Source organism: Dermacentor andersoni, chromosome 4, assembly GCF_023375885.2.
Source record: "Dermacentor andersoni chromosome 4, qqDerAnde1_hic_scaffold, whole genome shotgun sequence".
Classification (NCBI taxonomy): Eukaryota; Metazoa; Arthropoda; class Arachnida; order Ixodida; family Ixodidae; genus Dermacentor; species Dermacentor andersoni.
This window is the reverse complement of record NC_092817.1, coordinates 194,262,489-194,406,667: the sequence shown is the minus strand read 5'-3', so window position 1 is coordinate 194,406,667 and position 144,179 is coordinate 194,262,489. Positions and strand designations below refer to the sequence as shown.

Here is a 144,179-nt window from a genome sequence, read left to right as displayed (position 1 = left end):
GAGTGGGGGGCAACTTTGGATTGTGGAAGTGGCGCGATTTCTCTTCGCTGCGACGCGCGAACTTCAATGACAGATAGCACCAGTGATGCCGCCAACGTTCTCTCCGTGTCACAAGATGTGTGTTTGCCCCCTCAGACTGCAATGTTTGTACCTGTGAATACCTCTCGCCCTCGTACAGGTTCTTGTTGTGGTTTAGCCGAGCCCGATTATAACAATGCGCTCAAGGAAAATGCGATAGTCCCTCGCTCCCTCGTTGTCACCACTGATGGTTGTACTCGTTTATGGACAGTGAACGTTTCAACCCAACCCATAACATTGCCGCTAGGACAAACTGGCAAGTTTTGATGAACAAGCCATTGTCAGCGTCGGAACGGTCGAAATGTCAACCAAAAAAAAAATCTAACCCCGATTCCAACCATGATAATTCTGCTGACATTAGGCGCATGATTAACAAGTCGCTGTCTTCTAGTGAGCAGTGTCTGCTGGAAGCTGTGCTCGCTCGCTACGCCACAGTGTTTGATTTTGCTCAAGGCCAACGAGCGTCCCATACACCACCGGCGTCTCGTATGCAACACCGCATCCGTACAGGGCAAGTAACGCCAATTCGTCAGAAGCCCTACCGCGTTTCACCTTCCGAGAGAAAAGTCATCGCCGAGCAGGTCGAAGAAATGTTACAGAAAGGAGTGATCCGGGAATCATGTAGCCCTTGGGCTGCTCCTGTGATCCTAGTGAAGAAAAAAGACAACTCATGGAGATTCTGTGTGGACTATCGCCGCCTAAACGCCGTCACAAAGAAAGACGTGTACCCCCTACCACGAATAGATGACGCCGTCGACTGCCTCCGCTCCGCGTCGTATTTCTCTTCTGTTGATTTACGGTCAGGATATTGGCAAATTTCCATGCACCCCTCAGACAAGGAGAAGACTGCCTTCGCGACACCTGACGGTCTCTTTGAGTTCAACGTTATGCCCTTTGGCTTATGCACAGTGGCGTAGCAACAGGGGGGGCCGGGGGGCCGTGGGCCCCGGGTGCACGGGGCAAATAAGGGGGGGGGGGGGGGTGTCATATACGTCTGAAGACACCCGAAAATTGTCGATATCCTCGCCTTCCTCGATTATACCCGCAAGGGGGGGGGGGGGGTGACAGAAGAGCTAAGGGCCCCGGGTGCCAGACGACCTAGCTACGCCACTGCTTATGCAACGCTCCAGCGACATTCGAGCGATTTATGGATACCGTGCTCCGCGGACTCAAATGGGAAATTTGCATGTGCTATTTAGACGACGTCATTATCTACGGCCGGACATTTCACGAGCACAATCAGCGCCTGTCGATCGTTCTTGACTGTATCCAGCAAGCTGGCCTTATTTTAAACTCGAAGAAATGTCATTTCGGTGAGCGTCAAGCCCTCGTACTAGGCTTTCTGGTCGACAGAGACGGCATACGACCAGACCCTGAAAAGATAGCAGCGGTTCGCGACTTCCAACAGCCACAAACGGTGAAAGATCTGCGAAGCTTTTTGGGCCTTTGCTCATATTTCCGGCGCTTTATCAAGAATTTCGCACAGCTTGCCTCTCCCCTCACTTCTCTCCTTCACAAAGACACCCCATACTCGTGGACTGCTGACTGCGACTCGGCGTTTCAACAGCTGAAATTTTTGTTGACTTCTGGACCGGTACTGCGGCATTTTGATCCGGAGGCGTCAACTGAGCTGCACACTGGCGCCAGCGGTGCGGGTGTTGGCGCTGTGCTTGTTCAGCTCTGCGATGGCCGTGAGCATGTCATTGCCTACGCTAGTCGGACACTTACAAAAGCGGAGAAAAACTACACCGTTACTGAACTCGAGTGCCTAGCAGTCGTATTCGCCATTCAGAAGTTCCGTCCGTATCTACATGGCCGCGCATTCACGATAGTGACTGACCATCATTCACTCTGTTGGCTGGTTGGGCTGCGTGACCCGTCTGGTCGGCTGGCCCGCTGGGCTTTGCGCCTTCAAGAGTACACCTTTTCCGTTAACTACAAGAGCGGACGCTGTCACACGGATACTGACTGCCTATCCCGTCTCCCTTCGCCGCATACTAAAGCTGAGGATGATGACTTCCATGGCTACCTAGTTTCCATCTCATCCGACTTTCCAGACCTGCGTACCTTCGAGAGCGAGCAACATTGTGACCCTACCTTGAAATCCCTACGGGCAGCTGCACGTCAGCCAGCAGGAACAACACCGTTTACTTTTCGTAATGGTTTGCTGTACAAAAAAAATTACTCTGCTGATGGTCCCCCATTGCTTCTAGTTGTGCCCGAAAACCTGCGCCCTGCTGTCCTTCGTTCCATGCATGACGATATCACGTCCGGGAACCTTGGCTTTGCACGCACACTACACCGACATAGACAGAGATTTTTCTGGCCCAAGCTCTGGAAAACAACGAAACAGTATGTCGCCAGCTGTACTGTTTGCCAGCGCCACAAGCTAACGACGACGGCCCCAGCAGGCTATTTACAACCAGTTAGGCCACCGACGTTACCGTTTGAAAAAGTAGGCATCGACTTGCTTGGCCCGCTCCCAAAGACGTCAGCTGGCTACCGCTGGATTATAGTATGCGTAGATTATCTTACTCGCTACACGGAAACGGCGGCACTTCCATCTGCCACTGCAGCAGATGTCTCTTCATTTTTGTTGCATCACGTCATACTCCGTACGGCGCTCCCCGGGTTGTCATCAGTGACCGTGGACGGCAATTCACCGCCGACGTCGTTGAAGAACTTTTACGGCTTTGTGGTTCTGCATATCGTCATTCCACTCCTTACCACCCGCAAACCAATGGCCTCACGGAGCGGACGAATCGAACCCTTACCAACATGTTATCAATGTATGTCGCTGCTGACCACAAGAATTGGGACGCCGTCTTACCTTTTGTAACATACGCGTACAATAGTGCCAAGCACGAAGTTACTGGATATGCGCCGTTCTTTTTGCTCTACGCACGCGCTCCCCAGAGCTTTCTGGACACTATTCTACCTTCATCGTGCCAAGAAGATCCTTCCATCGCCCAAACTCTGTGTCGTGCTGAGGAAGCACGTCGACTGGCGCATCTTAGGACGTTGTCCTCACAAGGCCACAGCAAGATTCGCTATGATGCGCGGCATATCCCCGTCAGCTTTACTCCCGGTGATTACGTTTGGTTGTGGACACCTGTTCGCAAAAAGGGATTGTACCGCAAGTTTCTCGCCACTTACACGGGACCATTCGTTATACTCAGCCGCTTGAGTGATGTGAACTATGTCGTCGCTAAAGTGACGGCAAGCAATCGGCGTGCACGTGCGACGCAAGTTGTTCACGTGGCCAGACTCAAGCAGTGCCATCACCGGTCCCTTTGACTCGCTCAGCGAGCTTCGTCTGCCCCCGGGGAAAATGTCGCAGCACTGCGCGACTGAGGCAGAGAAAGAGGAAGTATACTTCCTCTTTCTGTGTGTGTGCGCGCGTGATCTCGTGGTACTCTGCGCCGGCTGGGCCTGGCCTGTAGCTTCCATCTCGGACCTCGTTTCACCTTGTAAATAAACATCATTCGTAACAATATCATATAGTGAGTGGCCACAATATTTGTTAAAGCTTTCACGCAACCCTTTGAGCATTGCTACTTTTCTAGGGCAACGAGGCAAAGCTTCGTAACATATTTTCAGCAGGGTTAAAGAAGATCAGGGTGCATATACCCAAAAATTCGTTTGATTGGTGGAATGTTTCGTCAATTGTGCACCAGACCCGCCGCCCGAGTGATAATTATGCTTTGCTACTGTCTGTGCGAACTGAATATCCCAAGAAAAAAAATACCGACAAATGCATAGCTTACCAAGAGGACTGAAGTAATTGAGACAAAATTAGAAATCGAAGCAACCGTCTCGCTGACGACATTTTCGATAAATTCCTGCCGAATGTGCAGTCATCGGGGCTTGATGCTGTAGAACTGAAAAGAACAAGTTGACAATCTGCAAGCAAGTGTTTCTGTCCTAAATTACCTCATTGAAAAGCTGCGCGATGAAAACTCCGAGCATGTAACTGACTACAAAAATCTTATTACAGAGAACAAGGCAATGCATGGTCTATAAAGGTCGCCGAAGAGCAGTAATATTCTGTAATTAGCAACGTTGAAGTCAATGGCATCCTGCGCAACCAAAGTCATGCAAACCACTAGCGATAAAATTGGATGCCCAATCACACCTGCTGATCTTGACACGGAGTCCTTACAAAAGCTCAGAAGGAAAAAAACATCGTGGCTAGATTTAAAAAAATTAAATTAAGTGATTTTACTTGCCAAAACCACGATCTGATTTGGAGGAACGCCGTAGTGAGGGACTTCGGAATAATTTGGACCACCTGGGTTTCTTCAGCGTGCATCTAAATCTAAGTACACGGGTGTTTTCGCATTCCGCTCCCATCGAAATGTGGCCGCGGTAGCCGGGATTCGATCCCGCGACCTCGTGCTCAGCAGCCCAACACAATAGCCACTGAGCAACCACGGCGGGTGTGGCTAGATTTTGTTCGCGCACAAAAAAGGCTGAGTTCATCGACAAGGCACATAAGGCTAAGCATCACCAAAGCGACATCGGTGTAAGGTCATTTATTTGCGGCGCGGTCGTTATCAATGAGCTTTGGATCCCGAATAACAAATCGCTTTTTTCCAAGGCGCTAGCCCTGAAGAAGCAACACAGATGGCAATTTCTGTGGATCAACTGCCAAATCAAGGCCAGGAAGGCCGAGGAATCCAAAGTGTACCCCACTGCCGATAAATCATACCTAGCAGTGATTGCCTAGTCAGCGTTTTGCTCAGTTTACGTCTGCCTTCACCCCATTAATTGATCATGGCACGCTATTACACAGCGAGCGAGTTAGATGAATTTCTTTCCCATTCTAATCGCTCCATTATTCATATCTAGGCGCAAATCTTCCATAAACATGATGACTTCCATAATCTTCTTTCGAGACGTTCTTATCCCTTTTCGATGATTGCTGTTTCCGAGACATGGTTTTGCGATGTTGATAAGAACATGTATTCTTTACCCTCGTGTAAATCAAAGTACGCCCTCAGACAGACCAGCACCCATGGCGGAACAGTCGTTTATATCTCATCTGAAATACCTTATAAGTGAAGACATGACTTCACGTTAAATATTCAAAATTCTGAATGAGTTTTGCTAGAATTCTATCCCAACTTCCTCAACATAGATAACAGAACCTTCATTTTCGATTGCCTTTATCGTTCACCTTTTCCTCAGTTCCTTATTTCTGTACTTCTCTGGAGAAAAAAACATTGGCAAACTTATGAATAGAGGAAAAAATATAACTATGGGCGATATGAACATCAACTTAATGAACTTGTCCCCGAACTCATTTAATTATGCGTCTTGCTTTCATATATTTGGTTATGAATGCCTCATTAACGTTCCAGCTTGTCCATTTGTTGGTGGTTTCAGTAGTGTAATCGGCCATGCATTCTGCAATCTTTTCTATACATCAGAAGCAGGTGCACTTCAAACTGACATTACTGATCATTTCCCTGTCTTTCTGCGCACTGGCTTGGTTTTCTGTTCTTCGCCCAATTTCGACGCCAAACTTGTACTCAATAAAAGAAAATTATCCGTAGAAGCGGTATGTAATAATTACCGGTCCTCCTTTATTGCCGCCAATAATCACCAGCTAGCCTTCTCACATTTTTATCAAAGTTCTTATCAAAGTGTCATTATTTTTCTCAGAGAACAAAACGCAGAAACAATTTATGATCACCTAAAAATCCATGGATCACCGATACACTATTAAAAGCTATGCGTACCCGAAAAAACTTCTACAAAAAAAGGCAGCCCTTGAATATCCACCTACATGTGCGATACAAGAAGTTTTGAGATTATCTTTCTGTTCAGCTTAAAAAAATCTGCAATCAAATATTATCAAGGAAAAATACTTGTATGTGGCTCTGACACCGAGAAAAAATTGAAAATAGCTAAATCATTTCTAAGCAGCAAGAATGAGGCCAATGACACATCCAAGATTACCCACAATTGTCTAACTTGTTCGAACCCGCTAATGATTGCGGAAGCTTTCAGCAATTTTCCCTTTGCTAAAACCCCTGCGCAAGCCGAACAGTACGTTCTAGAGCGCCTTCCCCAATCATATTTATTTATTTATTAACACCGCGGACTAGGTTGTGTCAGTAGTTAACAATCTCGAAATGACCAGCGCTGGGCTGGACAATATTCATCCTGGTCTCGTAAGATTAATTTCGAAACCAATATCATTCGTTCTTTCCAAAATTATATTAACCGAATGTTCAAAGCAGGCCCTTTTCCTAGTGAACTTAAGCGTGGTAGAATTACTCCGGTTTTTTAAATAAAAGTGATCGTTCATTACTAGCTAGCTTTAGGCCAATCTGCGTGTCCCTTTTTTAAGTAACATTACCAAAAAACTCATCGAAAATTAATCGAAAATTGGTCAACAATATACCAACACAAATTTCATATTATTTCATCTTACCAATTTGGGTTTCGATCCAGTTACTCATCTGACTTAGCATCGGCATCTCTTATCGACCAAGTCAAGAATTCTATTTATGATGAAAAATTGCAGGATCCATATTTGTAGACCTTTCAAAGACTTTCGACAGCATTAACCACGAAATTCTAAGCAATGAACTAGAAAAATTAGGTATATCAGGTCCTCCTTAACTACTATTACGCCATTACTTACGAGAGTGGTATCAGGCTGTCAGTATTTGCGATGCTTATTCTAAACCCATAAAGACTCATTTAGGCGTGCCATAAGGATCAATCTAGGGTCCAAACTGCTTTTAATTTATATTAAAGATCACCCCGACTGCCTCACATCTTCGAACTGTGCACTGTACGCTGACGACACAAAGATATTTATTTCTGATGAATGTCTGTCAACGTATGTCGCTACGCTCAATATAGATCTTCGTAATTTGTTAGGCTTGTGCAAGATGAATATACTTAGAGATAATCCCGCTAAAACCAAATTCACTTCATTTTCATCACAACAAAAATCGTCCCTCTGCATTTCGCTCATTTCCATTGGAGGCTATTTATTACCGGAAAGTCCAGAATGTGTATATTTAGGTGTTAATATTGACTGTAACCTAAAATTCCAACGCCATATCACTCATATCGGAAAGGCGTTATCGCATGGAATACGCGTTCTCGTAAGTGCAAGGCGTTTCTTCTCACGACCGGTACTTTGTTCACTCTACTTCGCATTCAGCCACTCACACATTACTTGCCGTATAATCTCATGGGGTAACACGTATACTACTCATCTAAAACCGCTGCAAGCTGTCCTGAATCACGTAATCAGAATCATAATGCGAAGTCCGCATACAGCCAATGCTAAACAATTACTACAAACAAGTAATATTTTCAGTGTAGCGGCCCTTGTTAAATATAATCTAACCAATTTCCTTTTCCAGCTATCAAGCACTGCCAATAAAATATCGTTGTCACTAATTTTCAAATCATCTCTGATGAGCACCAACTCAACACGGTTCGCGCTATGTAACAACTCCATCTTACCAAAACTTCGTACTAATTACGGCAAATAGACTGTTCCCTTCGCCGCCATCTCATTATGGAATGCATTACCACCTGTCATTAAACTTCAGAAATCTCAGATTTAATAAGGAACAAAAGAAATATTTGGCTACGGGATACATGTTTGTAACAGCGTACTGTTTAATTATTTTTCTTGCATCTACCGCTCTAGTGTACTAGATATGCTTTTTTTTTCTTGTTTTCTCTTTTGGTATACCTAGTTTTGCATTATAATACAGTTACCGCCTATATATCTATGTGTATGTATCTTCTCGTTTTTTTCGTATTTTATTCCATAATTATCTATCTTGTAATTACATTTTTCGCTTATCACTGTTACTGTCTATGTAACTTTGTAGGTTTACTAGGTACAAGAACTTCCATTTCAGTATTTTACTGTTGCATCTCCTGTACGTTTTTACCTGTAAGATATATTGTGAAATAGAACAAATTGATTCATTCATTCATTCATTCGGTAAACATTGCGATACTTTATCGTAGTGTGTTTTATCATACGGCGTGTTTATCTCTTATAACCTCATTGTGCGGACTTCATTTTGAACACAATCGTGCATAGAAAAAAAAAAAATTCCGGTAGCAAATATATATAATGATTGTCAAGGATCGTGTTGACGTCACACAAAGCCGCTTCAGCGGCACTTCGGTTGTGGTGGCACAGATGGCTATTTATGCCAAGTCCATTCTTTATGCGTGCGTCACATCCTTTTGCATTCGCGAGCAGAAACCAACCAGCCACTCGCTGGTTGAAGGACGGGATCGCCGCAAGAAAGGGAACGCGTAAATAAAAATTTAAGAGTACGCACTGCGAACACAATGCCGCGGTAGCCACCAAAAGGCTGCTAGGTTTTTTATTATTATTATTCATTTCGAAAGTTTGCCCAACGGCATAAACTTAAAACCATACAAAAGTAGGCCGGTTTCGGCGATATGCATCAATAGTGCTCGATGGTTGATCCCATAGAACCAAGAATCATAGTCTGGTGGCCTCGTCTGATGAAGGCCCACTGTTTGCAGGTGGCGCCGTCGTAGCTGGTTTAGGCCAGAGCATGTCCACAACAGGTTTTCCGTTGTAGCCGTGGGCGCTCCTCAAAAAAGAAGTGCCAGAGTTGTCGACAGTTTCAGTTACTCACTTAAATTTTTCTAAAGGCGTCGGAGGGCTGCAAAGTGAAATGTTGTTACTTTCAGCAGCTTCACTGTCAGAGTATTCGCAGTCTTTTTCAAGCAGGCGCGCATTTAATCTGAGCTTCCATAATACCTTGTTCAAAGGGAGCTGCGCGCTACAGGTTTTCGGCGGCTTTACACGGTTGGCTGCAGCGTGATGTATACCTCGTAAGCTTCACGAGGGATGGCTTTTTTTTACGCGGAACTTCACCTAATGCGGCGCAGTCGCATGGGAAACGGCGTTTTCTGGAGCACCGCCTGCAGGTCTGACGATGTCGCGTTACAGAAGAGTAAAAAAGAACGTAGTGGCCGAGGAGGACTCGGCGCTGCTCAGAACGCAGCTTGTCAAGTAAGCGATATAAAGAAACGTCCCGCGTAGATTTTTCTCTTCTTTGCTCGCTTGCTTCAAGGTTAAGGATGTGTGCAACGGGGAGCCCGTCCATGCGTAGCGGATCACTCGCATGCCAGATCGCGCTGTACGCTCGAGGAAGTGGCGTCTGTCGCGCGCTCATTGACTCGACGAAGGATTTGCCGCAACGCAACCTAGCACGGGCAAATTTGTATGCGGCACGCGGCGCTTACGTCAAAAACTATGGGTCGACTCCCGTTTGATCGCGAACGAAATATTTAGCAGAGGAAAACCAGCCGACGCGTGAAACTGAGAGGCTTTCAACCTGTCAAGGCCGTTTTGAAAATTTTTACTTTTGGCGATGTTTAACCTACTGGAAAAACGAGAATTCTGGAAGCCGTAAGCTGCCTAGACGTGTGAGGCCCGGTCTCTGAGAATTCATTCCTTTCGCGTTTTTTTTTTTAATCTTAATAAACGACCCAGTAATTATCCTGCCTGTTACTTCACCGTTGTGTCATCTCGTCTCTTCTATAGTTCTCGCTCAAACGGCAGCAGCTGTACGCATTTTGTCCACGAAAGCTGCGTCTTGCAGCTCTCGAACACTAATAACGATGTGTTAGAACACTAGCGTTGGCGTATAAAATTATAACGGTGTTTATTGTTATTATTACATAATCTGTATTTTATTCGCTCCCTGCCTTTCGGTTATTGTTAAGAACGCTGCGCCACATTCCGAGTGGCACATACCTAGTTACCCAAGTTGGCGTCAAAGACGTTCACATTCAAGAGTTGCGCACATCCACTGGCACATACCCAGTAAGCCAAGTTGGCCTCAAAAAGTTCATTGAAGACCAGCACAGACCAAGTGGAACGTACGCAGTGCTCCAAGTCGGCATCAAACAGTTTCATTGAACAGCCGTAACTACCCAGTCCCGCATATACCGGGGCCCATGTCGGCCTGAAACAGCTTCCTTGAAGGGCGCCACATATGTACACATCGGCATATACTCCGTGACCCAAGTTCGTCCGACAGGTGGTTATAAGCCCTTGTTTCATCAGCACAGCAGCCCAATGTACTGCCCATTCGACCATGGACTCCCCATTGAACCCGTTAGGCGGTGAAATAATTAGAGACATACATTCATAGATACATACATAGCCCCCAGAAACTGCATGAAGTGTTCTAAGAATGCTAACGCATTGAAAGATCCTTTAAACTTATCCTATGCTGACCGGAATCGAGCCCACGTCGCAGGGGTTCATCAAGGACCGCAACCCGATGCTTTAACGACCTGCGCCACAAATGCACTATGTGCCGCTCTTCAATGGACATCTTGCCAACTTGTGCCACTGAGTACGTTCTACTGCGGCAAGCGACGGAACAATTGTAAGCGTTCTCACGCACCGGCGCGCCACTCTTCTCGTCTCGGACGGCACGCGCTAACTTCTTGGCAGCACCATTAGATGGCGCAACGTGTCCAGGAAGTAGCGCGAGAGAGGAGCACGGCAGGGAAAAAAAGAGTCTCGCTGGACATGCAGGAGCGGAGGTGCACGCTCCGCCGTTCTATGACTGTTTCTGTCGCATGATCACCGTTTGTGCGCTGAAATTTTACAAAGGACACAGTGGAAGATCGACTCACATCGACAGATATCAACTAAAGGGCAAGTCGGACTCTTATCTCGCATCTGTGGCTCGAAAAAAGCCTTGCGCGCCGACCCGCTGCGCTAGCCCTAACGCCAGCGGGGTCGGAGTCGCCCGCCCGCTCCGTCACGAACCCTAGCACCGGCGCGGCAGAAGAAGTCCATCGCACGATCCGTCGAACTGCACATCCTTCAATAATGGAAGTGGGCGTAGATGGCGAGAAGATTACCGAAAACGAGTATCACAGCGGGAGCTGGACGAAGTTGGAGGTGCAGCGTTGGTGCGCACGCCAATCGCCCGCAATCGAGACGCAAACGACACAGACCGCTACCGCTACGGGTTCCGTGCACTGCGAGAGGGGGAGACCTCGGTTCCGCGCCAGGCCGCCACCGTTCCCTGAACGTAAGCCGAGACTTCCGCTCGAAGATTACACAATCATCATCCGGCCGCGAGCAGCTGTCAGTCTGCTAAGCTACAGTGCGACAGAACTATTTAAAGCAGTATGCGCCGAGACGCAAGTGAATTTCACTGAAGTCGTCAACGAGGATCAGCTCCGGGTGCACGCTTCCAACAATACGGCGCTGATTAACATCCCGTCTCCGGATAGGGCCGACGCATACATCAGATTACAAGTCATCAAAATCGGGCAGCAAAAAATATAAGCTTTTGCCTACGCTCCGGAGCCTGAGAACTCTACCAAAGGGATACTGTACCACGCTTGTTCTCACGAAGATGATGCACCCATCTTTGACCAACTGCGAGCCAGAAATAAGGGCACCAAGATCGTCGGAGCCAGGCGACTGGCGAAATCCAAACACATTGTGGCGATATTTGCCGGGGCCGTCCGCCCGGACTACGTAAGGTACTGGGGAGTCACGTACGTCATTTGCCCTTTCCGGGATCGCATCGAAGCCTTTTTCAACTGTCGGAAAGTAGGCCATCGAACGGACGTGTGTCCCCAAGAACGAAAGGCAAAATGCAAGAGATGTGGTGTTGAGACACATGCCACACCGGAGTGGGGCACCAAGCCCGCATGCATAGCTCGGGGCATAGTATGTAAGGGTGGCCACCCCACCGGTAGTAGGAACTGTAAGTTTAAGTATTATAAACCCAAGTACAACAGCACAGCAGCAACGACAAGCAGCAACAGCACAGTCCACGACAAGCCAGTGACCAGGAGCGCACGGCTCGCATCACCTTGGCGCCCCAGTCCAGCCCGCAGAACGCGGGTTAGAGGGACGCGGTACTAGGCATACGAGGGACCAAGGTGACGCAAGACCGACAGCAAGACGCAATCCCGAAGCAGCAAGCCCCCTCGAGCTCCCGAGAGAAGACTTCCAGCAGAGGGACGGCCGCAGCACGCGGTCGCTCCTCCCGCAACGGCCGCGGGACCAACCGATCGACATCGCTGGCAAGGCACCGACAAACACCGCGATTGGCATGGCAGTCCCCTGCTGCCAGCACAGACCGGGATAGTAAGCCTGCGGAGAAGTCAACGAAACAGTGAGAGGGCTAGCCGCAGACGCAAAGGAGCTCAGAAAACAGCTAGCAGCCGCTAACAACAAAATCCGAGCCCTAGAAAATCCCACGCCCATCTGGGTAACAGCTACAGCTAGAGAAACTGCCGCATCCGTACACAGGAACGCCGAGGCGAGCATGGAGGTGGATAAGGCACGTAATGCTAAGAGGAAACTAACGGAAGATATAGACTCCACTGCAGAACCCGCGAACAGCCTCGACCAAAGAGTAGAAGCAGTCGAATAAACAATGGCAAGCCTAGGGAAAAGCATCGAAGAAAGATCCAACACAATACAGTGTGTAATGCAAGAAACACTCAAAGCCTTCCATGACATGCTTAAAACCGAAATCATCAGCATGCTACCCACCTTAGGGAGCAACACAGAGACCCCGCAATCCTCGCTCCCACCGTTGAACATGGCTACGAGTCACGCAGGACGACCTCACGACGAGCACGGCATCCCGACAGATGCGCCCGACGCCAGGTGCATGGTATTCCGCAAAGCGGATGGCGGAACAAGTTAAGATATTACAGTGGAACTGCAGGTCGTTTGCCAAAAACAGGGCAGCGCTGCAGTTCGCAATGGCGGACCTCGACCCCAAAGTCGATGTCATCGCGCTACAGGAAACAGAATCGGCAATCAAAATAACTGGCTATATCTGTTTTAATGAGCTCTCGACAAGCAAGAAACCGAGTGCAAGAACAGCCATTGCTGTGCATCGCAACATCACAGCAATGCAAATGGACTTAGAAATCGAAAATCTGCACTACACCTTTGTGCAGCTAATGCCCAAGAACAGGAAGCGTAAATGCCTCTATATACTAAACATATATAGCGCGCCAAAGTGCAATAGTATGCCCTTCCCCACAATCATGAGAAAAGCGAGAAAGAGGCGGTACAAGCCCAGCTCATCGTCCTGGGAGACTTTAATTCAAGCCATACCATGTGGGGCTACCCGTGAAATACTAAGAAAGGAGTGTCGGTAGCAAATGAGGCCAACAACCACGACTTGACCCTGCTTACAGAACCCACGCAGCCGACACGTATTGGCAACAGCGCGTCACGAAACACCACTCCCGATCTGACCTTCGTCCGGCAAGTGGAGGGAGCGACGTGGTCCAATGCAGGCCTCAATTTGGGGAGTGATAATTATGTCCTGGACATTAGAATACCGGCAGCGGGGTATAATAAAAAGAAGAAACTGCTCGTCAACCATACTAAGTGGAACCAATTTAGATTCAAACGCAACCGTCAGGCAGCAACGAAGATTAAACACCTAAACGAGTGGACGGTGCAGCTCCTCCAGGAGGCGGAAGAAGCCACGATTGAGAGCCCACCGAGGAAGATGGCCCCAGGCCTGACTCTAAGCATATCAGCCTCTGCGAAAAGCAGCAGACTCTCCATGCAGAATGGATGAAGTACAAACATAACGGCACACTTAAACTAGCACTGCCCCAGGCTGAGGCGGAAGTACTGGAGTATTCAAGCGAGCTAAATTCAGCTCAATGAATGCAGCTATGCAACAGGCTAAATGGCCAGCTCGGCTCGGAGAACCCCTGGTTCTTGTTTAGACATTTGCTCGATCCCGATAGCAGCAGAGGGGCAACGGCCAAGAAGGTCAATAGGCTCCTTTGGGCGCATCCGGCCTCGGAGCAAGAGATCGTACAAGAGCTCACCAGCCGCTATTTTAATAAATGAGCTGGCGTACGCAGAGTACACTGGAGAACCACCTCGGAGGTGGGGCCGGCCTAACCGGCCTTTTCAATCAGGTGTGGCGCACCGGGGAACTACCACAGCCATGGAAGGAGGCTGTCGTAGTCTTTATTCCAAAACCTGGAAAAACGCTGCAACTGGAGAATCTCCGCCCTGTCGCACTAACGTCATGTCTCGGCAAAGCACTAGAGCACATGGTTTAGCACGCCTCGCCGAGCATGTAGAGGAACACCAATTATTCCCTCCCACCCTCTTTGGCTTTCGGCCAGCTGTGTACACGCAAGACATCATGTGGATGCTCAAAAGGGACGTTGTGGATGCCGGAATCCCGGGGGTAGGGCGCGCGATCCTAGGGCTCCATGTGCACAAGGCGTTCGATAACGTCAGACACGAGGCCATACTCAGAAACCTATCGGACATGAATGTTGGGGCACGGGGGCACAGATACATCATTGCCTTTCTTCGCGACCGGACAGCCACCTTCAACATTGGAGATATCAACTGCCCTCAGATCAATCTCGGCGCTAGGGGTACACCCCAGGGTGCAGTACGATCTCATTTTCTTTTCCACTGTGCAATAAGGAACCTACCCAAGGAACTTAACAAGATCCCGCTCATCCGCCATGCCATCTATGCGGATGATGTTACCATGCGGACGAGGCAAGGCAATGCCGGGGCCGTCAAACAGGCGTTGCAAACAGCAGCCGACACGGTACAAGCCTACGTGGCCGGCAACGGCCTCAAATGCTCCTCTACCAAGACAGAACTGTTTATTGCCGGCAAAACAACGCAGGCAATCAAAGCTACGCTGAAAATAATAGTCAATAAAGAAGTAGTACCCCAGGTCGCCACTATCAGAGTACTGGGGCACTTCTTAGAGCAAAAGGACTCGTGCAAAGAAACTATGAAGAGACTGGCGAGCACCTCTCGCCAGATAATCAGGCTGCTGCGATGTATTACTCGCCGCAAGTTTGGACTCCAAGAGAAAGAGGCATGCAGGCTAATCCAGGCTTACTTCGTCTGCAGGATAGCATACACGTGCCCTTTCCTTCAACTACGAAAGATCAACATCGCAAAGATCGACACTTTACAGCGTTCAGTCTACAGAGCAGCCGCTGAACTTCCTACACGGGCAAGCAACGAGAGACTGATGCAATTAGGTCTCCATAATACCGTCAGCGAAATCGTGGAAGCGCAGAGAGCGGCGCAGTGGTAGAGGCTGTCATGCAATCAGCAAAGGCATGAGATCCTACGACTCTTGAATCCCCCCCCCCCCCACACACACACACAGGAACCAGAGAGAGAGACAACTTTATTGAGCCGAGCTGGACATCTTAAACGCCGTCGATGGAAGTGGCTCCCTCTTCACGGGACCCATATGCTTCCCTAGCTGCCTGGCCCCTGGAGATCAGGGCGAGCTGGTCTTCCAGGGCGGGGCTGGTTAGCAAGGTCTCCCATCGCTCGGTAAGGGTGGATGAGGAATGGGGTAGGGTACTGGAGCAGGTAAGAGGTGGGGGATTACCTTGACGAAATCGCATGCTCCAATGACGTGTTGGAGCGTGCCTAACTGAGTCTTGCAGAAATTACATTCCTTCTCGTACCTTTCCGGGGACATCTTGTTTTGAAGGTAAGGGTGCGGGAAGGATCCCGCCTTTATCTGCCTGTATATCGCTTGCTGTTCTCTGCTAAGCGATTTGTGAGGATCGGGGTAACGGCACCTCTCCGTCTTGTAATGGTTCGTAATGTCCCTATAACTAATTATGGACTGTGGCTCACCTTGCTCTACCCGGTGTTACATCTCTCGGGCGAACTGGTGGGCAAGTTCGTTGCCCTCAAGCCCAGAGTGAGCCGGTGTCCATATCAACTCAACTTTCCTTTCAGGTACGTCGCGTTTACTCCTGAGAATATCTAGTGCCGCAAGAGACACCCACCCCTTTCTGTAGCTGTTGTACGTCTTTTGCGGGTCAGTGACAATTCTTCCCACCTTGGGCTGCGCAAGTGCTAGCGCTATCGCGGCCTCTTCTGCCACCTCCGGAAAAGACGTGTTGATGGAGGCGCAGGTTACGAGCACATCCCGCGTCGTAAATGCCAGCGTGGCTTTCGATGAAAATTTGGGTAACGAAGCGTCTGTGAAGAGAGCGACCCCCTGTTCCTCTTTTACTATTTGATCTAAAGTCTCCGTCAAGGCCGCTATACGAGCCGCTCTGCGGCCGTCGTTAAGACCCCACCTCATGTTTCGAGGCAACAGCTTACTGTCGATTTTACGTGCCCACAACCTGGGTAACGGCCCCGTTTCCTTCCGCTCTGCCTCTTGCCAGCCCAACTTGGCAAGAACGCGACGTCCCGCCGAATTTTCACTGAGTCGAACTCTTTGATTAGACAGATGAGCTTCTATTAACTCTTCAACGACGCTGTGCTTGGCCATGGCGAGATGCTTGCCGGTCGAAGAATGCTTCGGCATGCTCAGCGCCATCTTGGTTGCCTTGCGTATAAAGACGTTCAACTGGTCCCTGTCTTTCTTGAGTAACTTGAGGTACGGCGCCACGTAAACGATGCGCGACGTCACGAAGGCCTGGACGAGCGTCAGTGCATCGTCCTCCTTCAATCCTCTTTGTCTGTTTGTGACTCTTCTGATCATGTTCGAAATTTGTTCCGTTGAAACCTTCATTTTGTCAATCGACGCCCCCGCCTTGCCATTGTTCTGGAAGATGACACCCAGGATACGTGCTTGCGTGGTTGGCGTTATGGTCGTCCCGTCGATGGTGAGGCCGACGTTCTCTTGGTCTCCTTTCTTTCTTCTTGGCTTGATGACGAGTAACTCTGACTTCTGTGGCGAGCAACTGAGGCCGCACGATCTAGCGAACTCGTGCACGGTCTTTGCCACTCTCTGAAGGGTCTCCTCCATCCAACTCTCCGACCCTGCCCTCGACGTACACACAGTGATATCGCCTGCATAGAGAGCGTGATCTATGCCCTCTATGTCTTGAAGCGAAGCCGGGAGAAGGAGGAGCGCCAGGTTGAAGAGAAGCGGCGAAATAACCGATCCTTGCGGGGTACCTCTGTCTCCAAGGGCTATCGGTTTCGACTACTCCTCTCAAATTTTGATCGTTGCCGTTCTATTGCTTAAGAAATCCTGCACATATTTGAATGTTCGCTTTCCGCATCCCGTTTGGCGCAGGTTACGGAGAATACTTTCGTGTGTGACGTTATCGAAGGCCCCCTTGAGATCGAGCGCCAGGATAGCACTTGGCGTAGGAGTCTTCGCTTGCTTAATAACCAGCTGGTGTAGTTGCACCAAGACGTCTTGTGTGCTCAGGTGCCTCCGGAATCCGTACGTAGTCGGTGGCATCTGATCAGTGACGTCCAAATGTCTGTGTAGTCTCTTGAAAACCATACGCTCGACCACCTTCCCCAGACACGACGTGAAGGAGATGGGGCGCAGATTGTCGACGTCGGGTGGTTCCCCCCGCCATGGGAATGCAACGCACCTCCGCTTCTTTTCATTATTTTCCTAACGAACCCTTCTCCCAGGACGCGTTTGCGAGGTTTAGCAGTTCAGCTCGGCTTTTGTCGCTCATATTTTTTAGCATCTTGTATGTAACGCCGTCAATTCCCGGTGCGCTGCTTTGATTACTTTCATCGATGGCCGCAACCAGCTCCAGTTCGGTGAAGGCTTCGTCCATCTCGACGTTGCTATCCCCTTCATACTCGTGAGTCGGGTTACCGCTCTTCTCGGTCTTGAGGTATTTACTTGTGAGAAACACCAAGCGAATGAAAATTCCGAGAGACATTAGGAACAAACTTGTCATTCCACCACTGCCGAAGAACATGGGAGAACACAACAAGGGACGCCGACGCCCATGCACGGAATCCCTTAAGAAGACTCTAGCAGGCAAACCGGCCGCGTATGTGGACGCCTCGCCTGTGGGGAACGGCAAATATGCGATAGCGGCTGTGGACGGAACGGGGTGGATCCTCCGAACCGAGGAAATCGCAGCCAGGTCTATCCTAGAAGCGGAAGAGGACGCCATTGCTAGTGCAACCGCAGTCGCAAGGGCGCTCTTCATAGTATCGGACTCAGTGTAAGCGATCAAAAGCTTCAGATTGGGCCAAGTGAACCAAACCGTGGCAGAAAAAGTACAGAGGCCGAAGATAAGCATGAGGCTTCTCTGGGTCCCTAGCCACGAGAGAAACACTGCTAACGAAGCTGCCCACCTCACAGCCCGCGCAACTACTAAGCGGGCCGAGGGGCAGCCTCCTCCGAAAAACCCTGAAACACTGTCACTAAGTTACCGTGATCGCCTCCGTCGGCAAAGAGAGGAACGACAGATTTACCCGCCTCCATGCGGCGGCCTAAACAGACAACAGGCCGTGGCCCTGCGCCGAGCTCAAACGAGCAGTGTGCTCAGCCCCAGGAGACTAGCGGCCATCCTGAAGGATGACAGCGTCTCGACATGTACGTTTTGCGGCTTAGCACAGGCTGGACAGGATCACATTCTATGGGGATGCGACCACCACCAGCCCCCAAAAGAGCTCCTGCGGCTAGCCCCCACACCTGAGGAATGGGAGAAAGCGTTGAGAAGTGTCGATTAAGAATCACAGTCCAGGCTGGCGGAATGGACGGTGACAGCTGCGGCCCCCTGGGCCCCGACCTAGCCTCCCCCCATAACCTCGCTGCCCCTTCCCCTTCCCCTACTATTTAATAAAGTTGTTTCCTCCTCCGGGGAGGAGCATGATCGCACGCGCCGGCGCGCCATGCATTTCGGAGGCCAGGCGCAGGTTTTACCGCGGTACCACTAGATGGCGCCGAGTATTTTAGGAAGGCGCGAAAGAGGGGTGCCGCTTAGTCCCGCTGCCTTACAAACTTCATACTTAAATCGCTTCAACGCGGTGTCAGTACATTGCAGCGATATATTGGTTCAATGCTAAACGCATTGCCGTCGACAGTCATCGTGAGACGGGTTCTGACAAATTATTTTTAAGCTCATTCAGCGTTGTGTTCATATTCATTGGTGTCCATTCAGTTCAGCGAGATGCTGAACTGACACTGAATAGAAACGCCAAATCAGTTGAGACAGGCAAAGTTTTATTGCGAAACTCTAAATTTGTTAATTTCGCGCCAAGCGATTCATACTAGAACAGCAAACCTGAATAGTAATTCCTTATTTTTAATAATTTCGCGTCGAAACCTCGGCGCTTCTTTACGTAAGTCTGACTTAGCGGAGGTCAAACCCTTTCCTCACATATTGGCCTACAGAAATGCGGCAAGTTTCACCCCCAAAACGGCAAGTGAACTGCATGGACACTGGAATTTCAGTAGGTAATTGTTTTGTCTCATACTGGAGTTCCTGGAAGACCGATTTTTCACGCGAGAGTTGACTTTTAGCAGTACTTGTTAACACCAGCAATCAATTGATGCAGTATATGACTGGAGTGATCGTGGCTGCGGGGTAAACTTCTTGTGTAGTGGGAGGTATCAAACTAACTTTGCGCTGCGTCTCATCGCCCAGCGCATGCTTAACCCTTAGTGACATGGCCAATGTTTATGATAGATTTAAGTCTATGATAAGTTTATCGTCAAACAAGTTAGAATGAGACGTGATCGACAGCACAGTAATTGCCGGCATGCCAAAGCGCTACATCCGCCTATAGCTTATTTCACCATCCGCCTCGACAAGTTGCCTTACTTTTTTAAAGCGAAAGCTTTACTGGCCACGAACTTGCGATTTCGCCGTGGCCGTACTCCAAGGAGGCACATGACGTCACATCGCGTTCCTCGTCGTTGCGTTCGCCTCCGCTCGCTTCGCCAGCTGTGTCGCATGCCTGATAACATGTCGGAGGATTGAAAAGCAGAGCTCACGTGTGCCGCAACCACAGTTGAGGCGGCAGTATGGACGGCGACAATTCTGATAAGCAGGAGGAGGCCTGGATTCGACATCGGAACGAGATGAAGAGGAAACGAATCACCCAGGAAACAGACGAACAGCGCGCCGTCGACTGGCTAAACGCCGCAACATTGCTAGACAACCAGACTAACCTGGACTTGCAATCAAGATTAATCAAGACTTAGCTTTCGCCACGTATATCCTGGCATAGCCGAGCTAAGCCACTGCCATATTTTTTAAATTCATTTGCGATGTCCAGTTCCAATGATAATTTGCTATATCATATACGCAGACTTAACTGAACAGTGTTCGAAACATGAATTTTTATAAAAGCCGGCATATCTCCGCCCTATGGTAATCTATGTTACACGAAGCAGTGTGCGGGTAGCCTACCAAGTTAACTAAACGACCATGAGAGCCCCAAGACGTAAGCAGCAGTTTCATGACCTACATGACACGCATGTCATGGCATTCATGTCATGACCGATCATTTATGTTCGCCATACACTCTTGCCATACTATGCCAATTTTGCTACATACCAAGTTAACGAAAGAACCATAAAAGCACCTAGTAGGTGTTGTTTCATGACTTACATGACACGTATATCATGATATTCGCGTCATGACCTATCATTAATGTTCTTCATACACTCTTGTCATAGTGTGCCCGTTTTGGTATCTACCAAATGAACGACACGACCATGAGAGCACCAAGACGTAGGCCGCTGTTCCGTGACCTACAGGACACACGTATCATGATATTCGTGTCATGACCTATCATTTATGTTCTTCATACACTCTTGTCATACTGTGCCAGTTTTGGTATCTACCAAGTGAGCGAAACGACCATGAGAGCACCAAGACGTAGGCCGCTGTTCCATGACCTACAGGACACACGTGTCATGACATTCGCGTCATGACCTATCATTAATGTTCTTCGTACACTCTTGCCATACTGTACCACTTTTGGTATCTACCAAATGAACGAAACAACTATGAGAGCACCAAGACGTAGACCGCTGTTCCATAAACTACATGACACACGTGTCATGATATTCGCATCATGACCTATCATGCATATTCGTCATACACTCTTGTCATACTGCACCAGTTTTTGTATCTACCAAGTGAACGAAACGACAATGAGAGCACCAAGACATAGGCCGCTGTTTCATGACCTACATGACACGTATTTCATGATATTCGCGTCATGACCTATCAGTAATGTTCTTCATGCACTCTTGTCATACCGTGCCAGTTTTGGTATCTACCAAGTCAACGATACGACAATGAGAGCACCAAGACATAGGCCGCTGTTTCATGGCCTACACGACATACGGGTCATGATATTCGCGTCATGACCTATCATTAATGTTCTTCCCACACTCTTGTCATATTGTGCCAGTTTTGGTATCTACCAAATGAACGAAACGACCATGAGAGCACCAAGACGTAGGCCGCTGTTCCATGACCTACAGGACACACGTGTCATGATATTCGCGTCGTGACCTATCATTAATGTTCTTCATGCACTCTTGTCATACTGTGCCAGTTTTGGTATCTACCAAATGAACGAAACGACCATGAGAGCACCAAGGCGTAGGCCGCTGTTCCATAACCTACATGACACACGTCATGATATTCACGTCATGATCTATCATGCATATTCGTTACACTCTTGTCATTCCAAGACGTAGGAGGCTAGATAGATAGATACTGTCAAAGTGGCAAATGTGCGCCAAGAAATGCTTCGCGTTTAAAAATCCCCGCCAAAGCGCTCCGTACAGATGGTCAACCAGAGAAGCTGGAATGTGCGGCCCTCGTGTTTATCACTGGGATAACCCTGCCGGTACATTAAACGACCGCTTGGTAGGCTGCCGGATACTCGGCACGCAGTTGCTGTTTGTGCTCGGCTGCACGAGCCTGTTCTTGTGCCCCGGCACGGCATAGACGAGCTCGTTCGCGGTTCTGCTCGCGGCGTTGCTGTTCGAAAGCTGTGCTCCTCAGGAGTACGTAAGACGCGTAGTCTACCCATTTCGGAGCCGGGGAGAAACTACTACGCACGCGCTCGGCTGCGACGGAGAGCTACGACGTCACTACTGGCGCAGTCAGTCGTACGCCTCTATCTCTCTCTCTCTCTTTGCGTATACGCATGGGGCTGCACCGCACGAGTTTTCGGCGCACAGGCGATGGACGGACGAATCGGCTAGCCACATACAGCCTCGCTCCAAAAATTCACCGACGATTAGGAAATCCCTAATGCGAAATTTGAGCGCAGCTCTATACGTGTATTCATTTCGCGATATATTGGTTGGTGCGGACAATCTGTCTCGTGCGGCACATTGCAGACGGAGCGAAGTGTGGCGCCACTGCCTCGCAATAGTGAGATGACAAAAGGCAGCGCGTAGGTGTCGCGTGGACGCGATTCACAGCAGTAGCCACAGACAGACCTGCTCATGTAGCGTTTTGTTTCCATATATGATATCGGTGGATGCACTCGCCGCATGCCATCGCTGAACAGACGACGACGCGCTACTCTGGCGCCATCTCGTAGCGCTAGTCGCCGCAGAGCCCTTCTTGCGCGGTACTACGCTTTCCTTCTCACGCTTTCGCCATACCTTACTCCTCCGCTTTTCGCCTCAGGTTTCTGCTCCACCCTCCTCTTTCACTTTCCTTCTCGCGCTCTCTTCGCTATCATCGTCTTTCATCCCCCGCTGCGCTCCGCGTTCGCTCGGTTACGCCGAGGTACAACGCCGACGCGAAACGCAGGAATGGGCGCCTAAGAGCTGCACTCTAAAAACCCAAGGACACCTATGCACTTATGAGCCGTGAATGTGAAAGCATCAATGTCCAATGGACGTCCGCATGCCAAGTTTCATCCTAGACGCCAGCGCTCGTTTCTCCCCTGGCGGAACGATTTCACCTCCAACGGGTGTAGGTTTCCGCCGCCGCTTCCCTTCACGATCGCGCCCGCGTTCAGTTCGCGCTGCACGCGAAACGCCTCTTGTTTGCGACGGCGCCTCTTCGGATGACCGGAAAATATTATTGTGTTGTTAACTGTCACGACAGCAATGTAAACACGAAAGGGTTGACGTCACCAGTGGAATTCTGCTGATTCACAAGAAAATGGTTCGATAAAAGCAAACGACAGACATGGATTACTGTGGTGCGCCGAACGAAGTAAACAACTGGCAAACGTAGCGAGGTCGTTCATTGATCACTCCTGAGTGTATGACGGTTTTTACATGTAATTCACATGAATTTAATAATTACTCGTTATACAATCATTTTACTCATATAAAAACTTTCATTTGTTCAACCAACGCTTGTCTTGTCTTCCTTCTCGTGTTTCGTTTGTGTGTGCGCTTCCCAAGAATGGAAACCACTTCTGTTGTATGCGCTAGCAGTGGCCGAAGTTAACGCGTGCCGAGAAATTGAATATGTGCATGATGCATTGAACATGACCGGAGTTCATTCCTGCATCACCACTGCGCCGATCGATCGAGTACATGATACACGCCCGCGTCTTGGTCGTGCCGGCATTGCTGAAGCAGAAATTATTACTAATACTTGCAACTTCCGTCTCTTGAGCACTGTTAAAAAATGGCCAAGCTATTTACATTGCTGCCTCTATTCTATATGGTAGAGGACGTACTAGTTAAAGTTGTGTCCGCATGTCGGACTTGTGCTGTGCAGCGATATATTTTGTTTATTTTGCACAGTGTCGATGGAAGTCCGTTGTCGCCATCAGACACAATACGGATTTGTAGGAAACATTTTGTGAGAAACTGCAAAAATGACTTTTAGTCTTTACTAAACATTGTGCGACGCCAAACTCTGAGCCTTCATTGGCGATAATGGAGTTCCACAAACTTCTTTTGACAGCATGCTTCGTTTGTTCTTTCGAAACTCCAGGGTACTGAGCGCGTGCACGTATATTTCTTCACTGTGTGTGCTACCGTAATAAGCAGCGACAAGACGCACCAAGATGTGCGCACAACGTGCTCATTCTTTATTTGACTCGAAAGGAAAACAAAGCACTCCACAATGATAACTATGGGGGTCGAACACGATGAAACAAACGGATACGATTAAAGGAATGTTTTAGGTTAAGACAATGAGCTGGAAGTGATTTTTCTCGACAATCATTCACTACACCAGCAGACCCTGCCCGCCGGCAGGGAATTGGACACGTCACGCTCCGAACTTCAGTCAGGATCTCGTCATGTCCCCAGCGGCAGCGATGACAGCGCTCATCCTGGAAGGCAGTGAAGTGTAGAGTGACTTGATCAGTGATGTGTTCATTCGCAGCACGTCTCAGTCGCTGACAATGGTGGATCGAAGCCTATCCTCGGGCGACTGATAGAGGAGATGGTGCGCCGGCGATAGTTTCAACGAGCCCCAGACATTTTAAATGATGTTGGCGCCCAGGGATTGAGGCGGCCACTCCAAGAGAGTGACGGCGCGCTCTTCCAGCAGTTCTTGCACAACACGAGCAGTGTGCATCGGCGGCCTATCGTGTTAGAATATATAGTCGCCTTCCAGGAACGGGCTGTCAAGAATGTATGGAATCAGTGCGTCGTCTGTGACTGCCCTGCACCTTTCAGCGATGAACTTACCTTCGAGGCGTATCAGTGGGCGTCGCACAACGCTTAGTAAAGAATACCGGCTCATTTCACGCAGTAACGATGAGATCGGCGCACTGCAACTGACAGCAGAACGCTTCCCGACAATGCGGCCAGCGCGCGCCGCCGAAGCAGACGACGCCGTTCAAGACCCCGCCCCTCGAGCACCTGAGCCTGCGCGAGCTGCTGCCGCCGCCTGACTCAAGCGCTTGCCGCATCGCGATGGAATGCGCTCAGAGTTTTCCCCTAAGTGTGAAACAGACTGTACATCGTGTTTCGAATAAAACGTCCACGCACACACACGTAGGCACACACCGCGCGCGGTACAAAACGTGTCCTAACACGCGCAGTGCAAAGGGCAATCAAGGCGGTGCGAACGACAGCTTGGAGAGGCGTACCACCCGCTATTTGAATTTTGCTCCGCATGCGGCGCTCTCAACGCCGGCGCAGCAGCGCCTCTCGTGGTGCCGTTCTTGTCTACTGACGCCGCTGAGCGCTGCTTTGAGTTATGAACTCCTCGCGGACAAGCGAGCGCGTTGAGACGCATGGCGCCTTTTGATTTGGTCTTGCCGACGCGTAGTTAGAACGCAGGCATGAACTTAGGGTGCACAAGGAACGCGCTATTAACACAGGCTTACCGAGAACTAGAGTGGCATGGCGCCGCGGCGATGCCTTCTCCCCTTACACAGGAGGAGGAGGAGGAAAAACTTTATTTGCTCTAACTGGTTAGAAATTAGCGGTGGCAGATGTGGTAGGCCGTCTTCACGGTCTTCTTCCCCATCTGCGCAGGGTCGACGCCCCTATTCCAGGGCACCACTGAGGGTGGCTACTCGGTGAGCGTGCCTTACTAGTCAATGCTGGACTTTCGGGTCGCTGCTGAAGACCCGCACTCGGGTCTTTTATTTGAAGGAATTGTTGATTGTGAACGCATCCCCATGTAATGCGATATAAGGTGGGCTTGGCGCCGCACCAGGGGCAAATGTCTCTATACTGGGTGGGAAACATCTTGCTTAGTGTGTTTAGATTTGAGTATGTTCCTGTTTGCAGCCTCCTCCAAGAGGTTGCTTCATGCTGATTTAGGCTATTGTGGGGTGGAGGGTATTTGAATCGGACCCCCTTATAGTAATTCAGAATGTCAGAGTAGCTTGGGTTGACTGTATGGGTTCCTCAGGGTCGGTGCTTGTGGCCGCTGGGTTTGTGTGCTCTCGAGCTGCGTTGTCCGCCCTTAGGTTCCGTTCTATTCCAGCGTGGCCCGGTAACCAGAAAATTGGTTGCCTGACTTTGTTGTTAGCCCTGCAGGAGCGGAAGATGTGAAGCGCTCTGCGTCCTATTCTGTCGTTCATGTAATTCCCGACAAGTAGCTTGCGAGTCGGTAAGTATTGTTAAGGGACCTTTCGGATCGGTAGCCCTCCACTGCCGCTAGAGCTACGGCTATTTCCTCAGCTTCCGTTACCGAGCAGTCCTTCATTGACGCGCTGCTGATCTCTTTGTAGTCCGAGCTTATTACTATCGCAGCTGTCTTTACTATGTTTGTTCCTCTTTGCTTGACGTATACTGCAGCATTTGCATATACTGTTGTGTTTTTTGTGGCCAGGTACCTTTCGACGTATTTCGCCCTTGCGCCCCCTTCGCGCCGTGTGGAGGTTTGGGTCCATGTTTTTGGGTAGGGGGCTAACAGTGTATGTTTTCCGCTATTCATCAGGAATCCCTCCGTTCTTTGGGTTTCTTTGATTGATTCCGCGAAGCTTAGCCTTATTAGCAGTTCCCTTCCCGTTTTGGTCTGCTGGAGTCTCATGAGCTGTGCGATACTTTGGGCTTCTTTTAGTTCTTCAAAGGTGTTGCTTAAACCAAGTGCCATTAGTTTCTCTGTCGATGTATTGTTAGGCAGGTGAAGTGCTGTTTTGTACGCTTTGCGAAAAATGGTGTCTGCTTTTTGTATTTCCTGTTTTGTGCAGTTGAAGTACGGGAGTGAGTATGCGACCCTGCTGGCCACCAGGTTCGCAACCAGCTTAAGTGTGTCTCCTTCTTTCATCCCGTATCTCTTTTGTGACACCCGCATGATCATGCGTGCTATTTGGGTTGTTGACTGCTTGAGTTTTTTCAGCGTGTAGGTGCAGCGCTAGTTCGATTGCACCCACATTCCAAGGATCCTGATTTCTTGGCTTTCCGGTATCGGCTGCCCCTTTAGCCTCAAGTTAAGGCTTTCTTTGCTTTTCTTGCCCCGTGTAATCTCAGGAGCTCGGATTTATCCGTTGAGCACTCAATGCCTCTTTCCCCGACGTATTCTTCCACGCAAGTGGCTGCTTCTTGCAGATAGCTTTCTTTTTGTCACAGCGAGCCTTTAGTGGCCCAGATAGTGATGTAATCTGCATACATGGCGTGTTGTATGCCTTCAATTTCGCTTAGTTTATGCCCTAGGCCAATCACTGCGATGTTAAAAAGTATCGAGGAAATTACTGAACCTTGGGGTGTCCCCTTGTTTGGTGCGGGGAATTTTTGCGATCGGATCTCTCCCAAACCTATTGTTGCTGTTCTACAGGAGAGGAAGGCTTTGACGGATCCGTGTACTTTCTTCCCGCAGGCTACGCTGTTAAGGCCTTCCAGGATTGCCGCGTGGCTGACATTGTCAAAAGCTCCTTTTATGTCTAGTGCCATTAAAGCATGTTCTCCGTTGTATGGGATGTTGCTGAGAACCTCTTGTTTAACTTGGAGAAGGACATCCTGTGTCGATAGCTTGGTTCGGAAGCCGAACATACTATGGGGGTATAGCTCGTTTTCCTCCATGTAATGTTGTAGTCTTTTTGTTACTATCCTCTCATATAGTTTGCCTAAGCACGATGTGAGGGAGAGTGGTCTTAAGTTTGTTACCTGTAGCTTTTTGCCTGGTTTGGGGAGCATTACAATCTCGGCGTGTTTCCATTCCTCTGGTACCGTTTCTGCAGCCCAGTGTTGGTTGAGGAAGGTTGTGAGTTGTTCCACCAGTTCGTCCCCTAGGTTTCGAATACATTAATTCCTTATTTTGTCCTCGCCCGCTGCTGTATTCTTTTTTACGCTTCTTATGGCCGTGTACACCTCTTCTTTTGTGATTGACCTGTCCAGCAGCTCGTTTTCTTTCCCTTTGTATTGTCGTGTGTAGGCCAGTGGCGTAGCCAGAAATTTCGTTCGGGGGGGGCTCACGGTCCGGCTCCGCCTCCTCCTCATAGACTTTGTCGAGGGATCAAATACATTAATAATAGCTGCATTGCCATTTCGAAAGATGCGGCAAACTAATAGTTGAACGCTACGCAATGTCCAGCTAGAGGAGTAAAATATGTATTTTTGATAAAATAGTACACTCGTATGTCTCAAAAATTGTTCCCGAAATAACTGATATCAATGCTTCCATGATTTCTGTCTGTTAATACGTAAAGAAAATATCACACGAACGTTAGAACTAAATCAGTTTGAAACCAGCAAAGCAGTGCATGCCGCTGATATGAAACATGTAAAGGCCATGAAATTAACAAGTTGAGGACGTATATTTTAATGAAACTTTGTTAACCTCCGTGCTTTTCTCTCATTTCCATCTCTCTATCTTTGTCGTTCAGGAACTTTGTTTACATTTTTGTACATACGCAAAGACCAGGGAAAAATCTCAATGACACTGTCCTTTGTTAGAATGCATTGTGCAGGAGCAGCTGTCATCGGTCGTGTATTGTGAGTAGTTTCACCGAAATTATAGTCGCAACAGAGAGCACATGTCTTACAAAAAGCGGGAATTCAAGGGCTACGAAGAAGTGCGGAAAGGCTGAAATTCTCTTGTTTAGTTTTTCATGACAAAATTGGCATTGATAAGGCATCGTATATAAAACAATCGTCAGAATATACAATGCGCTTTTATCACTCTAAAAAAGTTGCAGATTTTATATATTCCACTGATACGTTCAAACATTTATTTTTCCGAGAACAACCCGTGAATGGAATTGTCTACCAGCTGATGTTGTAAAATGTGAAACAGTCGAACTATTTATAAATGGGCTCATGCACCAAACCTGATTTTTTTCGTATTGTGTTGGTTGTATAACGATGCACTTCATTATAGATAATGCCATGTTTATTTCTGCTTTTTTTCTTTGTTCCGTTACTTTTCTATCTTTTTCACCATGTCTTTGTGATGTTATATGTTGCAACTATATTGCCAAAAAAATTATGCATGGTCACTCCTGCTTATGGCCTGGCACCCAGGCTATCAGTATGAAATAAATTAAATAAATATAAAAACAAGGAGTTTTGCGAAATGTACGAGGGCGAGTCAAATGAAAGTCGGCCAATGCGAATACATGACTAACGGCGCCCTTTGTTTAAAAGTAGTCTACATAAGCATTTAGACATTTGACCCACTGACTAACGGGCCGCGTGATTCCCGTCTCATAAGATTCCTTGGGTTGCTGCTTCAAAAAGTCTGTAACTGGCTCTTTCACGTCATCGTCCCACACAATTCTGGTTCCTTCTAGCTGTTCTTTTTTTTTTCAAATGCTCCAAAATGTGTAAGTCACAAGGTGACAGGTCTAGGCTGTATGGCGAATGTTGCAGCGTTTCCCACTTGAACTTTGCCAGCTTCATGTTAACGACATCAGCGACATGGGGATGGACATTGTGGAGCAAGATGACTCCATTCCTCAATTTCCACGTCATTTGTTTTTGATTGCGACAGGCAGCCGATCCGACGTTTAAAGATATCCGAAACGATTGAGTCTCTCTAGGTTTAGCAAATTCAATCCTGACGACCGAAAAGAAGTCAACACCTTTTCGGCAGAAATGACGGCCTTTGCTTTACTTAGGGGTTATGAATTGAAATGTTTCCTCTGTAAGCTTTGCTGTCGTCTTTCAGGCTCGTAGTAGTGGCACCATGATTCGTTCCCGGTCACAATTGCAGACAAAAGTCGTCACCCGCATTGTGATACAGGTCTGAGTCAAGGCAGCGCCGAACCTCTCCGTCTTCTGGCCCTGGTTCAAAATCTTGGGCACCCATTGCGCACACAGGAGCCGATAACCGAGATGTTCATGAATTATGGTGTGACCTGAACCATGACGGATGTTCACACGCCCTGCCAATTCACCGATGCTTATCCTCCGTTCTTTTCTAATTAGCCTTTGCAATTGTGTTGGGTTGATTGCACAGTGGCTTTGGCACGGTCTTGGATTGTCTTCGCAACTCTCACGTCCTTCTTGGAACCGTTTGCTACAACGCTTCACAGTGGCCAATGAAATGCAATGTTCAACGTACACGGCAGCCATACGGCGACTAATTTCTTTTTCCGAAACATATTCAGCTGTCAAAAACCTCACGACAACATGCTGTTACACTTTCGGAGTGTCCATTATGCCACGAAACCAAGTTCAACCCAATGTACAAGAGCATTAAAGAACTTTTATCCTCACACCTGTGTGTCACTTTCGTAAACGAGAGATGCATCTGTGCTATGTGCATGCCTCGCAGATAATGAACCGAACCATTATTGGGCGGGGTGGGTTGGCTCACTTTCATTTCACTCGCCTTCGTGCATTAGAAATGCGAAGATACAGCTTGATAGAAGGCAAAAAAGTGTCACTGGAAACAAAGTTCAATGCACGTATACACGAAACCTCGCAACAAGATATTTCAACATAACTACAAGTCTGCAATAAATCTACGTATCTAAGAAAAAGTCACTGTATAAAATGCGTTAAACAAGGCAAATAAACATGTTGCGCAACCACAGATTCACAGATCACAGCCCTCCCCCCCCCTCCCTCGACTCCCTCTGATGTATCGCGCGCGATAGGAGGCGGCGAGCTTGTTCCCTGTTTTTCTCCCTTGCGCACACAAGATTGAGCCACCCCATCGTCGGCAAACCCATGCCACCCCACCCCCCCTTACGCATTCACTCGCACATGCAGCATGCGGCACGCGGTCACGATGTTTTCGCCCTTGAACATGAGGGCGACGGCGACGGCAGGAATGCGCCTGGACGGGAGAGAGAGAGAGTAAACGTTTATTGTAATAAAGGTTGTTTGGTTATGGAGGGTGGAGCCCCTCCTCCAGGGCCCCACTGGTTACAGCGGCTCGCCGGGCCTGGTCAAGGGTCGCCAGTTGGCTTCCCAATTCCACTTCCGCGAGTCGCGCCTCCCACGACCAGTTATGTAGAGTGTTGTCTAGCAGCGGCGAGGTGGCAGCCGCCGGACGTAACGCGCACTGGAATGTTATGTGTTCCAATGTCGGTGTTCCTCCCCACGGGCATGTGTTGCTGTATTTGTCTGGGTACATTTTGTGTAGCCTGTATAAATGTGGGAAAGTGTTTGTTTGCAGGCGGCGCCAGTCCCGTGCTTGCCTCCTGTCTAGGTCTGGGTGAGGAAGGGCTTTGGTTCGCCTACTTAGTCGTTGTAGTTCGAAGATTTCTCTTGGCGCACCGGGTGTCGAGGTGTTCTCTCGGGCGGTGTGGCCCGCGGCTCGGCCTGTCATGCCTCGAGCCAAGCGGTCCGCCCGTTCGTTCCCCGCTATCCTTGTGTGCGCCGGGCACCAGGTCACGCAATGATCCAGGGTGAGTTCCGTTCCTAGGATGCGGAAGACGCAGCCCGGTAAAGCCCCCCCCCAAGGAAGAGGCGGCAGGCGTCCTGCGAGTCTGTCAGCACGTAGGCCGATCGGCCCTTAGCTTCCGCGGCGCGTATGGCCAGGGCTATGGCCACAGCTTCGGCCGTTGCAACCGATTTCGTGTGTATGGATGCTGTTACGCTTGTTCGTCCTTGGCTAGTCACGACTGCTGCAAATGTATTGAGGGTGGCTGTATTCTTGTGATACGAACTCGCGTCTGTAAAGTAAGTATCCGGATCGCTTCGCCGCCTTAGTAAGGTGGCTGCCCGCGCCCGTCTCCGTGCCGCATGATGAACTGGGTGCATGTGACGGGGGATTGGCGCCACGTGGATTCGCTCTCGGATTTCAGATGGCGGTAGTATTGTTTCGTCGCCGCAATATTGTAGTGTCAGTGGATAGTGAAGTCTTTGTAAAACCGAGCGTCCCTGAGGTGTCGTGTTTAACCGTTCACGCTGCGCCATTAGGGTGGCCGCTGCATATTCCTCGAAAGTGTTCATCATTCCTAATTCCTTCAGTCGGATCGTACTTGTGCTTTCAGGCAGGCCGAGTGCTGCTTTACAGGCGATTCTTATGAGCTTATCCGCATGTTCGATGTCGTTACGCCGCGTGGTTTGGAAAGGCAGAACATACGTTAGACGACTAATGACGAAAGCGTTTACTAATTGCATGGTGTCTGCTTCGGTTATGCCTTCTCGGCTGCGTGCAACTCTGCTAATAAGCCCAGTTACGCTCCGAACAGTGCGTCTGAGATTGGAAAGCTCTATGCTAACGCTGCCCGTTTCTTGAATGCACATTCCCGGTACACGCAGATGGGATGCCCTCTTGATGGGCTCTCCCTCCAAGGTGAGTTGCAGATCCGGAGCCCTGGTCGCTAGGGTATGTCTAGGTCTTATATGAATATACTCCGATTTCTCTGGAGCGCACCTCATGCCTGCTCGCCTCATATAGCTTTCAATGGTGTTGATGGCCTGTTGAAGCGTGTCCTGTCGGTTTCCGTAGGACCCTTTGCAGGCCCAGAGTGTAATGTCGTCTGCATATATGGCACAGCCAAGGTCCCGGTTCTTCTGTAAGTCCAGGGCCATTCTACGTAAGCCGATGTTAAAAAGAAGTGGTGACAATATGGATCCTTGAGGAGTGCCCTTATCTGGTAGGCGATACAGGGCAGAACGTGCTGAACCCAGTCCTATTTTCGCGGAGCGGCTGCTCAGGAAGTCTTGAACGTAATGAAATACTCTTTCACCACACCCGACATCTCGTAGTCCGTCTAGTATTGTAGTGTGTGAGATGTTATCAAATGCCTTATGGACGTCGAGTGCTAGCAGGATTCTGTCCATACTGCCCGGAGCAGGATCAAGCACCTCATCTCTTAATAGAAGAAAGACGTCCTGTGCACAGATTCTCCTGCGGAAACCGAACATGGATTCAGGGAAGAGTGAGTTTCCTTCGATGTGGGCTTCGAGTCGGGTTAGAATTACTCGTTCAAAGAGCTTGCCCATGCAAGACGTGAGCGATATGGGCCTGAGATGGTTCAGCTCGCGCGGCTTGCCCGGTTTTGGTATAAGCACGATGTCTGCCTCCTTCCATTCTCGCGGTAGTCTTCCGTCCGGTCGCCAGACCTGTTCATTGAAGAAGTCGACTAAGTGCTGTAGGGCTACATCACTAAGGTTGCGCAGCATTGCGTTGGTGATTTGGTCGGGTCCAGGAGCCGTGTTCTTCTTGAAGGTTTGTGCCGCTGCGTAGAGCTCTGAGAAGGTGATGGGGGCTGCGCCTGGAGGGTCCACATGATTGCTACCGCAATAATATAATGAGTATCCGCCAACTGAAGCGTCTCTTGGCCCATTACTTTCCACAAAAGAAGTAAGAAAATCAAACTTTCACCATGCGACAATTTGCTGCGCCGCAACGATGTATTTTTTTCTTTTCTAGGGTGGGGGCATGGAAATGAAAAAACGCAAGGAAGGCATGTTGACTATAACCGAATGCCTACTTTGGGCGCCTAATGCGGCTACCGAAGGAATATCGAAGTTAACGTGAGACGCGTTTGGTCCACAGATAACCATAGGCATGCTGCGCGGTATCGTATCCTAATTTTCCGAAGAAATTCCGCTCAAGCGAACGCGTTGCAATCCGTCGAGTCCCCGCAGTGATGGCGGCGAGTGGCCATGCATTTGTTTCTTCTTTTCGTCTGCTGGCCAGAAAGCGTCCAAACCTATGCCAGACGATAATCCACTCGGTCAGAGAAAAACGAACGCGCATCGAAGTGCGCTGCGCGGGGATCGGGGCAACACGAGAAAAACGCATGCGCTCTGGCTGGTTCCGGCAGCCTGCGGGTAGCGAGAACGAAAAAATATTAATAATAAAAAAATGAAGAGGCTTAGTGTGTTCTCAGGAATGAAAGTCAAAGTAGAAAAATAAATAAGAACGTAGTTACCTTTGCTGGCTTTAGTACCTTGGCATGGATGCTTTGGCGCAGGTGAAAGAAAAATGTTGACATTCTTTTCTGTGACATACTGCCACAAATGAACCACCACAACGCTTCGTCTCATCGGACCTCGCTGCGTGCTTTGTAAACTTGTCTGATAGTGTGTTGATTTGGCTTGTCTCGTTGTATGGTCAGATGTAGGACTTTAGAAAAGTCAACGCACCTTTGGCTTCAAATGTTTATAACAACATTAAGCCCACAATATTACGGAATTGAAAATCTAAAGCCCGACTTTGGAAATGTCAATGAACCTTTCCCATCAACAGTTTATGAGAACTTCATACCCGTAAAGTTCCAGAATTGAAATCATGCGCTCCGTCGATTGCGCGGCCTCCGCGAGATGCCACGACGAGCCCGCTTGCCATCAAAACGCCCTTGAAACTTTGTGCTCTGGAGGGGCTCCTTGCGTTACGATATGTGACTCCCTGTGCATGGGCGTTGCCGCTAAAACCAGTCCGATTTCGCAATGTTCGCGCTGAAATGTCTTTTCGAGCATGAAAAGGTCATTCTAGACTAAATCGAGCATGATTTCCGGCGCCGGGGGTTATTTTGGTTGGCGGCGCACGACAGCACGAAAAATTTCGGGGGGGGGGCTGAAGCCCCATAAGCCCCCTCCCCCCTGGCTACGCACCTGGTGTAGGCCGCCGGGTTTTCATGTCCGAAACATTTGACTCTGACCTGCTCTAATAGTTCAGAGTCCGGTCCCTCGAACTGGTGTACCAGACGGTGTATGGCCTTATTGTTTTCAGATTTTGTTTTTGTTGGGTCCAGGAGCGCCTTGAGTATGTGCCATGTCTTTGCCGTGCTAAGGGTTCCGTTTAGTGACTCGCTAAACTGTTGCCAGTTTTGCCTAGTCAGCTGAGCCGCATACTCCTCCGCCTCCTTGGTTATCTTTGCGATTTTCTTTTTGAGCTTCCTGTTCAGCCTTTGTTTTTTCCATCTTTTAGTGAGCCCGCGTCTTGCCTCCCATAGCTTGAGTAGTCGCGAGTCCACCTCAGGTGTTTCCTCTGTTCTTTCTATTTCTTTGGTGTACTTGTCGAGCATCTCCCTGAGCTTGTTTCCCCAGCCTTCTAGAGACTCGATGTTTCCCTCTATAGTTTTGCATTCCTTCCTGAAGGTATTCCAATCTGTCACCTTGGTGGTGCCAAATGTGCGTTTTATTGTTTCCGTTGCCAATTGCATTTTTAGGATGTAGTGATCGCTGCCCAGATTCTCCAGCAGGTTTTCCCATTCCGCGTTGTCTGTTCCCCGAATATATGTCAGGTCGGGGCACGTGTCGGAGCTTATGCCGTTACCTAGTCTGGCTGGCGTACTGTCGTCTGTTATGAGGGTGCAGCCGTATATATCTGCTGCTTCCTTAACGTGCATGCCTTTCTTGTCTGGTTTTATAACCCCAGGACAGATCTTTGGCGTTGAAATCTCCTACAATCACTAGGGGGTTTTGTTTTGGCTAATTTGCTCGCTCCTGCAAAAAGTTTGCGGAAGTCCGCCTCTTTTTGGCTCGGAGGACTATAGAGATTTATGACAAAGACACTGCTGTCTTTTCTTTTCTTTTTTGGAATGATTTCGGCAATACCATGGTCTATGTCTGTGTCTATGTCTCACACAATAATACGGCAGCAGGTTCACCCTTTCCCCCGCTCTGCTCCGTTAAGGCCAGAGCCAGCAAGCGCGAGACAGTGAACGAGTGCGCGAGGCGCAAGCAGGCGCGCTCGTAATGTGGCGTCGCAGCCAATGGGAAGTTCCGCTATTACTGACACCGCCGGCTTTCTCGCTCAATGGGCTATTTGACGCTTTCGCACCAAACTACGCTAGTTTGATACTGAAGTCATTTAGTTTTCCACAACGTTAAGGAAAGTAGATATCTGAAGATAGAAAAAAGTTATAAGGTAGCCATGTTGTGGTAACGTTGTGGGTCCCTGAAATGGTTCGGACAAATTTCATAGTGGCGTAGGGTAGAACTACAGTGAAGTATTCACACCACAATTTAGATGAAGCGTCTCATATTAAGAGAGCTACGGACGATTACAAGTTACCCTCCTCCCTAGCCACACCTTTCCTCAAGTCGTTTGCCGAGTGATCGGGGCTAAGGTCCACCTTCACTGGCTCTGCGTCATGATGTGACGTCGTGTCGTCTACTTCCGGTTGTCTTGGAGCCAGCGAGCAGCGAAGCAGAGTACCCTTGGTTACTGCTGTGTTAGTTGTGTGTTTGGTAGAGCTCTGTGCCACCACGTGGCTGCACCGTGCAGGTCATTCACGTTGGCGCCTCCGCTCTAGTTCACTGTACCTCCGCTACCTACGCTCATCCCGTAAAACACTCAGGCCACTTGCGCTTGCGTTTACCCGAATACCGGACACGCTAAACTCTAGTGTGGTAGTAATCCTTCGGCGTGAAGCGACGGCCGAAACCGTGTATAGATGCCGGAGCCGATAGGATACCTACAGTCCTATGCACTGCAGCCGCTCCGCTCGTTTGCTGCCTTGCAAAGGGACACGATGCGCAGGTTGACATATCGCCGATCGCTACGTTTGCAGCCCACAATGCAACAAGGGCAAAACATGGTGCTCGCGATAAGAAAGGTCGATACCAACACTGACCGCGTAGCTAGCGTCAACACGGAGCACGTTGTAACACAAGCAAACGACACTTTCTGTGTGCCGGAAGTGCTTGAGTGTAGTGGCAAATTGTCGCTGTGTGTCTTCTCTTTCTGTTATTTTTTATAGAAAAACTTAACCCACATTCCAACTATTACGAACAAAATTTGTTCGCCATAAAGCTTGAAAAATTATCGATGACGCGACCTGGGTAGCCAATCGGATAGCTAGCGCTACTGACGTCAGATACAACAACTGACACAAGTCTGAAAACTCAGGCGAGCGGCGCCATTGCGATCGGCAGCGATGTGCATTTTTGAAACCTTATAATAAATTACACGCTTTACGCCGGGCGCTTACATGCGTCACTTAATGATCACAAGGACCTATTCTAACGAGTCAGTACGTTTGTACATAATCATCAGAATCGTTTCAGGGTCAACAAAATGCCTTGTTGTGTCTGTTTGTATACAATTATGGGCCACGGACTTCGCTAAATTAAACACAATGATCAAAAGAACCACAAAGACAGCCCTGGGCCTTCTGGACCATGCGTTCACCGCAAGGCTAGAGGCCTTAGGCATGCACAACACGATCGAGGAGCTCTTAGACGCTCACCACACAGTCCAAGTCCGTCGTCTCTCGTTAACCCCGGCTGGCCGCACAGTCCTCCGGAAGCTCAGTCTCGAGGCCATCCGCGAGGTTACAGAGTACATGACGATTCCGCGAAAGGTCAGGGGGCATATTTATGCACCGCCTCTACCCCGCAACATGGACCCCGAGTTCCATCAGGGCCGTCGGCAGGCCCGTAGTGAAGCCATTTGGCCACGCTACGACTCGCAAGATGGAGTGGTTTATGCAGACGCGGCGAGACACCCTCGCGGCGACCTCATGACCGCAGTGGTAGCGGATCACAACGGAAGATTGACAGCACACACAACAATCACGGCTGGCCGAGTGGTGGAAGCGGAGGAAACCGCAATTGCCATGGCCATGCATGCGGAAGCGAATACCGTCATCAGCGATAGCAAGCAGGCCATCGGCAATTTCGTCCGCGGTAGAATTTCCAAACAGGCGTACCATGTCCTCACGCTGCGGCCCCTAAGCGGCTTGAAAACCTTCGTGTGGACCCGCGCTCACCCGGCTGTGCCTGGCAACGCGTCGGCTCACAGTTTGGCTCGAGATCTCGCGCGCCGAGCCTCGTCCGCAGATGCGGACGGCGTGAACGAGGAGGAGAGACACGAGGAACCCTGCGAGACTTATAACGAAATAGCCCATAGGCATCGCTTGAGGAGTCGCGCGCTCCCACCACCGGCCAAGCAACTCGATAAAACGCCAGCGGTCGCGTTTAGGCGATTCCAGACAAGCACATACCCACACCCAAAGTACATTAACAAAATCACAGGGGGCAAGGAAAGCGACCTATGTAGACTCTGCTTGTAAACAGGGACACTCACACATACAATGTGGGAATGCACCTCGCTCCCGTTTTCTCATCCCCCCGTCAGCAGCGAGACTGACTGGACAACCTGGCTCAGTTCCGGGAACGTCGACCGACAGCTTGAACTGGTGGACTGGGCGGAGAAGGCCAAGCAAGCCCAGGGCCTTACTTGAGCCCGATCCCTCAGCCACCTCCCCCTTTCCCCTTCCCCCTTTCAATAAAGTTTACCACCACCACCAACTACAATTATGGTGCACTGAAATAGGGCAATATGTGTCGCCTGATGGCGAAAACGTGACTATTTTTGCGATGACGGCCTGGGATGCTGGAGCCATAAACCGCCATAAACTCTATGGCTGGAGCGGCTGGAATACTCCGGTCTACTGTAGCGTCATCTGTCGCTGCAGCCTGGACCGGTAGCATGAGGGTAAAATACAAGGCGCGCGCGCGCGTGTGTGTGTGTGTGTGTGTGTGTGTGTGTGTGTGTGTGTGTGTGTGTGTGTGTGTGTGTGTGTGTGTGTGTGTGCGCGTGTGTGTGTGTGTGTGTGTTTCGTAAAACTTTGATAGAAAAAACACGTGCGAACATACCGAAGGGCGAGAGCAGACGAGCGTTTGTCTTCCGCAACCTAGTCGCTGAGCAGACGACCAGGAACACTGCATGATCGGTAATTGTAAACGTGCCAGCTTAGACGGTATAACTGATGTATCCTAACAGTTTGTCTTCTTTATTTTTGCAAATGATATTAATTTGAATCGTGTTTTGAGAACGTTCTGGTTTATAAATGTGGACAGTTTCACATAACATATTTAAGTTTCGCGCTAGACACACTGCTCGATCGCAGCGCTATCTTGTGGAGTCATCGCAGATTGGATAACAAATATGGTGCGAAACAGTTCTTCCGTTTTGCTAGGCGGACACACGCACGCCCGATTTCCGTACACTAATACCACCCTTTTCTATTTACGCTAACTGAACAGATAATAAAAATATGTGCATTTGTTGCTAACTGAACAGTGCCCAAAAGAAGAAAGAGACACTTGATATCGGCACTTGACATTGCTACGCGCAAGTCTACTAACGCCAAATGTGCCCTTTTACCACGACCGCATCAAAATACAGTGCAGCTGCGCCATTGATTACCGATTGTGTCTGTCAAGGCGTAGAGTTTCCTGCAGTAATTTATGAAACACTATGTTTCAAGGCTGGCGTTTGTGGTTCTTGTGGGCTGCGCCTAATGCGTTGGAACCACTTCCTAGCTTTCTCCAATATGTCGTAACATGTTCTTTTGTGTAGCAACTTTGAGATGCAGCACGCGATAGAGTCTTGGTATTGAGGTGAAGCTCACTGTACTTTAACCCAACGCAAAAACACGGCTTCTTTCAAGCACGAGGATATTCCGAATCTCCAAGTGACTGCAGAAACCAAGGCGTGTTGCAGAGAACATATTGAAAATTACGACCAGCACACTGATTTTGTGACGCCTGTAGGTTTGATAGCTCAATGCGTAGGGGTTGTCCCACAAATAAATGATTTTTACAGCACTACAGTCGCTCGCAAAACGACTCACTCCACGGTATCTACTCAAGACTTTCTTCAATGTATACCTGTCCCAGCCTGCTATGTATACTTTCCATGGCGTAACGCGTGAACAAGCTGGTAAGGTAAGAGTGTCGTGGGTAGGAGGCATCCCTCGTCTCGTTTTCGAACTTTGGGGCTTTCCGCATAGCTACTTCATAACGCTCACATTTACAAACCAACGACACAGCGTATGGAAAACGTGGCAAATAAACATTCCATTTTTCGCCAAGTTAACCAAAACCGAAACTGCGAGCACCACACGAGGTAGCGCCTCCTAACACACGCCTTCGTGCACTTTTGTGCATTTTGCCTCGGCAAGTGTTCATAACCGTATTGCGTCACGCATCACATAAACATCCGACCCGCAACATGCCCGCAATGGCGGACTTGTTCGCACGGTATCGTGAGTTCGTGAAGGCGAATCCTGCTCTAGCCACCGAACTCGAGACTGTACTTCGCTGGATCTCCTACTTCACGGCAGGTTAGAACGCCGCTTTCTTTCTCTTAGTCATCTAGCGTTGTCACCGTGATCCGGCTCGTGCAGAGCAAACTTTTCACCGAGTAGCTCAAAGTGATCACTGTTCCGCTTTCACTTGGCAACGACGCGCACCTGCTGCTTGAGTTCATTGCGCTCTTTTGTGCCTTGCCCGGTCAGAGTTAGCACGATCAAATTTAGCGCATAGCTTCGTCTGCTGTAGCGGCTACATTTGTGTTAATGCTACGGACCACTATATTGTAACTGTAGTTTACAAGTTCGCCTCAGGCGGGTTTTGATTTGAAAGCGGCGACGAGCACCGGTCATTGACAGGTGTCATCTGCGTGTCACAGCATGAAGCGGACGCCGTGCGGGCGCATTCTGCTGTCGCCAATGCGAGACACGGGAAAAAAAAAAATGACGGGAGACCTTGCTTGACTACACTCGCAACGTGATTATTTTCCTTCCGCGTTTGCGCATTCGTGCTGCGCGGTCGTTGTTTGTTCTTGTTGCGAAATGCTGTTAGAACAATGCCGTGAAGACCACCTTGGTATAACTTTCATTGAGCGGCATGGTGCTACCCTCTTGCCGCGAATGTCACATATGTGCTGAGCGTACAGCGAGGTGTGCCGACTTGCCTTTTTGTCTGGCTGTACTCCGCGGGCCACCGTTTTCGCGTATCCGCTAGCACAAATTTTTAAGCGCTCCTTACCCATGATGTCTTCAGACGTATATTTAACTCTCACATTTACTGCGGGATCGCTGGCGCTAGTATCTTGCGTGGAGATTCACCATTCTGTATGCTCACACAACTAGCATTTGTACTTCCCTGCTTCATTACTTTGAAATGAGCCTCTTCGAAGTCGGTACTTAAAAACTAGAAGTTAGTGTGGCGCGCTGATGATTCACTTTGCCCTTTTTGTGCTTTGAATAACACACACAAATGGGAAAGGACCAGACTTGCAGCTATTCATCTTGCTCTGAACTCATTTGCTATAACTGCAGCAGGCTGTCACAAAGGACATATATAGCCAGCTTTTCAAATACAAGCTCCTTGTGACACACAAATCATCATGCTCATCTGCAACACTGTTTCTTAACCTGACCTTCAAAATACAAGCAGATGCCAGCATTCTCAGAGTCTGTGTGGGACACGGAAGACTGCAGAAATTGCTCAGAGCTATACAATAATTCAGTGTTCTTTAATAAATTTCGGGGATACAATCACTTTCACGAGATTTCACATGTCTAGCACTGGACATGCAGGCACCTACTGGCAATAGCGTCCCTGTCCCTGTGCCAAGCAAGCTGTCTTAGTGCAGTACCAGGAAAGCTTTCACCCGTAGATGTCAATACATGCAGTGCATTTTACACAAAAGTGATTGCACCACCAAAAGTGAACATCAACTCTGTCCCGGCTCCCAGCTGCATATTGCCACAGGGAAATGAGTTAAGATCGCAGTGTTGATGGGCAAAGTCTGCATTTCTCTTTTTGGCCTATGGTGAAAGAACGGCTTATAAAGTCTAGCCTTGGCCTACCGTCTCGGCATTATCTTTTTCGTCACATATTTATTCATTATCTGCATGCCAAATTATAATTTTATCTCCCCATTACATGTTTGTACCTCAGCTTGATCATTGTCATAAGCTTGGAATTCCATCATGCGGAGATAGCATCTTTCAGTCATTCGTACCACAAAATGCCAAAGAGTCGAATTGCCTTACTGCATATATTGCTGCCATAGTTAATCATGAGTATTTCAAGAATTCATTAGCTATCGCTGCAAAGAAAAGCCTTCTTAATGAGTTTTTGTTGCTAATCCTTTTGTTTGTTTGTTTGTTTGTTTGTTTGTTTGTTTGTTTGTTTGTTTCATTTTTTTTGTGCTGACTGCAATCACTCCTCTCTGTAGAAAGTTGCACAAATCTCACCTCAAGTCATCAACGTTGACTGTTGCAACTGAATCATCAGCCTTCAAAATACAAGCAGATGCCAGCATTGTCAGAGTCTCCATAACTCCACTCAACATTACTCCATAACTCAGCAGAAACAAATAGTGCAGTCCCGTGAAGTGCACGGGAGAGTTTAAAGTGAAGGAAATTAGCCAGGTAGGTTACTCTGTATTTTTTTCTAGGTTATGCAAGCTTTACTAAAATACCATTCACAAAAACATTTGCAGCAGAATCCATCTCACAATGACTGTCGAGGGTAATGTGGTTAGTATTAAACAATGTAGCAACACACCACATTGCAGAAGTCATGTTTATTTAAAATAAGCAGTAGTCATTCTGATATTTCCATGCTTCAGCGAAATGTGCACTGTCTCAGGTATTGGCCCACTTTGCTATGGAACTCGCTTGCCTAGGTTGCCCATGAACATTATGTTCATGGGCAACCTAGGCAAGCGAGTGACTACGCAGTGACGATGCAATGACGTCATTAGAGTGACGGGCAGTGTGACGAAATGGCATGATGACAGCCAAATGACAAAGCTGGAATACGACATTATGACGATGACAATATGGCAATGGATGCATGACAGCGACTGTATGACGACGATGGTATGACAAGGGAAGCAGAATCATGATTTAATGACAATGACATGATTATGACAGAATGATGAAGAAGGAATGACGTCAACAGAACAACAAAGGCGTTATGACAACAGCCGCATGATGACAATGGGATTATGTTCGTGAAGCGACAGCGATGCTATGACAGCATGACAACGAAGTAATGACAATATTAAAATGACCACCATGGCCTCACAACAAAGGTATGACAATGAATGCGTGATGACAGCGTAATGCGGCAGTGCAATGTCGCTAATGGCATGACAAGGGTATGAGAACAATGGGATGATGACGATGGGGGGACAACAACTGCATTACGAAGACAGTATGACGATGATGGCATGACAACTAGGGCATGGCGTAAGTCGAAAGACGAAGCTGGAGTGTTAACAGGGAAAAGAGCACGACGGCCTCATGGCGACGGTATAACAATGAATGCATGACAACTGCCTGGCAAGGATGGCGAGATGACGACGACATGCAAACCTGGAATGACGACAATGCAACAACCGCGACAGCATTATGATCACATATTTAGCGGCCCAAGCTGTTAAACAACTTGGATCACTGGGTCTGCAGAGAAGGCATGATGATGACTAAATGAAGAGAGTTAGAAGACGAAGCTTTAATGACGATGATGAAATGGGAAACGACCACGACAGCGGCATGACAAGAGTCTAATGACAACGTTAGAGCTTGATTAACTTGGGCGATCATGAAGTCAGTACAGTGTCGCACAATTTCTATGTAGCTGGCTACGAGGAAAGTACTGAGGAATGTGGGCTGATCCTGGAGATAGTGCAGTCCAAAACGGAGCCTCAGAATGGGAGCTGCCACAAGAAAAGAAGACAAGGACGTGTCGCAGGGCACACACACCAGGCGTTTTGAAGAGCTGGTTCTCTTCGGAATCAGAAGTATGTTTGCGATCGTGGCCTAATGGTTAGAGCACCGGTCTGCTGTGCTCGACAGCGGGGGTTCAATTCCACCGATCGTGGCACATTATTTTCTTTTTATTTTCATTCCATGGTGGAATGACAACGCAATCACCATGTCGTCATCACGACCATGAGCACATACCTAGAGGCCCAAGATATTAGACAATTTGGGTGATCACTGGGCCGGTCTAGAAGACGTCACGATGACTGCATGACAAGAGTCAGATGATGAAAGTTTAAAGGGACCCTGAAATGATTTTGACAATTATGTACAAATGCACAGAGTCGTTAGAGTAGGTCCTTCTGATCATTAATTGATGCATCTAAGTTCTCAGAGTAAAGCGCGTAATTTATTATAACGTTTTAAAAATGTACATAGCTGCCGATCGCAGCACACTGCTTGGCGGAATCTTCAGCTGCCCCTACCCATATGACATAAATTCCCCAATTGACATCACTAGGGCGAGCTATCTGTTTGGCTTCCCAGGGCGTGTAATTGATAATTTTTCCACCTTTATGGTTAACAAATGATGTTCGTAATAGTTGAAATGTTAGTTAATTTGTTTCTATAAAAAGAAAGTAACAGAAAGAGAATGCACAAGAACAATTTCTCACTACACTTAAGCACTTCCGGCACACAGCAAGCGTCGTCTGCTTGTGTTAGAACGTGCTCCATCTTGACGAGAGCTTTGCAGTCAGTGTCGGTCTGTCTTTTCGCGGGCACCATGATTCACCTTTGTTGCGTTGTGGGCTGCGAGCGTCGCAACTGGCAACGTCACGCTGCGACATCGCATCCCTCTGCAAGGCAGCAGACAAGCGGAGTGACTGCAGTACATCTGACTGTTGCTATCCGACGGGCGCCAGAATTTGCGTGTTTGCGGCTGTCCTTTTACACCAGAGAATTACTACCACAATAACGTTTCACGAGTCTGGTATTCAGGTAAACGCAAACGAGGGGGCAGGGCCTGGCCACTTTACCTTGCCGTTTCACAGACGAGCAAAAGCGCAAACGTGAATGATCTGCACGGTGCAGCCACCTGGTGGCATAGAGCTCAACCAAACACAGTAGCAGTAACCGGAAGTGGACGACACGACGTGCCATCATGACGCAGGGCCAGTGAAGGTGGAGCTTAGCCTCGATCACTCGGCAAAAGTGTTGAGGAGGAAATGCATGGCTATGGAGGAGGGTAACTTGTAATTGTCCGTAGCTCTCTTAATATGAGACAAGTTGTTCACACAAGTTGTGGTACAAATGATTAACTTTAGCTGTACCCTACGCGTCTGCAAAATTTGTACGGAGCTTTTCAGGGGCCCTTTAACGACGATGATGGAACAACCATGACAGCATCCAGCTACAAGCATGTACTTAGTTCCCCAAGCTGGTAGACAACTTGGACCACTGGGTCGGATAGATAGATCTATCGATTTTCTCAAAATGCTTGAAGCGCACAAAGGATACTCATCATTCAATAGAAGTCTTGCTACTGTTACTTTTCAGGTTCATCAAGAAAAAATGAAAAATTGCTGTCAGTCAGTAAAAAAATGCTTTCTTTCTGCAAAATTTTTGTCCCAACATTAACTGGATATTTTTTTGCTTTTGTTTTTGTTAAGCTTAATGAGTAAGAAAGGCAGGTTTCTGTGCATCAAATGTGTTTGCTTTAAACTCTATCAGATGCAATCAACAAAAATTGTCTTCACCTTGCTACAGAGTTGTCCTGATCAATAAAGGCTTACGATTTCTGTCAACTTTTACAAGCTACACTCAACCCACATTGCTTTGAACCGCTCATGACCTGTGGCTTTTATTTGAAATATCCAGAGTTGAATAAAATATGAATTAAAATGGTGTCATAAATAATTGCGTGAGGCATATTTATGGAAATATGCAAACATCTGACAGTGACTGGCCATCCTTTCCCATGGTGGAGAGAGCCATAAAACATATCCATCAAAGATAGCGAGCTGCAAATGCATAATGACGAGACCAGTGGCACTCATCGACACAGAAGCCTGGATATTGATTGTAGGGACATTTTCAGTGTTCCTGTGGTTATGGATTTGTTGTTGTGCACTTAACATATACACTAAGGCCCATTCCAGAATTACTTGCAAGGCACATGAATAAAGATAATTGCATCAACTGACTAGTCAGGAAATTTATAAATCTGCTCATGGGTAATAATAACCACAGAAATTGCATTAGGCCCTGGCACTGTGCTAAGAAACAGCAAAAGAGAGAAGGCACAAAAAAATATGGCAATAAATGTATAAGCCAGAGTTCCTGAACACTACTAGATAGGAAAATAGCACTTCTGTAACACAGGTGAATAGTAGCTGGATGAGTTGCTGGGATTCGATGCAGTGCACGCATTAATCTTGTGTGTATTTAATGTGTGTTTCTTGAATAAATGGTCTCATCGCTCATATTGGTAGTTTTAATCCAAAGCATGCTACGCCTTGTTCTTGTGCTTTATGGTAGATGGGTGGGAGGAGGGTGGGTCGGTCGGTCGCTTGGTCGGTTTCGCCTCACTGTAACAAACAGAATGTGCGACCATTGATATAATCGAACCTCTGTCGTCAAGCACAGCAGCTTGGTGTTCTAACCATTAGACCATTGCAGGCATAGTTCTCATTCCAAAGCCAGCCAGCTCTTCGAAACACTTGGCGCGTGCGTGCCGTGCCACATCCTCATTGTGACAGCTCGCATTTTGAGGCTCCATTTTAGACTGCACCATCTCCAGGATAGGCCCACTTTCCTCATAGCATGCTACATAGAAATTGTGCAACATTTTACCAGCTTCATAATTGCCCAAGTTAATCATGCTCGAACATTTGTAGTCGCTGATGACATCACAGTCCATGTTCCTCTCACGTACGCTCATCCACTTCCTATGTAGGATCCAACAATTGCCATGCTGTATGCGCCAAACGGCCGACACAGAAATTGTGCCATTGTTGCCACACAATCGTCTTCAACATGGTCGTTGTCATGCTGTTGCCATCACAGACACATATTCTTGCCGATCCATGCGTACAAGTACTCAATTTACACAAACCTGTTGCTCCACTTGGCATTGCTTTGTAGAACCCCAAACAATGCTAGATAGCCATGTGTGTGCAAAATGCTTTGCATAACATTAATTCCCACAGTGCATGGGGACTGCACAAATTTTTTTCTGTGTGTGTGTCTTGTCTGTGTTGTTTGTGCTGTGTTCAGTTCAGTTCAGTTTATTATTCTTTAAGTACGATGAATTGGTAAGAGACAATATACAGACGGAAATAATCTAATGTAATAATAATATAATATAAGGAAATAGATCTGCACCAACTAGCTCAATTCAATGCATTGCTTCAAAACATTACGCATCACATGTACCACGACTGTCTGTACAAATTGTCTCAAGACGAGTAGCGCTGCATACAAGACGAAAAATAGAGGTATAAAGCTGGATTCATATTTAAGCATAACTAGCGGAAGTGTAAACAAATGGTGAAACCATAACTATATCAGATAATAATAATAACTTATTTACATCAAAGTACAGGCGCCGACAAAAGTGGTATACTCCACGCAACGGAAGCCGGAGCAATGGCAAACTGCATCGCAACGCCATCTACAGGCATCATCTGGGATCGAGACAGCCAATGGGTGCCCTTTATTATCTGCAGGCATGTCGCGTGACTCGTGTCAATGTAGATGGCGTCGCGATGCAGTGTGCCGCTGCTCCGGCTCCCGCTGCGTGGAGTATACCACTTTTGTCGGCGCCTGTACATAGTGCATGATGCTGGAGACAAACGGGAAAAGCTGCTATTAGTTACAGCTTGACTATGCTGCACGCCACACAGATACATTGCTTATTTGGGAAGGAGGAACAAAATCAAAGTACATACAATTGGCTATAGAGGACTTTCCAGCTGACAGTGGAAATATTTCCTGCTGAAACGAGAATGAAAATAAGAACAGTAAAAAATAGACAAGTGGTGCTAGTGAATATTAACAAGCAAACAAAGCAACCTTCATATTTTTACTAGGGGCAGAGTCACGATGCATAACTAGGCACTGTCGCCAGCCATTTTCAGTGCCTTGTCGTCCTGAGAAAGACAAGCGCTCTTGTGTAAAGATTGACTGCAGGCTGAGTCTTCTCTTGTTTCCCCAGAATTTATACCAAGTCATTAACAATTTACTCTGTCATTGCCTTGCTCTTGTTTGCCAATGCAAACTCTTGTGTCCACCTCAAAGCGAATCGCTTACAACTCAAATGGGCCATTTGCACGTATCAAGGCCTTACCACCTAAAGAGAACTGCAGGCTACAAGTATTGTGCTGCGCACATGAGCTTTGAGCGAGACATGTGAACTGCACTGGGAAATTTACACTTACTTGCATTTACTGTGGGATAAGTCACTGGTAGGACCTTGGAGTTATTCACTCCCTCTCACATTTACCAGGGAGAAGTTAGCATTACAACAAATCAGAGAATCTAACCTCTTTGGCTGGCGTTTGTGCAGGTCGATTTGGCAAGTCGGCCGTTGTTGCCGAGTTCCTTTATTCCTCGTCCAGTTTGCTGACACTCCTCAATGACCTCATTCTGCGACATGCCGCCGATGTTCCTGTGCACTTGGTAGGTACACATGTTCCTTGGAGATGCTATTTGGTTCTTGTTATTTGGAAAGATTGGAGGGCCATCCGTCTTTTTTTTTTCTTTTTTTTTTTGTGCTTCTTCACTTGCAGGCTTTGTGGATGCTGTTTGGTTGTGCAAACACGCGTCCTGGTAGTTTTCACTTCACTAAGTGACATTCTTTGCAAGCAGATTTCCCTCTAAAAGAGAACATGAAATAAAATTTTTGTCTTGCTTTGGTAGCTCTGTCGTACCATGAGTATGACACCTCGATTAAATAAACCTTCAAGGAACCATGAATTATAACATCTTTCAATGTGATGAATTGAAAAGGCACACCAAGTTTTTTGGTGTACAATTTGTTTACAACTCAAATGTGTACTGTTATCGTGAGTTCATAGCTTGAAGGCAAAACGAGGAGTTAGATAGAACAAGGACAAGAGCTTTTCCTGGTCCTGTTTACGGCATCAATCCTTTGCCTTTTGAGCGAAACTGCAACTTTTTTACATTTGAATTCTTTTCTCCGTACATGACTAGAATTGAAAAATGAAGAAATCCACGCAAGACACAGAACAGTGTTTTGTTATCTTTGCTGATTTGCATAACTTTCTGTGCTGCATCTCTTCTACAAAACAAAAGTACTCCTTGTTCTATATCAATCTCACATGCCTCGCTTTTTAGGACCGAGCCGTGGAACGGCTCCAGTCATGCCTGGCTGTTGTCGAGTATGTCGAGGTGTTTGCCGAGTTGGCTGCGCTGCACCTTCGCGGGGACCTGGCGCGGTGGGTGGCTGTTGCCATCGTCCAAACGCTCAAGTGAGGAGCACACTCTACCCCTAATTTTATATTGCTGCATGTTGTGTTTCCTTTACATGGTCTTGTTATGGCTCCTGATGCAACATCTTATCATTTCTTGTTTCATAGCCCATGTTCTTGCGTTATCTGCACACATTGATGCGGCCAGTGTGTCTGAAACAGTGCTGTTATTGGCTTCTCTGAGTGTGTCGTCTACTCGAGGCTTTCAGATCCTTCATGAACATTTGTCTTTACCTGGGTATTCAGGAAATTCTTGCGTCATGTGCAAATAACGGCTGGCCAAAAGGTGCTTCAATTCTGATTCCGGAACATGTACTGCTATGCTTGTCATGATCATTGGCACTGTGTAGCCTTTTCTTTGCGCACGCAAGTTCTCCTAATGTCTTTGTTTCTTTAATTGCTTTGCCATCAGCCATTCTTACATTGCATGACAATACAGTCAACAATGAAAGGTTATCATAATTTGCATACTTGGTCATGTGAACTAAATTGCTCAAAAAGCTGGCATTGCATTATCCCAGTCTGCTAGCTTCAAACAGTAGCCTCTTGACCACTCACCACCACGTTATTCACACCATTTAGCCTACCCATTGCAGTAGTAGTAGCAGCAGTACTAGTAGCAGTAACTTATTGTACTCAAGAGAGAAGGAGAAGAAGGGAAGGAGAGGCCCTGGGCATCAACTGTCCCCCTTCCCAGTGGAAAGGTACAGGGTGAAGAAACAGAGAAAAACAATTTGAAGGAGAATGTTGTTTTTCTTATATATTCCAAATTGTTATAAGTCTGTTCATCTGTATGCTTCCAAAAATTTGCAGTTAGAATCTTGAGTAAATGTGGAGTCACACAATAGAACACATCACCGATCACTGTTGACCAAGTGTGACACAGCTTGCCGGCATCAAATCATACATTGCATAACATACACCAGAGGCCAACCGCTCACAATATGGCTTCTCATGCCATCAGGCCACACTTACTGTGTAGGCTGCTTTACTGTTTTACTGTTTCGACCCACTAGTTTACAGGGGTCCTGAACCACCCCTCAGGCTTGGTGAAAAGACACAGGAAAGCAAACGCTACTGTGAATATCTGCGCCAAATTTCGCACTCATGCACGGGCACGTGGAGCTCACAAGTGGAGCGCAATGCCAGCTTTTTCTCAGTCGCTCTCTTTTCAACAGAAGCCTGTTCCTCACTCTTTTTAGGCTGCTTGATTTCGTAATATAGCAGATTCCCATACGCGACTGCTACTGGCCAATAGCTGACATCAGTGAAGCAAGGGGTTTGGATTAGTGCACTTCCTACTGTTACTTTGTATATTTAGTGACGCATTTTAATAAACTGGCTGAAGTAAGTGAAAATCTGCTTTTGAATTTCCATAAAAATTGTGTACTTCCAGAAGAAGCTGACTATCGTCTGTTCACGCTTGGCCGTGGCCACCCGCATAGGAACTAAATTTTGGCCACCCTGCTTATCGGTGTCATAGCTGTCAGGTATCGCTCATTTCGACTAGTTTTGAACACTCAACTAGCATTAACCACACGAAACTTTAAGTCAGACTGCATGCATGCTCACTCCTGCTTGCTCCTGGTTAGACGCCTTGGCAGGCTTCGCTTCGTATTGAGCTATTGATAGTGCTTCAGAATGTGCAAGTAAAATGTGGCTATTTTCAGTCGGTGAAGCTGGTGCAGGACAAAGCCGGTCCGCACCTCGTAGCATGGCCAGACTGGAGCATATGAGCACGAGCCCACACTTAAGCCCTGTCATGCACAAAACATTCGCTGTGCATACGCACTGCAGTTGCATGCTGCTGCGGTCTGCTGCGGTCTGCGGTCTGCTGTAGGTACCGTGGCAGCCACAGGGTGCCGCGACGAGTTTGCTGGCTGGGCGTACTGAGGCTCGCTGAGGACAACTGCGCTTAGCACATTGTAGGTGCCAAAACTGGAAGTAGTGGTGTCTACATGAGCGTCCAAAATCAAATTTGAACTGGCGCCACGGGGATATTGGAGCATGGTGGACATGCACCGCGCCTTCATAGCCTTCCCAGTGCAAGGCATTGAAGAAGGAGCAGAAGCACAGCGAATGGGATCACATGCGACCTTTGATTGCCAAAAACTCCACTTCTGCTGAACACATTGAAATACCTCTTGTGGTAAACTATTTCTGAAATAATCTATTTTAACCTAAAATGTATTTCTCATCTTTGATAAAAAGTAATTCAGGCCCTTTTAACCCTTTGAGGGTCGATTTTTTTCACCATATGCGACTGCCCAGGGTCAATTTTTTTATTGCAGATTCCCATTCTTCTTAGGGACTCATTTCGAAAAGAATTTACTGCAATTTTTCTAGGGTGACCGTAAAGTGAGAAAAAAATATTTTGCGTTGGTATATATGTACTTTTCATTCATGAATAACAACAATAAAAAAGGAAATAAACTTATAAGAATTAAAAATTTGATGCATCTTTATACACATAGTTCAAGGCCTTCAAAATGCGCACACGAGAATATTTCGCAAGACTCAAATGTTCCTGCTCTTACACTATATGTACATCCATAGCTAAATCAAACTGCGTAGGTGCACGCACTCAAGAAAACTGTGTGGTTGTGTGCCCGTCAAAAAAGCACAATGTGTGACAAACTTCCGCTAATCTTCATCTTATTGCCAACCAGAGGCAATTAGTTTTCGCGAGTTTAAAAAAGAAAAGAAGAAGAATAAGCTACGGAAACGCATGCACGGTGGCATCCTTCCTATGCGCACCGCTGTGAGCACTAAACGAGTGAGAAAGACACAATCGCCCTTTGAGCGATTAGTAATGAGACAGCCGTCAGTTTTGCAAGTGCAAGAAGCCGAAACCGCCCGCGGAACGAAACCCGAAATGCCGCCCGCCTGCCCGCACGCCAATGCGCCAGTGGTAGTATATAGATGCTCTGGAGCAAACTGGCTCTAAAACCATGCAGCGAAAACCGAGAGAGGGAGGCACGCGAAAAAAATTCCCTGTTATCCCACATAGTGGCAGCACGTGACAGAAAAGGAAAGGTTAGGAAATTGGTGCGCTTTTTAAACGTACAGACGGCACCATAAATATACGGCATTGGCTATTTTTTTACTTGTTCGCGGCGCCATATATTTGCATCATTGACCCTCAAAGAGTTAAGCAGCTACATCAAACACTAGTGCAGTCTGTTCAACCTCGTAAGGTTTCTCTTGTGAGTGCCACAGGCTATGTGAATATAGGACCGTGACCCCCTGTTGCCTGCTTTTGTGCACATCCAGGGCATGCCTTCGGTTGGTACTCCTCCTCTACCACAGACAGGGGCTTCAGTGCAGCCCCAGTGTTGCCCCCTTTGACCGAAAACTGGCCCGTGGTGACCCGGCTGCTGCCCAGCCTTGCTATGAGCTGCGACACAGTAGACGGCCACTGCGCACCTTGGCTGCAGGTGAGCATGTGGCATTTGCCTGTTTCAGCTTTAGCCACCTGTGGAAAGGTGTCTCAGCAACATACAGTCGATCCCGCATATGTCAAACTATTTCAAGGGATTAAGCTTAAACTAGGTAAATATTGTATTTTGAATTATCAATATATCGAACTTATTTCAAGGAGGTTCTGAAATAGTTTGATATATCAATAATTCAAAATACAAGTTGTACCTATCTGGAGCTTATCTCAAGACTCCGCACATCTCGCGCAGTTTCCTTAGATCGTGAAAAGCGGGAATTTACCGATTTCCCTCTATAAGGCCACGTCAACACATAAAAGTTTACTTATTTCTTGAACACGAATGGTGGCACTCTCGTTGGTCCATTGAACATGCTCCGCCTTGGCGCTTGCATTTCCTCTCTTCAGCATCGACAGCTGTCTTGCGACTAGGCATCATGTTGCTGTTACTAACTCCTCACACACCGTAAGTAGAGCGCACTCTACTCGCCAGCGAGCCACCTTCGCTTCCACGCGCTCTAGGATGAGACAGGGCACGTGTGCACTCATACGCGCTTCTCCGACCCGGCTCTCCTCCGTAATATGCTCTAGGGTGCCTCGACGCAGTGCCCTCCTTTCTGCGGCTCATGGCAGTGCACACGCATCGGAACACCCTATCGAACGCGGGCACTCGGTGCCATCTGGCAGGGGGCGCTGCAGTTCTGGGGGGACACAGCTTTTGCATCGCGGAAAAGGGTAAAAAAATCGATTTTTTAAAAATCATATTTTATGTTTCTCCAACTCTTTTTCTGTCTGATTCCGAAATATCATCACTGAAAACCACGTAGAAGTGCTAGAAAGATTTGTGGTATCAGCCAAGGTGGTGAGAAATTTCGTGGAAATCACAAAAGAACAGGGTTTTTTGAGCCGCTATATCTCCGGAACAATGTAGCTGAACGCCGTCATCTTGGTCTCGTCAGAAAGCGCATTTCTCCGTCTTCAAATTTGCCACTTCAGCTATCCCCTCCATACAGAAACAAGCACACAAATAGCTAGTGATTGAAGATTGGCCACGCCTACCACGTGACTCCAGCGCAGTTCGCAATTGGTGGGACATCGTCCGCTTGGCTCTTTGTGCCTCACGATCTCTAGACAATCTCCACTCTCCATAAACCCAACAAGTGTCAAAACAGGCGCTACGCCGACATCGCAATAGCATGGCCGATCCCTCCGCTTGTGGACATCTCGGATCCCTGAGCATCGGCTACACGGCCAAGCCTTTCAGCACTCGGTGTTGCAGAATTCGCAGCCAAGCACATCACGCATACAATCCTCGCACTTGCGGCTAAGCATTTCACGCACAGGCGCCTCCTACTTGGCGATCAAGTACATTGTGCCCGCACTTCTCGGACCCTCACCTAAGCATATCGTGGATCGGCACCTCCGACTGCACGACTAAGCACATTGAGCATCAGCACCTAGGACTTTATGACCAAGCACACCGGGCATCAACTCCTCAACCCCGCAGCTAGGTATTTCGCACATTGACACCTCGGACCTGCGACCAAGCATATCGCACGCTGACTCGTTGAACCCACGGCTAGGCATTTCATGCATCAGCACCTCGGACTGCGCGGCTAAGCTTATCGTGCGTCGACTCCTCGAGCTCGCAGCTAGGCATTTCACATGTGGACACCTCGGATCCACGGCCGAGCGCATCGCACGCCGACTCCTCGAGCCGCGGCTAGGCATTTTACACGTCGGCTCCTCGTACCCGAGACCAAGCACATTGCATGCCGACTCCTTGAGCCCACAGCTAGGCATTTCACTTGTCGGCACCTGGGACTGCACGACTAAGCACATCGGGCACTTCGGAGCCACAACCAAGCACATCATGCACCGACTCCTCGAACCTGCAGCTAGGCATTTAGTGGATCGGCACCTCGGACTGTGCAACTCAGCACATAGCACACCGACTCCTCGAGCACGCGGCTAGGCGTTTTGTGCATCAGCACCTCGAACTGCGCGACTCAGCACATCGAGCGTCGACTGCTCAAGCCTGCAACTAGGCGTTTCGCACGTCGGCACCTTGGACTGCATTACTAAGCACTTCGGGCGTTTACTCCTCGAGCTTGCGGCTTGGCGTTTCGTGCATCGGAACCTCGGACTGCTCGACTAAGCACATCGAGCGTCGACCCCTCGAGCCCGCGGCTAGGCATTTCACACATCGGCTCCTCGGACCCACGACCAAGCACATCGTGTGCCGACTGTGTTATCATATTGTCACGATATCTCGTATAACAATATATATCAGACTACCCCTTTATAAAACGAGCCTGTTCGTGAGCTCTGTTCACTAGGCCCTTTGGGCTGTCACAGACATCTGGCTGCAAAAGCGAGGCATCATACAAAAGTACAAGCTGGAAAGCACGTAGCAGCTGCATGTCTATCAGTGGCTCTCTGATTCTAAGTTCCACAGCCATTGTCAAAGGAAGATGACTCAGAAGACTGCTGAGGGCCTTCATTAAGGAGCATGGTCGATTCCACCAAAAGAAAGAAATGCCTCACTGATTGCACTGGAGACTGCTATATCGATGAGGCAGTCTGCAGGTACAGCACTGGAACTATATTCATGCTCACACAGAGTTCTACACCTCACTTGGTTTGAAACCCAGGCACCATGATCTTTGTAGAGCAGCAGCAAAGAATACCACACGAAAAAAAAGGGGAAATGAAGGCACACCAGACCAGAGGCCACATGTCCAAGAAGGCCCACGTCACAAAACACATCAGACTACAAATTTGGTGCCTTTTAGAGCACTGAAGAAAAGGTGGAACTTTGAGAGCCACTTTCTCAAAACTGCTTTTTTTGGCTTGCTGCTCAGTTTCTGGTGCAGATTTCTTTGTTACCATTTAGCCTATTTTGACTGTCTTTTTTGTCACATTCCTTGGGCTACAGTGCAGGTCGTGAAAGTCTCATTTCTTTGTCTGTACTTTTTATAACTCTATGATTTCACTATTTCTTCAGCCAGAAAGTGTGCTTGACGCAGAAGTAACATAAAAATTGACACCAAAAAATTTTTGTTGAAAAAAAAAGCAAGACTGTCACGACCTTCAGCGCGCATTTAGCTATGCAGTCAATACTCAACGAACCTTCCATTGCATTTTTTAAGCTCCCAAAGCCCTGTAGAAATTTCAAGGGAGAAAAATGTCCTCAAGGTGTCACTTTGAAACTTTATGAAACATCAGGGAGACGTTCTAAACCTTTGTGCCTATTTTCATCAACATTCATGAAGAAATAAGGCAAGTGATTTTCAAAACCATTTTTGCCCCTTAAAAGGCCCTGAAACACTTTTTGAACATAGTAAAAAGATGTTGCTGATCTGTTAGCGAAGCTCACGTGAACATGTGAGCAAAGTATTATTGCACTGCATGCAGCAGCGCACTTGCGATCTCGTGTGAAAAGCAGTGAACAGGCCCTTGCTCTCGCATTCACAATGTCGTCACTGGAAAGCAGTTGGCCTAGTAACACTGTTGACTGATTTGATGGCTGCAAGAACATTCTCAGTAATACATAATTGCTAATTTTGAGCTAAATAAATGAGAAATGTATATGTCCGCAATTTCAAAAAGACAGAAAAATCATTTCGTCTTTGCACTGTACTTAGCTTCATCTGCTGTGTGTGGTCTTCGAGATGGCAGCGGCGTGCTGCATAGCGTATTCTGCAGCAGGTGCCACAGGGTTACGCTACAAGCCCTTTTGACACCACGACACTCAACTTCTGGCCGGGTCCTTGTCCACTTGGCTTCTTCACTGTATAGCTTCCAGCGTGCTAGCGGTGACGAAAAGAGAGAGGAAGTCTGGTATTGGTGCGATAACTCCACTAGCAATCGAAAACATTATCCTGCATGAGATGCGTGGGACAACGTACTTTAATAGTGATGCCATTCTGTGATTAGTTATGAAAGTGTTTCAGGGCTCCTTTATGTTAGCAGCGGCATGGCAGCGGACGACAGCAACATCGAGGCTCGCATCCCACCCTGTTTATGGCTATTTATGTTTGTTTTTGATTACAGTCGAACCCATTTATAATGAACACGATAGTTCCACAAAGTGGTCGCTTTATCAGTACAGTAAAACCTCGTTATAACAAAGTTGAAGAGAGGTCATAATTACTTCGTTATAACCATTAGTTTGTTATAGCCACGATCCATTTCTATCCACGGTTAGCAAGCAAGAGAGGATGTACTCGCCACCAAATCTCACAGCAGCCCACCACGCAAAAAAGAAAAGGCCTTCGCATGGAAAAATCAAGCAGACAAAAGACAGCAAGGAATTGCTACTTTATTCACGGCAAACGGCTCATCACTGATCGATCAACAGCACACCAGCTGGCAGCTCACTTTGCAGAAAAAAAGTCCTTGATAGATTTTTGGCACGTCTTCTTCAGGCAAGCAATGGCTTTTTTAGCTGCAGCCACTATTTCGAGGCTCGGGCTGTTAGGCCCAGAGCCTAATATTGCATCCTCATTGGCGGCAGCACTGAGATCTTCGCGTAACCACCGCTGCTGACGCCAAATGAGGCATGCCGGAAGCAATTGGCGATCATGCTTGCCGGTACAGCCATCCAAGCAGTCTGTACAGTGGAATCTCAATGATACGAATCTCATGGGGTCACGAAAAATATTCGTATTAGCCAAAATTTGTATCCTCGAAACAATTAAAACTAGCTAAATTAAGGAGTCAGAGGTGAACTCACTCAGGCACACGTACGTAAAAAGCATTTATTTCTTGAAGAAAAAGTCTCTAATGTCCTTCTGCTTCTTTTTCTTTGCCAGGTCAATTAGCAGACTTTGTTAAAATTAATAAAAACCCACGCACGTGTCGTCGCTGATTTCATCCGCGGCCATAGCACGCCTCAGAACTTCGAGCGCGTGCAGTATTTCCGTCGCCGGTGGTGGTCCTTCGCCGTCGCCCACGTCTAACACAAAGAACGTGGCCCGAAGCACAGCAGCCACTCCATCCAATGGCACGCGGAAAAGGAGGAAAAGCACAAAAGCAACAAAAGTGCCACCGCTTCAAACTCTTCGTGCCCAGTCACGGCCTCCGCACCACAAAAGAGAGGGAGAAATCGCGGAAGTGCGCGCTGCTCTCTTTCACTGCCATCGGTGGGGCTCATGCTCGCGGTCGCGACCGTCCGTGCACTGGAATCGTGCCAACTGTGGCCTCTCCTGCGCGCAGTGGCGCAACCTCCTCCTCTCCTTAGCAACCGGCGCGCCAGTTGGGCCGGTTGGGGGAGCAGCTGCGCATAGCAACCGTGACGTCACACAGTAGCGGTAGAACGAGCACGCAGGCGTCGGCGGTGGCAGCTGCATCGGCGCTCCTCCGTCAGACGTCTCGTTGAAGTCGAGTAAGTGAGACCCATAGCTCCGAAGCAGCCCAGTGATTGCGTGCCAAGAGGTTCGGGGAAGCGGCAGCGGACGCCAGAAGAACAAAAAGCGAATGCGCATGCGACAAATGAACATGTCACCAGATGCGAAAGCAAGAGAGGCAGAATGGAAACGCCAACAGCGACTGATTAGATCGCCGGGTACCAAAGGCAGGGAAGCAGAACGAAAGCGGCAGCAGCGACAGGCGATATCGCCGAACACCAAAGCGAATGAATTGGAGCGCAGACGGCAACAGCGACCCGCCATTTCGCCGAACAGCAAAGCCAGGGAAATGGAGCGGAGCACAGACGGCAGCAGCGTCTGGCTTTCGCCAAGGACACTTTCAAATTTCCAAAGTGTCTTCGGTAATTTTCGTATAAACCGACGCGGGTCGAATGTTGATTCGTAACAACCGTCCTCTAGTAAGTTGCAAAGCAATGGGGCTCAGCCGGGACCACAGAAAAATTCGTACCATCCAGAAATTCGTATTGGCCATGATCATATCATCGAGATTCCACTGTAGCATCTCGATCGCCATGTATGCAAGTCAATTGTACGCCTCGCGCTTCATGCTCATATTGAGCAGAACCCGGTCAATCACACGCTTGCGGTAGCCCGACTTAAAGTTCATGATAACTCCTTGGTCAAGGGGTTGCACAACTGCAGTGCAGTTTGGTGGCAAGAAACATAGCTCGATGTTTTTGAGCACAGCGGCAGTGTGGTGGGCTGCACAGTTGTCCAGTACAAGGCATATCTTCCGGTTCAGCTTGCCCAGCCACTCGTCCCACTCCTGCAGCCGTTGTGCAAAATTTATCTCGTCATCCAAGCCTTACAGTTGGACACATAGCTCACTTGGAGCTTTCGTTTACTTTTGAAGCATCAGGGTGACGCACTTTTGCCAACCACGAGGGCTGGCACCTTTTCCGACCCATCCATGTTGGCACAGAGCAACATGGTTACACGAACCTTGCTCTGCTTACCGCCCTGGCAGCGTTCACCTTTGAGGGCCAAGGTTTTTTTGCGGCAGCATCTGGTAGAACAGGGCTGTCTCATCCGCATTGAACAAATCCTTGGCACTGTATTTTTTCAGCAGCTGTCCAACATTTGTCTCCAGCCACACCACTGCATCTACGACTGCAGCCAGCCGCTGCAGTTGTAGCTGTTGTAGGCTTGCCACGAAATGTCGAGCCCCATGATGCACGCAAAGTCCCTCGCTTTGCACTGCAACAGTGCCCCACTCACAGGAGTGCCGCTTGCTCTTGCATCCAAAAACCACTTGAGGACCGCCTTCTCTACAGCTTCGAAAACAGGGGCTCGCAGCTTCTTTCTGTCGCCTTTTACGCCACTTGCAACAGCACTGGTGACAGTTTCTTTGCTGCTCAAAATCATCCACAGCGTGCTCAAGGCTATGCCGAAATCTTCGGCCACCTTTTTCTTCTTCACGCCAAACTCGACGGCTTTCAGCATAGCTGCCTTCTGCTTGATTGATATCGTTTTGCACTTCCATTTGCCGTTGTTCATCTCCTTTCTGGCAATGGGAACTCACACGAGTGAACCGATAGAAATACTGATATCGTTGATGTGGACAGAGGCAACGACAAACAACAAAACTGCAGTCGGCGCTGCCCCATGCACGCAGCGGAAGAGTGGACGGGTCCACCAGTTCCACAGGAAAGGGAGGCCAGGAGACGCACATGGGAGACGCGAATGTCGTGTGCTATAAGACATTAACCTGACGGATGCCAATATGGTCGGTAAATGCTCATTGTGGAAAAAAGAAATTGCCGATGATTACATTACTTCCTAATGAGAAATTGGAGCACAGCTCTTCAGCTGTTTCGACTTTTCTATATACTGAGGCAAATGGAGCAAGACATGTATGTAGAGTTACAGCTTTTTATTCTTCACTTCTTCAAGAAACACTCCACTCCCAGTTCTTGATTGTCATGAAGGTAGCTTTGTGGTCGGAGAAATAGATGGATATGCTAGACTTGCTGCAGCAATGCCTGGTTCAGCGTAGTGCACCTCTGGATTCTGGCGGCGATGGCGCTGGGCCTCTGCTCAGGCAGCTCATTTAGCAGCAGCGGCAGACAAAGGACTTCCACCGGTTGCCTCGCTCATGGCTCAGAAAGAACTGGCTGAGAATAAACTACTTATATAGGCAGACGGATTATATTATAATATAAGCCTTCTGTGAGCCTTGGACAATCCGTCTGGTGCAGAACATTTCGCACCAGCCACCGCAAACAGAGCGTAGCTTGGCACAGCTGCCTCGCTGCTTTGGAGGTTGCGGAAGGCAGCACGTAGGTGCATAGGAATGTTGTGCGGCAAAGAGATGGCAGCGACTGACTAACTCCGCTGACACTGCGGGCGAGTCAGCTGAAGGTAGCTTTGCGTTTGGGCTTGGGAAGCGCACTCTGTGATTCGCTGACACCGAGCCGGTGCTTCGGCAGCCGGAGAACACCGCGCGCTCTCGCGCGGTCGCTGCGACGGAGGAGATGGGGGGGGACGGGTACACTCAGTGGCGAACGGCGACGGCTATGCGTTTTGGCTTGGGCAACAACACATCATCAAGATCAGCTGCCTCCGAGCCTGTGCTCTGATTGCCGCCGCACATGGGTGCCATTGGAGGAGGAGCAAAGAGAGCAAGGCTCGCACCGTGCGTGAGAGATGGCACCACGAGCGCGCACAGCTAGAGCAGTGCGCTTGCCCCGGCTACGGAGCTGGTTGTGGCGAGACACAACGGCGCCGCAAAACACAGGAACGGGTGCCAAAGAGCTGCGCTCTAAAGAAAGGTTCGTTGTACCCATTGCGAGGAAATTTTAGCTTCATTAAAACGAGGTTTTCAATACATGGGCATCTATTGGAATTTTAAGGGGAATCACGATTGCTTCGTTTTATCCATTAGTTTGTTATTTCCTGTTTCGTTGTAACAATGTTTTACTGTAGTTATATGTGGACTCGCCCTTAAAAATGATCAAAAATTAACCGCATTGAAGCTGGCACGAGCATACAATTCAGCAGCTTTTCAGCCCGAAGACCAAATTGTCTGCTATTTTTGTCCCTGGTGCGTTCAGCATTACAACTGCACATCAGCGACGCAAGCGTCGCATAATTATGTTATCTGTGTTACTTCAGGCAGAAAAAAAATGTGGCGTTCAAAACTTCGAACGTCGCCACAAACTGTTATGAGGAATCAGCAATGCGTGAATGAAGTGCTGCCGAACCATAATCTCCCAATAATGGCGTAGTAACTCCCAATCCTTTGCAACATTGCATGGCAGTACCATGCTGCAGCATTCTTTCCAATTCTGGCCGCATGGATATCAACAGCAATGACAGGAACGTCTGATCGGCCATCGATACCATGGTAGAAGGACGTGCACAGTTGTTCCAAAGCATTCAAGTAGGTGTAATGCGCAAGGTGCCTCGTGAACAATTGCGCAAAAGCAGGAGTGCCACCGTCATAGCATCCAACATCACACCCTACACCATGCTGTTTATACTGTTTACACCCGGGTGGCATGCCTTGAAGGCGAGTGACCTTCTTCATGGCTTCTGAAGTCCATGCGCAGTGGTCACTCGGTCATCTTGAAGACCGGTGCAGTTCTACTGGAGTTGTGCTGGAGTGGGGAACGCACTTCTGTACACCCAGTTTGGCCGCAAGCACCCTCTTTCTACAGTGACTGGGCTTAAAGTGTTCATTGTAACCTCTACGGCCACTTAAAAAACTTACATAATATCTGGGAGCAGTTTCAATAGGCAGGGTTGAAAAATTATAAATGCGCTGAAATGTCATCATTATGACCGCTATGGCTATACAATTGAACCCACTTATAGCAATATTCAAGTGCCACAAAAATTCCACTGTTATAACCGATAATTGTTATAACTGGGTGCATGAAAAAAAATAACAAATTTGGAGGACGCTTAAGCTTCTCCTCTAAGAGTGGAATGCAACAGTATTCAATGATCCCTGACTACTTCTCACGCGTCCCGCCAACTGCAGTTTATGTAACCGTAATGTTTACCGGGAAACGCTGGCAACAAACGCTATGCACGAAGGCGAGCTTTCTGGCAGAAACGCGGCCTCTTGCGTGGGCCGCGATGTGGCAGAGGCGAGCGCCATCTGGAGGTATTGCAAGGAACCCAGTGCACCGTTTTATGGCCTTTGAGATTTGCACGCGGCGGCACGCGCAAATCTTGGAGGCCATGGCCACTCTCTAAATGGTAGAAATGCTGGAAAAGGGGTTTGTGTTTCAGTTTCCGCGTATCATAATTATGTTTTCTGGTATATTCAAATTACAATCCGACGCTATCGTGTCTGTAGGTTGCATGTAAGTTGTACTTTAGTATTTTTCTCATGTATTTTATTTTGGCAAATTCAATTAGTTGACTAACTTCTTTGCACTACATGGAGGGCCTACGTGGTTGGGTATGCGAAACTCGGTCTGAGAGCGGCAATATAAAATATGGTGTTCCTCGGGGATGAATTCTTGGTCCTTTGCTCTTTATTATCTACATAAATGATATTGTAAATTTACCTTTAATCCCAGATGTCGTTACTTATGTAGACAATACAAATGTTTTCTTTTCCGGACCTGATCTTGCGTTACTGGAATCACAAGCTAATGCCTGGCTTAGCAAGTTATATGTATAGCTGAACAATAATGAAATAGCACTTAATGTAAACAAAACAAAATATGATTTTCACTCCGAAAAATAAACCCGTACACCATAATGTCAAATTACGCATCAACAATTCTAAAATCATGTTAACAAATGGCTGTCGATTCCTTACGGTTTGCTCCAAATCCGATTTAAGCTGGTCCGACCATGTCAACCATGTACGTTTGAAGGTATCTAGGTTGATAGGCTTGATGTTCCGGCTGAAACATCTCATACCAATGCATTTGAAGAAACAATTATATTTTTTACTAATTCGTTCACATCTTGGGTACTGTCATTTAGTTCAGGGATTAGGCAACAAGACTGATTTGGACCGGCTCTTCGCACTCCAAAAAAGAGTTCTGTGTTTAATATGTTTTTCAATATCTGTACCAGACAGCTGTATATTCCACGTTCTAAAAATATTACCTTACGCTGACTTCTACAGTTTCTTCCTAGGAATTTGTGTTTATTGTCAAATCAAGAATAACTACACACTTTTCTTCGAAATATATTTAAAGTCGGATGTAGTATATAATTTCCGTACAAATATTTTAGTTGGATATAGACCCTGGACCAACTATGGTACCCAAACATTACATAATCAAATAATATCCCTTTGCAACAGAAATCCTTCTGTAATTGATCGCGATCTCAATAGTAAAACTACTTGGCAATGCAAGAGGAAAATAAAACTACTGTTGTTAAAAATACCTGATTCTATCTGATTTTATTTGGTGCTTGACCTGCTGTGTAATAGGTAACGAAATTCATCGTTGTATGTAGTGCATATGTTGACTTGTGATTATAATTTCATCCCAGGAATTCATATCTATATAGTGACACAACATATTGCACTATGTTGTATGACTTGTTACTCTATGTGTATTATTCAGTTCATTATAATCTATGTCAAGTGTACATTTGCTTGTGTTCCGTATGTATTATAATACCTCTGTTTTGTTCTACTTATATGGTGTGATATCATTGCACACTGTATTTGATTTGGTGAAAATGCTGTCTGATGTGTACTCCCGAAGCGAAGGCCTTGTCAGGAAACATACGTGTTTCCTTTTGCCAGGCCTCATGGACATACCTACAACATTGTATTTATGTCCGAAATAAAGATTGATTGATTGATTGATTGATTGATTGATTGATTGATTGATTCGGATTGATTTTTGCCAAAACGACAGTCAACGCTGGAATTTCTGCGACGCGGGGCCCTTAACGCTATCACGTTAAAATAGGGGGATGGCAGAGCTGTTGTGAAAGAAGTTAATGATGGGGAAGCCAGTGCCCCTCCCCACCACTTTGCTTTATTCGGCTGCTGATTGTGTTGACTTGTTTAACTGTTTAGCTCTGCTTCCGCCCACTTCGATCATGTGTAACAAGCCATGGCTGCCAGCATTCAAGAATGGCACTGCTTTAACAAATGCAAAGAGGGTTCATGGTCAGCAAGTGACGTGCGAGCTCCACTGAGGCATCACTTTAGTGGACCCAAAAGGGGACCTTTAAAAAATTCGAGAATGTTGCCGTGGCAGCCTCTCAGCTTGCGAAATCTAGAAGAAACGCTGGGGCGAGAGTGCCACAAGCATCTCGCCACGTACCGTATTTACTCGCATAATGATCGCATTCGCGTAATGATCGCACGCCTGAATTTTGTCGTCAAAATTCGCTCTTTTTTATTTCCCGTGTAATGATCGCACCCCGAACTTGCCGCAGCGATATGTTGTGTGCCAAGTCTAGCTAATAATGATCGCGCTATCTCTCGAATGCTGCCTGAACGACTCTCCAAGACAAACCAAGCGGTCTGCACGCACCAACCATTCTCAAGCAGATGCCCCATTTCATTCCTATCATCACTTTCCGCGCTTCCATGACAAAAAAAAGAAGGCTACAACCAAACTCGCCTTTATTACGTGTAGGCTTTATAGTGGCTGTGGTCAACAACAAAAAAAGGCACCTTTCGATTCTTCTCGTCTGCACTCGTGGGCATGCCACAAATCACGAGCGGCAACGATAGCAGCCATATTTACACTGATACGTTAGAAGTGTACCCTATTCATATGCTAATGCTTGTAACACAGCTAAGATATTCGCCCACCCTTAGCGGAAATGTGCTGTATTAGGATAGTAGTGAAGACAAATGCAGCAGTTTCCGCAGCATGCCCGCTATGTGTCTCTATGTCACTGGCAGCTAAGCGCGCCCATCTGTTTCTGTCCCTTCAAAGTGGATATGGCTACGTTATTGCCGCAAACTTGCCGATATTAACGATATTATTCATTACTGATACGGAAGAAACTGTTTCAATGCACGTAATGTACTCACGAGAAGAAAAAAAGTCGCGTTCGGCGCGCTCGGCTTGCTCCGCCGGCCGCCATCTTTTTTTTTGTGTCCCACACTACATACAGGGGCCGCCGCCTATTTGTTGACCTGTTGTCATCCCGCAGCAAATGCGAGATGAAAAAAAAAATTTTTTTTTTCTTGCGGAAAATTTAACCTGCGTAATGATAGCGCCCCTGAATTTGCGTAAATCTTTTAAAATAAGAAAGTGCGATCATTCTGCGAGTAAATACGGTACTTCTCACTTGCTTGCATGAGAAAACCCCATGCCCATCAGCCTTGTTTGCTTTACGTGAAGCTTGCCGACATCCTTCTCCAAAGCATCCAGGTGATCCACGTGCAGCAGAAGGTTGCTCGCGAAAATGAAGTCCCAGAGGGACTGAATCATCTGCAGGGTTTCCTGCAAGGACAACGTTGAAGCAGCCTGCTTTACCACATCATCGCTGCTGTCATCACTGTTGCTGTCGCTATCCGATGCACGCACATCCGCGACAGTAGCCTCATTGGTGATGAGCACTTCATTTCCAAATTTATAGCAGTGCACTTTCTTTTCACCGGCAACGTCATGCATTACCAATAATCAGTGGGCGGATCAGCCATCTTCCGTTTCGGCAGTGAGTCAAGTAATGCTCAGAAACAACGTGGCCAGGAATGACTTCGACACTACCATCAAAGACAAGCACGAGCAACTTAATCTGTTCGCAGAACTGCACAGAATAATGGGCCAGCAAGCAGTCTGGGAGCAGCAGCAGCAGTGCTGTCAGCGCAGTTGGCACGGTCCATTCATATTTCTGAGAGTAGCGTGACATAGAGCCATGGGTGCAGCCCATCTGTGTTCGAAGTGGTGGAAGAGCGACAGGAGAGAGGGGCGCGAGGCTGGCGATGCAGAGAAGGCTAGAAAACAGGTTCTGTTGTATGAGCGCACGACAGCTGTTGAGGTAGCAGGTGATCGTGCAGTGGCGCAAATTTTCCCCTTTTCTTTTCTTTTCAAGAATTTCACGTTCCATTACTTTTTGGCACAGACATGCAGCAGCCAGACTTCATTGTTATAACTGACAAATGCGGAATGAAGGCATTGTAGTAAAGGGGTTGTTTCACCATAGAAAACGTACAAAAGTTGACGGTGCAGCAGCTTCTCATTGTTATAACCGCTATATCTTTAAAACCAGTATCGTTATAACTGGGTTCGACTGTATCTGGGATCAATATAAGTGGGTTCAACTGTATATCCTTAGTTGCTGACTATTGCTACATGTTCTCAGCGTGCCAATGTCATTTTCATATTCCTATGATGTCTACAATTCACCTAGCTGACCATCTTTTTTCTGGAAGTGGTTACAAGATTCCTTGATCTTAGATACACCAAATCCATCTGAAGTCAGCTAAGACCTAGTCTGCAAGAACATGCATAGTTTGGTACGCAGGGCTTCTTTAAGTTCTTCACCGTGTATCCTACACAATTTGCATGCGTTTGGGTGGCTAATTCGCCCAATCTTCGCACATGCTTTCGCACTTTTTAAATACGCTCTGCTTTTGTTTCTGTTCCCTCTGTCTGCGTCACATTATTGTTTCAAACGGTCCCATCGACCTGGATGAACCTTGTGCCAACAGAGGTGGCCCCAGTCGACACAGCGGTGTTCTGTGAATTGTGGTGTTTGGGCACTGTGTGTGCGATTCCCAACATCAAGGCGACGTTGGGGAGTGCATGTAGCAGGGCAACGTGCTCACAGAGACAGAGTCCGGTACCGTGTCAGCTGAGGTAGCCCGCACATTTTGCGCTCAGCACATCTTTTTTGCCAAAAACAACGAATTGAGACACTCACTTGCACGGCATTGAAAACTAGGGGCTCTGTGGGGCATGCAACATGCGGCACTGCACTACACTGAATATTCAAAATATCTAATAGTAGATGCAATAGAACCCCGTTGATATGTTTTTTTTTTAATAGACCGTGAAAGAAATGCGTCACAGTGAGGAAGGCCACAACTCACCGCAGCACCATCAGGAACAGCTCTAATTGGCTACCTTTACAGTTATTAGATTTCTCTGCACTCATACTGTCACCGGCGATGGCACACGTGCATGTATAATTGAGGTACATGTGCAATGTTACGGGATAGTGCCCCCTTTCCATTCTTGATATGCTTCGCCACAACACTTTGCATATGCTTCACCACGTAACATGGCCTTTGGCTTTATTGCGGCACAGCTGACTAAAGATAACCGACGATTATGCAGTCTTGCCAGCCCCAAAATTAACGTAGCCCTGCACTCGGTTGCTGGTAAGTTTTAACCGATGCAGACTTCTTCAGGTGCATTGCTAACTTCTCTGCGCACATTTTCTCAGGAGATGTTTGTGCAACCTCAGCCGCTTCTTGCAAACTTTCGTTGCTTGTTGCAACCACTAGTAGCGTTCCCTTTTTCCAGGCATACTAGTTACTTGTTGCAATACACCAGTCTTTGCAACATATACATTTATCGTCTTCATAGTAACTTGCAATAGCAAATTTTCCTCTGCACTGGTGACCACCACATTCGAACGCAACGTAAGATGTGGAAACATTACGGAATGGCAACGCATCAAAGGGGAACATTATACGTGGTATCAGATTTAGGTCAAGATGTGAAAATACAGCATAGCAGCTGTGAAAATGTAACAGCGAGGAACATATTGACGGTGTTCCACTGTATTCAATTTGCAAATCAAATTATTCAAACTTTTACTATTCAATTAAGTGAAAGTCGAGTTAATCACACACCATTACTTTGCACTTTTCTTTTAAGAAATTTGAACTACACATAATGTCGCATTGGACCCATGCCTGCAGGTCTCTAGATGTTGTCATCATGACCACGGGCAAATTCTTGTATCGTGTGACAATGGCAGTTGCAGCCAGCAGTTGCTTCATTTTTATTCAGTGCAAGATCCGACTTCTGACTTGAACTATGTGATTGATTGGTGTAACACTTGGCTAATGGAACTTAATATTAATAAATGTAAAGTTATGTGCGTGCAGATGAACACCAGTACTGTTCCTACTTACTATCTAAATAAAATTCCTCTAGAAGCCGTTAACTCGTACAAATACTTAGGAGTTCATATAACAGAAAAACTAACCTGGAACCTTCACACTGAGTACATAATAAGTAAAGCTAATAGCATGCTCGGTTACTTACGCCACCAAAGCACCACCATCCTTAAAATTATTACTTTACCAGTCATTAGTGGGTCCTGAATTGGAATACGCTGCAGCTGTGTGGGACCCGTACCATGAAAACCTTATTTCCTCACTGGAGCTTGTCCAAAATAATTGAGTCTGATTCATATTTTCAAATTATAACCGTACCGCTAGCATAACATCAATGAAAGGCAATCTATCTCTTCCATCACTTGAATCTCGTAGAACAATAGCATGTTTGACACTGTTTCACAAATTTTATTACCATTCCTCCCTTCACAGTAACTTCATTTCTCAACCTCATTACCTATCGAGCCACATGGATCATCACCATAAGGTCGGACTTCAAACAGGCAGCACTAACACCTTCAGTCAATCTTTTTTTCCCAGATCATCACGGCAGTGAAACCACCTTCCCTGTGAAATTGTATCTATTGTCGACAACAAACTCTTTCGTAAGGCATTAGCTAAAATTGTATAATTAGGAATTATTAACATGTTATTTCATTTAGTTGCCACACTTACAAGCGACTAAGGACGACACTGGTTAACATTGTACTGACAGGAATTATCAAGATGCTATTTTGTTTACATTGTCTGTCGTACTTACAAACATTAGGCAAGATATTACATAGTACTGTATAATTAGGAATTACTAACATGCTATTTTGTTTATTTTTCGTGCTTCATTGTTATGCTTCCCGTTTTCGCACTCCCCTCTGTTATGCCTTCGGGCCTTGAGGGTACCACAAATAAATAAATAAGTAAATAAATAAATAAAAGATGCACAATGTGGCATACATCGCAGAAGTCTTCATCACATATGGTAAAAAGCACCTCAACAACTACACACACCGACTGTATCGTACTGGATGAATAATTATGAGCAAGCTCACTTGCTATGAAACAGGCAGGCAGTGTGCGCTGTGTTAAGACACACATTTGTTCAGAGGAAGATGTACACTGCCTCACTATAAAGCAAGTCATCAATGTTTTGTAGAAATTTTTTGCAAGCTTTCCTGGAAGGTTGTGATTTGAAAATGGTGACGAAAATTGCAGTTTCAATGCAGGTTTCATGCATAATAAAAACTAAGAGAACCAATGTTGTGCTAAATAACAGCATGCTGATGCACTGAACACTTTATGTTTTCTTGGTCCATTCAATAATTCAGTTTTTAGATTTTTCAGGCATTTCTGTCAGTCTCATGAAATCAATTGACAATGTTTAACTGTACATGTTGACTGTGCAGGCATGCTTGTTCATGATACTTGTGTTGGCCAGGGGAAAGTTGTACTTAAAAAAAAACAGAATGCACTTGCACTACTTAAACAACGTAAATGCTGATGTTCCTTAAGTCCTTGCACCAAAAAAAAATTGAACAGCTGGGAGATTGCTGTCAGGTGCTTCAGGACTTCTGATGCAGGTCTAATCAGGAGACCAACAAGAGCCTCTGTCAATCATAAGGCCGAGAAATCTGCAAGCCCTAGCACATAAAATGATGTGATCGTTCACGTAAATTGCATAGGATATCATTGCTTTGTGAGTAAATGCCATTAGTGCATATCTGTTTCGTATCCCTAGGTACTTGGTGCAGAAGTGCATCATCGCCAAAGCAATTGCATGCGTTAAGTCTTGCCCATATTTGATGTTTCACATCCAGTGACCAGACTTAGTTGCCATCTTCATATGTAGCTAACTGTAGCAAAACATGCGATCCTCCATAGCACCTAGGCAAACGCACATTAGAAGCAAGAGTCCCCAGCAAAAAGTCCCCAGAATGCACTAAAGTCTCCAGCAAAACTCCCCAGATATCTCTCTTGCAACTTACACATGCACATGGTACTCGGGCAAATACGAAAAAGAAGGTCTCGTCCTTCTCAACCCCTGCATGTTCAAGCTCCCTTCTGTCCTCTTTCATGGTTGCCCATTCTGCTCTTCTTTTCGGGTCGCCATTTTGCGTTTTGGTAGTGTTACTGAATAGTGCACACAGAACCAGCTTATCAGAACTCGGATCACAACAAGCTGCGCTTGACAGCAGTAGCGCAGCGAATGCTGAAGACTATCAGCGTCGCCAAAGAGGTAGGGTACAGAGCCGCTGGCTAAGACACAATGTGGACGAATCAGCACATCCACGAATGGAGACTGCCTTTACAAAGATTTAAGCGTTGTTGTGTGCAGCTACGGTAAGCCCTCATTAACTCGAACTGTGATACCTTGAAATATTGGTTAAGTCGAACTTTTTTCCAGCTACGGTGTCAGCCCATGTGGTCTTCACCTCTTATCTGAAAACATTTGTGCCAGACTCTGGATATCTCGAAATTTCAACCTCGAAAATACCAGGGAACAAGTGACAGGGTAGTGTCAGCAGCATCACTTGCCAAGCTGACCCAGATACCACGTTGGGGCACACTCCCCCCCTCTTTCTCTCTCTCTCTCTTGCTGTCCTGTCTTCTTTCTGTCTATCTGTGCTGAAGTGCACTTGCTCAGCTGCTCGCTGCCACTTTGTTGTGGCCTATCTGTGAAAGAGATTGCCAAAGAATACCACCCCTGCAGCTGAGCCAACAGCATTTCAGCGAGTTCAGTTTGATCAGGATGCTTGCTTCATGCTCACACGATGGTGGACTGTAAATGCTGCATCATTCTTGGGTGTCCAGCTAAGGGTGTGACAATTGTGCTGTTCTGCAGTTCAGTCTTGGTTTTCGAAGTTAAATTGTTCTGAATTCATTACGAAGGGGAAAGGAGGAGCATCAGCTTCTTCTGTGTCTGGAACAGGTTATGATTGGATGAATAGTTTCGAATATTATATTAAGGACAATCATCTGGTGTGCCAGGCACATTGTCTTGGCATGATGCCAGTAACACCATTGCCAGTAGACGCCTGCGTGTGCGGTGGCTGATGAATTCTGAAGTGACTGAGAATATCACTGGCACGGTTTTGAAAAGGCTCCAAATTTCTCTCTGGGGAGTTGTAATTGGAGGTTTTGGTTATACGTGAGAAAATATGGCTTCTTTTATCCATCAGCACTATGCATGCATCCTATGCATCCTACCTCACTATGCATGTACCAGAAGAAACCACCCTGCTCCTTTTTGAGCCCAACTCTTTGAGCCCTACTTGGGTCACTGGTTATGCACCAGTAGGTGTGTGCCATTCTTCAATGAACACCTTTAACGCCAACTTGGGTAACTAGGTATTTGCCACTGGGGATATGCTGCTGTACAAAGACGAAAAAGATGCCTTAAATTTCTCCAATGTTGAGTGGAATTGAACCGACGTCTAAAGGGTTCCTCAAGGACATAACCCGACACATAAACAGGCTGCACCACAAATGCCCAGTTTATGTGCTGCTTTTAAATGAACGCCTTTCAAGCCAGCGCTTTAGCGAGCTGCACCATGAATGCACTGGGTATGTGTCACTGAGTGTGCTGCAAGCGAGGGAACAATTCTCAGTTGTCGCAGGCACTGGCGCACCACGCTTCTCGTCTCGGAGGCCGCACGCACACTTCTTGGCAGTGCCACTTAGATGGCGCAGCACATCCAGAAAGAAGCACGCGAGAGGAGCCCTGCTGCATGACGTGTTTCTCAGCATTTGCACACACAGCAGGCGTGCCACACATTTCGGAGGCCATGCGAAATGGCACCAAGTGTCCTTAGGGAGTCACAAAAGAGGAGTCCCACCACAGTACACACCTCGTACATTACTCGTTTTGGCGGTGGCAATACAATGTGTCACTATATTGATTCGTGTTAATGCAACCATCGACAGTCATCATGAAGTGGGTTCTGCCACTTTCTTTTTTTTTTTAAGATGCCTAAAACGATGGGAGACTGGAACCTATCTACCGTCCTACCTACAGCAAAGTGCCTGGGATGAACCATAGAATGCTTAGCATTCTAAAAAATATTTTTTTTAATTACTGGGTCTCCGGCATAGATTTTGGTATTGCAGTCATCACTACAGTTGAACCCACTTGTAATGATACCAGTTTTAACAATATATATCAAACACAACAATGAACAGCTGATGCACGATCAACTTTTGTATGTGTTCTACGGCAAAATAAGCCGCTGGCTACAATGTTTCTGTGCCACGTTATCAACTTTAACAATTAAATCTGGCTACTAGGGTGTGCGCCGAAGTGAAAAAGAATGCAAAGTCCCTGAAATAAAAGAAGTTGTAGCCGCCTACCTGCATGCTGCGCACCTATGCCGCACTCGTCGTTGTGCCACATACCCCGCACAGCACCCCTTCATTGCAATGCCCCATGCACTGCCAGCCTTGTGCACCTGTCTCCCACCTCCCTTCCACCCCTCTGGCACACGAGTCGCCTGTGCCTGCGACTCTGAAGGGAGATGGGAAGTGGGCACACGAGACTGGCGATGTGTAGGGTGTTGCAATGAGTGCGTGGCGCAACGGCAAGTGTGGTGAAAGTGTGCAGCAGCGACTCGCACATCTTTTTCTTATTATTGTTTTTATTTTTATTTTTCCATTCTGAGGCGCCCACTAGCCACATTTATTTGTTTAGTCAATAATGTGGCATGGGAACATTATAGCAAGCGGTTCATTATACGATAGGACAGACACACACAAAAGTTCACGGTGTTGCAGCTGCTCATTGTAACATTCGAGTATTGTTAAAACTGGCAATGTTGTAAACGGGTTCAACTGCACTTCTTTCTATCCAATTAAAATGTTCGGATGTTTGTCCCCTCTGCTTTTTTCCTGCAACCCGGTTATAACAATTATCAGTTATAACAATGGAATTTCTTTTTTTGGCACTGGAATATTGTTATAAGTGGGTTCAGCTATATTAGTATGTGCAGCTGACACAGCGCTGTGCTGTCTCACAGCTACATCTCCAAATTGAATGGGAATTCAGTATTTGTTCTGTTGCAAAATAGGCATCCCATAAGCTTTTAAATTAAAGCTAACAGCTATGTAAATGAGCTTTAAATTGCAAATAGAATGCTTGATATTGATAATAAATTTATTATAAGTTTCTATAAGTAATGTGAGAACATTCTTGTGAACACATCTTTGTCCATATACAACTGTAGGCTGGCATAGGACTAGTTACAAAAATGCAGTTGAAAACTATCTTCAGCAGGAAATTAAAAAAATAGCATTAACAAGTATGCAATTTACTGCATAACAAAAGCCTTGCAGTGCGTTAACAATGAACATTATTAGCCCTGAGTGAATCGCAATCATGAAGTGGAAGGAATCATTTGTTTTGTACTGTTTCTTGTTTCATTGAGCAAATTTTTTTGATGTTATGGCTCATCCACAACTGAATCCCTGTCATTTTTCCCCACTTGTGTTATGCAGCGCCACCTGTGTCAAGAAGACAGTGGCGCCCTCCTGCAGCACCCCTGGGTGCAGGCGTGGCCACAGCCAGCCCAAAGCCTCTGCAAGGGTTCGAGTTAGCTGCAGAGGTTGCCCATGTCGTGAGGCCACTTGCACACCGTATCCTTTCACGAAAAGTATGTAGCTGTTGAGTAACGTGCAAAGCTAAAGCAATGTTCAGTACATGACTTGGTAGTAAGCCCGTTGAAGCAATGCAGGAGTATGTTTATCCAGACCATGTACTCGCAGGCGATTTGATTAATGAGAATGAAGTCTTCAGGCAAATAAAAAAGAGCTGAAATGCGTAGGGCATGCACTTCCAAGTCATGATTGACAACTTGCTGATATCTTTGAAAAGTATGCAATCAGTGCATTTTACTTAAGTGTGGAAAGTTGGGGCTTGCTGGTCATTCATGACAGCGCGAATCAGACAAGATGGTCAAGAAGACTGTGTGTGTCTACTCCGGTTCGTACTACCCGGATCACGCTGTACATATACTGCATTTTACCAGTACTGAACTGCGGGACCGAAACTTGGAGGATAATGAAGAAGTGATGGACCACTCCAAGAGCAATAGAATGGGAAATGTTAAAACACGGTAAAACGTAATGTGGTTGATATCCTAGTTAACTATAAAAGCTGTGTCACATGGTGCAATCTTGTTTGTGCAGTCGACCGCGTCATGCATGCAGTTTTTCGGTGTTCAGAGGTGCTGAACTTTTCTGTGAATTTGCTCATGCAGCACAGACAGGGAACCAATAACACGGCTGGCTATCAGTTACATCACTGTGGCCTCCTTGGTTAATTTTCGTTTTGGTAGAGTAACAAATTAAAACAAACTTTTAAAGAGAATAGTTTTTAGTTGTTTTACTTTGTTTTCAAAGAAACAGACGTGAATAAGTATGTGAAGAACAATTCAGTCTTCCACTAGGTGCTCACAAATGTGAAGCTTAGAGCCACTGTGATCGGTGCACCTGAAACAACAATCCAAAGTTCACAGCTGTGGAAAATGCAGTATAATGCCAGGGTATGTGAAACAGGTATAAGAAGTAGTGTACATCGGCTACGCCATAATGCACAGTTCAAACATAGCCATTGTGTCCTTTTATTGTTTTTATTCTTAAGGTGACACTGTCATCGTATCAAAACACAAGCATCATTCTTGCTTCTCATTACAGTTGCCTACTATACTGCTCAATTCTTGGCCTAACCCTGAAGTGAGTTGTGCCATTTCACTTAGAACCAACCGTTCAGATGAATCTCTTCTGCTGCCGTAGAGGCTGTGGTGAAAGGGACACCAAATAGAAAAATAATTTGAGCTGTATTTATACATTACCCTTTCACAGTAAGGAGTGCAAATATTCGAAAATTTGGAATAACAAATTGAATATTGGCCCATTCCATTCAGACTTTAAATCTAATACAGTAATACAACAAAAAACTTGTTTTATCCGAGGTCTGTAATATTCGAGGCGCCTCATTTCAGAAATTTTCGTCGCGATGTCTAACAACTTTATTGCGAAGAGCGAGTGACGAACGTCCAGAGTAAAAGACAAAAAGTCGCAGTTTCACCCAAAAGGCGAAGCATCCATTACGATAGCAAATTAAGCAAGATAAGCACAGCAGAAGCAGCAAGCGATTCGACCTTTTTGCTGTCTTTTGCTTCAGCGCCAACTAAACGGCGAAAGCACAGCACATTCAAAGCTACCAGCACTGGGCGCACTTTGTCTACATTCCAAGTTGCTTTGAAAATGAGGCCTGCACGGGTGTGCACTTTGTCCACATCGCAGATGACTTTCAAAATGCGCCGTCCGCGCAGGCGTGCACTTTGTCCACATCATAGATGGCTTTCGAAATATGGCAGGCACGCTCTTTGTGCACATCACAGATAGCTTTCAAAATGCGCCGTCCGCGCAGGCGTGCACTTTGTCCACATCGTAGATGGCTTTCGAAATACGGCGGGCACGCTCTTTGTGCACATCACAGATAGCTTTCAATATGCGCCGTCCGCGCAGGCGTGCACTTTGTCCACATCGTAGATGGCTTTCGAAATACGACGGGCACGCTCTTTGTGCACATCACCTATAGCTTTCAAAATGCGCCGTCCGCGCAGGCGTGCACTTTGTCCACATCGTAGATGGCTTTCGAAATACGGCGGGCACGCTCTTTGTGCACATCACAGATAGCTTTCAATATGCGCCGTCCGCACAGGCGTGCACTTTGTCCACATTGTAGATGGCTTTCGAAATACGGCGGGCACGCTCTTTGTGCACATCACAGATAGCTTTCAATATGCGCCGTCCGCACAGGCGTGCACTTTGTCCACATTGTAGATGGCTTTCGAAATACGACGGGCACGCTCTTTGTGCACATCACAGATAGCTTTCAATATGCGCCGTCCGCGCAGGCGTGCACTTTGTCCACATCGTAGATGGCTTTCGAAATACGGCGGGCACGCTCTTTGTGCACATCACAGATAGCTTTCAAAATGCGCCGTCCGCGCAGGCGTGCACTTTGTCCACATCGTAGATGGCTTTCGAAATACGGCGGGCACGCTCTTTGTGCACATCACAGATAGCTTTCAATATGCGCCGTCCGCACAGGCGTGCACTTTGTCCACATTGTAGATGGCTTTCGAAATACGGCGGGCACGCTCTTTGTGCACATCACAGATAGCTTTCAAAATGCGCCGTCCGCGCAGGCGTGCACTTTGTCCACATCGTAGATGGCTTTCGAAATACGGCGGGCACGCTCTTTGTGCACATCACAGATAGCTTTCAATATGCGCCGTCCGCACAGGCGTGCACTTTGTCCACATTGTAGATGGCTTTCGAAATACGACGGGCACGCTCTTTGTGCACATCACAGATAGCTTTCAATATGCGCCGTCCGCACAGGCGTGCACTTTGTCCACATTGTAGATGGCTTTCGAAATACGACGGGCACGCTCTTTGTGCACATCACAGATAGCTTTCAATATGCGCCGTCCGCGCAGGCGTGCACTTTGTCCACATCGTAGATGGCTTTCGAAATACGGCGGGCACGCTCTTTGTGCACATCACAGATAGCTTTCAAAATGCGCCGTCCGCGCAGGCGTGCACTTTGTCCACATCGTAGATGGCTTTCGAAATACGACGGGCACGCTCTTTGTGCACATCACAGATAGCTTTCAATATGCGCCGTCCGCGCAGGCGTGCACTTTGTCCACATCATAGATGGCTTTCGAAATACGGCGGGCACGCTCTTTGTGCACATCACAGATAGCTTTCAATATGCGCCGTCCGCACAGGCGTGCACTTTGTCCACATTGTAGATGGCTTTCGAAATACGGCGGGCACGCTCTTTGTGCACATCACAGATAGCTTTCAATATGCGCCGTCCGCACAGGCGTGCACTTTGTCCACATTGTAGATGGCTTTCGAAATACGACGGGCACGCTCTTTGTGCACATCACAGATAGCTTTCAATATGCGCCGTCCGCGCAGGCGTGCACTTTGTCCACATCGTAGATGGCTTTCGAAATACGGCGGGCACGCTCTTTGTGCACATCACAGATAGCTTTCAAAATGCGCCGTCCGCGCAGGCGTGCACTTTGTCCACATCGTAGATGGCTTTCGAAATACGGTGGGCACGCTCTTTGTGCACATCACAGATAGCTTTCAATATGCGCCGTCCGCACAGGCGTGCACTTTGTCCACATTGTAGATGGCTTTCGAAATACGGCGGGCACGCTCTTTGTGCACATCACAGATAGCTTTCAAAATGCGCCGTCCGCGCAGGCGTGCACTTTGTCCACATCGTAGATGGCTTTCGAAATACGGCGGGCACGCTCTTTGTGCACATCACAGATAGCTTTCAATATGCGCCGTCCGCACAGGCGTGCACTTTGTCCACATTGTAGATGGCTTTCGAAATACGACGGGCACGCTCTTTGTGCACATCACAGATAGCTTTCAATATGCGCCGTCCGCACAGGCGTGCACTTTGTCCACATTGTAGATGGCTTTCGAAATACGACGGGCACGCTCTTTGTGCACATCACAGATAGCTTTCAATATGCGCCGTCCGCGCAGGCGTGCACTTTGTCCACATCGTAGATGGCTTTCGAAATACGGCGGGCACGCTCTTTGTGCACATCACAGATAGCTTTCAAAATGCGCCGTCCGCGCAGGCGTGCACTTTGTCCACATCGTAGATGGCTTTCGAAATACGACGGGCACGCTCTTTGTGCACATCACAGATAGCTTTCAATATGCGCCGTCCGCGCAGGCGTGCACTTTGTCCACATCATAGATGGCTTTCGAAATACGGCGGGCACGCTCTTTGTGCACATCACAGATAGCTTTCAAAATGCGCCGTCCGCGCAGGCGTGCACTTTGTCCACATCGTAGATGGCTTTCGAAATACGGCGGGCACGCTCTTTGTGCACATCACAGATAGCTTTCAATATGCGCCGTCCGCACAGGCGTGCACTTTGTCCACATTGTAGATGGCTTTCGAAATACGACGGGCACGCTCTTTGTGCACATCACAGATAGCTTTCAATATGCGCCGTCCGCGCAGGCGTGCACTTTGTCCACATCATAGATGGCTTTCGAAATACGGCGGGCACGCTCTTTGTGCACATCACAGATAGCTTTCAATGTGCGCCGTCCACGCAGGCGTGCACTTTGTCCACATCATAGATGGCTTTCGAAATACGGCGGGCACGCTCTTTGTGCACATCACAGATAGCTTTCGATGTGCGCCGTCCACGCAGGCGTGCACTTTGTCCACATCGTAGGTGGCTTTTGAAATACGGCGGGCACACTCTTTGTGCACATCACATAGCTTTCAAAATACGGCGGGCGCATACTTTGTCCACATCACAGATCACTTCCAAGATAAGATGGCCACGCCGTAAGCAGCAGCTGCCGGAGTAGAGCCCTTTCTCTCTCTCGCCTCGAAAGCGGCATGTTTCCGCCCCGCCTTCCTTTTTCACACAGGCAATATTGAGCCGCAATCGTCGGCTGACCCTCGCAAGTCAGCTGTCAACCCGTGTCTACACAGCAAACGTATCTTTTATATGCTTGATATTGAAAAAAAAATATTGAGGCTAATTTCATCTGCTGTAGCTGATAGTCCGTTGTAGCGCAGTCTGTTAAAAGCGAACTTCGTTGCATTAATAAAATGGGTAGACCAAACTAAGGCTGAAATATGGTCCATTATATCCGAAAGTCTGTTGCACACGGGTCCGTTGTAATGAGCACAGGCTGTAGTCACTATTCATAAATGAAAATGTTTCAAATTGTTTTTCAAGTACTTCAAATCACCAACTCTGCATGGTGAAGTATATAATTGGAGCAAAAGTGTAATGAAATTCATCCCTGCGAACTTAGCAGACACAAAACACAAGTACTAGTTCTGTATCATAGTGGAGCATGCTACATCGCTGAGAGCATCACTTTTCTGACTACACTGCTACCATATGCGCTGACCCATAAGCCCTTTGTACAAATATAAACTACTCATTTGCTCCTAATACTCCATTTGTGCTTCTAATAAACAACATTTTATAATGTGCAATGTGATGACAGAAACTTGCTAACATTGTTAATATAAAGGTGAAAACTGCTGTTCGTTGTTCAAGTATATTTGATTAGCTTCCGGTACTATTTCATTCGTATTCAATTCATCGTCTAAAATTATTAATCGCATACTAGCGCCTTGTATTTTTGAATTTCTGCGCACAATTCTGGCCTTCATTTTCTTCTCTAGTAATCAATCTTTTACGATTAAATTATTGAAAGTAGAGTTTTGAAATAGCGCATCATCTGTGGGAACTGATTTAGTGTTTCTCTGTCATGTCACTTTAAATATCTAGTCTTCATGGCACCCTCGACCACTTGCAGATTAGTCAGGGAACCTCTCGAGTATGTTTAGTACTTTTCATGTTGATTTGGTGAAAATGAAGCACTAATCGTTAAGCCCATGGCTATTGTTAATCAGAGTCTCTATGTGGCAGCCTCCTTCTTTCTCAGAAGCCCGTTATGTTTGAGCACGGGGACAGCCAAAGGTGGCTGCTTGTAAGATAGCTTTTTGACACTGTCCAGTAATCATGCTACTAATTAAGTTGTTGCATTTGTATAGATGAAGATTGTTGTTGCCACATGCAGGTAAAAAAAGGAAGCCATCATGGTCTGTACAGAAGGGCAGCCGCCGATAATAATTACATCTGGTGTCGACTGAGAGATGTGAATTCTTGGACAGGCAAACGGTGAAGGGTTGCTATTGTGGCCAATGGCCGTTGGTCGAAGGAACAGAAGTCGTCGTGGTCTGCTCGAGTAGATACCTACCGCAGACAATAATTGCTTCTCATGGTGACTGCGAGGAGTTCTGTACCACCATCTTCACTCCGACAGTTCTGCAGTAAATGGAACTCTATGCTGTCTTCTTTCAATAGATGAAGCGCCAATAGTGACGGCACACAGGAAGGAATACAGACAGGACAAGGCGCTTTTTTTTTTACTTGCAACTGTTTATTGAAGTCAAAGGTGGCTGATTATATAGCCATGAGGAGAGGGGAACGAAAAAAGAGAAACACTGACTATGTGAATGCGCACGTGCGAGAACATTGAAGATATATATGAAAGGAATCACGTTTAATCTAAACCTGAACCTTATCTAAAAACATGCTTTCATTTGTGTAAATATTCAGAGATGGGGTGCTGACACAGGTGTCCCCTCTTTTCTTGATCTGGTTGGCCTCCAACATTTCACGTGCCACAGAATGTTTACTTTTAAACATGATTGTTGTATCATGAAGCCTTGCTTCACATACTTGTTTATTCTCATTCCCGCAGGCCTTGCAATGAAGTGGCAAGTTTGAACCATATCCATTTTTCATTAAAGCCTATGTTCCCGCAGGCGTTCATTAATACATCAGCCAGTTTGGCCGATATACTCTTACCCACACTTCAGCGGTATGCGGTATACGACCCCTTTTTCGCACTTAACAAAATGGTTCGTATGTTTAATAGAACACCCTACTTTCTTAGAGTCATCCGATCCAATCAGGTGGCACAAAGTAGCAAGTTTCCAGAGTGCGGAAAAAAACACAGGAATTTTGTATTTCACGGCGATATGTTTAAGATTATGCGCCACTTTATGGGAATATGGTATCACCACTGGTTTAGCTTTCTTTTCGACTGTTTGACCTTCTTCACTTCTTTTTCTTTCTTTTTTTACCTCTTTCAATAACGCCTCCGAAACTGCGCTTAAAACCAAGCAGGGAAAGCCAGCCTTCCTCAGCTTCAACATCTGGTAGTCAAAGCTTGCTTGTGCCTTATGACAGCCCAATTGTTTCAGGTTTTCAGATTCGTATTCCTTCCTGTGTGCCGTCACTATTGGCGCTTCATCTATTGAAAGCTATGCACCAACTAGCCCCACAACGTGTTTTACTGCTTTCTTCTTAATGCCTACAGACTGTGTAACATGCACAGGTGCTGGCTACGTTGTGCAGCTTTCTTTTAGTGCCTGATTACTGACACAAAAATATCTGAGTGATTGCACGGGCTCAGTGCAGTTTGGTGCTTGTGCATTAGTGAAGAGAAGACGATCACCAGTAGAAGTGACAGGCGGTGAAATCAGCTGAAGCCTTGACTGACGTGCGATTCCAGTATCGGCCGTTGGCCTATGCGGCCGTTCCTCTTGGACACCTTGGCTGATGGCAGCTGGTCTGGACGTGGCCAGGTAAGCTGCAGCTGCTCGCGCCTCAAATTGTAGGGGGACCTTCTCTGGCACACTGAAAGCTAGAATTGCAAGCACGAGGTCAGATTTGTCTCTCAGCCATGGCTGCTGAATTTCAACAAGGGAGGGGGTATGGAAAACAATAACACTTGTGTTCCGAGTTTTGGGTACGCATTTAATTTCAGGGTACATAGTGGTCTTTAAAATGCTTGGAGATCCTTGAATATGAAACTGCTCTTTTCAAGGCCTTGAAATCCCTCAGGTGCTTAAAGTCCTTCATTTTTTGTTTCATCTGAGCTTATAGTGGATTTTGTTTGTGTATCTGGGCACAAGGTTTATGCAAGCCAGGAGTTAATCCAGTCTAATTAGCATCTTAGTTGTAAACAGCCATCTTGTTGGTCCTGAGTGGTTTTCATTTATGCCAAAAGGCTTAGCGGGCACCTTTTTCATTCCATGTGCAATAAAAATAAATGTTTGCTCGTTGTTTAAGACATTGCTCTCTTTTCAAGCTGTCAGCCATCATGGTGTAGTGACGGTCGAAAATGCCTTGTCAGGGCTGTGAAAGCCCTTGAAAACTCTTGAATTTTTTTCTGAAGACGCTGCTACAAACCATGATTATTGAACCCCAAGTCGTTGAAAATCATTCGGAGCATGGCCAGTGTGGTGTTTTTTATAGAGCCCCATGTTGTGTCGGGAGATCAATCCATCCATATTTGGCCATATTTGAAAGTTGAAACCTCTTTGGATATGTGACTAGCACAAACAGTGCTATCCATAACTGAGCCTTACTTCAGAAAGCATTCTGCTTATAACAAAGCTATAGCGACAAGGGAAGAAGGGCAAAGCATGCAAGCCCTACTCATGAAGGCATGCTGTGTGGTTATAAACAAAGGTTATGGTGATAGTAGAGGAAAGCCCCATTTTTTACATCGCCACAAATATTATGTGCTTGCAACAACAGTAGTGCTTTTCCGTTCAGGAAGCCAGAAATCAATTGTTTCATTGCAGCTCTGACTTCGCTACCATGCAAGTGACATGGCTGTCATACACTTCAACTTTACTGTGTAGCTCAAATCACTTCAAAACTATGCAGATCTAGCGCAGATGATGGAATTTATGTGAAGCGAAAGTTTTGTGAAGCCATTAATTAAATGCTATAAAAATAAATCCTATGCATACAAATGCCTTTATTGTTATTCTCTGTGACATGTAATCTCGTCTAATTTTTATTCACCGCAAACGTGACAACTTTAATGTCATAAATTGTTTATGCTTATGGACTGCATCGTTCACAAGCTATGCTGAAATGTTAACAGCGGCGCATGCAAATGCACGCAGTGAGATGTCAACGCAGTACTGTCACAAGGAAACGTTAGATATTTGTTGAAGGAAGAATGGCGAGGAGAGGTGCATGGCGCTGGAAAGTGCAGTGGTAAAGTTCAATGGCTCGTTTCATTCCTACATCTGTGGCCTAATGGAAACTGGCATACACACATTCACTTTTGCATATACATACTATGCGACATTATGCACTCGCCAATCATCCCAAACAGCTACAAATCGTGAGAAGCATACCAATATCTTTCTTTCATACATGACGCACTGTCTTTTAGTCACAGCAGGGAGAAAAGTGTCTTGATAGGCTTGCCCGAATATCAGCATTTTGGTTTGAAGCAAAGTCGAAGCTAATAGTAATTAGTGTCAAATAATTTCAATGCAGATAGTTCATATAGTTGTGAGATCTACATAAAACCTTGACATAAGAGCCAAATGATGACACATTTAAGAAAGTTGGTTCTTGTTAAAAGGCAAACAAGTTCATACCTGGAGTCAGTATAGTTTATATTCAAAGTGCCATTATTCAGATATGTTTTCCAAAAATGCAAGTTCAACATTTCTTATGTCTTCAGCTGCACAAAAAATTTGTTTACAGTCTCTCGCTCACTGTTGCGCTTCAGTCTACCTAAAATTTTACGGTGTTTGAAGCCACAGGAGCGTTCTGCGTGTGCCCTTCAAAGCCGTTACGATGTTGTGAAGTGCGACCTCGGCTGTGCAACAGCAATTTATGCTGTGTTGCGCAAATTCAGTTTGCTGCTTTCGGACGGCACACGAGCTTAACCCATTCTGTTCTGCAAGCGCACAAAGTGAGTGAGTGAACATTTTATTTTAAATGTCTGGTGATTTGGGTGGAGTAAAATTAGAGTGCGGATTACATGCGAATTTCTACTAAAGGTGTGGGTTCACGCCAGCACAAATTTCCCCTTGACGTGCGGTCTCACGGCAGTGCTGCTGTGAAACAACCTTTAGAGCTAAGTTCTTCACCATCAGCATTGCCAAAGAGGTGGGGAATGGAGCAGCGGGCCAATGATAGCCCGCACCTCCACCATAATATTACAGGGAGGAGAGAGGTTTAAATATATTTACAGGTGTTTACAATGCATTCACTGGCATACAAGATAAAAGACAGTCTGTGCGACATCAGTGAGCGTCGTCATCTTCTGTACTGCCCTCAGCTTCGTCTCTGGCTGTGCGGGGTAACAATATGATGGGAACGATTTGTGTATCTGCGAATGGAGACTGTTTTTACAAAGAATCCGGCATTGTATGCCGATACTTTCACAGTTCGAACGCACAAATTTTTTTCCCTAAAATTTGGGACTTAATTGGGAGGCGTGGCTTATGCGCTGAAAAATACGTATATTTGTTCATTTCGAATACGTACTTCTAAAACTTTGAATGCCGAAATTCGAGCCGAAGCGAATATCGAATAGCATAATATTCAATCAAATACTCAAAAATTTTGACATCCGCACAAGCCTAGTCTCTAGCCTTTGCAGCATTGCCTGCAACATATGAAACACGGTAGTATATACAGTAGTTTTAGTGACAGTGCAGTGGGCTTTTATGGAGGGTACCAGTCACTAATGAATCGCATCGACTCTTTCTTCTCAGTTTGCAGGTTCTGTCGCGGACACGTGCTACTCTGCAGCCGCGGGAGCGGCTCGAGTTGAGTCGTCGTCTGCTGCAGCTGACGCTGTACCTGGTACGGTCTCCCTTCTACGAGCGCATCTCCCAGCGTCGCATTTCTCTCGCCCTCCGAGCGCTTGGCGACTCGGTGCCCCTGCTCGGCTGGATCACCAGTGAGTCACTTGGGTTAAAACGGATGTTTGGGCGAGTTGGTAAGCCATATTTGAAACAGAACAGCGCGGTTCTCACGGGGACTCCCTGCTTGTCCTCATGAAAACCGCGCTGTTCTGTTCCAAATATCACTTGGGTTACGGCCACTCTGCAGTGTGTGCCTCTGTGGTATGCCATCACGCTGTTCCTTTCGCGGCACCCATGTCCTGAAACATAGATATGCTCATCTTGGGGCAGCAGGCTACGAGGTTCACAGCAGTCTTTGTAACCTCTCTAAACTCTTTAACATAAAAATTTCGTTAGAATGCGTAATAACAATTTAATTAGAAGAATTTTTTGAACTTTCTTTTCATCTAAGCGTAGTAAATGTCGTTGGGGATCTGTGCACAAGAAAGGTGCGAGCCAAAGCTCTAGCTTATCCTCTCCTTACCTTTCCCTCTTCTTTTCTCTCTCTCTCTAGCTTAACCAGTCCAGTTAGCACCTTTGTTGTGCGGGGCCATGCTGGTTAGTGGTGGTTTGCTGGCTGAGCCTTTTTCGTGCAGCTTTCTCTCACGTTAACTTTATTTTTGTGTGAAAAGAAAAGTTTGCATGTTATTAAAAGCAATATATCTTGTTTTCAGGCTGTCAAACATGAGGTTGCTTTATTCTTTAAACACCTTATGCGTAAGCCTTAGAGTTATACGAAAGGCTGCTACAAATCCTGCGTATCATAATCATAATTTATTTTACCCTTAAGAGCCCTTGCTGGAGCATTACATAAGGGGAGAGCTAGGATAAAAAGAAAGGAACAGACTAAGGCTCTATACTAACGAGATTACATTCTCCCTAACTACAAGACAATGCAAGCATGTCGGTTAAAAAGAACAAAGAAACATAACATTAAAAAAGAACATTTTACGTTTCAGTTGGCCTAGTTTGTCTTACATTATAGCTTGATGTTAGAACAAACAACTTTAACAGGCAGAAACAGTACTCGTCCTTGTCTGTGTTGTGCTTGTGTCTGTTTCAATATATTGTAATAAAATGCCCTAGTCACAATGTGACTATTGGTTACGAAGATTAAGCTTAATATGATGTCTACATTTTCTTAAGCGAGATGCGTCTCAGAGATCCATTTTTGTTAATGATGAGGCTAATTAAATTAAATTTATGCACCATACAGGGTTCGTTCTCCTATTTTCAAATATTGTTTTAGTTTCTAAATATATCTGGTTATTTATGTGCCTCCTGGAATTCGGAAAGGTAGGGTCTCATGTGCAAGGTTTGAGCTCCATACCAGGCCTAGGAGAGTGTTGTAAGATTGCCTACATTGCTCCTTATAATAAACAAATAATTACTAATAAGTTAACAAATTTTATTCTTTTAGCTTTATTATTTAAAGAAAGAATATTTAATCTCAACTGTACTTGTCAAGAACATTGGTGTTTGGTTTCGTAATGTGCACCTGACCAAGATTGCTGCAAATCAATAAAACCTAACTAGTACTTGCATTGTACGCATTCTTGTGCATGTGCTTGCAAAATTTGACCAACATTGAACCACATCAAGTCCAAGAATGTTTGTGCACAAGGAATAAAAACAGCACGAGATCAGCATAACAGCCTGAAGGTAAAAAGAAGAATGGAGTTGAAAGCTTTAAACATCCTTATTACACTATTGCAGATGATCAGTTTGCATAAATTTTGACCAGAATGCCGACCAATCTTTCTAAAAGAAGTATATAAAACTTCAATATTTTCCTGCTACGTGGATGATACCCTAAGAACCATTATGATCTTCCTCCTCCAGTCACTGTAATGATGAGATTTAACTTCAACTGTCTGTGTTCCAGACATTCTTTTGATTCTTCTCTGGTTTCTCTGGTTGCTCGGATCAATCAACTCCTGAGTTCGCAGGAAGCCCAACTCCTGTAGAATCTCCTTAAAGCCTTTGTGGCTTTAGTTGTACCACAGTATAGCTGTAGAAGTGACCATCTCGACAACAGTATGTGACGCAAATCATGTCTTGTGACACAGCAACCAGATACATATTGTTGTTGAGAGACTCGGCCACATTTTGGGACTTGCCCTGAATACAGCAAAGCAACATCGTATCTGGGAGCCTCTCATATGCATGAAGCATAGACTGAGCACTGGGGAAAAGTGGAGGATGTACTGGTGCCAACTCAGCCAGGCCTAGTGCTTGCTCACCAGGACAGCTCACCGCCTGGGCAAAACTTGTGAGCCTCATCGGTAGAGCATGAACAGAAAGATGCTATCATGCATCTTTCGTGCATCTACAGCTATCATGCCTAGATTAGAATCACTCTTTGTGGTCTCCTGGTTGGAAAAAATGCCTTGGTGTTGCTGTACACATGGAACTAGAATGTTGAAGCATAATTTTCAAACCAAAATCTAAAAAATAATTTTTAAAAGGGAAAATGTGGTTTTCCAACCTGCATCTCACCTCAAGTTTAGTCGCATATGCTCAAGGGCAAAAGCTTCATGAGGGCTCTTCCGTTCTTCAGAATGAATTACTAAAATAATAAACGAGAAGAAAGGGGGGTTAACCAAGAGGTCCGAGGAGCCCGTATGATATGAAATAATAAAGGAGTGAAGGAATAAATTTAAAATAAAGGGGACGTTTATGCTCATGGGGGTAGAATGCATAAAAGGGACACTAAAGGCAAATACTAAGATGGCATGGACTGTTAAAATACCATTCCAGAAAACTTGCAGAGCTTGTTTTGTGCCAAGAAAAGATTTAGTTTACAAGAAAATTGTGTCTGAAGGGTATGCAAACCTTTAGTGCAATTTAAGTCGCCCGCCCTGAAGTGAGGAGTGGTGACATTGCATATGCCACCAACGCCCTTTATTGTCGTCGGTGAGTAAAACGGAGACCGCCAGATGGCGCTATGTTTTTCTTTGCAAAACGCACACGCGTGGCCACGGAGAAACGTAGCCAAGGCGTTGGATTCGCCGCTGCAGCTGCTGTTGGTTAACTCTTTTGTTACCACGCTTATTCAATCAATCACCGGTGAACAATGCTTTAGGTTGCCAATTTCGACGTATTGGAACCATTTCTTATCCATATAAGGCCATCCAGTAGTTACTACAAGCACTGCATTTTTAGAATCAGTTTAAATTTTCGCACTCCGGCGATGTCATGATTTTTGACAGACCTTTTTGCAAACTAATGTGCGTATGTTGTAACAAAAAGAGGCGTGGCTGTCACCTTCTGCCGTGCTCAAGAAAAAAGCATGCTGCTCATGATTACACCACACTAGCAGCAAAATGTTGTAATCAAATGACTCCCAGCTCATCACGAATTAAATTATGTCACCGGCTTTGCCGTCCGACAGTGCTGAGTGGTGATAATTAACCGAAAATGACGCCACCTGTTAACTAGTGAGTTTTGGTTTGGAGTCGGAGTCGTTTTATTCCACTAAAATGTATTTCTGAAGGTCTGCCGCATGTCCAACATGTGGACCCGGCTTTTGCAGCCAGTTTCCAAGAGTTTCGGTAACGCTTCTCTCGTAACATCCCGGCAAGGGGCACTGCCAGTGTCACTGCAAGCGTTATCGAAAGTTGCTCCTAATGTGTCTTCCCGCACGGCTGCGTCGTGAGAAAAGCGTCCTGCTCGAAACTATGCGGCACCCGCACTTGAATTTAGTGATGACTCGAGTTATGATTCCAAAGATGGCAGTAAAGCAGATTCAAGCTCTGACAGTGACAATGTTTTGAGTTGGCATGAGACGTCTGCAGCTGTTCACCGACGAGTTTCCTTTACGGCCTTGAACGGTCTCCTTCCTTGTGCGCGCTTATCTGCCAATCTTTTTCCACAACCTGAGAACTGTACTGATTACTTACTCTACTTTGCTTGGTTATGGCGTGCTGCCATCGGCAGCAAAGAAACTTCCATTCACGCCAAGAAGGCCACCCGTAGCACATATCGGCCCAGCACTACGGATCAGCACAAGACAGTTTACAGTGGCGTAGGATTTCTTTCTACTGTTCTTCTCTGCAGAAATGATAAAGACAATGCACAACAATGCGAACAGATATGCTTGGATGCATAATCTTGTAGTTGCCCAGCTACACTGAAAGTGATCGGTCCTGGAAGATGTGCATGACTCTAGACTAAATGGTGAAGTACGTTCCTTGGACCCCTCATTGGACCATCCTCAGAAGATGTCAAAAAGGAGGAGTTCAAAATGTGTTACGAGGATCACAAAGTTGAACAAAAACCATACGTTTTGTGGGAAAATTGTGGAGTGCACCTATGCTTCACAAAATCTAGTGACTGCTTCACCGCATGGCATGAGCGATGAACTGGTCTTAGTTTAATTTTTGTATCTGAAGAACAGCGGTGTACTGAGCATTTATTTTTCCACACACTATTCCGAGGTTATTTATCTTTGAAATGTATATTCTGAATTTTTTTTGATAATAATATTTTTGTAGATACAGTAAAACCTCGTTAAACCGTACCCGCTTAAACAGTAGTTTCGTTTTAAAGTAGTAAAGTCAAATCCCCAACTCAGTGGCCATTGAACATGTGTTTTGTATCCGCATAAACCGTAGCAGCTTATTGTGTACGCATCGGTTAAAGCGTACCGTTTCCACTTTTCGTCGCGCAAACACGGCGGTGCGTCGTCTCCATCGAGCGGCCCGGCAGAACAACAAGCCTCAGAGATCGGAATGGCCTCCAAGCACCCTGCGCGTTTGCGTGTGAAGCCACATCAGCATCATTTTGGCGCCGTGCCAGAGAGATGCCAGAGAGCGTTGTGGTGTCGTGCAAGCGAGGACTCGCCTCATGCCAAAGCTCAGATAAAAAAAAGACGCCGAGTGCTCAGCATAGAAGAAAAATTAGACATCATCTGTGCTATCGAACGTGACACGGAGAAGTCGGCGCTGGCACGCGACAGGGATCTGCTGTTGACTACGGTGTGTGGCATTTCGAATGCGAAGAAGTTGCTCAGCAGCGCTGCTGCGACTGCGAAGGGATGTCGGCTACGAGGTTCGACTTTTCGCCATCGTTGCCTCTGTTGTTGCCGAAGTGTCGACTAGCGACAGTGATGAGGATGGCACGGAAAGCGACAGCACGGGCGATTTAGGCCCGACAGTGGCAGAAGCTGCGCCTTACGTCAGCCTCATGAATGCAGTCGTCGCGACGAGAACAGCACCTGGCAATGAAAAAGGCGCCCCGGGACTTCTACAGCACTACTGCGCGCGTGCACGGAGAATACGTAATGCCAACGAGGAATCTGCCATGTCAGTGTTTGCCAAGAAGAGGGGGCTGGCTGAAAAGCTGACACGCAGCTTCAGTAAGTTTGAGGCCGCTGTCGTCGTGCTAGGCCGCCGTGGCATCAAACGAAAATAACACTTTTGTCGCGCGAAGTAAATAAATACTGCATGTTTTTTTCCCGTTTCATCGCACTCTCTCCGTTTTCCGTTTTCAACAGGTAAGTGGGCGATCCCATACTAATTCGGTTAAACAGTATGACCGTTTAGTAAGTACTTTTTCCGAGCTCCGGCCAACTACGGTTTAACGAGGTTTCACTGTATCGTGTTTTTTGTTATCTTTATCAACTGGCAGCAGAAATACCGCTTTCTAAAATTTTTATGTTTTACCTGATAATTTTTTGGCCAACATAGGTTTTTGGAAATATCATTTCATTGTGCACAATATGCTATGCTGCAATGTGTGGGGGTGTATTATTTGTAGTGGTAAGTCATTTTTTTCCGAGACCTATAAAACACGACCATTTTTCATGGTAACGAAGGAGTTAAGTGGTGCGGATCATTCAGGAATTCCACAGCATCATATGCACATGGCATTTTTGGCTACTTGCAGTTTGTGCAAGTTTCACAAGCCAGCAAAACCAGCGCAGCACTACACAATAACGAAACTACTGAAACGTGAAAGTGTGGGCATCACAGAGTGAAGAAAACGAAACCTTTCGACTGCCCGCGTCATTGTCAACAAGTTCTTTTTTCTAAAAATGAAATAGACCGAAGAATTAGCATTTCTTTTTTCTGCCTTATAATGCAATACAGGGATCTTTTTACTACAAGTGGTGTAGTGCTGGCGACAGATTTATAATGAAGAGTGTTCTCGTCATCGTGCTGGTACTTGAATGTCTCTTGGGAATCTCTAATCATGTCCTGTACTTACCTCAATTTCTCTATTACCAAAGCTCTGTTTGCGATAATATTGGTTGCCTTGGATGTCCTCGAGCACTAGCCTATCACTTTATCTTGACTTAATAGTTGCTTTTAGTGTCCCTTTGAGTAGTGCATGCATCAAACAAGTCATATGCCATCTTTCCAGTGGTAGTAATGCCCTTGTAGTGCGCATAGTATTCTCCTTCGCATATATACTCACCTACGCTTAATACGTCATGCACAACTCTCCCACACTGTGTACTTCACAACTGCAAAAGTTCCTGCACAGATCCAAGAAATATGGGAATAATTAAGCTGGGAGATAAATGTATTATAACTAGGGATGTTTGAAAAGTGAAGTAATCTTGTAGACTTGAATATAAAAATAAACTGTTTCAACCATTGCAGCTGAGTACCAAATATTTCTCCATGTCTAAGAAAACAAGGTGCATTTTTGGCGATGTTGGTGGTGGTGAAGCAGGCGATGCAGACATGCTCTGTGTAGCAGCAATGCCTCCCATTAACACACTGCTTTGAAGAAGTGTCTGCAGGAATGGTTAAGCGCTTTCAGCTGAGTTGGATTAACAGTGGACATTTAAGCAGTCTTGCTTTTCTGTTTTCTAATAAGCATCCTTAGAGGGCCCCTCACCAGGTCAGGCCATTTTGAGCTGACAAGCACAGAGCATACAATGCACGATAATGATCGTGTCTGCAAAGTATTACATCGCTATGCACCGCAGAAAAATCTGAAATTTCAAACCGAATGTTGTTTTCCCTTCACCTCGCGACCACTGCGCTCCAAGCCGAAGGATGACGTACTCATGCTAGTGCGCCTACCGACACGCGTTCGCGCTGTGACATCGCTCATGGTGACATGTGACTTCGAAAATTATTCAAGGCAACATTTGTTATCTGTGTAATATGTTGCTAGAATAAACAAATCAAAGCTTAGAGAAATAATAAAACACAAACTGAATGTCTGCATGTTTTTGTTTTACTTCGCACCGCAGCAAGGGAGATGTACTTCCGTTTCGTCTGCTTGTTCCCACGTCGTGCAGTCATGCACGCAGACATCGAAACTGTGTCATTTTCTACCGTGTTCTAGTGCGGGATCATTCTCTCTGATCCGCTTGTGTCTGCCTCAGTATGTGTGTAGCACAGACTTATACCGCTAGTCAGGTGTCCTCGTGCACAGCACACAAGATTGTGCGCTGCCTGAAACGAGACAATCGCAACCACTCGCACGCAACGCCATCAGCGGAAGTGCGCCATGACGCAAGAAAGTGAGGAGAAAAAAAAAATTAGAGCGGGTGCCCATGACGTATGCATCACGCAATCCTCAAGGTCTGGTATGGGAGAACACAGGGAAGGAATTTCGCTTGCGGAGGCTAAACGGGGCAATTGGAGAGAGTGTCTCGCTTGGCAGTGGAGCTCGCCTCCTGAAATCATGGGTTTGTGGCCTTGGAAGTATTTATATCTTGGCTATTAACCCTTTCGCTGTCGGACCTTTCTGGCCGTGACACACGCCCAGTGTCGGCTTGGTTTCAGGGAACGAGCATAACAGGGAATGAACATAGCAATTTATTTTTGATTATGATTGGTATACAAATAACATAGTCAATGCAATATGCACATTTCAGTGTTCTGCAGCTGTTGTTAGTAAACATCATCATCATCATCAGCCTGACTATAAAATCCGTTCAACATCCGAATCTGACAATGCGGAACCCTCTTCCTCGCATGCGACTCTGTCCGAGCCTGAATCCGAGCTCGGCTCGTATTCTGAATCGGAATTCAGCCACCGCTCCAATGAGCAGACGAAGGTACCGCGCGCCGAGCCATCCGAAAGTAACCGCGCGCAGGGAGGATGCGCTTTCAATCGCCCGCACAGCGGAGAGAAATGGGACGTTGCGTGATCAAGAAGATAGAGGGAGATGAAAAAAGGCTAAAACAAAGTTCGAAGGGCTTTACGTTTACTGCTGCAAGTCGGAAGCGAGGGTGCGGCGAGAGAGCGAAAGCAGCAATCGAGTCGCCCTTTTTGGAGAGGCAACGGCACGCACGCCTGAACTTGACACGCCGTAGCAGGCACACCAACAGAGGAAAAATAAAAACCTTCAAATCAGCGGAGATTGCAGAACAACCCTTGAACCCATAACCACACGCGTGCGATGCATGATCCAGCGAACGCGGAGCCACCACGCCACTCAGCAAAGAGAAAGTGGGGAGTGGCAGTCGCACCGTACTCTTCAATACATGGACTAACACAGGTCGGGCGAATATACGAACTTGTAGAACGAGTCAACAGATGGCGTGGCCAATCCAGGAGCACCAGCTTTGCGCTCAGGCGCGAAATTTTGAACGCACGATAGAGAACGTACCGGTACGTCCGTGACAGCGAAAGGGTTAACGACCAGATTTGAAAAATCTTTATGGCAGAACGCTCCCTAGAGGACACTTAACAACTTCCAGCTTATAACCGAAGTTTGCTGTGTGGCCTGGGGAGGGGTCATTTAACCTACAAATCTGGCCAGGAACTAGTGCTGAAAAAAATTTGAATGTGATATGTTCAGATTCAGTACGAATCAAATCACCAGGGCTGTTCAAGTCGTAATTAAATTCCAAATAATCGCATACCTGTTATGTACTACGTGTGGGCGGGGACGCACCCAGGCGCGCAGCGTGACGAGCAAGAAGACCAGCGGGCTCCGGAACAGAGAATGCTTTATTCGGAACAGCGCGTGCTTCTTATACCCGCTGGCGGTTGCTTATCCGCTTCTGATAACAAGCACTGACGCGCCTGTCGGCACTATCACATTCCTTCCCCCACAATTAAGTTCCTTTGCGAAAGTCCTCCGACTCGTAACGAACAGGTTGGTGCCGCTGTCGGGAACTTCTACGTGGTACGGCAGGGGGCTCGGGTGACGTGGGCTGGACGGGTGCCTGGCATAGGGGCCGTGCTGGTGTGGGGGTCGTGGGCTGAACGGTTGCCTCATCCTCTGGATTTGTTTGAAGATGCTCTCGTTGACCCATTGGCTGACGGTCTCCCTCCATGGGCTGGTCCCGCTCGTGCACACCCGTCGTGCTCCCGGGCACACCCGCCGGGACTGTCTGGGGGCCTGCGTACGGCAGGTGCTCTGGAATGGCTGGCTGGGATGACTGGCATGGGGTAGACGTATCTGCGTGCTGAGAATGACTGGCCAAACGCAGATGATCAACATGAACGAAATGTACTTTGCTCATCGTGTCCACCAAGTACGTGACAGGGCTAATGACCTTCACTATTCGGCCTTCAGTCCACGCTGTTTTCTCCCCTCTGACCGTTTTAACGTAGACGCGGTCCCCTTCCGTGAAGAAGCGCCATGGAGAGCGACCTCGGTTGCGTTGAGCCTTGGACTTTTGTTGCCCCTTTAGCATGTCTTCTTGAAATGATGGCTTTAGCAGCGACAGCTTTGTACGCGGTGCCCTTTTTAGAAACAGTTCGGCTGGTGAGCGGCCCGTTACTGCGCACGGAGTTGTCCGATAGGCAAGCAAAAAATGGTCTAGGCGTTCTCGTAGCGTCCTGTGGCTGCCGGAAGCGCTATCATGGAGTAGTTGCTTACACAACGTTTTCTTTACTGTTTGCACACACCTCTCAGCTGCTCCATTAGACTGCGGGTGATAAGGTGGGCTGTACGTGTGACGCACTCCCCATGACTCGAGAAAATCATTGAACTCTCGTGCCGTAAACTGGGGGCCATTATCGGACACTAGCTGTTCCGGCAACCCGTATGCAGCAAAGAGGGTACGAAGCCGTTCAGTGGTGTTCAAGGCCGTTGTCGACTTCATGTGAAAGACATCAATCCACTTCGAATAAGAGTCAACACACAGCAAGAATGAAGCGCCTTCGCACTCGAAAAAATCAACGTGTACTCTTTGCCAGCAGCGAGCGGGAAATGGCCAGGGCTCCAAAGGGGCGCGGGGAGCGCTACTCTGCGTTGCTTGGCATATTTTGCAACTTTTCACGACGGTTTCGATGGCTGCATCAAGCTCAGGCCACCACACTAGGCCGCGAGCTAACATCTTCATTCGGACTATTCCAGGGTGCTCAGCATGCAGTAATGCCAACACATATTCTTGCAGTTTGGGAGGAACCACGACCCTGCTACCCCATGTCACGCATCCTTGCTCTAGCGATAGTTCCATTCGTCTGGTGTGGTATGGTCGTAGCTCGGCTTCTACTTGCAGTGGCCATCCACTACGCGTAAGTTCAGCAACCTTGCACAGCACTTTGTCCTGCCTGGTAGCCTTGGCGACATCTCTGGCTGACAGCGGCGTCGTTTCAAAAACTGCCAAACAATCGGCCTCTTCATCCTTTGCTTGACTTGGAAGTGGCAATCTCGATAACGCATCGGGCACTTCCATTTGGGACCCTTTCCGATACTTAAGCTCGTAACGATATCCCGCCAGGGTAAGCGCCCATCGTTGCATGCGCGCAGCGGCCAAAGTTGGTATCGGCTTGCAGGCACCTAGAATGCCGAGTAATGGCTGGTGGTCCGTGAAAAGCGTAAAATGACGGCCGTACAGATAGCGATGAAACTTTTGCAACCCATATATTATGGCCAACGCTTCTCTTTCAATTTGCGAGTACACGCGTTCCGCTGCCGATAATGTTCGAGAGGCAAACGCAATGGGCCTTTCGTTCCCGTTTGGTTGCACATGCAAAATCACTGCGCCCAGTCCGTATTGGGATGCATCGCAACTGAGTACAAGCGATCGCTTTGGGTTGTAGTAGCAGAGTACTGGGCTCGACGTGAGCAGCTTCTTTGTTTTCTGGAAAGCAGCAGCGCATTCTTTGGACCAGTGCCACCGCAGGCCTTTCTTTAAAAGAGCGTACAGCGGTGCTGCCACGGTCGCCAAGTTCGACAGGAACTTGGAATAAAAGGTGACCATGCCCAAGAATGATTTCAATTCCGTTGCGTTTGAGGGTTCTGGCGCAGCCGTAATTGCTTTAACTTTTGATCCCAAAGGCTGGATTCCGGCTGCAGATATCCGGTGGCCCAGGTACCGAACTTCGCTTTGAAACAACTTGCATTTTTCCTCTTGAAGAGTTACATTGTGGGCCTGAAACCGCTGGAGTACTTGTTCTAGCCGCTCGCGACAGTCCGACGTGGTAGTACCCCCAATGATTACATCATCAATGTAGCATCCTACGTGAGGAATACCACTGAGAATTCTGTCCATAAGCGACTGGAATACTGCCGGAGCGCTTGCAATGCCAAAGGGCAGACGCTGGTATTGGAAGAGTCCTTTATGAGTGTTTATCGTCAAGAGTGACTTGGAGTCTTCACATAGCTCTACTTGCTGATATGCAGAGGCTAGATCCAAAACGCAAAAAACACTCAAGCCCTCTAAAGCTGCGAACAAGTCTTCTGGTAGTGGAAGCGGGTAATGCTCTGTTTTCAGCACGGGGTTCACAGTGAGCTTATAGTCACCACACAACCGGACGTCTGCCCCTCCGTCCTTTGGCACAGCGACCAAGGGTGTTGCCCAATCGCTCCGTGTTACCCGCTTCACGACGCCGGCTTCCTCCCAAGTATCCAGCTTATTTCCCACTGGTTCAACAAGAGCGAAAGGTACCTTACGTGCTCTGCAGAACACGGGTTTGCTGTCTGGTTTTATTAGTATTTGCGCTTTGAACCCGGAAATTGGTCCTAACTGCTTCGAAAAAACAGGCGCATATTTCTGTTTCAGCTCAGTGACAATGTCTGCTGACCTTATGGCAGCGACTTCGTTCCAATTTACCTTTAGTCGACTCAGCCAGTTTCTTCCTAATAGGCATGACCACTGCTTTCCTGCATCATCGACTATTATCAGAGGAAGGACGCAAGTTTGCTTGTTGTATTTTACTTGCACGTCGACCGAACCAAGGACTGGGACAAGCTCACCCGTGCACGTTCTTAACGGATCAGCCACCACCTCCAGGGGCAGGTGCGCCCAGTTCTGCCGATAGATTTCCTTTGGCATCACCGTCACTGAGGCGCCCGTGTCTATTTGCATGGTCACGTTGTGGCCCTCTACCTCAACGGTAACATAATATGCGGACTTGTTGCTGGTGATACTACAAATCTGCAAATCATTATCCGATTCTTCCATGGAGTCGTCCACCCAATTTAGTTCCTTGCGTGGTTCGGTTCCCCGCCTGCACATCGTCCTGAGATGACCTTGCGTGCCACAGTTGTGGCATTTGTACCTGCGGTATCGACATGTTCTTTCCGAGTGGTTGTTTCCACATCGGAAACATTCTATTGGTTCTGTCGCGACTCCTCGCCTGCGGTTCTCTCTGACGGGGCGTTGTTGGTCTGAGAGCTTGCCTATTTGCCTGCTTTCCACTGTCAGGTCCGTCTGACGAGCTGCTTCCTCAGACTTAATTAGTTGCGACTGCTTCGATGCCATTTCGCGGTTCAAAGCAATTTTGCACGCCCCTTCAAAGGTCAAAACCCCGGCGTCAGCCGCAAACAGCTCCCGCTGGGTGTCTGCGCATCGCAGCCCCGCTACGAGCCTGTCCCTCAAGGCTTGGTCAAGAAAGTCACCGAATGCGCAACTTCTGGCTAAATTCTTCAGCTGGAGTATGAAGTCTGTCACGCTTTCATGTTCAACCTGTACGCGGTGGTTGAATCTGCACCGTTCCGCTACGATGGCTTTCCGGGGCTGTAATGATTCTTCAGAACCGCTTTAGCTTCCTCGTACGTTTTACTGGACGGCGCATCGGGTACGAGCAGGTTTTTCAGTATTTCGTATGATTTCGGTCCTACGACCGTCAAGAACACGGCTAATTTCTTGCTGGCGGCTACCTCATTTGCTTCCACATACAACTCGAACCGTTCCACGTACGAGTCAAAACTTTCGGCCTTCTCGTCAAAGCAATCGATTCTTCCCACCTTTGACACGTTGCCGTTTCCTTGAGGTTCCGCCGCCCTGGCCTGGTTGCCTGCCGCGCTTGTTGTCAGCATCCTCCACGGTCCCGGGAAGCCACTTGCGTCAGTCCCACCCTCGTCGCCATTTGTTATGTACTACGTGCGGGCGGGGACGCGCCCAGGCGCGCAGCGTGACGAGCAAGAAGACCAGCGGGCTCCGGAACAGAGAATGCTTTATTCGGAACAGCGCGTGCTTCTTATACCCGCTGGCGGTTGCTTATCCGCTTCTGATAACAAGCACTGACGACGCTTGTCGGCGCTATCACAATACCCAAATAATGTTTGTCGATATGACCGACATAAAATACTTTAGTTTTACACCGCCAGTAGGGATGCTTCTGTACTTCTCTGGTAAATAAAGGTTCAGAGCTGGAATGCATTAACAGAATATTAAGGAGATGGTATAATTCAGTCTCAACTAATAAGCTACTTCATTAAGACTTTTTTTTTTTCCTCCATTGGCCTTGGCCACAAACAATTGCTTGTTAGTCAAGAAATCGAGGTCCAAAGTTCTCTTTTAAATTTTTGTTGCCTAGCGCACTGGATCCAGGACTTCCTGATGGATTTCATGGTATGTCTTGGTCTTTATTGGTAACACTTGTCGTGTTGAGTGTTCTGGTGTATTGCCAGGTTTGTCTGCCTCGTGTCGTGTACGTGTGTGTGTGTGCACATGTACAGAACAGCCGTCTGCTGCGTTTTGTGCCATTTGCAGGGCCGCTGGCAGACTACATTCCCGAGTGGCAGAGCACATACTGCCACAACTGGGCCTCCTAGGGACACAACCTGTGGCCACCTGTCTGCAACACCTGAACAGCACTTGAAGACAGCTGCTCACACAACCGTGTCATGCTCTGTGAACGAAACTACGGCAGCCTCGCTGTTAGCGCGCCCCGTGCTCTTGGGTTGCCATCGCGAAGCCACACCCTTCCTGAACAGCTTGATGCCATTGTGAACAGACGGGCATCATCAGCGGTGTTTCGTTTGTACTAACGAGTGACTCAGCAGTTGTTAGCTATGCCATGGCTGTTATCATGGCTGCTCTTGACGAAGGTACAGATTTCTGCACCTTTGTCAGGCATGAAGGTAGCAATGATTGGATCAGAATTTATTGGGTTATTCATTAGCTGCACCATACATTATATATACAGCATGTGGCTGTCACGGCGGATAATTATTCCAGGCGTCATGTTACAATAACATATAATGTACAACAACAACGGTTATTGCTGCTGCTCATTTTACTCTAATTCGTTCAGTATCTTTCGGGCAGATTGAAAACAGGCAATACGTCAAAACCAACACGACACTTACCTTTAAGTATGCACGTTTGTGCAGTATACTACGGTAAGAGTGATGTCCTGCTTACTGAAATCTGTGAGATCTTAATCTTTTCTGCTTTGTTTTCTTTGCTGCCTCGTGCGTGGATTTCTATTTTAACAATCGCCATTTTCTTTGCCAGGCCCTCTTTTGCCAGGCTGAACGTGAGCAACTGCTCATATTAAATTATTTGCATAAACCAGCAGTTTTGTCAGCCAAGCTGAAACAGTGAGCAAGTCAGAGTGATCTATCAGAGGCATGCATTTTATGTCCTACACGAGCAAGCTCAGGATTTGTGTTCGGACCCTGGTCAGGTCATTCGTGTGTAAGAAGTGTGCAGCAGTTGTATCAACATGCATTATGCATTCGCACAGCCCCATGTTGTGGGAAGAATCACACTTTCTCTCCATAATAGACGGCTTGCTTGAAAGCACCATTGTATAGGAGCATATGTGGTTTATATGTCATTCTTACTTTTTTCATGCCAAGGTTCCGCTTGGGAAATGGGGCTCAAAGTGTTGCTGCTTTATCACGAGCCCAAGGTGAATCGCTCTTATATATTGAAACATGTGGCTAGTATTTGTTTTGGCACCACATTGCGAAACTACTATTACTATATTTTTGCCGCTTCTGGCTGAATAAATGAACTGACAAATAAAAAAATTTAAGGATGCTATAGCTTGCATTGCAGTAAATGCCTCATTGCCAAAACTTGTGCACAGTATAACCTTGCTCATACAGTTAAGAAGCAACGCTAGAGAAAATGTACTAACTGCAAAAACATACGATCCGAAGTCACTGAAAAATCATATGGATCCCACGTACTGTGGGAATCTATGTAAGTGAAGCTTTCTGTGCTGTTTTCTTTCATTCAGGATAATTGGCAGTGGTGCTGACAGTGAATGTTTAATTTTTTCAGCATTTAGTGTAATATTAGAGTGGCGAGTTGATCTTAAATGTTACCTTGCAAGCATTTGTGGAGAACTCTCGCTCTTGCCATTCTTCTGTCCTGGTGAAACTCTGGGTGCATATTTCTGGGGATTGAGGATATTGAGAGATGTCCCCTTATTTTCCTCGGGATGTCTCTCTGCACTCTGTGCTTTGCTTCGTAGGTTATTCCAATGTCATCTAAGATGTGTCTCCCCGTCAAACTGTGTAAGCCTTTCAAACTGTGCCTCTCTCTGGGCCTCAATAAGTTTGTCTAGTGTGTTGTGCACACTGAGCTCCAGGAATTTCTCGTTTGAAGTATTTCCTGGAAGTCCCAAGGCTTGCTTGCTTGTATGCCCTTCTAACAATGCACTTTATCTTGGCTTTCTCTGCAGCACAGAGCTTGACGTAAGGGACGCACCACATATACAATACGACTGATTACGAATGTTTCTAGTAATCTCATGAGATTGTGCTCTTTCATGCCATAGTGCCTGTTAGATACTCCGGGTTAATTTTGATACCGTGGGATTCTTTAACATGCACGTAAATCTAAGTACACAAGCATTTTTGTATTTCACCCCCATTGAAATGCATCCACTGCTATCGGGATTGAACCCATGACCTTGAGCATTGCCATGGCCGCAAGGCCACCACGGTGGGCACAGAAGTGTTGAAATGACGTGCGGCAGATTCCATAGTGTTGCCTGGATGCTGTGGTGCTTTAATGCAGTTTTGCGGCTGCATGCCCTATGTCAGTTGTCCGCTTGACAAATTTACACACTGCTTATTTTTAAGAAATGGCAGAAACGTACCATACCATACCTTGAACTTAAATTTATCCTGTTTGTCCACAACCACTGTCATGTCTAGTAGTAGCATTTCCTTCTTACGTCGCCTTTTCCTTCTCCCGCCCTCCCCCCATGTATGGGAGCTGCGGGCGAAGAGTGGCAAAGCTGTTATTCACTCGTTTTGTCACTGCGTCAGTTCTACCCATTCGCTGGTTTCTCTCCATCATTCTATCTACGTACCCTCTTAAGTGTTGCACGTTATTTAGTAGAAAAGTAAGTGTTGCAGTTTCTGCAATGCTTTTCCAAGGGGTCAAGAATAATTACAGCCATCAAGAGGGTATTGTGGCAACGCCCAGAGGGCTCCAGAGGTTATTGTAGCGATGCGATGGAAAGGACCAAGAGTGTTTCTCGCATCACCTTCCTCTCTGCCGTGCTCCTGCCAACTATATCCATGCTCTGAAGCACATCCCAGCGCGTCGTGCAAGGCAGCGACAGTGGCATAAGCAGTGGAAAAGTTGAAGGAAGAGGCAAAGAAAGCTTCACTTCAAAAACTTGACATATTCAACTGTAGTTGACATCTACATAATGTGAAGCGTTCCGCAAATCATGTTGATCTGGTGGGGCCCAAACAGCACAAGACGAGTGTTGTTGTTTATGCAGCTTCGGCAAGCTGCAATAATGCTCCTTCAATTCAGCCTGAGTCAGCAGCTTCTTCAGGCTGAGCATATTGGCTGTAAATTTTGACTTCACCGCTCAGCAAAAATGGTTTCAACGCAAGACGCCGGCGCCCATCCAGTTGGTAGGACCAGGAGCTGAATCTTATAACAGTTCGGAAGGGGAACAGTTCACTTGGCTTCATCTGATTGGTCAAAATTTTTGCTTGCATCAGAGGCCGTCAGAGACAGCGGGGCGGCACCGCAAATTATGATCACGTCACGCATCTGTCAATCATTTCCAAAGCGAACCCGTCTGGCTAAAAGCGGAACCGGCGAAGGGGTAGTCCGCTTTGGGTACCACTGCTGTGGCTTGGCTGTTGGCTTGCGACCCTGGCCGGGCGGACCGGTCACACGACCTCGCGACCCCAGAGACATGTGAGCGTTGCGCGCGTGTGCGTTGGTTGCTTTGGAGGCTGTTACTTGCCTTTGTCGTCTGCTTGGCATTGCTCTTTCAGTGTTGACCACGGCTGGAAGTGCAATACACATTCGAAGAAATGACTGATAATGATTTGCACCACCCCTGTCGGCTTTCCAAGTGGACCTTTTGCAAGCTACGCTATCAACTTGAGGATACACGGGTGCAGCTTACCAGTGGTCATTGCACGCAGAGGAAGGAATTACAAGCTGCGGTTCATCGCCACCGGCCTGCAGCTCCCAGAGGTCAGTCGGAAGTGAAGCGTTCATCGGAGTGGCCTAGATTTCTGATGCCGACACTGTCCATGAAGTTGCTCTCGCAATTACTGTATTGGCCGATAGAAGGGCTGGGTCAGCTTTCCCATGGCTTAAAAGCCAATGTGAAGGAGATATTTGCATGGTGAGATCAAATTCCCAGTGCTATCGCCAGCGTGAATAGCTCGCAGATCGCCTTCAACAATCAGAAGGGCTCAACCTAGGCTGGTCCAGCGCTTCCTTCATTCGGCTGATAAAACTATACAGTCAGGAAGGGAAGATATTGTGGAGATCTCTTATTTGGCTGCCCTTTCTTCTCTAGTTCAGGAGTGCCGCACTTTGTTCCTCAATTTCACGGCACAGCGCACTCCGTCAGCACCGCGCTCTCCGGTTTTACTTCGTGCAGTCAATGCAGGGCCCTTATATCGTAATGTTCGATTTCAAGTTCCATTGCTTCTATCACATGACACGCTGTAGGGCAAATCGCAGCGATGGCGGTGAGAGAGTCATGCCCGAGCCGATTACGAAGGGCGAAAAAAGAAGGAAAATTGATACAGATGGCTAGAAAAGGTTGCCCTAAGAACAAGTTCACGGTTTTGTCGCGCAACAGTGCATTCCTGTTGCGTGGATCGTGCAAGCTCCTGGTAGCAGACGACATGGCACTGCGCTCTGCCCAATGGATGGATGGGATGGAAGGTAGGAGCGTCCCCTTTGAAACGGGGTGATGGCAGTTGCCATCATGCTCATCTTTTTATTAAAAGTTATTAAAATTCGCCTTTTTTTTTTAATTCGTCTTCCTACACTTTTAACCTTATGTCACCTCTCTGCTTTTGAGCCACCAATCCTCCGATCGCTTTTTGCTAATTTCCACTGCATATTTATTTACCTGACTATTGTTATCTCTGAACCCTAGGGCCTTGGGAAGTGTGACTGTGCCCGCATCAACATCGGGATGGATACCATCCCATTTTAGTATGAGGTGTTCCATTGTTTCTACATATTTACCACACACAGTACATGTGTCTTCTTCTTTGTTAAATTTCTTTGTATAGCTCCGCATTCTAAGACATCCTGACCTAGCTTCAAAGAGTAGGGCACTGCCTCTTGAGTTATCATAAAACGCTTCTTTCCTGGTCTGCTGTTTCCAGTGTCGATATAGTTCCACACTATGCTTCTTTTCCATTGAATTTATCCAATTTTTACCTTCCACGTTTTTAACCTGTCATTAAATGCTCTGTCTTCGCCCTCGTCTCTGGCATACTTACTTGTTAGCTTCCTAGTTCTTTTCCGCTATTGTGAGCCAACGGTCTTTCTGTATAGGTATTTAGCTGCCCTGTTAGCTGCTCACCTGTTATCATCCAATTTCCTCAGACGTTTTTCGTATAGGATTTTACTCTGAGCTTCCCGTGCTTCGAACAATGCCCAGCCCATATCCCCCTGTACTGCTTCGTTTGTGGTTTTCCCGTGGGCACCTAGTGCTAATCTTCCCACAGCTGATTTACTTCTAGTCGCGACTGAACCTTTGCCCTTAAACACAGGACCGCATTCCCGAAAGTAAGCCCCAGCACCATTACTCCCTTCCAAATACCTCTCAGTACCTCATACCTGTTGTACTCCCACAATGCCCTATGTTTCATTATCCCCGCATCTCTTTGCTCTTTTGCTATGAGAGACTGTTCGTGCTTTTCCGTGTACATCTGCCCTTTGTTTATCCATACCCCAAGGTATTTGTATTCGGCCACTCGGGGTATTTCATGGCCTTGTATTGTAAGCTCCTGATCAGTTGTATCATTGAAAAACATCCCACCTGACTTAGCTGCTCTAAAACTGAAACCTAAACTGTCTCCTTCGTCTCCACAGTAATTAACCAGAGTTTGCAAATCTTCCTGGCTATCTGCTAACAGTACAATATCGTCCGCATACATTAAACCCAGTAGTCGTTGCTCAACAACCTTTCTACCTAATCTGTACGACAGAAAAGCAATCTAGTGTATATCATACCCTAGATTGCTTCGTTGTAACCTTCTTTCTATACTTATCATATAAAGCATGAACAGCAGCGGTGATAGAGGACAACCTTACCTTAATCCTTTGTGTACCTCGACAGTTGTCGTACTCTTAATTCCTTCCCATGTTATTTCAACATTATTTTCTCAATATATTTCCTGTAGAAAATCAATTACCTCATGACCGATACCTTCATCTTTTAATATGTTCCACAGGAGTTCCCTATTCACATTGTCGTATGCACCGCTTATGTCCAGGAAGGCTAAATACAGAGGTCTATTTTCCGCCTTAGCTATTTCTATGCACTGGGTAAGCACGAACAGGCTATCATCTAAGTGCCTACCACTTCTGAACCCATTCTGAAGTTCTCAGAGTATTCTACTACCTTCTACCCATGACTGCATTTTTAATTTCACCGCCTGCATCGCCAGCCTATATATAGCTAATGTTATCGTAATTGGTCGGAAGGATTTTATGTTGTTCTTATCACCTTTCCCTTTATAAATCAAATTGATTTTACTCTGTTTCAAGCTGTGCAGAATTTGCTTATTTGTTATGACTGCCTCTAATGCGTTTATTGATTGGAATTTCGTCTATCCCCACGGACGTGCATTTTGGAACATTTGCTTCCGCCTTTTTTCAGTTAAGATTGATCAGTTCTAAGCTGTTTTCTATTATGCTATCCTGTGTTGCTCCCACATTTGGGGCGATTACCCTATCGTATGTTCTAAATGACTCTGCTATAACTGAAGCAGTGTAGTTCACAGTGTCATCTCCCTCTAAACAATTTCCTTCGGCATCATGAATCTGTTCCTGCTTTCTGTGATTCGCTTTACCAGCCAGCATATATGGTTCCAGAATTTTCTTGACCCCCCTTTAGTTGCATCGTGAACTTCAGCCAGCCAGCGATCAGAGGACTGCTTTATTTTAGCCTGGACGAGGACCTGCACTTGTTGTTTCTTTTGTCGATAAGATTCCCATTTTTGGCATATTTCCTCTTCAGATAACTGCGCCCTCTTTGCTTCTCTGTGTTCCCGTGATGCCAACCGTCGTTGTTCTATGGCCTCTCTAATTTCCTTATTCCACCAACTTCATGGCTTCCTCTTTCCTCTGCAGCGGTTTACTCCTTTTACTTCTTTTATTTTTGTACTAATGAGTAGTTCTGATTATAATCCCACCTTTCCACGGGATGTTTCTCTATTGCTTCCTCCATGCCAGCCGCTATTTGCGCTATTTGTTCGTCATTTAATTTTGCGTAGTCTTTTTGACTTCCCTGCATTTCTCTTTTGAGCAGGGCTCCCATAGTACTAATACGCTTATGATCACTTTCGAGGCTGTACTTCCCCTCTTCGTCTATTTCCATTATTGCGAGCTTGCTATACAACCCCTGCGACATTAAGCAGTAGTCAATGGTCGTTTGTCTGTTACGGGACTCCCACGTGATTTGTCCCTCACACTTAGTTGTTTCTCTATTTACTATAACTAGGTTGCGTCGCTCACAGAAGCCTAGCATCAACTTCCCATTACAATCTGTGTATCCATCCAGATCCTTGATTGGGCCATTCATGTCACCCAGCAGACAAATGTCGGCACCTTCTCCAAACTGCCTTATATTGTCATCGAGACACTTCGCTAGATCCTTGTTCTCTTGCCTGCATTTGTCCCCTGTCCCTAAATAAACTACTCCTAGCCATGTCTTTTTACAGGCAATTGTACCTGACACCCAGACATGTTCTTTGCAAGTTAACTTTCTTCTTTGCCAATTTGTTCCTTGATGCATCAGCATACCTACTCCTCCTCCCTTCCTCTCCGTTGTTGTTCTATTGCTCCCTTCCCATACGTAGCCTTCAATAAACGGTGGGTCTTCTAGATCCCTGAGATGTGTTTTGCATAGCACGTATACACCTACTTCTTCATCCTTTAACTGCTGTTCTATTTCTAACCACTTCGATCCCTTTATACCGCCTTGCATGTACCTGATCCTGGTGTTAAATTTCTTTTATGCGAAGCATACTAGCCGCACAACCACGCTCTTCCTTGCTGCGCCGCGCGCGGCCGCGTAGCTACCATATGACGTCATAACAGCTGCAAAAGCGGAGGCTCAACTCGTGCGCTCGCTTGCGGCCGCGTAGCTACATAGCCGGGTCTCAGCTCGTGCGCTCGCCTGCATAAGTTGTTTCTTCGTCTAGCCGAACCAAATATAGCCAAGCAACAGCAGTTCACCAGGCTAAACAGTGGTTCAACAACTAAAATAAAGGCTAGTATGCTTCGCATCCTGGGCTTAACCTTAGCTAAGCCACAGCCATTTTTTTTTTGTAGTTTTCTTCCTAGACCTCCTAGTGGCCACTTTATTGGCGTCAGCCTCTATTGTTGCACGTTCTACATTGTTTCTACCTAACCCTACGCCCTGAGGCGCAGTGGACCCCCTAAAAAAGCTACTGCCCGACCTGCCAGGCTCCAGCCGATCTCGGCTCCTAGCCTTCCATTAAAGTGAATGCCATTTCGTGTAAAGCCTCCGCCAAAGCTTGCTCTATGCACTTCTATGTTTATGTCTGCCACTTCAAATCCTTTCCCCTGGCTTAGCTTTCTTATCTCACGAATAACAACCACAACATCCTTGGTAATTTCTCCGTTCCGTCCTTGCACCTTCGGCACTGTGCATACCACGATCTGGACTTGCTGTGCTATCGCCCCTAAATCGTCAACTCCCTCCGCTAATCTTTCCACTACTTTTGCGGCTTCACCATTCAAGACATCATTTAGCCCCACCGCTACCACTACCAAATTGCGCTCTGCAACATTCTCGGAAAGCTCGCTTTTTGTTTCTCTCAGTACTGCGTCCATTGTCCTGCCTGGGAACCTCCCGACTGCTACCTGCTTATCACCCTTTGCACGCTCCATTATAGCTCTTTTGCACCTCCTCATATTGCACTTCCTCACCTGTCAGCAGAGACTGAAAAAGAATGACATCAATGAATTACTTCTTCATTGCATAAACGCCCGGCACCACACATGTATGCTTTGGAACTTGCCGTATATTATTTAATTTATATTTTATATCTAATCAGCAAGCAGAAACATTCTGCAGCTCCTTGATTAGCTCGTCATATGATGACGTACACTTCAGAGGTAGTACCCTCTAGTCCATCCATGTTCTAGTCTATTGGTCGCGTCCTCCCCTTCTTCCACCTTCGGCTTGGGAGTGGCACATTTAGTGACGTAAGCGGCGAAGTGAAGGATTCTTTTTCCGAACTGTTATAGGATTCTGCCCTCAGAGCGGCCCGAAGCGCATATTGTTGTTTTAATTAGGCCATAGGAGACTGAAATGAAATCAAGCTGGTGGGTAAAGCCGAAGTACAGAGTACGATTCAGCTGCCTGCAGCATGGAAACGGCATCACATTTGGGTTATCGACTATTAAATGCGTGCAGTACGCTGCAAACAGCAGTACACCACAGGCACTGCGAAACTAGTAGGTAAAGATGCTTATCGCATTAGGGTTGGCGGCACTGGCTGCGAATGGGAACGTGCGACGACCCGCGAGGAGATTTGCTGGTACCGGAACAGGAAACCGAGTGCACGGCAGCATTTCCACATGACACAATTCGTGGTCAAGTACTGCTGGGAAGCTGTCGTGGTAGATGCCTACTGCTCTCGATTGCACATGCCTCATCCCTTTTCTTCACACAGGATCTAGTGGCCGGAAACGGTATCGTACGATTGCAGTTTGGCGATGTACTGAACGTTGGTGCCGAAAAAAGTAGGGAAACGACAAGAAAGCGGAGACGTACGAAAACAAAAGTTCACGATAAGGGGTCAGAAAATTTGGTTATGGAAATTCGTCGTGTTTTTTTTTTTTTAACCTAGGAAGTATAATAGCAAGAGATTGGTGGCGCAACCCACCGGCCTCTTCCAAAGGGGACGCTCATAACATCCATCCATCCATAGGCGGTGCCACGGCCGCTCGATGCAAAGCAAGGTGCGGCCAGCTACGTCGCGCCGCGGACAATAGGCGGGCGCGTTTCGGCCGAGTTTACAGTTGCGACCGCTTTTATTGGTGAGGGCGCCACTGCTCGGGGATGCTTTCGCGACTTCGCGCCGGGGCTAAGCGGGCGTTGGTTCTCGCGTCAGAATGTGTTTGCTTCGTGCTCTATGCACTAATGTGCTTTTTCGCGTGCGTGTGTGTGAGCAAGTTTGCCTGTGCTTGCTTTGCTTGCTTTCTTAAGCTCTTCGGTGTGCGTGTGTGGCGTAGCCAGCCTCGTTCATTTGGCGCGATGCCGCGCAACTGTTGTGTGCCACTCTGCGACACAAATGCCAAAAAGGACCCGACTGTTATGTATCACGAGTTCCCCTGCGACTTGGAGCGTCGAGAAGCGTGGCTAAAAAATATATCTCGCCAAGGAGTGTCGGGAAAAGGAAGCAAGTGGGAACCGAGCGATAGGTCTCTGGTATGTTCCCTGCACTTCACAGAAAGTGACTATAAAAAGAACACGAAACTTAGGCTCCTGCTTCCGAATGCGGTACCGACCGTGTTTTGCAAATATTCACAGTACCTGCAAAAAGATAATGTGCAGCCCAAAAAACGCCATCGAAGAAACTTTACTGATCACACAGTAGTTGAGGCAAGCGATAATTGCGGCAGCTCAGGAGAAAGCCCCAACATCGAAAGTGCCTTGCAGTTTCTCAGCGACGAGGTGGAAGCTCTAGTTCCATAGACTGCCTTAGAATCATGCTCTGAACGTAGTTTTTCTGTTGACCAGGCCTGCCAAACTACATTAGATACTGTGGACGTCCTAGAACAGTCAAAGAAAGCAGTCAAGAGATTGAAAAGAAAAAAGTTGCCCGTCAAGGAGATGAGTTGAAAAAAATTGCAGTCCTAACGGGACGAAATGAAAAACCGCCTCTTACTTTATGAAAACAACAACGAAATTCAGTCCTTTGTTCAGGTATTACAAAGAGCGGAAAAAGGAGACAAAGCTGCTGTTTTTATCAGCAACCAAGTGGCCACTTCAGAGAAAAAAAAAAAACCATCCTACAATGAAAGAATCCTGCGGGAATGTGTTTTATAGAAAGCGTGCCCAAATAAAGGGTATGAGCATGTTCGAAGCAGAGGCCTTTTGAAGCTTCGTTAAAAGGGGCCCACTCCTTAGATAACCTCTAGCATCACTCAATATACTTCGTTTTCATGAGAAACAATCTACTGATGATTACTTGCAATGATAAGCGTATTTATTTCATCTAAGTTAGTTTGCATTGCTTGGGAAACTCGGTACAAGTTCTTCCTATGTAAAGTTTTTACTTTGCGTACGTGTTCACGAGAAGTGAATAAAGAGTTTTAGAATAGGGGCCCCAAACGTTTTGGGGCCCCAAAGAAATAGCGTTGAAGCCACTGCGCATGCGCGAGACGCAAGCTGCATTTGGGTTTTGCGTTGGGAACGCTATTTCACCGATTTAGCGGGATCCCAAATAGCGGCCCCAAAAGCTTTGCGTCAACAAACATGGCGGCACCCATCGAAGCGACGGCTCTAACCTAGCACCAAACTGGGTTTGATTCGCGGTAACGCGTGAAGTACGCAAGCTAGGAGAAGTGACTGCGGTTATCGCTTTCTCTCAACTAGCGTGTGTTATGAAGATTGAGTCATTAGACGCCGCTGATTCCGAATTCGATTGTGGATTTTATGGCTCGTAGGCCTAACACGGCTAAGCTTGGCTGCTGAAGGCACGTAAAGTTGGTTTTGTTGCTCAAAACTAAGCGCTACTAATTGTTTGCTGCTTGAAGAATAACTTCTAAATTGTAATTAAACGCGAATACACGCAAGTCAAAATTACTATTCCTATCATAAAACGGTATATTTTATTTATTTCTAATAGCTTTTCTTTCACGCCGTAGTGGCGCTGTCAGCGCAAGACGCTATCCAGGCCTGCCAAATTTGAACGCTGAACAAATAGCAAATACAATCACTAGAGTTGAGGAAGAACTTGGCAAATGGCCAAGTAAAGAGTGGGAATATGGTGAGCTTCTAAGTGTAATAACGACAGAAATACGGAAAGAGAAACAACATGTTCGTTGGAAAGGAAAAAAGAAACCAGAAAGCTGGTGGAACAAGGAGATACGAGAAGCGATCGCCGAACGACAGAAAGCATCTCGAGAGCACAGGCAGGCAAAGAAGGCGCAGTTGTCACAGGATGAAGTAACTAGTAAATGGGAAATATACCGGGAGAAAAAGTCTATGGTTCAAATACTGGTGCAAGCAAAATTAAAAGGTGAAAGTGAACGTTGGTTGTCAGAAATACGTGAGAAAAAGAAGGCCGCACCTAGAATATTTTGGAACCACATAAAATTATTAGGCAGGAAGTCAACAACAATACAACAACATATCCTAGACAAAGATGAAAGCAGACTGGAAGGAGAAGCGGCAATAAATTACATCCGAAAAATAACAGCCGAATCTTTCCAAGGCAATGACGAGGTTGTATTTGAGGAAAAAAAGAGCATGAAAGAGACCCAGGAAAAGGAGCTGGTTCTGACAAATTTAAACTGGAAGAAAGCGGAAGAGAAAATTCCTAAGCGCACAGCCACAGGGCTAGACGAGGTTCCCGTTAAGCTGATAAATGAACTAGGACCAAAAAGTAAGGAAGCTCTGGTGAAAGCAGTGGAAAAAACTTTAAAAGATAGACGGATACCAGACAGTTGGCGACAAAGTAGAATGAATTTAATTTATAAAGGTAAGGGGGAGAAAGACAGAATTCACTCGTATAGACCGTTGACCATTACATCGGTAATATACAGGCTAGCAATGCAGGCAATCAACTTAAAGCTTCAAGCATGGACAGAGAATAATGGCATTTTGGGAGAGCTTCAGAATGGCTTCAGAATAGGTAGGCGTTTGGACGATAACTTGTTGGTTCTTACTCAGTGTATTGAAATATCAAAAGCAGAAAGCAGACCGTTGTATGTGGCCTTTTTAGACATTACAGGAGCCTACGACAACGTAGACCGCAACATTTTGTGGGATATTCTGGAAGGGGAAGGCTTAGGTAACGATTGTATACAGCTTTTGAGAGAGATTTACCTTGAAAATACCGTTTGCGTTGAATGGGAAGGGATGAGGAGCGCGGATAAAGTTCATATCAACAAGGGACTGAGGCAAGGGTGCCCTTTATCCCCGCTGCTGTTTATGATGTACATGGTGAGGATGGAGAGGGCGCTGGAAGGAAGTAATATCGGGTTAATCTCTCATACAAACAGGCAGGTACAGTAATAGAGCAGCAACTCCCAGGTTTATTTTATGCGGACGACGTTGTGTTGCTCGCTAACAAGCAAAGCGATTTGCAACGTCTGGCTAATATCTGTGGACAGGAAGGCAACAATTTAGGTTTTAAATTTAGTGTTAGAAAATCAGGTGTTATGGTATTCAATGAAAACAGTGAACAGACAGTGGAGATACAGGGCCAAGAAATACCTCGGGTAACAGAATATAAATACCTTGGTATATGGATAAACGAAGGCATGGATATATGGAAACACAGGAAAAAACCGTAACAGTCAAGGGGAAGAGAAATGCAGCCATAATGAAGCACAGAGCGCTATGGGGATACAATAGGTACGAGGTCCTCCGAGGTATGTGGAAACGGGTAATGGTTCCAGGACTTACTTTTGGAAATGCGGTTGTTTGCTTTAAATCAGGGGTACAATCAGGACTCGACGGGAACCAAAGGTAAGTGGGTCGCCTCGCATTGGGCGCTCACGGGAAGACTACAAATGAAGCTGTGCAGGGGGATATGGGCTGGACTAGTTTTGAAGTGAGGGAAGCTCGCAGTAAATTTGAGTATGAAGAACGGCTGAGGAATATGGAAGAAATTAAATGGGCTGGGAGAGTGTTCAGGTATCTGTACAGGCAAAACATTGATTCACAGTGGAGGAAAAGAACTAGGAAGCTTACCAGCAAGTATGCGGCCTGTGGGGTGGGCAACACAGCAACAAGGAAGGTCAAGCGGAAAGTCAGAGAGGCTGAATTAATCTCATGGGTGGCGGCAATGGAAAAGAAACCTGCCATGAGTAACTACTTAAGAGGAAAAAACGAAATCAGGAAAGAAACCATTTATGATAACTCAAAGGGAAGCTCATTACTTTTCGAAGCGAGATCGGGATGCCTTAGAACACGCACCTATAAAGCGAGATATAAGAAGGAAGAAGAAGCATGTGCTTGCTGCGGTAAAGCTAGGGAAACGACGCAGCATATTTTATTAGAATGTGAAGACGTCTACCCAGCGGTCGATTTAGGCACCACTGGCCTCCTTGAAGCCCTTGGGTTCAGCGGGAGCAGTGGTAAAGCAAACAGGTCCGCAATAGACATTAGTAAGAGGCGATTGGAGGATTGGTGGAAGAAAAGTAGGGAAACGACAAAAGACGGAGACGTACAAAAGCACAATTCGCAATAGGGGATCAGAAAGTTTGGACGCGGTAGTTCATAGTGTTTTTTTTTCTTTTCATTGGTTAACCTAGGTAGGATATTAGGCATCATAGTAGCAAGAGCTTGGTGGCGCAACCCACCGCCCCGTTCCAAAGGGGACGCTCATAACATCCATTCATCCAGCTATCCTCAAACGCAAAACCCTATTCTAAAACTCTTTAATAAAAGTACTGATATATTGCGTTAAGCAGAACCCCTCGATGGAAGTGCACCACCTAGGTCGTGCATCGTACGGGCAACCGTCACGGATCGTACGGGCAACCGTCACGGATAGCGTTCAGGCGTATTCTAGAACAGGTTTCCACCCCTGTGACAATCTGTTGGCGTTTGTGGCGTAATCAGCACTTCCAATGACGACTTAAAAGATTTTGTCTGCAATTTCCAAATATAAAGCGCATTATTTACGCCTTAACTGGAGTGGAGATCGCGCGTGCCGACGCAGCTGTGAAGGCGCTCTCTATCAGCAGCCATCCCCGAGCGGTGGCGCCGAAGCGGGCGCACGGAGAACTAGGCCCGAGACGCCGTTCAGGCGCGACGCAGCGGGCCGCACCTTGTGCTTATGGATCGAGCGGCCGTGGCGGTGCACTACGCGTATAGGAGCAGGTGTTACGCCGGCGCGCGCCCTTTAGCCCCATGGATTCTACTCGGCGCGAGCGGCAGCGGGAGCTCGCACGAGGGTGGCAACGCCGACGTCGTGCAAATCCCAAGCTTCGAGAACGAGAAGCGCGAGCAAAGCGCCAGTGGAGGGAAGCCAATTAACCCCCACGTTCTAGAGGAGGCAACCCAAGCCAAGCGCCAGTAGAGTCAAGCTAACCCCCTACGTCGAGAGTAGGGAGGCCGAGCAGAGAGGTCGACGTCGAGATTCCTCGACCGTCCGCGTATAGCTGCAAGGTGTGTGATAGACTGCGGTTTGATCACAACCTCACGCAACTGAATGTGCGCCATAGGCGGAGACAGTGACAAGAGCTTTATTAGAGTGCCCTGAGGAATTCGATTGGGGGGAACCGAAGGCTCCCCGATATCAAGTTGGTGGCTCCGCACACGACGGGACAGGGAGGTGGTGACTCTCCGCGACGTCGCGGGCCCTCTGGACGGCCTGTAGTTGGTTTGTAAAATCCGTGCTCTTCAGCGCGGCGTCCCAATTGGACTTGTGAAAGTCGGAGCCCACGTTGTACGGGCACAGCCAGAGAATGTGGTCGAAGGAGCAGCACGCGTGACCGCATTTGGAGCACGATTGCGGGAAGTTCGGGTCTATCCAACTAAACACTCTCGGGGTGAGGTAGGATCTGGTCTGTTGAAAGTAACAGCCTGAGCCCTGTTCAGTTTCGGGCTGGGGGCAGAAAATTTCCTTCAGCTGTGTCTGTAATGTGACGTAATTTCGGGAAAGGTCGTAAGATTATCTTTGAAGGGGCAATCCTGCGGGAGAGCCGGACCGTTAGCTCGGGCGCGGTTAGTGAATTCACGCGCCAGGCAGTTGGCCCGCTTGGTTAGTTACATCGTTCACGTGCGTCGGGAACCACGCTATGGTATGACCTCCAGTGTCTTCTCGCGTAGTAATACGAAATGATCTGTTGATGTCGGCTGCGTGGTAACAAACTAGAGCGGACGAGAAAGCCCTGACCGCTGTGCGCGAGTCGGAGAAAATGGTCGCCGGGCCTTTTGCGGCTTGAAGAGCCAAGGCTATCGCGGTTTCCTCCGCCTCTTTCGCGTGTTTAGCGTAGATTGATGCGGTGCTGATAAGTGTTCCGCGCGCGTCAACGACCATGATTGCAAACCTGTCTTCGCTGCCACATTTGGCGGCATCGACGAAGAATGCATCTGCCCCGTAAGGATCGATTCGTCGAAGGATAGTTTTTATTTTTCCGGGGGGGGGGGGGGGACCAGCTTTCCGAACCCTGTGTGTGTGTGTGTCTGTGTGTGTAAAATTTCTTACACTTGAAGAAACTGCGTGTGATCTCGAGAAATTGAGCGCCGAAGTGACGGCGTTATATGGTATAAGTGCAAGACCTCGTAGAAGGAGAAATTTCAATTTCCCAGCCAGCGTTCTGTCGGTGGTGTAATATTCCTTCGTGTAATTGTCGCATACTTGGCTATCACTATATATATATATGTGTGTGTGTGTCTGTGTGTGTGTGTGTGTGTGTGTGTGTGTGTGTGTGTGTGTGCGTGTGTGTGTGCGTGTGTGTGTGTGTGTGTGTGTGTGTGTGTGTGTGTGTGTGTGTGTGTGTGTGTGTGTGTGTGTGTGTGTGTGTGTGTGTCCTGTTGGAATCGCACCGCTGGCACGAGTTGTTGGAACCTCAGTGCTGACGCCCGTTATTGCAAATGGGTCGCAAGCCCCAAGGGTAGCGTTGGCCTGGCGGCCTGGGGCACTGGAAGCATCCGAAGGTCCCGGCAAAGCATGAGTCAACTGGTAACAGAACAACTTGTTTATTCTAACATCGCAAAAGAGCGCGCGGTCAGGTCGACCGAAGTGGAGAGACGGGAGAGCACGTAACTCAACGGATGAAATCGGAGTCTCTCTCCTGGCGTCCGGGGGCAGCTGCTCTTATACTCTCGGCGTCGCGGGCAAGAAGGAAGGTCACGGGATGAGACCACGTGACGGCGGAGCACGGACGAGCTGAGAGACATGTTGAGACGAGTGTAGTGACTCAGCCGCCGACCAGGCGCCGATCAGACCTCCTCGCTTCACACTTGGGGAGCTCCTCTCCCCGGCTGCCGCGCTTTGACAAGCGTGGGCACACACACACACACGCACACACGAAGACACGTGGCACTGAAACACGCCTGGACGCGCTTGGCGGGGAGGCTTTGCGGCAGCTCCGAACGGGCCAAAATGTCCGCCGCTTTGAAGGAAGCCCCGGCGTCCGTTGCATCCGCGCCGGCTATACCGCGCGTCGTAGGCGAAAGGTAACAGACCGCCCCGCCGGGGGAAGGAGATCCCGATGGTCAGGGGACTGCATCCGCTGTCCGGAGGGATGTCGCTCGATGATGCACATAACCGAAGTCGGGCGTCCGTCGGCGTTTCTTGAGCGCAGCGCACGGAGAAGGCCTCGTTCTCTCGTTCAGGTTCACACAGGACACTGCAAAGTGACTTCGGGAGAGTTGACATTTTTGTTCTCGTTCCCGGCAAGCGTTAGAACTACGCCGAAAGTCAACCGCTCAGTCAGCAAGCACGGCACAACCCTCACTAAGCCCTGCCAGGCTCTTTCCCCTTTTATACCACTGCCTAGTTCCTTACAGTAGTTTAGCAGCACTCAGAACGCGTCCACAAATCGGAAAATTGCACTAGAAAGCACATCATCACTTTGAAACACTACACAAAAGCAATATGTTAAAAATCCTGCCTCAGGAAGAAAAACATCAGTAACAAACAATTTTGAGGCTGATTCCCACGTTAGGGGCTTCGACTTAAGCCATCGGCGTTACCGTTGAGACTCCCCTTTTTGTAACGCACCTCAAAGGAATATTGTTGCAAAGCGAGGCTCCAGCGCAGGAGGCGGCCATTTGTGGAAGAGATGGTCTGCAGCCATTGGAGAGGGCAGTGATCCGTCTCGAAGCATGCGAAGCGGAGATCGCAGCGAGCGACCGTACCCTAGCTCAGCTGGCGAAAACCCCGTAGCCGCATGCGGCGCGGTCCTCAGTGCAAACATCACCCCAGGCAGACACAGCTCCCAGTCAGTTTGTTGTTCAAAACACAATGCTCTCAACACGCGCTTCATGACGGAGTGGAGCTTCTCCACGGAATTCGACTGTGGGTGGTACACTGAGCTGTGTAACAGCTTTACCGCGCACCTTTCGAGAAAGGCTGTCGTCAAAGCGCTCGTAAACACCGTGCCCTGATCTGACTGGATTTCCGCAGGAAAACCAACTCGCGCAAATATGGACAGTAGTGCATTGACTATCTCAACTGAGCTGAGTTCCTTAAGCGGTACTGCTTCAGGGAACTTTGTCGCTGGGCAGATCACAGTCAAAATGTGTCTGTACCCCGTGGTTGTTACCGGCAGAGGTCCCACTGTATCAATAACGAGCCGTCTAAAAGGCTCCGAAATGATAGGTACCAACTTCAACGGCGCCCTCGATTTGTCCCCTGGTTTGCCCACCCGCTGACAGGTGTCACATGTCTTCACAAAGTGGTCTGCGTCCCGAAAACACCCTGGCCAATAGTACTCTTGCAAGAGACGGTCCTTAGTTTTCTTAACTCCTAGGTGTCCGGACCACGAACCCCCATGCGACAAGCGCAACAGATCCTGACGATAGCATTGAGGCACGATCAGCTGATCGAACTCCACTCCTCTGCGGTCTAGATACTTCCGGTACAGGACCCCACCTCTTTCCACAAAGCGAGCATTTTTCTTGGCGATACCTTCCTTGACAATGCAGCGTATGTTTTCTAGGCTGCCATCCTTCTTTTGCTCGGCTATCAAAGCCGACCGGCTGACTTTTAGCAACCTGTTAAGTCCGTCTGACGTAGGCGCGATGAGCAAATCTGGAGACAGCTCTTCTAACTTTCCCGTGTCGGGCATTTCCTCTCCAATATCTGGTGCCTTTAACGCTACAGGCTCAATTTTATTCCGTTCGGGCGTGCTCTGAATATCAGCTTGCTGCGCCTCTGACCCTTTCTCATCGTTCGACAACGTCGGCCCCGCAACTACCGCCTTTGCAGCGAGCTCCCGAACCTTCGATCTGGTTAAGGCCTGAACGCTAGCCTCACCAAACAAAAGCCCCTTCTCGCGCAGGAGGTGATCGGACCTGTTCGAAAATAGGTACCGGTACTGGGGGGGCAGCATAGATGACACTGCGGCCTCCGTCTCAAGCGCTCCGAAAGGTCCTTCAATAAGCACTTTTGCTACGGGCAGACACACGCTATGAGCTTCCACGGCTTGCTTGATCCATGCACACTCGCCCGTGAACATATCGGGTTCTACGTAGGAGGGGTGAACTACATCCATCGTAGCTGCGGAATCGCGAAGCACTCGGCACTCTTTCCCGTTCACGAGGAGGTCTCGCATGTAAGGCTCGAGAAGCTTCATGTTCTCGTCAGTGCTGCATAATGACAAAAACACGACTTTTGTTTTTGTTTCTGGACACTGCGCCGAAAAGTGACCCGGTTTCTGACACGTATAACACACGCGCGCTTGCCTCGCCTCGAACCGCTTTCTGCGTTCGCCTTCGGTTGCCGCCGTCTCCTTACGTTCGGTCGGACTGCTTTCACTCGCATCCGCACTACGTGTGTCCCCCTTTGCTCTCATGGGCGTGAACTTTGGCCTCTCAAACTTGGAGCCAAATTCACCCTTTTGACCGTCCTTAGCTCCGCGAGCCCGACGCGTCACAAACTCCTCGGCTAGCTCAGCGGCTCGAGCCACCGTACTAACGTCTGGCCTATCCAAGACCCAGTACCGCACGTTCTCAGGTAACCGACTATAAAACTGTTCTAGCCCGAAACACTGCAGAACTTTCTCGTGGTCACCAAACGCTTTCTCTTCTTTGAGCCACTCCTCCATGTTTGACATAAGCCTGTACGCAAACTCTGTATATGACTCACTTCTGCCTTTCTCGTTTTCCCGAAACTTCCGACGGAAAGCCTCCGCTGACAGCCTGTACTTTTTTAGCAGACTCGATTTCACTTTGTCGAAATCCTCTGCCTCCTCTCTATTCAAGCGAGCGACTACGTCGGCCGCCTCGCCGGGTAACAAAGTTAGCAAGCGCTGTGGCCACGTTTCCCGAGAGAACCCCTGCTTCTCGCACGTTCGCTCAAAGTTAACCAGGAACAAACCAATGTCCTCTCCAAGCTTAAACGGCCGCATCAGGTCAGTCATTTTGAACAATACTCGTTCTCCTGCACCGTGTGCCTGACTTCCATTACGAGCGCGTTCCATCTCAATCTCGAGACGCTTCATTTCCAAAGCGTGTTGACGGTCGCGCTCTTCTTTTTTCTCTTGTTGCTCTCGTTCTATCTGTTCTTTACGTTCACGCTCTTCTTTTTCTTTCTGTTCTTTTCGTTCACGCTCCTGTCTTTTTGCCGTCTCCCTCTCCTCAATGGTCTCAAGGCATTCCGACAGCTCGTCATCCTCAGCTTCTAACTCAAGAATAGCCCTTAGCAGTTCTGGTTTTCTGAGTTTGTCTGAGACATCCAGACCCAACTCTCTTGCAAGCTCCAGCAATTTCGGTTTGCGCAACGACTTCCAATCCATGGCTACTCTGAATGCTGCTTTCTCTACTGCCTACTATTGTCTTGCCGCAAACTAACCCGGCAGCAACGACAACCACAATTACCAGCTCTGTTTCTGACACTAACAAAAGCCTGGCAAAACTCAGAAGAAGAAAGTCCCGCACTCACCAAACCTCGCAGCCAAGAATTCAGCGCAGTCGTTCCGCTGCAGGCAACCAGTCATCACACAGGGCTCGTTGCACTGCTCCCGGATGGTCGTTGTGCTGCTCAGCATACAGTCAACCGCATCTCTTCGCTGCTGGCCTCCGTTGTCGCGATCTCACCGCTGGCAACCAGCTGTTGGAATCGCACCGCTGGCACGAGTTGTTGGAACCTCAGTGCTGACGCCCGTTATTGCAAATGGGTCGCAAGCCCCAAGGGTAGCGTTGGCCTGGCGGCCTGGGGCACTGGAAGCATCCGAAGGTCCCGGCAAAGCATGAGTCAACTGGTAACAGAATAACTTGTTTATTCTAACATCGCAAAAGAGCGCGCGGTCAGGTCGACCGAAGTGGAGAGACGGGAGAGCACGTAACTCAACGGATGAAATCGGAGTCTCTCTCCTGGCGTCCGGGGGCAGCTGCTCTTATACTCTCGGCGTCGCGGGCAAGAAGGAAGGTCACGGGATGAGACCACGTGACGGCGGAGCACGGACGAGCTGAGAGACATGTTGAGACGAGTGTAGTGACTCAGCCGCCGACCAGGCGCCGATCAGGCCTCCTCGCTTCACACTTGGGGAGCTCCTCTCCCCGGCTGCCGCGCTTTGACAAGCGTGGGCACACACACACACACGCACACACGAAGACACGTGGCACTGAAACACGCCTGGACGCGCTTGGCGGGGAGGCTTTGCGGCAGGTCCGAACGGGCCAAAATGTCCGCCGCTTTGAAGGAAGCCCCGGCGTCCGTTGCATCCGCGCCGGCTATACCGCGCGTCGTAGGCGAAACGTAACAGTCCCAGTAGGTATGGCTGGAGGCGACATACATCGAAAGCATGTCGCCAAGAGTTCGGTTAAAGCGCTCTGTCAATCCCTTTGTTTGCGGGTGATATGCGGTGGTACAGCGATGAATGACGCGGCATTCAGCGAGAAGTTCTTGAATGACATCGGCGAGAGAGACGCGGCCTCGGTCGCTCAGGAGTTCGCGGGGAGCACCGTGACGTAGAACGAAGCGCTGAAGCAGGAAGGAGCCAACGTCACGAGCCGTCGCGGCTGGTAGAGCGGCCGTTTCTGCATACCACGTGAGGTGGTCTATAGCTACAATGACCCAACGATTGCCAGCAGCTATGTATGGCAGAGGTCCGTATAAGTCTATCCCAACCCGGTCAAAGGGTCGCGAAGGGCACGGCAAAGGTTGCATTGGGCCTGAAGGGCGGCAAGGATCAGGCTTGCGGCGTTGACATTCTGTGCAAGAGCGAATGTTCTTTTGCACAAATGTGTACATACCGCGCCAATAAAACTTATGGCGTAGTCTGGTGCATGTCTTGAAGAGACCCCCGTGTGCGCACTGAGGGTCGGCGTGGAAAGCGGCACATACATCAGTGCGGAGCTGCCGGGCTATTACAAGCAGCCACTTGCGGCCGCTCAGACCTCAGTCCCCAGCAGCTGCGAAGCAACTGACCACGGCGGCGGTCAGACCTGCGACGCAGCAGAGGGTGCTAAGAATCCCTGGCTCCGGACAGGCCGCCATTGGAATATGAACCTGGCAACGTTTAACGCTAGAACGTTATCTAGTGAGGCGAGTCTAGCAGTGCTATTGGAGGAATTAGAGGGCAGTAAATGGGATATAATAGGGCTCAGTGAAGTTAGGAGGCCAAAAGAAGCATATACAGTGCTAAAAAGCGGGCACCTCCTGTGCTACCGGGGCTTAGCGGAGAGACGAGAACTAGGAGTCGGATTCCTGATTAATAAGAATGTAGCTGGTAACATACAGGAATTCTATAGCATTAATGAGAGGGTGGCAGGCCTTGTTGTGAAATTTAATAAGAGGTACAAAATGAAGGTTGTACATGTCTACGCCCCCTACATCCAGTCATGATGACCAGGAAGTCGAAAGCTTCTATGAAGACGTGGCATCGGCGATGGGTAGAGTGAAAACAAAATACACTATACTGATGGGCGACTTCAATGCCAAGGTAGGCAAGAAGCAGGCTGGAGACAAGGCAGTGGGGGAATATGGCATAGGCACTAGGAATAGCAGGGGAGAGTTATTAGTAGAGTTTGCGGAACAGAAATATATGCAGATAATGAATACCTTCTTCCGCAAGCGGGATAGCCGAAAGTAGACGTGGAGGAGCCCGAACGCGAGACTAGAAATGAAATAGACTTCATACTCTGTGCTAACCCTAGCATCATACAAGATGTGGACGTGCTCGGTAAGGTGCGGTGCAGTGACCATAGGATGGCAAGAACTCGAATTAGCCTAGACCTGAGGAGGGAATGGAAGAAACTGGTACATAAGAAGCCGATCAATGAGTTAGCGGTAAGAGGGAAAATAGAGGAATTCCGGATCAAGCTACAGAACAGGTATTCGGCTTTAACTCAGGAAGAGGACCTTAGTGTTGAAGCAATGAACGACAATCTTGTGAGCATCATTAAGGAGTGTGCAATAGAAGTCGGTGGTAACTCCGTTAGACACGATGCCATTAAGCTATCGCAGGAGACGAAAGATCTGATCAAGAAGCGCCAAGGTATGAAAGCCTCTAAGCCTACAGCTGCAATAGAACTGGCAGAACTTTCGAAGTTAATCAACAAGCGTAAGACAGCTGACATAAGGAAGTATAACATGGATAGAATTGAACATGCTCTCAGGAACGGAGGAAGCCTAAAAGCAGTTCAGAAGAAACTAGGAATAGGCAAGAATCAGATGTGTGCGTTAAGAGACAAAGCCGGCAATATCGTTACTAATATGGATGAGATAGTTCAAGTGGCTGAAGAGTTTTATAGAGATTTATACAGTACCAGTAACACCCACGACGATAAGGTGAGAGAGAATAGTCTAGAGGAACTTGAAATCCCACAAGTAACGCCGGAAGAAGTAAAGAAAGCCTTGGGAGCAAAGGGGGAAGGCAGCTGGGGAGGATCAGGTAACAGCAGATTTGTTGAAGGATGGTGGGCAGATTGTTCTAGAGAAACTGGCCACTCTGTATACTCAATGCCTCATGACCTCGAGCGTACCGGAATCTTGGAAGAACGCTAACACAATCCTAATCCATAAGAAAGGGGACGCCAAAGACTTGAAAAATTATAGACCGATCAGCTTACTGTCAGTTGCCTACAAACTATTTACTAAGGTAATCGCAAATAGAATCAGGAGCACCTTAGACTTCTGTCAAGCAAAGGACCAGGCAGGATTCCGTAAAGGCTACTCAACAATAGACCATATTCACACTATCACTCAGGTGATAGAGAAATGTGCGGAATATAACCAACCCTTATATATAGCTTTCATTGATTACGAAAAAGTGTTTGATTCTGTCGAAACCTCAGCAGTCGTGGAGGCATTGCGGAATCAGGGTGTTCACGAGCCGTATGTAAAAATACTGAAGGATATCTATAGTGACTCCACAGCCACCATAGTCGTCCATAAAGAAAACAACAACATCCCAATAAAGAAAGGCGTCAGGCAGGGAGATACGATCTCTCCAATGCTATTCACAGCGTGTTTACAGGAGGTATTCAGAGACCTGGATTGGGAAGAATTGGGGATAAGAGTTAATGGAGAATACCTTAGTAACTTGCGATTCGCTGATGATATTGCCTCGCTTAATAACTCAGGGGACCAATTGCAATGCATGCTCACTGACCTGGAGAGGCAAAGCAGAAGAGTGGGTCTAAAAATTAATCAGCAGAAAACTAAAGTAATGTTTAACAGTCTCGGAAGAGAGCAGCAATTTACAATAGGTGGCGAGGCACTGGAAGTGGTAAGAGAATACATCTACTTAGGGCAGCTGGTGACGGCGGATCCTGATCATGAGACAGAAATAATCAGAATAATAAGAATGGGCTGGGGTGCGTTTGGCAGGCATTCTCAGATCATGAACAGCAGGTTGCCATTATCCCTCAAGAGAAAAGTGTGTAATAGCTGTGTCTTACCAGTACTCACCTACGGCGCGGAAACCTGGAGGCTTACGAAAAGGGTTGTACTTAAATTGAGGACGACGCAACGAGCTATGGAAAGAAGAATGATGGGTGTAACGTTAAGGCATAAAAAAAGAGCAGATTTTGTGAGGGAACAAACGCGAGTTAATGACATCTTAGTTGAAATCAAGAAAAAGAAATGGGCATGGGCAGGACATCTAATGAGGAGGGAAGATAACCGATGGTCATTAAGGGTTACGGACTGGATTCCAAGGGAAGTGAAGCGTAGCAGGGGGAGGGAGAAAGTTAGGTGGGCGAATGAGATTTAGAAGTTTGCAGGGACGACATGGCCACAATTAGTACATGACCGGGGTTGTTGGAGAAGTATGGGAGAGGCCTTTTCCCTGCAGTGGGCGTAACCACGCTGATGATGATGATGACTTGCGGCCGTCAGAACTGTAGTTACGGCGATAGACGATTCCGTCGCGGATGGCGAAGTTCGAAGGTTGTCGGCGTAACGCTCGGGATGGTGGGTGTGCAGGTGAATCAGAGATGTAATCTATCAAAGATGAAATCCAGGAGTCATTGCGCTGCTCCAAAGCCATGTCGACAAAAGCGAATGGGAGAAGTGGGTCGTCTAGGACGGAGACGCTGACAACGTCGGCGTGGACAGGCGAGCGCGAAAGAGCATCGGCATCGGCGTGCTTCTTGTCTGAGCGGTACAGACAACCCGGATATCGTACTCTTGGAGCCTCAGTGCCCACCGGGCTAGGGGGCCGCTGGGATCCTTGCGAGACGACAACCAGCAAAGTGCGTAGTGATCGGTAACGACATTGAAGGACCGGCCGTACAGGTATGGACGAAATTTTGTGATGGCCCAGATGATCGCTAGACATTCTTTTTCCGTAACTGAATAGTTTGCTTCAGCTTTCGTGAGAGTGTGGCTCGCGTAAGCAACAACATATTCTTGGCAGCCGGGCTTTCGCTGGGCGAGCACTGCGCCAAGACCAACAACGCTAGCATCCGTGTGGATTTCCGTGGGAGCAGTTGGATCGAAATGGCACAGTATCGGTTGTGTTGCGAGCAGGCGACGTAGCCTCGCGAAGGCATCATCGCAAGCCGGGGACCATGTGGAAAGATTGGGGTCTGCCCGAAGAAGCTCTGTCAGTGGTGGCATAATCGAAGCGAAATTTCGAATAAGGCGGCGGAAGTAAGAGCAGAGGCCAATGAAACTGCGTAAGTCTTTTAGAGACGTTGGCTTCGGGAATTCTTTAACAGCACAGTGCTTAGCGGCATGAGGTAGAACGCCGTCCTTCGACAGATGTCCGAGAATTGTCAGCTTGCGTGCCCCAAAGTGACATTTTTCAGGTTTAGTTGGAGGCCAGCGTCAATGAGAGAGCGTAAAACCTGCTCCAAGCGATGAAGGTGAGTAGGAAAGTCTGGTGCAAACACTACTACACCATCCAAACAACACAAGTACGTGTTCCATTTGAGGCCTCGAAGAATAGTGTCCATCATCCGCTCAAAAGTCGCGGGCGCGTTGCAAAGTCCGAATGGCATCACACGAAATTCGTATAAGCCATCTGGTGTGATGAAAGCAGTTTAAGGCTTATCGTCTGCAGCCATAGGCACCTGCCAATAACCAGAGCGTAGATCGAGGGAGGAAAAGAACTCTGCACCTTGTAAGCAGTCTATGACATCGTCGATCCGCGGCAATGGATAAACATCGTTTCGGGTTATGTTGTTTAGGCGACGGTAATCCACGCAAAAGCGGATCGAGCCATCCTTCTTTTTAACTAAAACAACTGGCGATGCCAATGGGCTGTCGGAAGGTTCAATGACACCACGCTTTATCATGTCACCTACTTGCCCATCAATGACTCCTCGTTCTGTCGACGATACGCGGTATGGTCGCTGCCGTAGCGGTGAGTGAGAACCGGTGTCAATCCGGTGACATATACAGTCGTCGTTCGGCCCAGAGAAGTGTTATGCTGTCAAAAGCAGGGCTGAATTTCTCGAGGAGACAAAGAAGGTCATGGCGTTACTTGGGGTTTAAGGCGTTCTCGATGACATGGTTGAAAATGTCTTCAGGCGATGTGGCAGTTACGGGACCACAGTAGAGGGTGTTGACCTCGGACGATCCAATAGGAAGTTCCAACGTGGTAATGGTGTCGTAAGGCTCCACAGTGCCGAGAGATTTCACCGCGAAGCAACGTAATCGGGAATGGGAAGTGGTTGTATACAAAAAGGTGAGTCGCACCAGCTTGAAAGCCAAGCAGCGCAGTTGGGAGTGGTGAGAGGTAGCGATGAACGAAAGCAGTCGAAGGTGTGAAGGGTACGGTAGAGTTAGAGGCAACCGAACAGGATACAGGCGCCAGAACGGATGCGTGCGGAGGTATCTGGATGTCGTCAGTGAGGGACAGCTTGGAGCAGGAAAGCGTAACGTCATCAGATATGTCATTGCCAAGCGAAGAGAAGGCGACTTCTGCACGGGAGCAATCAATGACAGCTTCGTGACGGAAGAGAAAATCTCAACCTAAAATGATATCGTGGGAACAGTGCAGAAGAACGACGAACTCGACTGTGTAGAGCGCTCCTTGAATTTCAAGTGTGGCGGTGCACGGAGCTACCGGCTGGACGTGCTGTTCTGTGGCCGTTGTGAGGATTGGGAGGTCAATCCCACCGTTCGTAACCAGTTGTCAAGATTGGAGTCTGGCAAGAATTAGATGGTAGCTGGCCCATGCCGTCGTCCAACTTATCCACGCTGAGGACGTTGTTGAAGGGAAGGACTGCTTCTCATCGAGAACGAGGAATATGGGTTTATTTACAGTATCTACATAAGTACGTTGCAGTTCATCAGTCTAGCATGACTGCGACAGAAAGTACACTGAGCAGCCGCAGAACAGCGGTTTATAAACGATCGGTCCTCCCTCGATCCCTAGGTGAGAGAACCGTTCGACCAGTCATCGTAGACGAGCCGCCTTTGACCGGAAGGGCACACACGCACTTCTACACCGGTTTCACGGACCCCACTGAGGCCAGACGGTCTTCGCAGAACTCGGGGCTTACGTCAGGAATGGCGCGTGGGACGGGGCCTCCAAATACGTTCCCTCGGGAACTCCCTTGCTCACGACAGACCAGGTCGGCGGTGGCGTGTTCAGTCACAAAGCCTGGTTCGTCGAACTCCTCTCGGCAATCCCGCGACGAAGGGTCGAGGACGCGGCGTATTGTTCTCCGCACACAGTAGACTTAGTGACGCCGTGTGGCTAGAGGGTGGCGGTGGCTTTCCAGGAAAAGTCGACGCCGCTCTCGCACCTGGCTGGCAAAACTTGCACCTCAGCAGACCGTTCTTAACAGCGCCTCCATGGCCCGGAAAATCTTGACTGCCCAGCGCTGACAACCGCTGGGCAGGAAGAGAACGGCTGGTGGCCAGGGGTGATGCCTTGGCTCGCAGCGACCACTTGTGTAATGATGTCACCGCCCCAAAACAATCAACAAGGACAGGCAACTGCAAAACGAACCCCACAACACGCCTCTGCGCCGAGATGACGTACCTTGGATCTCACTTTAGACCCGCTAGGCTTCAAAGAAAACATAACTGCAGAAACAAAAAATGCTGCATTTCGCCATGCCAAATTTCGAAGCAATTTCGAGCTGACAAATTCAGAAATCATGGAGGGAATCCTGCTAAATGAGAGGGCATCTTCTTGGTTTAAGAAAATTAACAATAGTAACCCTAAAACTTGGGCGGAACCCTTAAACGCAGAATTCAAATTAGCCTGCTCAAACCATCCGCATTGCTATGCAACTTTCCCTTCTTATATCTGACGGAGAAGTTGTACTCTTGGAGAGTGAGACTCCATCGGAGCAAGCGGCCATTTTTGTGTGACATTTGATTGAGCCACGTCAGAGGACAGTGGTTGCTCTCGAAGATGAACTTCGCTCCGTACAAGTAACACGACGACAACTGGGCGGCCCAAACTAAACAAGCGCATTCCTTCTCTGAAGCACTGTAGGCTTCCTCTCTTACAGCTAGTTTACGGCTTGCATAGAGGATAGGATGCTCCTCGTTATCGTCGCCGACCTGACTAAGTACCACGCCCATACCTCTGTCGATTGCGTTGCATTGAACTATGAATTCCTTTGTGTAGTCTGGCGCGCGAAGCACAGGACGAGAAACCAATAGCGTTTTCAAACTTTGGAAAGCGTTCTCTTTGTCCTTATCCCAGTGTACGCTACTCGGTGCTCTCTTTCGGAGGGCGTCCGTTAATGGACTTGTCATTTGCGAGTAATTCGGAATGTACCGTTGATAGTACCCCACAAGTCCCAAAAATGAACGAAGGTCTGTTTTCGTGCGCGGCTGAGAAAATTCTCCAATCGTAGCTATTTCAGCTCGGCCGGCCGTCTCGCGCACTGGCCGACAACATGGCCAAGATAAGTAACATGTGAACAACCAAATCTACACTTTTCCGCTTTCATCGTTAAGCCGGCTTCTCTCAACCGTGAGAGCACCTGTTCGAGGTGCGATACGTGTTGTTCCCAGCTGCCCGGAAAAATTTCTACATCATCAAGATATGGCAAGGCGAACTCCTGCAAGTCTTTTAGGACAATATCCATTAACTTAGAGAAGCTAAACGGCGCGTTCTTCAGCCCGAAGCTTAGTGCGAGATTGCGAAAAGTGCCTACAGGTGAGATGAATGCGGCATCGCGGCTGGCACTTTCTGAAAGGGGAACTTGCCAGTACCCCCGCACGAGATGTATGGTTGAAATGCATTTAGCAGCGCTAACTCCTTCAATTCGTTCCTCAATGTTGGGTATCGGGTACAGCTGATCCCTAGTGATGGCACTTAACTTCCTGTAGTCAACACACGGACGAGGGTCCTTGTTAGGGGTTTCTACCAGTATTAGCGGTGACGTGTAGTCACTCTCAGCGGGCTCAGTGACTCCCAACTCTTGCATGCGCTGTATCTCTGCTTCCGTAATCTCTCTCTGTCTTGGAGACACCCTGTAAGGCGTTGATCTTACGGGTTCGATCGATGTCAGCTCTATTACATGCGTTATTAGTTCGGTTCTACCTGGCCGATTGCTGAATCTGTCGAGATATTCCTTTAACACCCCTTTTAGCTCATTTAGCTGCTCGGGTCTAAGAGCGTGCGAGCTTACCGCATGTTGTACTACTTCTTCTAGGCCGATTTCCGAGTTGGAGGTCGCCTTATACTCCTTAAACTTGGTACTAGTGCCACCCGGCTCTTTGATGGTATAGTTAACGACTCCGCTCCGTTCTACATACGGCTTCATCAAATTGCAGTGATATATCCTCACCTCCTTCCTGCGACCGGGCATTTTCAGGGCATAGTTAGTATCTGAAAGTTTGTGCAACACTTTAACGGGCCCGTCCCAGTGAACTTCAAGCTTGTTCTTTCTTGAAGGTTTGAGGATAATTATCTGGTCTCCGGCGTTAAACGTACGAAGCCTCGCATTCTTGTCGTAATAGAATTTGGCTTTCTTTTGAGCTACTCCAATGTTCTTTTCGACTAGTTCTTTGGTTGCGCTTAGCCGTTCCAGCAGATTTAGCACTTATTCAACCACTGTTGGACTCTCTCCTCTTTCCTCCCACATCTCTCTTAACATTCTCAGTGGAGAACGGAGTGTCCTCCCATACACTAGTTCTGCTGGCGAGAAACCTAGCCTCATGTGGAACCGTTCGCAAAGCAAACAAAGTTGCCGGCAGACAGCTCTCCCAAGGAGGACCTTGGGAGACAGCTCACAAGGAGGACCCTTGTGCTCGTAACAGAGCGCACGCAAAACTCGCTTAAGCACTGAATGCCACCTCTCTACACTGTTTGACTGAGGGTGATAGACGGAACTGTGTATCAATTTTACCCCGCACTTTTGCACGAATGTGGAAGTCAGTGCGTTGGTGAATACTGACCCTTGATCCGCCTGAATTACGGCTGGAAACCCAACTCGTGCAAATAATGTCAAAAGCGCGTCTACTACTTCAGTGGAGCTGAGCTCTTTCAGAGTGATTGCTTCTGGAAACTTTGTAGCCGGACACAGCATGGTAAAAAAGTACCTGTAACCCGATTTTGTTTTTGGTACAGGCCCTACCGGGTCTATCACAAGTCGTCTGAAAGGTTCTGTTATTAAGGGCACTACCTTTAGGGGAGCTTTCCATGTCTCTCCTGGTTTACCCGAGCGCTGGCAGGCGTCGCATGATCTTACAAAGTTTTCTACGTCTTTGAAACAGCCAGGCCAGTAGTATTCCATAAACAATATTTCTTTTGATTTGTTTATGCCTAGGTGGCCGGACCACCCATTCCCATGACAGAGACTCAAAAGGTCCTCCCTGTACTTAGTAGGTACGACTAACTGATCTAGAACCCTTTCGATCTCTGTAGTGCCGATACAACAATCCTCCTCTGTCTTGTATCGTCACGTTGCGCCTAGCAATGCCTTCTTTAGCTGTGTGGTGTAATTTAGCTAAGCTGTCATCATTCTTTTGCTCCGCTGCCAGTGACTCTCTGTCCACACGTAAGAGCTTATCAAAGGTCTTTGAGGCCGGTGATAGTAATGACCCTGTCTCGCTTGCGAGTGCATCAGCGGTCTCTTCCTGCAGGGGTGAACTTTGACACCCTAGCGATACGCTCTCATTGACCTGGTCAGCTGGCGGGCTTTCCTCGACCATTTTTTCATCCCTCGAGCCTAGCTCAGATTCCGTTATTGAAGTTATCTCTTTTGCGGCTTCCGCTGGAGCAGCTTGTGCATTTTCAGCCGAAAGCGACGCGATTTTACGAGCTTGGCCTCGCGTCAATGCCTGTACTACGCCCTCTCCCAGTTTAAGCCCTTTTTCACGCAGTAACCGATTGAAACGATTGGAAAAAATGTAAGGGTACTGCAGTGACAAAAATTTGGAAACTGCAGCCTCGGTCACTAGCTCCCCGAATGGTCCACTCATTTTGACTTTGGCCATGGGCAGACACACGCTGTGTTCTTCTACAACCTGTTTGATCCATGCTACTTCTCCAGTGAAGTCATCTACCGTCACGTAAGACGGATGGACAATGTCCATCGTGGCGGCACTGTCTCTTAGCACCCTGCATGTTTTGCCATTAACTTGCAGGTCGTGAAGTGATGGGCTTAAAAGTTCCATATTCTCGTTTTTTTCATCTACGTAGGGAAAAAACTACGCTAGGCTTTCCATAGTTCACAGCGATATGTCCCGGTTTGTGGCACTTATATCAGCGGATAGGTCTAAAAGATTCGAATTTTCTATTCTGCTCTTTTTGTACGGTTTCGCCGTTAGGTTTCTCCTCGCTCTTTTCTGCGGGCTTTTCCTCCATGTATACAGGCTCCGATAGTCTAGTCTGCGAACCCCTTTTGAACGGAAATGGTTTCCGCTGTCCATTTCGACCAACCCAATTACCGTCCTCGGCGTTCAGCTTTCTACGCCACGCGTACTCTTCGGCTAATTCCGCCGCCCTTTCCACAGTGTTTACATTTCCTCTGTCTTGCAACCACAGCTTAACAGATGGCGGGACGCTTTTGTAAAACTGTTCTAGACACATTCATTCAATGATCCTGTCTCTGCTCTCGTACGCTTCCGCGCTTTTCAGCCACTCGACTAGGTTTGCCTTTAACTCCGGATGCCCCTCGCTATCTTTCTTGCCTGTGCACCTAAACCTTTGCCGAAAAGCTTCGGCTGAAAGGCGGTATTTCTTCAGGAGACTAGCCTTAACTTTCGCATAATCATATGCATCCTGTGCACTGAGTCGGGCGATTACTTCCGCCGCCTCACATGGCAACATAGACAGCAACCGCTGTGGCCATTTACTCGGACCGAAGTTCATCTTCTCGCAAGTCCTTTCAAAATTGCTTAGGAATAAACCTATGTCGGTCCCGACCTCAAATGGCTTTAATAGCCTGTCCATGCGGTATGATTCTGCCTCACTTGATCGTCCCAGAGCCCCTTCACTTCCTTGAGACAACTCCAAACGTTTGCTTTCAAGTTCAAGTTGCATTTTTCTTAACTCGCGATCTTTATCGCATTCCTCTCTCTCTTGTTCTTCTCTCTCTCTGTCCCGTTTCTCTCTTTTTTTCAGAAGTCCCAACCCCATTTCAATTTCTTCCTCACTGGCCTGTTCGGAAATTAGCTCCGATAATTCCGCTTTTACATTTCTTTGCGTACACCTAGGCCCAGTTCCTCACCAACAATCAACAATTCGCTCTCAGCAGTGTCCTTAACTCCGTGATTGCTCCTTTACTGCCTTGATCCTGCTCGCTAAATCTACCTAGGAAAACACAACCTAGCTAACAATCAACATTCTAGCTTCCCTACAGTTCTAAACAGCCACAAAATGAAGCCTAGAGAGTCAAAGCAAGCACCAAGCACTCACCGCAGACACAGCACTCACCGCAGACACAGCACCACGTCGCAAAGTCCGTCTCACCGCTGTCAGCCAGTTGTAAGGATTGGGAGGTCAATCCCACCGTTCGTAACCAGTTGTCAAGATTGGAGTCGGTCATGAATTAGATGGTGGCTGGCCCATGCCGTCGTCCAACTTATCCACGCTGAGGACATTGTTGAAGGGAAAGACTGCTTCTCATCGAGAACGAGGAATATGAGTTTATTTACAGTATCTACATAAGGACGTTGCAGTTCATCAGTCTAGCATGACTGCGAGAGAAAGTACACTGAGCAGCCGCACAACAGCGGTTTATAAACACTCGATCCTCTCTCGATCCCTAGGTGAGAGAACCGTTCGACCAGTCATCGTAGACGAGCCGCCTTTGAGCAGGAGGGCACACACACACTTGTGCACTGGTTTCACGGACCCCACCGAGGCCAGATGGTTTTTGTAGAACTTGGGGCTTACGTCAGGAACGGTGCGTGGGACGGGGTCTCCAAATGCGTTCCCTCGGGAACTCTCTTGCTCACGGCAGACCGGGTCGGCGGTGGCGTGTTCAGTCACAAAGCCTGGTTCGTCGAACTCCTCTCGGCAATCCCGCGACGAAGGGTCGAGGACGCGGCGTATTGTTCTCCGCACACAGTAGACTTAGTGACGCCGTGTGGCTAGAGGGTGGCGGTGGCTTTCCAGGAAAAGTCGACGCCGCTCTCGTACCTAGCTGGCAAAACTTGCACCTCAGCAGGCCGTTCTTAACACCGTGCGGAGTAAAGGACCGAATAAAGGCGTCGTGACTTTTCGTATTGCGCGGCATAGTTTTTCGGCAATCACAGGAATGGCGGCACCTGTGTCAATGAGGGCAAGCACAGCGACACCTTCAACAGCGACATCAATAACGTCGGGCGGTGAAAGAAGAGGGCTTAAGCGTTGCAGCGATGACGCAGTTCTTGCCTCGGGAGCTGCGCCACTTAGTTTTCCGTGTCAGCGGTAGAGGGACGTCGACACATCGGGGAGAGGAGCGTTGACGAGGCGAAGGAGAACGGCAGTCAGAAACTTGGCGAAGGCTTGGGCGGGGAAGGGGTAAACCGCGGTCTGGAGTATAAGACAACGGATGGTCGTACGCGGCTGTGCATGTGTCGTCACGTGAATGAAGTGGACGGTGGCGGCACAGGTGTGCAACGTGACCGGGAATACCGCACGAATAGCAGATGGCCCGCCGATTGTCCGCTGTGCGCCAGGGATTAATTACTCGATGGACTGGAGGTCGTGGCGGCGAGGGGGGGGGGGGGGAGTAAAAACAGGACTAGGCATCGGAGGCGGAGCCCGGAAGATCGGTGGTCGTGGTCGTGCGACAGCGTCGGAGTAAGTGAATGGGGCGGTGAGTTGAGGCGCCCGTTCCAGAGGAAGGACCTCGGACACTTGTTCTTCTATAACGTGTCATAGGGTCGGACTAAGGGACGAACTTAACTCCGGCGGGTTGGAGATGAGGGAGAGCTGGCGAGCAACTTCTTCCCAGACGAAAGCCTTGATTTGTGAGAGGAGGGTGGAATCTTGAAAAGGAGAGGTCAAGCCGGACAACGATTCCTGATAGGGAATAGGACGGCGGGTGAGGAGGCGTTGACGGCGGAGCTCGTCATATCGTTGGCACAGTTAAGTAACTTGGGCAACAGTATAGGGGCTCTTTGAAATGTGCATCTAAAACGTGCCCTCGTCGATACCCTTCATTATATGCTTGATTTTATTGCCCACAGTCATGGATGCATCGACACGTTTACAGAGATCGATTATATCTTCGATGTAGCTGGTAAAGGTCTCACCAGGCTGCTGAGAGCGCGACCGCAGAAGCTGTTTGGCACGAAGCTTCTGAACAGCAGGGCGGCCGAAGTCCTTGCTGAACTTTGTCTTGAACACCATCCAGCTTGGGACTTCGCTTTCGTGATTCCGGAACCACAAGTGGGCAATTCCGGTGAGGTAGAAAGGGACGGTGGTCAATTTCGTGATGTCATCCCATTTGTTGTTCAGACTGACGCGTTCGTATGATGGGAGCCAGTCATCAAGGTCGTGGTCGTCAGTGCCGCTGAAGATGAGAGGGTCCCGCTGGCGGAGTGTGCCGGGGCATACGGTGGACTGGGGAGCAGGTGGTGGTAAGCTCATGGCTCTTTCGGTGGTCATCATGGCAGGGAGAGTCCGGCTGCGCAATTCCACGATTACAGGAGACGCAGCACCTCCGCCAATTATGGCAAAGAAGTCCGACACGGCTGTGGACGACACGAAGGACGCCAACAGGAAGACGCAACAGCGTAGGCTTAGCCAGTCACACAGGAACAGCGTCTAACCCGATCCCCACTTCAGTAGCGCTGGCGATCCGGCTGCGGAGCTCAGCACGGCGCACTTCTTCTTCCTTACAATATATATATATATATATATATATATATATATATATATATATATATAGCCAATTTATGCTCAATATATATCAAATAGCGCTCTGGAAGCATTCAAGTACAACGTTAGTATTCACGATTTGTCCCACTTATACAGGATAAAAGACGCAGATGTTGCGTACACAAAGTTCATTTCCGAATTCATAACAATATACTCTTCACATTTTCCTTTCAAAGAAATTAAACACTCAAAAAAATCTGAAAACCGTGGGTCACACCCGCACATATTAAAATGATAAAGAACAAGAATAAGCTTTACCACGCTTTTCTACGTACTCGGTCGCCAAAAATTTTGATTAGATTCAGAAGCGCACGAAACAAACTAAACGCTGAGCTTAGACACGCCAAGTGAACATATTATCAGCAAATATTTTCTGAACTTGCAAGGAAACAGCCCAACGTCGTTTGGAAATTGATAAATGACGTTATGGGCCGCGGCAGAAAGAACGCGTCAGTAGGAAGAATAAACCATAAAGGAAGTGAGCTGTCGGGGAAATCACTTGCTGACCATTTCAATAGTCATTTCACGAACATTGTAATACCGGTAAATCAGATACCGCATTCAGAAACGCCGATTAACACATGCGCCGACAGTGTTTTCCTTGAGCCAACCGACGAATTAGAGGTTTACAGGACATTCATGAACTTAAACAATAGCAAGGCCTTAGACATAGATAACCTTCAAATAAAACCAGTTAAGTATGTCATAGAATTCATAGCTCCTGTGATTGCTCATATTTTTAACCTCATTCTAGAAACTGGCGTCTTATCCTGTTGAAATGGAGAAAAGTAGGGTGAGCGACTTATTCAAGGGCGGTGACAGAAACGAAACAAGCAATTATAGGCCAGTCTCTGTCATTCCTATCTTTTCCAAAGGATTAGAAAAGGTGATATTCACTCGTTTGTCTAAATTTTGCCATTCTAAGAATATTATATGTGACGCCCAATTCAGCTTCCGGAAAGGGCGATCAACCGAAACCGCCCTGCTAACCATTAAAGAAATCATTGTGCAAAATATTCAAGACAACCGTTTCACTCTCGGCCTGTTTATCGATTTTAGTAAGGCTTTTGACTGTCTCAACCATAATATCTTAATTTACAAGCTTTCACTTAGTGGAATCCGCGGAACATCTCTGGCTCTAATAAAATCTAAGAAAACAGGAAGCAGGCAGTATATATAGATAATCAACAATCCTTTTTTTACCAGTGCAAAGCGGTGTACCACAAGGCAGTGTGTTAGGGCCTTTGCTTTTTGATATATATATTAATGATATCGTGAGCATTGATTCAACCGTAAAATTTATCATATATGCAGACGACAGCAGCATATTAATTTCGGGTCCTAATGCAGACGATCCAATTATCAAATGTAATCAAATACTTGACAAATTACATCTCTGGTCCAATTTGAATTGCATTAGAATAAATCCAAAGAAGACGAAAGTAGTAATATTTAGAGCTAAAAATAAGATAGTTAAAACATGTCATGCTGTCAGATGCCAAGACCAAGAAGTTCAAGTAGTGAATGAACACAAAATTCTCGGGGTTACGTTTTCTTCAAACTTAAGTTGGAATAAACACATAGAAGATGTTTGTAGAAAACTAGCCGCAGTGACGGGAATCTCATCTCGTTGCCGACATTTTCTTCCAACACGGGCCAAAATCCAAATTTATCATGCACTGTTTGCTTCACATATTAACTACTGTGGTCTAGTATGGGCTACAACGACAAAAAGAAACGTTACAAAGATAGGTGTACTTCAAAAGAGGATCATGCGATATATTGCAAACCTTGATTACCAGTCTCCCACGCGAAGTGCTTTTATAAGCTACGACATAATTAGTGCGGAATATATGTATCCGTATCGCCTGCTCCGCTCTTTTTACTTTTCCACTGTAGCCTTCCAAGATTTTTTAATGAATCTAGCACTCTAAAAAAAAGACATGTTGCACTATCCACACGTAACGATGATGTTTGGCTTCGCCCGAAATTTCGAAATAATTATAAAGTTCAGTCATTACAGCATAATCTGCCATTTATTCTAAATAAACATAAATGTGTGATCAGTTACTGCGTAAAAGAACTGAGAATGTATTTTCTATCCAAAGAATGAATGGCTATGTATGTTTGCCTTTTGTTTTGCAAGTACTGTTTCCCATGAACATGTATGTATTCTATTTTTCTTTATATTCTGGTGTCTTAACTTCTTTTGTTTGTATTGTCATGTGTTCACAACTATAGATAAAGTTATTGCACATATTTGGAAATCATATGCTGTAGATTTATTAATTAATTGTCCTTATTCTACTGTATAATTCATTTTTCTTCGCATTTCTTGATGTCATGGACACTGGCTGTTGCTGTACACCAATACTGCCTTGTAGAGGGGGTCATGGGCCTAGTCAAATTGTCGAGACAGCTTTTAGCTCTTGACCCTTTCCAGGACCCATAATTTCTGGAAAAATAAAAATTGAATTGAATTGAATTGAATTGAATTCCGCACGTCCCTATCTTCTAAGCGTTGGTGTTGGTTAATGTGGTAAGGAAGAAAGGCCGTCGTTTAGAATCCTCCAAACTGATGACTTGGAAATTGGTGCCTGTGTGGCCACGTCCTGCACTCTAGCATGAGGGTTTGAGGGCATAAATGCTAAAACGTCCCTGCGTAGGCTAGGACTCAAAAGATGGAGTCCTCCCCCGCTGTTTCTTCAAGCTGCCGGTTTGTCTCAGGTTTTCATAATATCATATTATATAGTCGATGCGTCTGGTCTACCGCTACACTTCGATGTCTGATATGCATATTTGTGGCCTTCCTCTCGTTGCCATTTGCGGATTCCAAGGCAAGGATCATTTTTACCTTCTACTCTCATTAGAGAAAAACATGGCAACTGGGACAAAACAAAACACACCTTTAAACATTTGCACTGACGTTGCGAATTCGCTTTTGCGGTGACAGGTTCCGTGGCAAAAAAAAAAAAAAAAAAGCCCATCCGTCCACTTTATCTACTCTAAGACAACAGCTATCACAGCTTGTTTCCAACTAACGCCGAACCCGACGTGTTACTTCTGCCGGGGCGCGGAAGATAAGGAACTAGCTCGATCACGATGTTTTCCTTTATTTATTTTATCTCGTTGTGGATAACTCAGAGGGAACCTGTTCGAGGGCGCTGCTTTATGATGCGAGTGGGAGCAAAGTAACATGGTATTTTCTGTTTTTCGTGGGGTTTATTTATCAGTCGGAAAAAAATTTGTACACAATTAGTACGTCGTTGAAAATACCGCAGTTAGATGTGCGTTGGCTTTGCTTTCCAACGCCTCATTGACACTTCGATCATTAGGATAGTACGTCTTGAGTTAAATAATTAATTACAATTACCTTATTAAATCTCAGTAACAAAATGTTACTGGCAGCTACTGCACTGTACTGTAAACAATATGCGCTACGTTTTCTTCGAGTAACGCATTGCTCTTTTTTTTTATATCTTGGCGCGTTATAGTTAATTGGGACACCCTTTATATATTTATCACCTTTTCATGCCAGTGACGATGTTTCCATGCCTAGTAAATGTTGTAAATTATTAGAAATTTCTTTTTCATGAGTCATTACCATTGCTTACTGGAAAGAGAAGCAATACTGAGACACACAACATTCACGCGCATTTCACATGTCATTCATAAAAGACTCTGCCTATGAGATAACTAAATCTACAAGTTTTTTTCATGGTCAAAAAAGCACGCAAACCAATTTCAATTGTGTTGAAGATAGAGCAACACATTCATTCTCTATGCGTAGGCTATCCATACCTTTAGAAAGAATGTTTAATATGCTACCTCCATCTCTTTCCAAAATATAATAAAATTTGTCCTGTGTACGTGTAGATTTAAATATGTTGTGTATGTGCATAGTGTTTACAGCGGTAATTTAAAACAATGTTGAAGTGAGGAAATACGGATGAGGCAGCAACCGCTAGTGCTTCTAATGCCCATGTCCTCCTATTGTCCGAATTTGCAGACATAAAACAAAAGTATGAATTAAAGTCGTGCACGTCCGCGCCAACGATGATGCAGTAAGATATTAGCCCCAGTAAAATTTCGAGTGAAAAGATCGAGGAAACTCAAAAGAAACTTCAAATTATGGGGGGACAAACCTTTCGTAATGGCACTTTAGGTGTGTGTGTGTGTGTGTGTGTGTGTGTGTGTGTGTGTGTGTGTGTGTGTGTGTGTGTGTGTGTGTGTGTGTGTGTGTGTGTGTGTGTGTGTGTGTGTGTGTGTGTGTGTGTGTGCGTGTGTGTGTGTGTGTGTGTGTGTGTGTGTGTGTGTGTGTGTGTGTGTGTGTGTGTGTGCGTGCGTGTGTGTGTGCGTGCGTGCGTGCGTGCGTGCGTGCGTGCGTGCGTGCGTGTGTGTGTGTGTGTGTGTGTGTGTGTGTGTGTGTGTGTGTGTGTGTGTGTGTGTGCGCGTGCGCGCGTGCGTGCGTGCGTGCGTGCGTGCGCTTACCTTTTTTCGTTTTGTTTACTTTTGCCGTTTGCAGATTGATGTATTATTATGTGTTGATATTTGCTATGTTTTTGTTCACCCTTAACTGGAAGTGCTTTCTTTTTGTCTTGTGTATGTTTTGACGAGCTTGTGTTTGATTTTTTCTTACCCTTTATACTGTACCAAATCGCACACCTGTACCTCATGTAGGTTATTAATGCGGAAGCATTATATGGCTCATATGAGGCGGCGTAGTCGGCGTTGGCGTGACACCAGTGGTCGAAAAAGTCAAGTGAGCCAATCGAGGCAGTTGATGACGTCAATTAAGGCAATTTCAATTAAAGGGCCCCTGAAACGGTTCGGACAAATTTTGTAGACGCGTAGGGTACAGCTAAAGTTAATCATTCGCGCCAAAATTTGTGTGAAGCGTCTCATATTAAGAGAGCTACGGACGATTACAAGTTACCCTCCTCCACAGTCATTATTTCCCACTTAACTCGTTCGCCGAGTGATTGGGGCTAAGCTCCGCCTTCACTGGCTCTGCGTCATGATGGCACGTCTTGTCGTCTACTTCCGGTTCTCTAGGAGCGAGTTCGCGAAGTCTCCAAACTCTCCGCCAGCTGCTTGGCAGTCGTCCCCAAGCGAGAGCTATCGAAGCAGCATGTGTTGCGAGCATTCTGTCGCAGCCCCGAACGTGTCTGGTATTCCGGTAACCACAGGCGATCTGGGCGTTTCGACGGATGGTGGAGGCAAAAACTCAAGCTGACGAAGGAACTTTAGCGTAGACGTACGTGAGCGGCCTGATCGGTCTTTAGATCGGTCTGCGAGGTCCAGCCACCTGTTCGTGCAGAGCGCAACCAGCCAAACAAAGCGCTAATATTGCTCTAACAAAGTGTAAAACATTTTAAACATTTACAAAAACAATATGTGAACGATTACACTCTTGCGAAAAATTTACGCCAGCAGCAAAAAAGAATACATTTCGTTACTGTTAGTGTACGGTTGAGCTCTGTGCCACCAGGTGTATGCACTGTGCAGACCATTCACATTTGCGCTTCTGCTCATCCCATGAAATGACTCGGTCAAACGGCTAGGCCCTGCCCCCTTGCGCTTGCGTTTACCCTAAATGGCACTCGCGAAACGCTATTGCGTTTGTAATCTTCTGGTGTACAGTGACGGCAGCAGACGCGCAAATCCTGGCGCCGATCGGGTAGCGGCAGCCCGATGCGCTGCAGCCAGTCTGCTCGTCTGCTGCCTTGCAGAGGGACACAATGTCGCAACTTGACATATTGCCAGTCGCTACTTTTGCAGCCCACAACACAACAAAGTCGAATCGTGGTGCTCCCGAAAAGACTGCGACCGACCCTGACCGCGGAGCTCTCGTCAAAGACGGAGCACGTAGTAACACAAGCAGGCGACGCTTGCTGTGTGCCGGAAGTGCTTAAGAGGAAGCTTTAGCTCGGGTGCTCCTATCTAAATACATGTAAAAGGAGAATTCGTTTTTCTCGGCAACCACTGCACCAAATTTGACGAGGTTTGTTGCATTTAAAAGACAAACCTAAAATCTAGTGACTGTTGGTTTCGAATTTTTGAGTTAGGTCGTCAATTTTTTATTAAAAATTGGCAAAAATCGAAAATTTTCATAAAATGAAACTATCAAGTTTACAACTCTGTAACTCAACCACTAAAAATGATAATACAATTCTGTGAATTGCATCTAATAGTACATCTAAAGCGGACAAAATTGATATGTTACACATGAATATAAAGAAATTTAATCATTGGAAAATACAACTTTTGCAAAACCGTTGTAACCAACGTAACAAATTCACGTAAGATGTAAAATGACGTATTGAATTTGTCCGCTTTGAATGATCTAATGGATGCCGTTTAGAGAACCGCGATATCAGTTCTTGATGCAGAGCTATGAATTTGTAAACTTCGTGCTTCTATTTTCTTCGAACGGTCTAATATTTGAAGATCGTTTTAAGAAAATTCAAGCCCTCAATCGAAATTCGGCTTCCAACAGTCACTAGAATTTAACTTTCTCTTTCAAATGCAACAATTTTCATCAAAATCTGCCCAGGGGTTATCTCATAAAAACGTTTTTGCGTTTTACATGTATTTGAATAGGCCGCGTCGGAGTTGGGCCCGAGCTAAACCTTCCTCTTAAGTGTAGCGAGAAATTGTTCTTGTGCATTCTCTTTCTGTTACTTTCTTTTTATAGAAACAAATTAGCTAACATTCCAACTATTACGAACATCATTTGTTTACTATAAAGGTGAAAGAATTATCGATGACGCGCCCTGAGCAGCCAATCGGATAGTTCGCCCTACTGACGTCAATTGGGTGATTTACGTCATATGGGTAGGGGCGGCTGAAAATTCTGCCGAACAGTGTGCTGCGATCGGCAGCGATGTACATTTTTAAAACCGTATAATAAATTACACGCTTTACGTGGAGCACCTAGATGCGTCAATTAAAGGGAAGCTGAAACAGTTTTCAAATTCCATGAATTGCTGGGGTTGGGAAGAACAGACCTATTAATTTACGGTTCTGACATTTTTTTCTTCGTTTTGTTAATATAAGGGGCGGAAATCGCTTTCTAGATACCCCCCGCGGACACGCCCCCGTCGCTACCCGGAGCGCCGGGTGAGGAGGCAGCCGGAGGAGAGAACCGTCGAGAGTGACGTCATTCCCGGGGAACATGCCGCCGGACCGGCGTGCTGGCATGTGCTGGCGTGTTTCTTTCCGTCCTGCGCTTTACTAAACGACGCTACGAGAAATCTGCCGCCGCCGACGTTTGTTTTCTTTTGCGATTTTCGTGAACTGTGCTTCATTTCTGTGCTGCTCGAGTGCCTACAGCTGAGGGCGCCCAACATGCCCTCGTTCTGTGCAGCATTCGGCTGTGCGAACACAGGCGGGCGAGACGATGTGGTGTTTCGCATGTTCCCGAACGACAAGAAGCTTGCAGCGCAGTGGGTCCGTGCAGTGAGGAGAGAGAATTCATTTCGTGCCGACGAAATCAACTGTGTTGTGCTCGGACCATTTCCGCGACAGTGATTATCATCGGAGCTTGACAACGATGCGGGGAATCGGTATACCATTTAAATCGGCGCGACTGAAGCCCGGCGTTGTTCCGTCTATATTATCCCACAAGAGAACCACCTCGCCACCTCCAAGAGCGACCTTCGCCAAGAGGAGAAGGCGTGAGGTAAGGGTTTTAATGTGCACGCGGGCAATTTTAGCAGATGATCACCTGAGTGTCGAACAAACGGCCTTACAGCGGCCTATGACGAAGCAAGGTGGAGGCACAGCCGGGAATATGCACATGCGTGCAAAGTGCTTGTCGCTTTCATCCTATTTTGCCACTCCGCTTTGTCACTGAACACTGTACTACGGCTGTTTGTTCGGTGCTGTTTTGATACGGTGAAATAACTGACCGAGGGTATACGCTTGCGCATCCAGCAGGCACGTACCCAGGAGGGGGGGGGCGGGGGGGGCGGCCCCCCCTCCCCACCCACGCCACCAATCCTCACACATTCCTAAAACGCCGCCAGATCAATGTTGAGACTTGGCAGCTATTCTTCGGTCAGCATTTTGCTGCCTTTTTCACTCCTTTTGGATGGCAGTAGTTATCGGCATCTCTTAGGATGTGAACGGCAGTTTATCATAGATTCGGTGCCCGCTCGATTAACTCGAGATGCGTTTAGTTGTCACCATCTATTCAACTGCCACGCGCATAGCTGTTGCTTTTGTTAGTTTAACCTGCTTTGTTTAGGCTGATCCTGGGACCAGAAAAGGGATTCGGTTTTTAGTCAGCTTATCTGTACTTCGTGGAACAAGTTGCGGCCTCAGAAAACGCCAATTGCGGTTAAATTTTCCTTTTGCTTCATTATTTCCTCGAGTGACGGCTCGCCGCGACGCTGGCAGATGCCCGGAACCATATACACGTGATGTGGGTTAGATAAGGTGGGAAATAAAAAAATGTTAAACAGCTTCCATCATGAAACCCTGCAATAACCCTTAAACCCATAAGCAATATGACTGTCACCCGTTACCTCGTCTGCTTTTTCCGTAATTGTACAGCACTTTTCGTGAAAAATTGGCAACTGGAAACAAAAATCGCAAGGAGTTGAGAAATTAAGCGATCTACTAAGGGAGAGAGTCAAGGCAACAACCAAATTGCAAGGAACTTCCCAAATAACAATACGAGTCGGTTTTCGCACTTGGTAGAGCAGTAAACGAGGAATCCAAAAGAACTGTGATTGTTCCGCAAATATATATTTCGCTTTAATTCTTCCAGAGCTAATACAAAGAACTCCACTATAGTCGGATACAACTTAAGTCTGCAGTGAAGCCTCGCCCACGCCCTCATTACAAGCAGCCACTGTTCCTCCACGAGGCTGCATATAATACGCGTACTTCAAACTTTTCCTGTTACCCAAATAAGGCGGTAACCAAAAAAGTAAAATTATGAGCGTTTAGTTTTACACGTTTTCCCTCGCCTATTACAGTGGAATGACGAAAGCCTAATTCTTTATTGAACTGAAATAAAATGCTTGCTTCGCTGCAACTACTTATTGTCAAGTTTCACTTCAGTTGACAGTGAAGCCCGACGCCATTTTGAAAAGCCTGCATGACGATGATTTTATTTGCTTCTGTGATTAACTGGCGTAGTAACACAACTCCGCACGGTCCGTTTGCCTTGGTTGCTAAATGCTGTTTTTTTTTAAGTTTTATTCTACTGTAGAAATCTTTATTTTACACTTTCGCTTGTTTACTTATTCTGCGCTTCTTTCCTGCGTGAGTCCATTTGATGTCGTTCCTTGTTTGTCAAGTAAAGGAGAGGTGTATTTCACAAGCGTACCTGTGAGATACGACTTATTTCATGTCTCTTTTGCTGGCTTACGCGTCTTTGTGACGAATGGTAGGCGTTATTCATATTTTTACTTGTAAAAGTACCCCCCTAATTTGCATAGAAAGTTACCTTGGGTTGCCCCCCCCCCCCCCTAGTGCACAACATCTGCAGGCTTGGAGTGACGCCTGTCACCGGCAAAAGATGACGAGAGCGAGTGGGGCTATACTAATTCAGGTACAACCAAATTAGGAAGGCCTACTAAGCTTCAACAAGACACTCCCTCACCAGAAAAGGAATTGGCGTCCCTGGTGCAGTATTCAGCCACCCCCTCCCACATGCTTCACTCAATTGCCCAATGGCCCTCAGTCCCCAGCAGCTGCGGAGCAACTGACCAAGGCGGCGGTCAGACATGTAACGCAGCAGAGGGTGCTAAGAATCTCCGGGTCCGGACAGGCCGCCAATGGAAACTGACCCTTGCAACGTTTAACACCCAAGCCCTCAAGAGTGAGGCTAGCTTAGCAGGACTCTTTGAGGAATTATCAGACATTGTTTGGGAAATTATTGACCTTAGTGAGATTAGAAGAACTGGTGAGGTTATACATTGCTGAATAATGGACATGTGCTCTGCTATAGAGGTCTTCTAGACAAGAAGCAATACGGAGTAGGATTCCTAATCCATAAGGACATAGCTGGCAACATTGACGAATTCTACAGCATTAATGAGAGGGTAGCTGTAGTCGTAATCAGGCTTAATAAGAGGTATCGATTAAAGGTAGTACAAGACTACGCTGTAACATCCGATGATGAGGAAGTAGATCAGTTTTATGAAGATGTTGAATTAGCGATGAGAAAAGGTGCAAACTCAGTATAGTATAGTAATGGGTGACTTCAATGCAAAAGGGGGGGGAAAGCAGGCTGGGGAACAAGCAATTGGCAACGACGGCGTCGACTCTAGGAACGCTAGAGGAGAGATGCTGGTAGAATTCGCAGAAAGGAATAAGCTTCGAATAATGAACACCTTCTTCAAGAAGCGTAGCAACAGAAATGGACCTGGAAAAGCCCTAATGGTGAAACAAGAAATGAAATTGATTTCATATTTTCTGCTGAACCCAGCATAGTACAGGATGTAGAAGTGATAGGTAGGGTAAAGTGCAGTGATCATAGGTTAGTAAGGCTAGGATTCATCTGCATTTGAAGAGAGAAAGACCAAAATGATCAAGAAGAAACAGGTCAACCTTGAGGCAATAAGGGTAAAAGCAGACAAATTCAGGCTAGTACTTGCCAACAAATATGCAGCCTTAGCCTCTTCTAGCCTGAATTTAGCATACTGCATAAAAAAATTATTTTTGCTGTGGCTTTTTATGTTCTGGTTATGAGGAAGTTACACAGCAACTTTTATGCGTGTCGGGGTTTTAGGAAGAAAGTTACAGCTATGTCGCGAAAACGCGACAACAGGTCGTAATGGATCAAAAAATGTTTATTTTCAAACACACTTGAGAGCTCATTTCTTTGAGTTTAGCACATTTGTATCTCAGTTCTTATGAAAAGAAATGAAACAATTTGAACTTTTTTTTATACACAGATGAACTTTGCACTTTGTGCAGAAGGAAACAGGTTGGCCTTTGCAGCCAGGCATCTTGCATCGTTGTCGTTGCTGCGACACTTCAGGCCAGTGGCCAACATTGTCTTGACGGACTTCAGCATTAGGTGTTGGAGCTGCTGGTCCTCTTCTTTTCTTCTTCTCAAGCTCTCCTTCCACGGAAAGAGACGGCCGGCCCCTCTTCTTCATCACGTCCTTGTTTTGATTGCACAGGCAGCTGGCTAGAGAAGCCT

General features: G+C 47.2%; 1 protein-coding gene and 1 pseudogene across 1 annotated transcript; one reads left to right on the top strand and one right to left on the bottom strand.

Annotated features, from left to right (window-relative positions):
- The first annotated feature begins 39,558 nt into the window (after positions 1-39,558).
- Pex16 (peroxisomal biogenesis factor 16) lies at positions 39,559-98,976 on the top strand. The gene is made up of 8 exons (XM_050177814.3): positions 39,559-39,694; positions 47,703-47,815; positions 48,494-48,627; positions 51,901-52,064; positions 72,998-73,135; positions 80,675-80,747; positions 83,697-83,884; positions 97,694-98,976. Exons 1-8 carry the CDS (start codon positions 39,583-39,585, stop codon positions 97,753-97,755), a joined length of 984 nt encoding a protein of 327 aa, XP_050033771.2. The 5' UTR covers positions 39,559-39,582; the 3' UTR covers positions 97,756-98,976.
- A 44,829-nt stretch (positions 98,977-143,805) lies between these two features.
- LOC126530560 (piggyBac transposable element-derived protein 3-like) overlaps positions 143,806-144,179 on the bottom strand; it is a 2,762-nt pseudogene continuing 2,388 nt past the window's right edge.

Coding starts and splice junctions, on each gene's coding strand:
- Pex16 (XM_050177814.3), top strand. CDS start 39,583: ATGCCCGCAATGGCGGACTTGTTCGCACGGTATCGTGAGTTCGTGAAG. Junction 47,816..48,493: donor CCGATGTTCCTGTGCACTTG/GTAGGTACACAT, acceptor CTCGCTTTTTAG/GACCGAGCCGTGGAACGGCT. Junction 83,885..97,693: donor CCTGCTCGGCTGGATCACCA/GTGAGTCACTTG, acceptor TGCCATTTGCAG/GGCCGCTGGCAGACTACATT.